The sequence below is a fragment of the Chiloscyllium plagiosum genome, unplaced genomic scaffold, assembly GCF_037043375.1.
Source record: "Chiloscyllium plagiosum isolate Xiang-an unplaced genomic scaffold, Cpla_swu_hap1 HiC_scaffold_7, whole genome shotgun sequence".
Classification (NCBI taxonomy): Eukaryota; Metazoa; Chordata; class Chondrichthyes; order Orectolobiformes; family Hemiscylliidae; genus Chiloscyllium; species Chiloscyllium plagiosum.
Genome location: NW_028270145.1, coordinates 72,138,194 through 72,258,454, shown reverse-complemented (window position 1 = coordinate 72,258,454; position 120,261 = coordinate 72,138,194). Strand labels below are relative to the sequence as shown.

At 39.8% G+C, this 120,261-nt stretch overlaps 1 protein-coding gene across 2 annotated transcripts; it reads left to right on the top strand.

Moving 5' to 3' along the window:
- The first annotated feature begins 10,916 nt into the window (after window positions 1-10,916).
- Window positions 10,917-88,871, top strand: heg1 (heart development protein with EGF-like domains 1). Of its 2 annotated transcripts, XM_043693960.2 has the most exons (13): window positions 10,917-11,392; window positions 48,227-51,262; window positions 62,000-62,113; window positions 64,182-64,304; window positions 65,658-65,743; window positions 70,253-70,311; window positions 70,436-70,593; window positions 72,825-72,959; window positions 74,527-74,569; window positions 74,668-74,705; window positions 77,499-77,586; window positions 81,416-81,593; window positions 83,727-88,871. In XM_043693960.2, the coding sequence occupies exons 1-13, from the start codon at window positions 11,053-11,055 to the stop codon at window positions 83,868-83,870; spliced, it is 4,542 nt and encodes a 1,513-aa protein (XP_043549895.2). In that variant the 5' UTR covers window positions 10,917-11,052; the 3' UTR covers window positions 83,871-88,871. The 2 variants fall into 2 exon arrangements, with proteins under 2 accessions (XP_043549895.2, XP_087845299.1); XM_087989173.1 differs by lacking the exon at window positions 62,000-62,113.
- Window positions 88,872-120,261: the final 31,390 nt, after the last annotated feature.

Sequence of the window (120,261 nt, the reverse complement as noted above, 5' to 3'; positions counted from 1 at the left end):
ATGCCTTCATCTATGTCATTAAAGTAGGTGGTAAACAGCTGCAGTCCCAGCACCAAACCTTGTGATACCCCACTGGTCACCGCCTACTATTTCTGAAAGGGACCCGCTTATCACTATTCTTTGCTTCCTGTCAGCCAACCAATTTTCAATCCAAGTCAGTATTTTGCCCCCAATACTATGTGCCCTAATTTTGCACACTAATCTCCTATGTGGGACTTTATCAAAGGCTTTCTGAAAGTCCAGGTAAACTGGCTGTCCCTTGTCCATCTTCATAGTTACATCCTCAAAAACTTCCAGAAGATTAGTCAAGTATGATTTCCCCTTTGTAAATCCATGCTGACTCTGACCTAGCCTGTTACTGCTATCCAAATGAGTCATAATTTAATCTTTTATAATGGGCTCCAGCATCTTTCCAACCACTGACATCAGGCTAACTGATCTACAATTCCCTGTTTTCTCTCTCCCGCCTTTCTTGAAAAGTGGGACAGCATTAGCCACCCTCCAATCCGCAGGAACTGATCCTGAATCTATAGAATATTCGAAAATCATTACCAATTGCATCCACGATTTCTGGAGCCACCTCCTTAAGTACACTGGGATACAGACCATCAGGTCCCAAGGACTTATCAGCCCTCAGACCTAACAGTCTATCCAACACCATTTCCTGTCTAATATAAATTCCCTTCAGTTCATCCATTACCCTAGGTCCTTCAGCCACTATTACATCTGGGAGATTGCTTGTGGCTTCCTCAGTGAAGACAGATCCAAAGTACCTATTCAACTCTTCTGCCATTTCCTTGTTCCCCAGAATAAATTCACCTGTTTCTGTCTTCAAGGGCCCAATTTTAGTCTTAACCACTTATTTTATTTTCACAAACCTAAAAAAAGCTTTTGCTATCCTCCTTTATATTTTTGGCCAGTTTGCCTTCATACCTCATTTTTTCTCCGTGTATTGCCTTTTTGGTTATCCTCTGTTGCTCTTTAAAGGTTTCCCGCTCATCTTTCTATATTATACTTCATCTCTTTTATCTTTGTACAGTCCTTAACTTCCCTCGTCAGCATGGCTGCCCCAGCCTCCCCTTAGGATCTTTCTTCCTCTTTGGAATGAACTGATCCTGCACCTTCTGCATTATACCCAGAAATACCTGCCATTGTTGTTCCACTGCCATCCCTGCTAAGATATTGAACCATTGAACTTTGGCCAGCTCCTCCCTCATAGCTCCATAGTTCCCTTTGTTCAACTGCAATACTGACACTTCCGATTTTCCTTTCTCCCTCTCAAATTGCAGATTAAAACTTATATGATGGTGACTACCTCCTAATGACTTCTTTATTTTGAGGTCCCTGATCAAATCCAGTTCGTTGCACTACACCAAGTCCAGAATTGCCTTTTCCCTGGTAGGCTCCAATTACAAGCTGTTCTAAGAATCCATCTCAGAGGCATTCCTTTTTTGAGGGTCCAGTACCATCCTGATTCTCCCAGTCTACCTATGTGTTGAAATCCCCCACAACAACTCTGCAATAATCTCACTAATGCCTTGTACAATTGCAGCACACACTCCCTACTTTTATACCCTGTTCCTTTAGTAATAAAAGCCAGAATTACATTTGCCTTCCTTATTATCTCCTATACTGTTTCCTGAAATTCATGCACAAAAACACCCACATCTCTCTGAAACACTCTGACGTTTTTTTATCCACTTAGATGATAGGTTGCCTTTCAATTCTTTCAACTGAATTAGATAACTTCACACTCAGATTAAAGGTAGCAGTGACTACAATCTGGTTGAATTTTACAATCGTTTGAAAAGGAGAGGATTAGGTCTGAAACTAGTATTTTAAACCTAAATAAGAACAGCCATGTGGATAGGAAAGCTGAGCTGGCTGAAGTGAATTTGCATACAAGGCTAGGGCATAGATCAGTCGAGATGTTGTGGCTGGCATGTATTTAGATATTACAGAATACTCAGGATAAGTGGATTCCTGCTAATAAAGAAACATTCTATGGAAAGGACCCACTATTCATGGTTAAATAAAGAAGTTAGGGCAATCATCAAACTTTAGGAAAAAACATATATAAGGCAGCAATGTTGAGTGATTAATCGGATGGCTGGTCAGAATATAAAGAACAGCAGAGAATGACTAAAAGGTTAATCAGGAGGAAGAATTTCGAGAATGAGAGGAAGCTAACTAGGAATGTAAAGGTGATTGCAGGTTTCTACAGTATCATAAAATGAGAAGAGTAAGTAAAGTGAGTGTCAGTCTTCTCGAGTGTGAGAATGGAAGTTCATAGTAGATACTAAGGAAATGGAGGATGAAGTGAACAGATATTTTGATTCTGTCATCACTGTATAGAGGATATAGGAAAGATTCCAGTAATAGCTATAAATCAGGAGACGGAATGGAGAGAGGAACTGAGTGAAATCTAAATCACAGGGAAGTGATATGAAGAAAATTGATGGAACTGTGGGCTGAGGGGTTTCCAGATTTGGATGGAAATCATCCTAGGGTCTGAAAAGAGGTTGCTAATGAGATAGTAGGTGCATTGCCATTAATTTTTAAAGAATTCCTTAGATACAGAAAAGGTTTTGTTGGACTGGCAGATAGCATATTGAGCTCCTGGCGAAAAGAGGCATGAAAATAGGAAACTGTAGATTAATTAACTTGATGTCTGTTGTTGGGAAGGTGTTATAATTAATCACCAATGACATTATTGCTGCATGCTTTGAAAAACTCAATGTAATTGGGTAGAGTCAGCTTTGTTCCTTAAAAAGGAAATTGTATTTAACCAAATTATTGGAGTACTTTGAATTGGTAACATGCTCTGTGCTTAACGGGGAGACTTTAGATATTACTATACCTGGATTTTGAGAAGCCATTTGTCAAGGTGCCATATCAAGGGTTAATGTGGAAAACTAAAACTCATAGTGTAGGGGGTAACATATTAGCCCAGACAGGAGATTGGTTGGCTGGCAGAAAACTGCTACCTGATCAAGGAGCAGTACCCCGAAAGCTAGTGCTTCCAAATAAACCTGTTGGACTTTAATGTGGTGTTGTGTGATTTTTTTTTAAACTTTGTCCACCCCAATCCAACACCGGCACCTCCACATCATGACTTGAAGAGAGTGAGAGGAGTTAAAGGAGAAGTTGTTCAATGTGAGGACAAACTCAACTAAGCTATTTTGTCTACAGTGGTCACCAATCTAATTTCATCTCATGATCTCCTAACCCCTCAATTGCGTAAGAATGTATGTGTCCTTAACTGAGGACCAATGAACAGCATGGCTATCTGTGTGACTACACCAACTGCTACCGCAAAGCATGCATGTTGTAGGCAAGCAGGTAGGCATCAGGTGAATGCCCACAGGATGCAAGGGACAGTCCTGTTAGACATTCTGGTGCACTCAATGGACTTGGTGTTTGTCCCTGTGTGGTAACTGTATCCGATGCAACTGTATATTGTTGGTGGCATATGTGCCCTGCTAGACAAACCTGCCCTTGCACAGGGCACTGATAATGCAATGGAGAGGTGCCAGGATAATGGCAATGACTCCCTGAAGTTCGGGTGCTGGTGCAAGGGTACTTGCAGCTGTAATTCGTGATTGTGCCCTGTTTTGCAGTTTAGCAGTGGGCAAGATGGAGATTGTTTGGAGAAATAAGCAAGTTAGGAGAAAATGAGGACTGCAGTTGCTGGAGATCAGAGTCAAAAAATGTGGCACTGGAAAAGCACAGCTGGTCAGGCAGCATCTGAGGAGCAGGACAGTCGATGTTTCGAGCATAAGCTCTTCATCAGGAATGTGCTCATATTCCTGATGAAAAGCTTATGCTCGAAACGTCAAATCTCCTGCTCCTAGGAATAAGCAAGCTGAACTTAACAAACACCTATTTTAGTTTCCAGTTTCTTCATGGCTAATTTGTTTGGTGAGTTTGCTAAGATCATAACTGGAATATTAATAAGGCAAGTTGGTTTCCAACCAGCCACAGAATGAATGGCTTAGATGAAAATCACAAGTGACATTATCTGTTACAGTGACTATACAGTTTCATTCTTCATTTTCTTTGCAGTCTTTCCCATTGTCAACCATACCATTGTACTCTGACTTATCTCCTTTGTTGTCCAGTTCAATGGTAGTGCTACTTTTTGTTTCCAGTGTTTCCTTTTGATCATAGATATAGCGTATCTGGAAATCTCTGGAGAGTTTTCCTTTTCTTTTAAATCATGAGGGGCATGGATAGGGGAAATAGAAATATCCTTTCCTTAGGGTAGGGGAGTCCAGAACTGGAGGCCATAGATTTAGGGTGAGGATGGAAAGATTTAAAGGGGCAACGTTTTCACACAGAGGATGGTGTTTATGAAATGAGCTACTAGAGAAAGTGGTGGATGCTGGTATAATTACAGCATTTAAAAGGCACCTGGATAGATATATGAATAGGAAGTGTTTAGAGGGATATGGGCCAAGTTCTGGCAAATAGGACTAGATTAATTTAGGATGGTCAACATGGACAAGTTGGACCAAAGGGTCTGCTTCCGTGTTGTACATCTCTATGACTCTAAGATGTTAAAGAATGCAACAAAACTCAGGTGCTGATGCCTCTTGATTCTTTCTCCCTTCCTCTTCCTTCTGACTCATCCCTTCTTCTAATCCTGTCTCTTGTGTGTTCGTTATACTCTCTGACCTTCCCTTCTCTGATGCTGAATGATCTGTGCTCAGCTCTTTAATTTTATCCCTTTATGCCTTCACTTCAATTAAATTTAGACACAGAGTGACATTCAGCTCATCTTGTTTCACCTTCACTTTCATGCCTATTTCTTTGAACAGGAGTCATCTCACTTCTCCATGGGCCTTTTCGCCTGTTTCCAAAACTCCTTCTCTGCTCTTACATTAGCTGCCTTCATTCCTCTCTGATGCAAAGACCACAAACCATCAACTGCCTGGCATCAAATACCTAAACGCCATTTCAGCAATCTGCTGTTGAAATTCTTTCCCAGCTTCTTGTAGTCAGGACTTTCCAATGCTTTTCCAAAAATTGTAAATTTCAGTTCATATGGAACACTACTATCCATATGCTATCCTATACCACTTTCTCCTCTCTCACCATATTCCCATTGACCTACATTTTCAGTGGCTTGTATTTATAGTTCACTTCCTTATGTTTAACTCCCTTCGTGGTCTCAATCCTCCCTATCTTTTAATCTTCTCCAGTCTTATAGCATTCGTTATTCCTGTGACCCACACTTCTTGTATATTTCTCTTTCTCTGCCCACCATTGATTGCTGTGCCTTCAGTGATTAAAGCACCTATTTTGCAAATCCTGCCCTGAACCCCTTCTTTTCTCCACCTTATTTCTTTAAGACTCATATTAAAACATTCAATTTTGGCCAAGCCTTTAGTCATTCTGGTTTAATGACCATTCATAGAATCCCTACAGTGTGGAAACAAGCCCTTCGGCCCAACAAGTCCACATCAACCCTCTGAAGAGTAACCCCCCCAGACCCATTCCCCTACAATATATTTAACCTTGACTAATGCAGGTAACCCACACATCCCTAAACACTATGGACAATTGAACATGGCCAATTCACCTAACCTGCACATCTTTGGACTGTGGGAGGAAACCTACACAGACATGGGGAGAATGTGCAAATTTCACACAGTTGCCTGAGGCTGGAATCGAACCTGTGTCCCTGGCATTGTGATGCAGCAGTGCTAATCATTAAGTCACCGTGACACCACTGACACTCTGTGAAGTATGCTCAGATATTTTTATAAATCAAAGGTGCTACATAAATGCAACTTGTTGTTGTTGAATAGCAGAACATTTCTAAAAACAAAAATAAAATGATTTTCCCATGATCTCTTGTATCTTAATCTGCAGTGATGTACAGATCATCAGAAACTTCCTCACAACTACCACCATTACAATTTCAAATGTAAACTTTCTTGAATGAGTCAGGAGTTGATAACCATCTGTGCTGAAGAGGTGTAGAGAGGGGTAAAGTTTCATAGTTTGGAATTCATCACAAGCTATTGAGGTTTGAATGTGATTTAAATGAAATTTGTTGATGAAAAACAATCTTCCTATTTGATATCTATTATGAACCATTAATTTTACCCAGTTAGATTCTACTATTATCTCAATATATTTTGGGTTAGAAGAAAAGAAACCAGGCAGTGCATCTTCTCCAGATTGCAAGTCAGTGAAGTCTGCTGAGAAATATACATGTTGCTATTGAGTAATGAATGGATTCAAGTTATTGCGATCTCATAATCAAATGTTTGCCCTATGCAAGGTGAAACATGAAGCATGGCTACTGAGCAAGACAGAAGAGGATTTGGTGATTATGGAATTGACCCAGTAAGACGCAGAGCTGTATACAGGGAATGGAGATGTTGGCAAAATAGCCCTGAATCCTTTAACATGATATCCTAATGTCTGGTAATTCATGGTAAAGGTTAACATACATTTTGTGTTCTTTGAGACATTCATTTAGTTTATATTAAAATTATTTTAAGAATGCAACTTCTCTTGTAGACTAAATACAAATGTTTGTCACAGTAATAACAATATCTTGGACAGGATGTGCATCTTTGCTAAGGCTAAGAATGCAGTGAATGATCACTATTTAATGATTGGCAGTTTTTCCCCCTTATCCCTAACTTTCTCTGATCCTGAAGACTTTGTTGCTAAACTTTTCTTCAACTAATTAAGGTACCAGCATTCATGGAAACAGTTTTTCAATAAAATTGCATATCATAATTGCTAGCCTTTATTGCAACTTTTAATGAGTTTTGCGAAAGTTTGTAGTTCAGATTGAGGTTTTGGATGTAGGTTTACTCGCTGAGCTGCAAGGTTCATTTCCAGATGTTTCCTTACCTTACTAGGTAACATCTTCAGTGGGCCTCAGAGGAAGCAATGCTGAAAATTCCTGCTTTGGATGGAAATGACATCACCAACCCAAAGAAACCCAAACATATAAATAGAAAGCAGGAATTTTCAGCATTGCTTCGCCTGAGGCCCACTGAAGATGTTACCAAGTAAGGTAATGAAACACCTGGAAATGAACCTTGCAACTCAGTGAGCAAACCTACATCCAAAACCAGTTAACTTTATTTTACTAGTCTGCAATTAGAGCAAACAGATCAATCTAGATGTGAATAAACCACCCCTGAATTTCAATGTCCAGGTTATGTTAAAAATTATAGATAGGCAGATTGGTTCCAAGGGTAAAATGACAGTTTTCAGATTGGATAAAAGTTAGCAGCTTTAGTTTCATGGTTTCTAACATTACTTGAATCTCTATATTCAATCCCTGCAATGCAATCTCATCCAAGAAACATGTCTTTGCTATGTAACACTAAGTATTAAATGTGCAAGTTTGAACTTTCTCCTCAATGGGAATATATACCATTTTTGCACTGATTATTTTAGTTTGTTCAAATCAGTTACTAATTTTAAAATGTTCATTGATAAACAAAACATAATATGAAATTAGAATTGATAGTAATATGCAATTAACCTCGGCAGTAAGTCCTCTGCAATTAACCTCTGTAGTAATTACCCTTGCAAAATAGTTTACTGGTTAATTAAATATAATGATGGCCAGCTACAGTGATGCTGTCTTTGTTTAAAAAGTTCATCACCTATGGAAACCAAAACATAACAAAGGAATTTAAATAAAGGGAATATTGTTTTATAAATTATTTTAATTAAAATTTTGGTTACATATCTGTAACAAGTGCTGACAATAACGGTGGAAGTGTCTTAGGTGAGATATTGAGCCCAGCCATTACAATGAAGTGAAGTAGCATAATTGGTGATGAACTGAATGACTGGATGGCCTGAATACAATTTTATACTGTCATGACCAACGATTCCATGGTCCACTTCCTTAATTTCTATAAAAGAGAGTCTTTATATCTTACAGATGCCAATAATTAAAGACAATCTTTGTACTTTTCCATCCAAAGTAATTAAATTGGGGTTAAGATATGAAATAATTAATAGCATGCCATTTATAGATTTGAAAGAAATATTTTAAATGACAATATCATAAATGTGTGACCACTGATATTAAAACCTGAAAATAAATGTTGTAATTACTATACACTAATAACATATTCATATGATCACTGGTTAAATCAGAGTACTATGGTTATGTTAAATCAGAGAACAGAGTGTTAAATCAGTTATTTATTGATAACATGTAATTAAAATTTGAGAATATTCTGCAATGAGAAAATGTTGCCCCTCAGCTACCTTTTAAATCTATTGCCACTCACCTTAAACCTATTTCCTCTAGTTTTGGACTTCCCTACCCTGGAGAAAAGACCTTAGCAATTCAGCTTACCTATGCCCCTCATGATTTTATATACCTCTATAAGGTTAGAATTGGAATTAGCTTTATTGTCACATGTACTCAAATGAATACAGTGAAAAGTGTACAAGTCTTGGCTTACATCACAATCTTAGGTACAAAGTTTCCTAGGTACAGCTTCTTTGGTGACAGTTCTTGGAAAAATAGAGAAGTAAAAAGTCCACCATTGCAGATTTTAGATGACATGTTGATATGGTTGGCTTTATGACAGGCAGAGTAAACATATTAAGGCAGTTAGTTTAGTCCTGTCTTCAAAACAGAAGGATCAAAGTTTTCTTTTAGGAGAACATAGAGTTCAGTTCAAAAAGAAGAAGAATTTATCTGAACTGGAGAATCACATCAATTCAGGGGAACCTTTCATCTCAGGAGAACTAGTTAAAAGTTTGTGGAGTTTCCAAGCTGGGAGAGCTTGAATTAGAAATCTAAAAATTGTTCGAACTGGAAGAGATTAGGTTATCAGAATTCTGAGAGATTCATGCCAGTGGAGTTAGAATGAAATTGTAAACAAAGGATTGTCAACAGTCCAGGAGAAAGAAACTGAAAAGGGCCAGTTACATAAAGATTTAAAAAACTGAGAGAAGAATGATGGTTCTTTGTGATTGGCTCTCTGTAATGGGTAGTATTGGGAAACCGATTAAAACTTTGTTTAAATGTATGTGTTAAATTTTTTTAACTTTCTTCTATGCATAACTTTTTCTCGTATAATAAATTGAAATTATGTTGTTAACAACTGCAGACTTGTGTAAATATATTTCAATGACTAACCATCAAGTAAACCAACTGCAAAAGTTGAATACATTATCTATCAAGCCAGGTTTCATTCTGAGGTCCAACTTGTCCAGTATTTACCATCAGTTTGGATCATAATAACTGGGTTGAATGAATGTCTATTACTTCATATGACAATATATCATAGCTATGATTAGGAATTTCACAATTTATTGGACCATGGGCATAATCCCAAGACCTTTTGTTTTAACATTATTGTATTAACCATTTCTGAAGAAGGAAAAGAATGCAGTGCATAGTGAGAAAGTAAATAGGTGAGGTTAATCTCTCAGAAGTACTGTAACTGGCTTATTAGGCTTAATGGCCTTAATATTCCTGAAAGTTATTTTAATCCCTCTCATGTCAGACATAAACTTTAAATGTAAGATTTGTTTTAAACAGATTTACACTTAATCCAAAAGTACAAAAACGATCTATAGAATTTAATGAATTAAAACTCAGACTGCTGATCCTTGAAAACATTGAAAATTGTGTTTGTAAGGAAGTTCAGTTCAAGGACTTTGCAAATTACATGCAACACTCACTGTTTTGTTTTGCTTTATTCATTTTTCTGTCACATTATCTATTTGTATTTATCAAAGATACCTTAAGCATTACCAGATGACTGAGATACACATATGATTAGAATACAGTTTGAGTATTTCAATTATAAACAATGGAAGGATGAATCAGTAAATGTTAACCTATTTGATTGTCCTGCTGTAACAGCTTTGAGGAGAATTTATATTTGATAAAATGTCTTGTGAAGCATTTGATTAGATTTGCAAGATAACTTACCAATTTTAAAGTACAAAACTGTAATATTTAAAATTCAAACACAAGCAAATTTCAAGTTTGTCACAGTCAATTTCCTCTGCATTAGCATTTTCTGTGATCTTGTAGCAAACTTAAATGTCTTTACAAATCGGTCAACATAGTGATGTTGGAAATTAGATGGACACAATAAGGAAAAGGATTTGGCTGCATTATCCAACTCAAAGGTAAGTTTTTTTTAGTTCCAAATCCAAGTGAGAGTCTCACATATGTCCAATTTAATAGTGAGCTCTCGTTATGAATAATTTGTCTTCTGCTGAATCAAGCAGCCTTTCTGTAATAGTTACGCTGCATTTGCTGCAGTTTACTCTCAAGCCGACCCAGCAAAGTTTAAATTGCTTTGCAAAGAGTTTTGAAGGCATAGGTTAAAAAAAGACAGTTACTGAATATATTACAATATGCAATAAAGCAACAGCAAAATATTGCAGACAGTGAAACTTGCGTTGTGCAAAGTTGGCAAAATGATACTTGCTAAACCACGTTCGTTGGCTCTTAGATGGCGCAAGATATGTTTGGTTAAAGTTCACTTAAACGTTTGAAAATTATTTGAGTCGGTCCAATGTGATGCTAAGTTTTGAAGTTCAGAAGAAACCGGCGAAGCAATGACAATGTAAATGATGTCGATTTCATGTATGCTGGGAAGCTCCTCAGTTTAGAGGAAGGAACCTGCATTTATTTCCTAAAACAGAAAAACTCACTTTACATCCCATGAAGATGTATCTTGGAAATAGAGCGTTCCACTCTCTACAGGAGAATGAGATAGCAACTTTATTGTGATAAAGTACGTCTGTGGTTTCTTCACTTTGAGCTGCGTGGCTTCAACTGGAAATCTGCACCTACCCCTAGGAGGAGTCAGTCAGTCTAATCGTCCAGCCTGTCTCTCTCTATTACACTCACACACGCAGCCGGATGAGTTCGAGATGGATTATTACCTTGGATTATATCTACAGTGGAGCTGCTGAACTAACTGGAGAATGCGAGACCGACTGTGTAAATACAGGCAGGCTTAAGATCGAGGGATTTGGACGCACGGATTTATCTCCAAAGCGTTTCATTCGCGCGTGTGTTTGTGTATGTGTTTGGCACACGAATCCGGACCCCCGAAGCGATCAGACATCATCATCATGGCAACATGCGCCGTGATTTACCCCACCAGCAGCCTGATGCTGCTCCTGCTGCTCTTCAGACCTCTGCATGGTGAATCATACACCCCTTACACAGACCGGCCGGGCTTTGCAGACTCTATTGACTTGCCTGTGAATTCTACCGCTAAAAAGACAGGCTGGGAAGGGGTGAGTTTCCCGGAAAGCTCGCAGCCCGACTGGAGGACTCTCAGCCCCGGGACGGATTCACTGTCCACCCCGGGCTCGAGATCTGATGATCGCCGACTGTCACCTTCGGTGCCCAGTGCTGGTAAGTCCTGCCCTCTGCATGCCCCCCACTGTGCCCACTGCAGCCACAATTCCATTCTGCTGTGCGCTTCACATGCCCAGCCCAACTCGTCTCTAATACCGCCGCATATAACAGCAGCAGCTCCACGTGTTTTTATCCAAAAGTAAACTTTTGTTGAGAAACTCCCTCTCTCAGCTCCTGTACACTTCACATCTCCTTGGGGCAAGCGTTTAGAGCGGGAAATCGTTGAATATTAAAATTGAACAATCGGGAAGAAGCGACTACCAATACTTTGTAGGTTGTATTAATGCATTGTTCTCATCTTGCTCACGAGAGAATAAAGTTGTCGGCGGAGTTCCAACGTTTTATATGTGAAAACTTCATGTTGCTCTGTCATTATACAGCCCTAATTGAAATATTGACAGCCTTAAGCTTTTCAGTCTCAACACATAGACAGAGGATGACCCTTACCAATCCAGAGCCTTATGACCAGCTCACCAGAGAACACCCTGACTTACCGGAATTTAAATAAAACTCCTGAAAGAAGTGAATACAAATCAAAAATCCAAATTTAAAAATGTTTGTAGTAGTTTTTGTGCCAATCAATTTTAAGTTGTGACAAGCAATAGAAAGTGCTATAAAACGCCAACAGTTTAAATCCTGTAGGGTACATGTGATATCAACTGATTTATATTCTTTATGATGTGCTGCATTGATTGACCATTAGCCTCCTTTGTCCCTACATTTAATTATTGGCACAGATTCAGAAATTGACTTTTACTAGACACAGCAGGATTGTGAAAAAAAGACTGTCAATATTCTCTAACATAGGGAAAATCCTTAACTGTATGTAATATATAAATGTAGATGGGTGGGTTATTAAGTTTTCAGATGACACAAAGATTGGTGGAGTTGTGGGTAGCGTAGAAGATTGTCAAAGGGCACAGCAGTATATAGATTACTCGCAGATATGGGTGGAGAAATGGCAGATGGAGTTGAATCCAGATAAGTGTAAGATGCTGCACTTTGGGAGATCAAATGTTAAGGAAAAATATACAGTTAATGGCAGGACCTTGAACAGCATTAATGTACAGAAGGATCTTGGGGTTCAAGTCCATAGCTCCCTAAAAATGGCCACAGAAGTGGTAAAGAAGATATATGGCATGCTTGCTTTTATTGGTCGGGGAACTGACTACAAGAGTCAGGATGTCATGGTGTTGCAGCTTTGTAAGACTTTGGTTAAGCCACACTTAAGGGTATTGTGTTCATTCTGGTCACAACATTATGGGAAGGATGTGGAGGCTTTGGAGAGGGTGCAAGAAAGATTTTTCAAGATGCTGCCTGGTTTAGAAGGTATAAACTATAAGGAGAGGCTAGAAAATTTTTGTCAGTTTTCTCCAGAGCAGTAGAGGGTGAGGGGAGACTTGATAGAAGTCTATAAAATTATGAGATGTATAGATAGGGTTAACAGTCAGAATCTTTTTTGCAAAGTTGTAATGTCTAATACTAGGGGGCATACATTTAAGGTGAGAGGGGCAAAGCCTAAAGGAGATGTGAGGGGCAAGTTTTTTTACACAGAGAGTGGTAGGAGTGTGGAATGCACTGCCAGGGATGGTGGTGGAGGCAGATATGATACACACATTTAACGGACTTTTAGACAAGCACTTGAATATGCAAGGAATGGAGGGAAATGGACCGAGGGCAGGTAGAAGGCTTTAGTTTAATTTGACATCATGTTTGGCACAACATCATGGGCCAAAGGGCCTGTTCATGTGCTGTACAGTTCTATGTTCTAAGTAAAAGTTAATTTACATGTATTAAAGAAGATTTAACAATCTATTGAGATGTACTGCCAAATGAATAAGAATACACAAAACAAAACTACCGGCACTAGAAATCTGAACTATAATCAGAAAGTGCTGGAAATGCTCAGGACTTATATTGAAGGGTCTGTTTATCACTGAAAAGGCCCACCCCCTCCACATAACAGAGTGCCCATCATCTTCAGCTTCTTTTTCTGGTCTTTTCATTTCATATAAAGTCATAGAGTCATAGAGATGTACAGCATGGAAACAGACCCTTTGGTCCAACTCGTCCATGCTGACCAGATAGCTCAACCCAATCTAGTCACACCTGCCAACACCTGGCCCATATCCCTCCAAACTCTTCCTATTCATATACCCATCCAGATGCCTTTTAAATGTTGCAATTGTACCAGCCTCCACCACTTCCTCTGGCAGCTCATTCCATACATGTACCACTCTCTGTGTGAAAAAGTTGCCCCTTAGGTCTCTTTTATATATTTCCCCTCTCACCTTAAACCTATGCCCTTTAGTTCCGGACTCCCCCACCCCAGGGAAAATACTTTGTCTATTTATCCTATCCATACCCCTTATGATTTTATAAACCTCTGTAAGGTCACACCTCAGCTTTCGTTGCTCCAGGGAAAACAGCTCCCGCATATTCACCCTCTCCGTCTAGCTCAAATCCTCCAACACTGGCAACATCCTTGTAATTTTTTTCTGAACCTTTCAAGTTTCACAACATCCTTCTGATAGGAATGAGACCAGAATTGCACACAATATTCCAAAAGTGGTCTAACCAATGTCCAGTACAGCCGCAACATGACCATCCAACTCCTGTACTCAATACGCTGACCAATAAAGGAAAGCATACCAAACATCTTCTTCACTATCCTAGCTACCTGCGATTCTATTACAGGAAGATTTTCCCATCCAAAAGCATGCAGAGAAGTTTTCACTTTATCTAACAAAATAGTATTACCCACAAAACAAATATTTTTCCAGGATCTTGGAGCCAACATCTCAAGTGTAAGCTAGAGCCTTAGAAATGCATTGTCACTCCTTGTCAGACACCAGAATCTACACCCTTTTCATCCTGATGTCTGTGCTTTTTCACAATATTTTAAATGAATCCAGAGATAAGATCTAGATTTCAGCCAGATCTAAAGATCTGGATATTTGTTGATTGGTCTATCTATTGAAGAGGGAGCAAGCTTTGCAAAAGCTAATGTAGTGTAACTATCATTCTTAGTTACAGTAGTCCAGCTGGCATACATCCCTTAAATGCTTCACCAATAATCATTGTGAGGAAATGACTAATATGGATTCTCCCTGGGACTTCAGAAGTACCAGTTGATCTGTAGCTCTTTGTTGTAATGCAGATAACTTCACAATAAAGGCCTAACCCAAAATAGCTTCTAGAAGTCCTGCAAAGTAGATTAACAACAATTTTTTGCTTTTCATAGATCCTTAGCCTAGTCCAGAGACATATGCCATTTAGTATAAATCTTAGAACATTTGCCATTAGAGACAGAATTGAAATTTCTCTGAATGATTAGAAGCAGAAATCTTAACCATATTGAAAAGATGTTGTGCTATCATCCGCACAATCCTGTGTATTTATTGATGGTTTGTACTTGAAGAAAAGTTGAACAAAATTTTGGTGGCTAGATATAGGGTTAGTCTGAAATCACCTTGAATTTTTCAATTAATTATTAAGAAAAGACTCATATTTACTTTTTGCAGTCACAATAACCCTGGTTTCCAAATAGGAAGGATTCTGACAGAGCATAGTGATCACAACTACTATGCAATGGGCCCACCTTAGATATTTCCTAAATTCAGTTAACTTCACAGGCTGTTCAAAGAGTTACATATAATTCTGAAAGCAGTGTATACAGATAAATTATATTGTGAACTAATTAATTAAGCACTTATAAATCTGGGGATGCCTATAAAAAAGAACTAACTAAAGTCAGTTTCAAAGTTGATCATTTTAGACATGTTTAACTGTAATAGTGAAGATCAGAAAATCTTATTACATATGCTTCCCAGCAGCCAGGTTCAAGTAATAATGGAAATGCCTTACAAAGCTGAATAAAGCAAAAGAAGCTTTTGGAGACTCTCGTCTCCATTATTAGTGTGCTGACATATTTTAATCTTCTAACAGTTGTTGAATTCTTAGTTACTATTGTAATCCAGTAACCACTCCCTTATTATGTTGCCTTTGGGAGCCAGAGGAAAGCCTCGCTTTAACTCAGTGAATGTTCCACAGTGAATTTAAAATATGCTTTTTTATTTAACACTGTGCATGTTATATCAAATAATATTGATAAAAGCAGGTTATTGAGCTGTAGGGAAATTGTGATGCTTTTTTTTATAAGTAGTGCTTTTCCTGTGGGGTATGTTGCAAAAATATTGAATTTAATAACATTTATAAGTATTCATTTGTAAATATAGGACAATCAAACAAAACATTAATTCTCAATCATTCATTTATCTCTGATGGCAAGATTAATAACTTGTAATCTCCCCAATTCTCACTTTATGTATTACCACGTACTAAGTGGTCAGCTGTAGTTTAGTGGTAGCATGCTCATCTCTCAGTTAAAAGCCTGTGAATTCAAGTCTGCATCTTTAATCTCGACCAAAGTCTTTGTGGAGTTCTCCAGGAATTGTTGAAGGTGCCATGTATCAGATGAAATGTTAAATGAAGAACCTAACTATTATTTCACATGGAGATAAAATAAAATAAATTGTACATTTGAAGAAGAGCAAAAAAGCTTTTCCCATTGTCCCATCCCCGTTTGGGAGAAAACCATGAAATGCAGATTTTTTCTTGGATGTATAAATCAGTTCTCATGATGCAGAAGCAACATATGTATGTGGAACTTTGAAGCTTTCCCTGTTAATTCTGGTTTTTCATAGAATCATCGGGTGCAGAAGAGCCCAATAGCCCATTGAGTCTGTACTACCCAAAGTACACTAAATCTACACTAATCCCACTTTCCACCTTTTTTTGCTTTAAAGCTTTGCTTTTTGGTCCAAATCAAAGTCCTCTTCACTAGGTCAAAGAGAATATTCTCTGGTACCAAATGCAGACCTAGTGCTGAAACCTGCAGTTTTATAAACATAAAGATGTTTCACAGATTGGAACTGCTTCCTCATTGTTGTACTACAGTCATTAATTCCCTTAAAAATATTTAGTGTGATTCTGGAAATAATAAGGTATCATTAGGTCAAAAGCAAATTACTCCGAAAGTTGGAAAACTGAAATGACAACAAAAATATCCAAAAAACTCAGCAGGTCAGACAGCATCTGTAGAGAGAAACTGAGTACATGTTTCAGGCCAATGACCTTTCATTGCAACAGTATCATTTATTATTACCCTCGGTGGCACTGGTTCCACTGACTAATTGAAGGAGATGGTATTGAGGCATGAGGCATTTGTCTTTTTTTTCCCAGTGTCAGTTTTCTGCATTGTGTACAATGATATGGGAACTCTGATACTTTACAGATGGGTGTGCAAGCTGCTGTTACTTTTGCTGACAGTTGACTGCAATGTGGATTAGTGGGTGTGTTCACTGCTGTAATAATCACTCAGTCTGTTTTATATTTTAGTCAGATCTGTAGGGAATTGCTTATTATAATATATGCATCCATTTTACTAGACATTTGTCTAAAAACCAAAAGGTGGATTTCATTAGAAGCTCCTGGATAGATTATGTTGCCACATAGAAAACTCGCTACTTTGATTAATATTTTTCTTCCAGCTCCGGGACCACAGGCAGCAAATTTTAATTTGTACACATTCTTGCCAAATGTTTTTGGCCTGTTCCAGTGTGTGATGAGGAAAAGCTCAGGGGACAAGTTTTGAAATTAATTTGAAAAAGAACATCCCAATTAATTAATTTTCAGTTATTAATTTATATTCAATAAGACTATAAGATAATGGCCCTGATCTTCTGGTAGCTGGAAAGTGAACTTACCCTAATTGATGCACCACAGGACCTCTTGGAAGTCCAAACAGAATGATTATGTGGTAATTGCCCAGTAAGTTCAAACTTTCGATGGGTGCATGGTATCTGACATGGCTCTCAAATTTGATTTAGAGTCAGAGATTTAGTTGGGTTCTGACTTACTGACCTGAATACTTACATCTGTGATACTCGACCACTCTTTGACTAACTGCTTGTCTTTACACTTACCTGTGTTCCTTCCATGCAAAACATCCCCACACTCGAAACCCCCAGAAATCCATAGTCCTTCCAACATCTGACCACACCCCTGTTGCAATTCCTTTTCAAGAAAGCCAGCCACTCAACCCTCTCACCTACCTGCCACCCCACTCCCTATTCACCTGCCACTCTACCTTTCACCCACCTGCCCCCTTACAACCTCAATCAACTACCTGACACTACATCCTCCTCATCCCACCTGTAAAATAGAGGGCATAGTTTGGCATCTGATGTTGACTCTGTGCTGCTTTAGAAAATTCTTGGCTCAGGTACATTTCAACTTTCTCAGGAGATCTTAATGAGAAACTCATGCCAGGAACATTATACTCCAAGGCAGGTTCAATGAAAAGGAGCACTCTGACAGTGATAACATGCCTTGGAAAGTTTGATACATCATGTGTTAATTTTTATGAGCTAAGCATGACAACACCTTGAAACAAACATTCAGGTTTATAACAGCAGAGAATTCTCTGAAAATTGTCTCAAAACAATTGAATCACAGAAATAATTGAAACCTAGAAATGTACAGCAATGTACATAAAATGAGGGCATAAAATCATAAGAAATAGGAGTAGGCTGTTTAGCCTCTTGAATCTGCTCTGCCTTTGAGTAAGATCTGTGACTGATCTGACATTCCACATTGGGAGAAAGTGAGGACTACAGATGCTGCAGATGCAGAATTTTCCTGATGAAGGGCTCTTGCCTGAAATGTCGATTCTCCTGTTCCTCAGATGCTGCCTGACCTGCTGTGCTTTTCCAGCACCACACTCTCGACTCTGACATTCCTCATTATTCTCTTTCCTGTCCTTTCCCTGTAACTCTTGATTTTCCTACTGGTTAAGAATTTATCTATCTTAGCCTTAAACATGCACAGGGGATATGCCCCCATAGCTCTCTGTGGCAACAAGTTCCAAAGACTCACAATCCTCTGAGAGGAAAAAAAATCTTCCTCCTCAGTCTTAAATTGGTGTTCCTTAATTCTGAAACAATGCCCTGTGGTCCTAGACTCTCCCATGAGGTGAAAAATCCTCTCAGCATTTATCCGGTCAAGCCCTTAAGAATCCAAATCTTTCAATGGGATCACCTCTCATTCTTCTAAGATCTGGTGAGTAGAGTCCCAACTTGTCTAACCTTTGCTCATAAGATAATCACACCATACCAGGGAACATTTAGTGAACCTTCTCTGAACTGCCTGCAGTCAAATTACAGGTAGTTCTCTGATAACGCTCATTTATTAAATGTGCATTTGTGGTTTACTATCTTTCCACATTAGTTCCTCAAACACCTTAAGTGCATCAGTTCATAATTCTTCTTTCTGAAATCCACTTTCTATGCTTCTACCCATTTCACCAGACTGTCAATGACATTCTGAAGCCTATATTTACACTCTATTTACTTTTTTACTAAGTTTCATATTATCTGAAAACTGTTAAATGATATTCTTCATATCTGAGTATATTGGTTAGAAAATTTATAGAAGAACCTCCTACAGGAAGGCTGCCATGAAATTTGAAAGGGATCAGAAAAGATTTACAAGGATGTCGCCAGGATTGGAGGGTTTGAGCTATAGGGAGAGGCTGAATAGACTGGGGCAATTTTCTCTGGAGCATCAGAGGCTGACGGGTGACCTTATAGAGGTTTATAAAATCATGAGGGGCATGGATAGGGTAAATGGGCTAGGTGTTTTCCCCAGGATAGGGGAGTCTAAAACTAGAGGGCACAAGTTTCAGGTGAAAGGGTAAAGATTTAAAAGGGACTAAGGGGCAACTTTTTCATGCAGTGGGTGGTGCATGTAATAAAGAACTGCCAGAGGAAGTCGTGGAGGCTGGTACAATTGCAACATTTAAAAGGTATCTGGTTGGATATATGAATAGGAAGGGTTTAGAGCAATATGGGCCAAATACTAGCAAATAGGACTAGATTTATATAGGATATCTGGTCGGTACTAATGAGCTGGACTGAAGTGTTTCTTTTCATGCTGTGTATCTCTATGACTCTATAAATGGACCCAATACTAACCTTTGGGGAACATCACTGCAACAATGTCTCAATCCAAAAAAGATCCATTCTACCAGCCTTTGCTTCCAGTCACTGAGTGAACTTTTGTTTTTATTTCAGATCTCAGCATCCATATTATTTTTCAGTTATAATAGAAATAGTGGGGAATTTACAGGATGTGACTGGTTATCCCACAAAGATTTGTGTTGAGGCCTCAACTATTCACTGGATTAATTGGTGACTTAGTTGACTGAATTGAAAACTAGACATCTAACATTTGCTGAGGATGTAGGAAATGGGTGATATCAAAAGCAATGTAGATGGAAGCATCCAATTACAAAATAAATGGTGGACTAAGTGAATGGGTAACACTGAAGAAATTAGATGTCAATGTAAGCAAATATAGGGTTATCCACATTGGAACTAAAATGGGTAGAGCAGAGTCCTTTCTACATTTAGTACAAGTCAATCATATAAATGCAGTCATGAATATCTAATTTTATGAGTTACAGTATTTGCTTTAGTTAATATAACTTTTACTTTGCAGATTGAAATTTATAAATGTATGATAAATAAGAACTGCTGTTGAGGAGCAGGTAAACAAACCTGGAGTACTTACAATTGAGAGAATGGGTTTTGATTATTTAATAACGGCACAAAGTAAAAGGTTACTAAAGAATGAGTGACCCCCTTCTGCACTTCTTGGTGGAGACAAGATGTTTACAGTTATCTTAATTAAACCATAAGACAAAGGAGAAAAAATAGGCCAGTCAGCCATTGAGTTCGCTCCACCATTCAATGAGATCATGGCTGATTTGATAATCCTCAATTCAACTTTCTTGCTTTTTCCCTGTAATCCTTGATTCTCTTACTGATTAAAATCTATCTAACTTAGCCTTGAATACTATACTTAATGAGCCATCCTCTAAAACCCTCCCAAGTAAACAATTCCACAGATTGCCTATCCTCTCAGAGGAAATTCCTCCTTTTCTCTGTCCTAACTGCATGATCCACTATTCTGAGTTTAAGCTTTCTGGTCCTGGATTCTTCCATTAGGGGAAAGAAACTCTCCACTTTTAATATGTTAGGTCCCCTAAGGATCCTGTATGTTTGAATAATGTCACCTGTCATTCTTCTAAATTCCAGTGAATACCAGCTCAATCTACTAAAACTCTTCTCATAAGACAGACTCTCATTACCCATTGGGGAGAAAGTGAGGACTGCAGATGCTGGAGATCAGAGCTGAAAATGTGTTGCTGGAAAAGCGCAGCACGTCAGGCAGCATCCAAGGAACAGGAGAATCGACGTTTCGGGCATAAGCCCTTCTTCGGGCTTATGCCCGAAACATCGATTCTCCTGTTCCTTGGATGCTGCCTGACCTGCTGCGCTTTTCCAGCAACACATTTTCAGCTCTCATTACCCATTATCAGCCTAGTGAATCGTCTCTGGACTGTCTCAAATGCCAGTGTGGTATTCCTTAAATTAGGGATGGAAAACTGTTTACAGAATTCCAGGTGTTGTCTGACAAATATCTTTTAGCAAGACTGCACTACGTTTCTCCTTCATTCCCTTTGAAATAATGGCCAGCATTATGTTTGCCTTTCCTGTTACTTGCTGAACTTCTGTGATCTATGCACAAGGACTCCCAAATCCTTCTGTGCTGTACGATTTCTGCAACCTTTCCCTATTTACATAATATTCACTTCTTCTATTCTTCCTAGCAAAAAACTTGGACTCACATTTTTCCACTTTATATTCTCTCATTGATTTAACCTGTCTGTGTCCCTCCACAGACTCTTTGAGGCATCCTCACCACTTTCCTTCCAACCTATTTTTGTGTCACCCACAAACTTAGCTATAGTACATCCTCCCCAAGTCATGAGTGTATATTGTAAATAAATGTGGCTCCAGCCCTGATCCATGTGGCACATCACTAGTTACAGTTTGCTCTCCTGAAAGGCACCTCTTATACCATCACTCTATTCTGTTAGTTAGCCAATGCTCAATCCATGCTAATGTAACACCTCCAATACCACTGGTTCTGTTCTTATTAAGTAGCCTAATATATGGTACCTTATCAAATGCCTTCTGAAAATCCAAATGTATTGCATTGACTGATTTCCCTTTTACCCTGTTTGTTAGTTCCTCAAAGTATTCTAACAAATGTGTCAGGCATGGTTTACACTTTGTGAATCCATGGAGACCTTATTTCTAAATGCTCTGCTATTACATCATTTATAATAGACTCTAACATTTTCCCAATAATTGAAATTCTTCAGAAGGAGGACGTTAATGCTGATAGATTCAGTTTCTTACAGGATGTTTGCATTGATTTGTGTATTGTCCCATTGGATCTCTAGGATTCGGTGTAGGCACCTCTGGTATAAGCTCACAAAGATTGTAATGTGATGTCAGTCGGCAGTGCAGATTTTGCTCCATTAGACAGAGATGGTCAACACAGCAGCCTTATTAAACCAGTATATGTTGACTTCCATATGTCACTGTTATCTCACTTGAAAAAGGCAATACTGTCACAGTTACCTTGGATTCTTCACCATTGTAGTCCTTGGGAGAGGTAACTGTTTAGATATGGGAAGTGTTGCACCTACCCCAGAGCCACCCCATCTACATTGATGACACCAGGGATGCTCAATCAATTCAGGAAAGCTGACTGGAGGACTATTATCTTGGCAATGTTTAAAGAGCGGCTAATCACCAAATATGAGATATTAAAGAAGTTGAGCATCCTTTGCATGTTCTATGTGGGGGAAACCATCACATAGCAGTCATCTGCAAACCATGAGGATGAGTTTGTTTTTGCTTGGAAACAACCGAGTTTTAATGACCTTCCCATCCAGATGATATTGGTAGTAGGTCATCTTGGTTGAGCTGGATGATAATGCTGAGATAAATGCAGGTGATTACACACCTCCTTTGACAATGGTTTGGATGTAAAAGGTGTCAGTGCTAGCTCCTTCACTCAGCATTGCAGCAGTCATTAGTGCCATGCAGGAATCTCAGCATCATGACAAGTTAAACAGGCAACCTAAATGCTGAAAGATGATCCATGGTGCTTTATGATTTAAAGAATCAAATACCTTGGTCTGGAATCTAAGATGGTACAATTTGCTTTGATTAGCTCATGCAGAATAATTCTTTCAGCTCATAATTGGGACACTGGATTTCTTTTAAATGTTACTGTTTTCCACCAAGATGATAACAAGCACATATGAACAGTTAAAAATAAACTCAAAGCTGTAAATACTTTCAAATAGCATGAATAGAACAAATAATTTAAAAAAAAATCTTCCTCTCTCATTGTTGCGATTCATTCCTTTTCCTCTTTCTCCTTATTGGAGGAAGCTTGCCTGTTTTGGCACAGCTGTTTGTACCTATTGTTTACTTGGTGTCACCCTCAGAGAAATTAGTTGCTTTGCATGGTATATGGGACTGTATTTGTACTGTTTTGCCACAAAACAGTGAATTCAGGAAATCAAACAAATTTATAAATCTTGTTTGTGCCTGGTATAAAGGAATACCTTAATTTTCAAAACATTAAGTGTAATAGTGTATCAGATAAGTTAATTAAAGACTCAATCAAACAAAACATGTTAATAGGTGGCCTTTTCTATATTTGCTTCAAGAACTGCAACATTTTTGTAATATGATTAGAATTTTTACTGCAAGAAATCATGACCCAGAATTCCTTTAAAGTAATTCTTCAAAATATTCCAATTTTGTAATACTTTTCAATCAGTATAGAGTACACAACAGTAAAGAGTGTGATAATTGAATACAGGGATATATGAGTTGATAGTGATAGACCACAGAGAGGATGAAGATTATGGAACACAATATAGTGAGGATTGTGAACATTGAAGTATGTGAAATTGAATATACAACAGTGATGATACTGAGTACAGAGTAGACCATTGAGAAGGCAATTATAATGGAAGAGAATATTGTTAGGTTAGAAGAGACCATAGGGCTGAAAGCAGGTTAAACAAAGGAGAGCTAGTGAATGTGATCTATTTGAGCTTCCAGAAGGGCTTTGACAAGCTGCCGAATGGGACGCTGCTAAACAAGATAAGAACCCATGGCATTGGGGGCAATGTACTGGCATGGATAGAGGATTGGCTGACTGGCAGAAGGCAGAGAGTGGGAATAAAGGAATCCTTTTTAGAATGGCAGCTGGTGACTAGTGGTATTGCACAGGGGTTAGTGTTGGGACCACAACTATTCACGATATATTTTAATGATCTGGATGAAGGAACAGAGGACAATGTTGCTAAGTTTGCACATGATACAAATATAAGTGGAGGGGTAGGTAGTCTTGAGGAATCAGTGATGCTGCAGAAGAACAGTGGCACAGTAGTTAGCACTGCTGCCTCACAGTACCAGAGACCCGGGTTCAATTCCTGTCTCAGGCAACTGTCTGTGCGGAGTTTGCACATTCTCCCTGTGTCTGCGTGGGTTTCCTCTGGGTGCTCCGGTTTCATCCCACAGTCCAAAAATGTGCAGGTTAGGTGAATTGGCCATGCTAAATTGCCCGTAGTGTTAGGTGAAGGGGTAAAGTAGGGGAATGGGTCTGCGTGGGTTGCTCTTCGGAGGGTAGGTGTGGACTTGTTGGGCCGAAGGGCCTGTTTCCACACTGTAAGTAATCTGATCTAATCTAATCTAACTAAGAACTTGGGCAGGCTGGGAGAGAGGGCAAAGGAGTGGGAGATGGAGTACAATGTGGGAAAATGTGATATTATGCACTTTCATAGGAAAAGAAATAAAGGTGCATTCTATTTTCTAATTGGGGAAAGGCATCAGAAATCTGAAGCACTAAGGGACTTGTGGAGTCCTAGCTGTTAGCACTCATTTCAAGAGGACTAGAATACAAGAACAGCAATGTATTGCTGAGGCTGTATAAGGCTCTAGTCAGATCACATTTGGAATATTGTGAGCAGTTCTAAGGAAAGATGCACTAGCCTTGGAGGGGATCCAGAGGAGGTTTGCAAGAATGAGCCTGGGAATGAAGGGCTTGTCATATGAAAATTGGTTGAGACTCTGGGTCTGTACCCAATTGAGCTTAGAAAGATAACGGGGTATGTAATTGAAACTTACAAAATACTGAGAGGCCTAGATAGAATGGACATGCAATTTCTACTAGTAGGAGAGACCAGGACCTGAAATCTCAACCTCAGAATGAAGGGCGGCACTTTAGAACTGAGATGAGGAATTTCTTCAGCCAGATCATGGTGAATCTGCAGGGCTCATTGCCACAGAAAAATGTGGAGGCTAAGTCAATGTCATGTATGACAGAGATAGATAGTTAGTAAGGGGGATCAAGGATTATGGGGAGAAGGCAGGAGAGTGGGCTTGAGAAACATATTAGCCTTGATCGAATGGCTGAGCAGACTCAAAAGGGCTGACTGGCCTAATTCTGCTCCTACACTTTATGGTTTTACATAAAACAGTAATGGCAGTGAGGATAGAATAGATCACAGACAAGACAGCAGCAATGAAATAAAATACAGTGAGAATAGTGACAATAGAGTGTGCCATAGAGAGGCAGATGATGATTCTAGAAAGACACAGCTACTTTCTAATGACAGACATTTACTTTCAGTTTTGATGTATTATTGGCCCTATTGGACCAGTGTATTTTTAACATTGAGAATTTAACGTACATTTGTATTTATTTTATTCTTTTCCGGAAAGTGTAATATGAGCAATGCATGTGGTAATGTACACCTTGAAAAAAATGGAAGGCTGTAAAACTGTAATAAATTTTACATATTGGTGGGCAAATTAATTTCAAAGCATGCATCTGTTATTTGTAGGGATATGATATTAGTATGTAGCCCATGACCACAGGAAGTAATTATTTAATAATTCTTCAGATATTCCTATATTTTAAATGAAAAAAAAGCTGCAAGATCTCAAATACTTGTTCCCGTATTTTAAATAGACCTCAACAAAATATTGACTGTTACCTGAGCCATTCATTTAGAAGTGAATGCATTTCTGAATACGTATTCCAGAAGAGATGTGAATTTTGATCAATACACTGTGTTAAAATTAACGATTGACAGTTCTAAGTGATCAGACATCAGTGAATTGCTATAAACATTAAATGGCTTTCATATATTCAATTCCATTTTACAAGAAACATTCTGGCCCAGCTAGTACATCTGAAAGATAATTGTTTTTGCATTAGCTTGGCAAAGCTGAGCAGAAAACTCTTTGTTTAGAAACTGATCTTGCACCAATAAATCAAGTTGCTGCCAGGTCACTCATGACATTTCAGTTCAATCTAATTTTAATAATGATCAAAACAGTTTTAATCTAATACATTAGACATAGCCAGTTGTTTTATCAGGATAGATGAAGAGCTGTGATTATGGAATCCTCATTCCTGCAGTGAGGCTGATGGGATAGGTTCCCAGGAACTTTGGCATCATGCTATCAATGAGTCAATCACACTATAATTTACTGGAAGTGCATCGTAGAATGCAAACTTCCAGAAAATTTCTACACAGTATGATTATGAACAGTCAAATTGCAGATTTAAAATGCTTCTTCTCTTTATTTGCATTTCCACTTTGTAAGAAAGATTCTTTCTTTAGAATTTGTATTTTAGCCAAGGCTCAGTTAATTGCATTCTCAACTGAGTTAGGTTTCTCAGTCTCAAGTCCTCCCAAAGGTCAAGGTTGACATATCGGTGTTGCTTGGCCAGAGGTCCCCTTCATATGACATTACAAACTATGGCCTCATCTGCCCTCTCAAGTGGATGTAAATGATCCCATAGCACTTTAAAAACAAGAGAGGGGTGTTATCACAGTGCCCTGGCCAATATAGATCCCTCATACAACATTGTAAGAATAGATTATTTGGTCATTATCACACTGCTGTGTGCAAATTGGCTGCTGCATCTGTAGCAGTGACTACATGAACATCTCCCCTCCCCCCCATCTTATCCCAGATCCAACCCTCCAACTCAGCACCACCCTCTTGAACTGTCCTACTTGTCCATCTTCCTTCCTACCTATTGGCTCCACTCTCCACTCCAGCCTATCACCTTCACCCCCACCTTTATCCACCTATCGCATTCCTAGCTACCTTCCCCCAAGCCTCTCTACCCTCCATTTATCTCTGATGAAGAGCTCATCCATTCCTGATGAAGAGCTCATGCTCGAAACGTCGACTCTCCTGCTCCTCGAATGCTGCCTGAGCAGCTGTGCTTTTCTAGTGCCACTCTTTTTTGACCATAATGTGGCATTGTGCAAGGTACTGAGTTGGATTGCATTTGCTTATTGTCAGCCTGCCTGATACAAGACTTTCAAAATAAGCTCTCTACTTGGTGCTTGGAGGCCTATTTCAGCCTCAGTTGCCTGGATGGGTGCAGCTCCAACAACACTCAGTAAGCTTGACACCGCTTGATTGGCACCGCATTCACAAGCATCCACTCCCTCCACCATTGATACATCTACAAGTTGTACTGCAGAAATTCACCAAAAATCCTTAGATAACACCTTTCAAACTGAATGACATAGGGTCAGATGATGTAGAATCTGTGTGGGTGGAGTTGAGGAACCACCAAAAGCAAAAAAAACCATAATGGAAATTATGTACAGACCTCCCACCAGTGGTCAGGACCAGGGACGCAAGATGTACCAGAAAATAGATAGGGCATGTCAGAAAGGCAAGGTCACAGTAATCATGGGGGACTTCAATATACAAATGGATGGGTGAATAATGTTGCTGGTTGATCCAAAGAAAGGGAATTAATGGAATGTTTACAGGATGGGTTTTTGGAACAGCTTGTGATGAAGCCCACAAGGGAGCAGGCTATTCTGGACTTAGTGCTATGTAATGAGCCAGACTTTATAAAAGATCTTAAAGTAAGGGAACACTTAGGAGGCAGTGATCATAATATGGTAGAGTTCAGTCTGCAGTTTGAAAGAGAGAAGGCAAAATTGGATGTAATGGTGTTACAGTTAAATAAAGGTAATTACAAGGGCATGTCAGAGGAACTGATGAAATTGGACTGGAAGCAGAGCTTAGTGGGGAAGACAGTAGAGCAACAATGTCAGGAGTTTCTGGCTGTAATTGAGGACACAGTACAGAGGTTCATCCCAAAGAAAAGAAAGATTATCCGGGGAGGGGGGATTAGACAGCCATGGCTGACAAAGGAAGTCAGGAAATGTATCATAGAAAAAGAGAGAGCCTAATGACAGATTGTAAAAACAATAATAATACTGTAAGGCTTATGCCAACAAGCAACTATTAAATGAATTTTACAACTTAGAAACACAGGCAGTCTCTTTTTGTTGAAGAGCAAGTGATATAAATAAATTGACAACTCAACTTTCCATACCTTACTCAGTTTTTATGATCATTGTCTCCTTAAAAATCATAAGTCACACAATACAGGGTAAGGCCTTTGCTCCAATGAAAATTTGGTCTGTTTGAACTCGGCACTGAACATTGCTAGGTTCCATTTCCTCATGTGTGAAACACGTCCACTCCCCAGTGAACTAAAATAGAACTGCCAGAAATGGGTGGGGACATCTGGGCCCCAATTCCAGGGCCGTTTTAGATACAGTATAGAATCTCTGTGACTCCACAAAAACTTTGGCCTAAGTTTTTCTGCCAAATACCATTCGTTGGTTGAGAGGGTAAGCACAGTTTGACATTTGCCTAAGTAGCTCTTTACCTGATTTGATTTTGCCTTTAGCAATTAGCATTCTTAGTACCACATGCAATAATCAACTGAGTTAACTGGTAAAGCTAATTTGATCAAAGACTCAAACTAGGATTTTCCCTGTGTTTTTGTTCTAAGGTAGGGGCATGCCTATTAGAGGAGAAAGTGAGGTCTGCAGATGCTGGAGATCAGAGCTGGAAATGTGTTGCTGGAAAAGCGCAGCAGGTCAGGCAGCATCCAGGGAACAGGAGAATCGACGTTTCGGGCATAAGCCCTGAAGAAGGGCTTATGCCCGAAACGTCGATTCTCCTGTTCCCTGGATGCTGCCTGACCTGCTGCGCTTTTCCAGCAACACATTTCCAGCATGCCTATTAGAGGCAAGTAACCCATCACCCCTATGTGAGATAGCTCACTGTATCACATCTGATAGGCACCACTTAAGCATTTTCTTTGCCCAATCTAACACTGTGACTTGAAATGTCAGGTAGCTAGAAGTTGCTGAGCAGTCACAGCCTGACAGCTTCTGGGTCATAAGGAACATCAGTCAAGACCTATGCCATAAGGGATCCAGTGGAAATAAGTTATGTATTATTTCCTTCTTCTCACAGGGTGGAATTCTTAGAGAGAGAGGGGTTGGGGGTTGGAAACAAGTACAGGATGGTATTAGTTAAATTATCCTACCCTTCCTCCAACTTCCAAAGTGAAGGAGAGGTAGAAATGGAAGGCAATGAGGGTATGTGGAAAGATGGGGAGTGAGATATGGGCTATGGAGCGAAAAAAAAAAGGAAAAATGAAGAGGAAGAAGGGAAATGGAGGCATTGGGACAGATACGGTGATGCACTCCATGCTAGCACAATCCTTCTCTGTTGTCACATATAGGTGTGGGAATACTTCATAATCAAAATTGGTTATTTTAACATCTGTTTTCACTGATGTTAAACTGGTTTATCTAGTTCCGAGTAACTTCCTTCATTTCATAGAGATTAACTTTGAGTTATTGTGCTTCCTGGGTTCTATCTATTAATGGGAGCTCAGTGACAATAGGATTTGGGGGTTTAATCAGAAAAAAATCAATATAGTTGGCACTGGGATGTCATGGAGCAAGATGGAAATTAAGATGAACATGTACTAGCTTACTTCCACTTTTCTGAATGACAGATCAACTGTTAACTGCAGTTGTTTCTTTCAAATCTGACTAAAACCATAAGAAGCTACGGCTAGGGTGAAAGGAAGGGAAAGGCTGTGAGAGAAAAGTTAATGTGCATGTTTCATTTTTAACTTTAAGATCTGAAATCAATCAGGGAAGTATACAATTATTAAAGAAGAACAGTTTAATAAAAAAATGTCATTTCTGAAGTTAAGAAGAGGTAAAAAGACTGAAGATTGACATCAAATCCTATTTGCTGAATTGTAAAGATGTGAGTCCTAGGCACTGAGAACTTTTTCAGACAATTTAACACGGCACTAAACCACCAAACAACTATGCTGTGTAATTGTAGTTTTCTAAGCTAACATTATAAACTCAGAATTAATGTGATCCCAATGCATTTTAATGGGGGAGTGGTACAAAATGCTTAACTGAAACATTACAGCATAAAGTCACATTGTGCAGACATGAGACATGCACAGATGTAAGGTTCTTAATTGGTTTCAGATTATCTTGGATTCTATCTAACTCTCTTCACACTGCCTTACACCCACTTCAAGGAAAAGGTTCTCACTTCACTTCTTTCTTTTATCAGTCTTTTGATTGTTGCAGGTGAAGGCAATATTTTTGGTTTTGTCAGTAACCGTTGTGTGATATCAGAGTAGATAGTACTAATAAAGCTCACTTTATTATTCGTGTTCTCCTGACAGAATAGAGGAGGTTCTGCAGAGTGCCAGAGTGGCGCTTTTTAAAAAAAAGTTAATGTTAAACATTGATGTTATTCAATTAAAGGAGTCTTAAATGAACAGGTTGTCATCCTCTATCCAATGGTGAGCAGATCATGCCTAGTATCGTGAATGCTTAGGTCTGTGGCATGCAGAGGTTTCTTGGGACCACTGTTTTATTTGGCTTCTTGTTTGACACCCTTTTCAGTTTGTGAAAGACTGTAAGTTTGCTCAGTTTGCTGTGGTTTTGGCTTTGAACACTATGCTTTTTTATTGAATTAGAACAAGATAGGTTAACATCATGAGGTGACATTGTGCCACCTGTTTTTTTTCTTCCCTCTCCTGTTTTTGGCTGGCTAGATGTAAATACAAGCACCACAAGTCATAAATGAATTTCTGTGATTCAAGGAATCAGTACGCATTTCATTAACAGTTCTTCACTGTTCAACGAAGGGGAAACTGCCTCAAAGTGATCTAGCAAAAGGAAAATTGATGATTTGTTGAGTGCACAAGAAACTGGATCTTCCAATGTAAGAGTTTGAGTAAATTAAATATTAGAAATAATATGGGGCAAAATTAATCTAAACAGCATGCTTCTGACCAAGGGGCTTGAGGGTTGTTAGAAACTTGCTTTCAGGTCTGATCTTTGTCTCTTGGGTGAGCTGCTGCTGTCTTGACGTATGCAACAAATACTTTTAGGCCTGCTTTATTGGTTTTAGTGGTGGGAGAACCAATTGTGGCGACTGTGAAATTCAGGGAAGTCGTGCTTGTCTGGTTGCACAGAAAATATGTATTTTAAATTTGCTTTTAGCTGTTGTCTTTATGGGCCATTGAAAAATAATGGTGCTGCATCAATAAGTAATTATGTAAAGTGGATTATTTAGCTTTCGTTAGGCTTTCATTAACTAATTCAACCTGCAGCTCATTCTACTGCTGAATTGATTCATACCCCAATACATTTTGAGGTGCTTCATTGCAAAGTGTTCTGAGGATCTGAATGTTTATATTAGTGGAATGCTTCTCTCTGTGTTTGTTTAAACTTTTGAGGCTCATCTCATGAAAGTAATGGCTAGGGAAATTAAACAAACCAATCGGTTTGCTTTGTGGACATAAAGGGTGGTTCACTAATCTGTGGACAAATAAACAGCTCAGGAGGTGGCTGAAGATTAGGTCAGCTACAAATACTACTCAGAATGACACATCTGCAAGGTTACACTTAGGCTCAGTCCAACATACACTTTAACCACTTGTTTCCACTTTTTCCTGTAAGGAGATTTATTTTATCATGTGACTGGTATGCATAGTTATTATACCTTAACACAAGCCAGTGGAATTGAGTTCTTTCAGCTTGAAGGCTCTTAGCCAGTTACATTCCTCCAGCTGCTGTGCTTTTATAGCACGGATGTTTTCCCTCTTCTCTGCCTCCATTGTTCTAATAACCCATGATAGCTTTCTTAAAGCTGAGCACTGCCAGCATACTTTCCCCTTCACAGAACTTGTAATATTGGCTCAAGATCTGAACAAAGTTTTTTTTTTGGCTTTAAAGTCAATTAGTCCGAAGTACAAAAGCAAATATACAGTTAAGATTTTTAAGAAAGAACATATAGCAGAGACTATTTTGTGTGGAAACACTATAAATCTGAAACTTGACATGGATTTGACTGCTAAGTTTAATGCTGTTGTTCCCCTATGCTTGATTGATACAACAACATATTTATACCTTGTGTGTTATGCTCCAATAAAAAAAAAGATGCAGATTAAAAGGTAGAGATTGTTATGAGATGTAAACTGAGCATAATGGGGAGGTCAGTGGTCTTGTGCAAGAGTTCACAGTGAGATTGAAAGGGGCAATGGGCAGGGGTGACCATGCCTAAGAAGGCACTGTGTCCAGCAACCTGGCTTTAGATGCAAGGTTTAACCAAATACAGGACACCTGAATTAAGTTTCAAGTGGTGAATACAAAATAGGTTCATGATTAAAGAACTACCTATTGTTCACGATGCAGACTTGTCATTCATCCAACCAATTCTCCCTACCTGCTACTGTTTGCCTCTATGAAAACCAGATGGGTGGGATGTATTCTGGATTCTGATTTTAAACACTTTGACCTCAACCTATGACTCCAAGTAAAAAATGTTATCCCCTTCCCCAACCACAAATTTCCATTCAAAGTCTGCCCAGTCTAGGAATTCTGGGGAAATTAGGATCCGGGAAGAAATGCTGGAGAGCTTACAATTCAGATCCTCGATAAAAAAATCATAGTGACTGATACTGCTATTGTATTAGAAAAGAAACATTGCCAGCAAATTGTAAAGGATTCTGCCATTATGGTATGCAAACGTTTCTATTTTATTGTAAAATAATTATTTTGAAGCAACATTAGGATTTTTCCAATACATTGCTAGTTAGGGGGCAATTCCATAGTGGTATTGTCACTGGACTAGTAATCTAAAGATCTAGGTAATGGTGTGGGGACCTGGGTTTGAATCCCACTATGACAGATTGCCAGGAATTAAAAGTCTAATGTTAAGACATGAAACAATTATTGATTGTTATGAAAATCCACCTGATTCAGTGATGTCCTTCAGGAAAGGAAATCTGCCTGTACCTGGTCTGGTCAACATGTGACTCCAGACCCATAAAAATATGGTTGACTCTTAACTACCCTCTGAAATGCCTAGAAAGCTACTGAATTGTGTATAGCCACTGAACAAGCTCAAATGAATGGAACTGGATGTGCTATCTGGATGCCGCATTGGGCAGCATGGTGGTTCATGGTTAGCACTGCTGCCTCACAACTCCAGGGACCTGGGTTCCTTGGGTTACTGTCTGTGTGGAGTTAGCACACTCTCCCTATGTCTGCATGGGTTTTCCCTGGATGCTCCAGCTTTCTCACACAATCCAAAGATGTGCAGGTCAGGTGGATTGCCCATCTAAATTGTCTGTCAGGTCCAGGGATGTGCAGGTTAGGTGGATTAGCCATAAAGTGCAGGTTTATGAGAATAGAGTGTGATGCTTTTTGGAGGGATGGTGCAGACTTGTTGGGCCAAATGGCCTCTATCAATACTATAGGGATTCTATGATTTGGCATTAACTTCAGCCACAGGAAACTGAAACTGCAAACTGAGCCCAGTCAACACTGCAAAGTCCTCCTTAGTAACTTATAAGGTCTCATGTCAACATAGGCAGAGCGGTATCATGGATTATTCAAGAAGAGACCTGATACTCGTGGAATCAAACCATATAAATAATATCACAGACACCACCATCCCAGCCTATCTTACCAGCAGAATGAATCAAGCAGACATGGTAACACAGTGGTTTACAGTTGGGAGTCCTTAATGTTGACTCGGAAACCCTTGCAGTCTTATGGCATTTACTTCATATCCCACAAAGACATATAACATCTAGTAAAACAAGAAGAAGGAAACCTCCAGCTGACTACCCTATACTACAGGTTCAACCCAGGCAGATGAATCAGTACTTTTCCATGTTGAACATCAGTTGGAGGAAGCACTGAGTGTGGCAAGGGTGCTGAACATCCTCTGGGATATGAACTTCAGTATCCATCTTCAAGAGTAACTTGTCAGTACCATTGCTGACTGTTCGAGTGCTAAAAGGTATAGTTACCACATTGAATCTATGGTGGGTGGTGAAGGAAAAACATATATTATCTGCCTATTGAAAATGCATCTCTCCTTGTCTGTATCAGTAGGAGTAACCTTTGCACCATTCCTTTGGAGGACATCTTCCATGTGTATTGGCAAAACCACCATGCCGAATGGAATAGACTTCACACAGATCTAGCAAATCAAGTCAGGCATCCATGAGGTACTGTAGGCCATCAGCAGCAATAGAGTCATACTCAAATGCAGTCTGCGATCTCATGGCTTACCATATCCTCCCCATTCTGCCATTACCATCAAACCAAGGGATAAGCCTAGTTAATGAAAAGTATAAGAAGGCATTTCAAAACAGCAATGAGTATATCTGAAAAGAAGTGTCAACCTTCTGAAGCTACAGCATAGGATTTCTTGCATGCTTTACAATATAAACAACAAATGATAGATAGGGTTAGGTGATTCAAGATTTTGAGTCGGGACTCTTCATCAGGAGTCCTCGTCACGGAATCCCTACAGTGTGAAAACAGGCCATTCGACCCAAAACATCCACACCAACCCTCCGAAGAGTATCCCACCAGACCCATTCCCATAACCTGTTACTCTACATTTCCCATCACTAATGTACCTAATCTACAATTGCTGAATACATATCCAATTCTCCTAACCCTGCACATCTTTGGACTGTGGGAGGAAACTGGAGCACCCAGAGGAAACCCACTAAACATGGGGAAAATGTGCAAGCTCCAAGCGAACAGTGGTCGAAGGGTGGATTTGAACCCGGGTCCCTGGCACTGTGAGAAAGCAGTGCTAACCACTGAACCACCATGCTGTCTGTGTCCTGTTGAAGGGTCCTGACCCAAAATATCGACTCTCCTGCTCCTCTGATGCTGCTTGACCTGCTGTGCTTCTTCCAGCTCCACACTTTATTGACTCTGACTTTCCAGCATCTGCAGTCCTCACATTCTCCAAGGATTAAGTGATTCCACAACCAATGGATCAGAGCTAATTTCTGCAGTCCTGCCACAACCAGTTACGGCTGGTGGACAGTTTAACAACTGGAGGAGAAGACTTCACAAACATCTCAGTCATCATTTATGGGATTTGCCCAACCTATTAGTACAAAACATAAAGCTGAAACATTTGTAATACTCTTTTCGCCTAAAATGTCAAGTCAATGATTCATCTTCAGTCTTCAGTCAATTTCGGTAACACCACATGTTATCAAGAAAGAGCTGCAAGCATTACATACTGCAAAGACTATGGGCCTAACAATATTCTAGCAACAGTACCAAAGATGTCCCAGAACTTATCACACTCAGCTAAGATATGAATCTTTCTTGCAATGTGGAAAATTGCTCAGCTGTGTTCTGTATGCAAAACATAGCAAGACCAATGCAACCTGGCCATTTACTGCCTCATCTTTCTACTCCTGATCATCAGTAAATGATGAAATGGATCATCAACTGTGCTATCAAGCTGCACTAGCTTAGCAATAAAAAATCTAGAAAATGCTGAAAACCTGGCAGCATCTGAGAGAAACAAAGTTAATGTTTCAAGTCCAATTTGATGAAAAGTCACAAGCACAAAACTCATTCCATCCACTACTGATGTTCAGTGTCAGCAATGTCATTTACAAGATGCATGGCAGAAATTCTCTAAGACTTCTTAGTCACCACCTTCCAAACCCATGACCACTACCATCTAAAAATTACAAGGGGAGCAGATACATGTAATCCAGTGATTTAAGAAGGGAGCTTCCAACCACCTTCAAGGTGATTAGGGATCAGCAATAAATGCTGGCACAGAGCCAGTTATGCCCTTTTCTCTTGAATGAGAAAAAAAAGAGGTAATGCATAATTTATTGCACACAGTCTTAGAGATGCAGTCACATAATTTTGATAATTCATATAGCAGATTGTTTTGTGAATTGTGTGTTGAAAAGCTTGGGCTCTTTTAGGTTATTCTGCCTTAAAACCAATGCCTGCACACACAGAATGTAGTCAAACTCTTGACAACTTGCCTGCTGTGCTGAAACTAGTCTCCAGTGACCTATAATTCTCAATGTCTCCTGCTAAATTTCATTGCAGCCTGCCTCAACACACAACATTATTATGTTTTAAATTTGCCTTTTCTCATGTTATTCTGTTTCAGTTACTGCATGTTACATCATAATTCATACTTAGAATATTTGACTTAAAAAAGAAATGCTCAGATTCCATGGCAACAAATAAGACTTCAATAACTCCAGACTAAAGGTATTACGCCAGTACATTCCACAACACATAGAAAGATCCATCCTTGGATTATTCCACTCTTATTGCCATGTTTGCTATCTCAATAGACTTATGCTGTAAAATGTGATATTTCTGCAGATGTGCAAACTTCTCCCATGTGACCTGTGAATTTTAAAAGTTTTTCTTAAATTTAAAGTTAACTAAGCATAGTACATTTATGGAACTACATGTGATTAACACCTTTTGACTCAAATACACTAAAGAGTCATGTACTAATGTCATGGAAACCCAGAACCTTGCCTTCCTGATTATATAGATGTTGGTAATCAGATTTGACTGTCCAATGATCAGCAAAAGATTCCAACTGAGAGATATTTTGAAGTCAGCAGTGGTGCTGTACACAGGTGTAAAGAACACAAAATGATATGGAAAGTATCAAAATCCATTGACTGTAACTTGGATATGATGATGAATTTGCAGCTTGTTGTAAGAAGCAGCTTTATTTGTTAAACCTGACCCTGCCATCCCTCACCCTTCCTTGGGTTGGTACTATTTCAGGATGTACACAAAACAATGGAGGCACAGTATTACAGGTCTGTGCTTCATTTCCTGTGTGTCACACTCATAAGCTGGAATAATGAGCTAGTATGAACAGAAAAATAGTATTCACTTGGCTGGCAGTAGCATGCAGAGTTACATTTTTTAAATGAAAAGTTGTTTGCTTGTCCTCATGTCAAATTTGGCCTTGCTCTGGAGCTGCAGAGGCAGCATAAATGGAGCATAAAACATAATGGTTACTTAGGGAGTTTCTAACCCTTTCATGTAAAAATTTGAGGATTACTTGTTACAGTGATGTTGGCCTTTTATTGGTATTGCACTGTTTAAAAACTTCAGGCATACTCACCCTTTCTTTCCAATGTTCTTATTTAGATTAGATTAGATTAGATTAGATTAGATTAGATTAGATTAGATTAGATTACTTACAGTGTGGAAACAGGCTCTTCGGCCCAACAAGTCCACACTGCCCCGCCGAAGCGCAACCCACCCCTAGATTTATACCTTACCTAACACTACGGACAATTTAGCATGGCCAATTCACTGAGCAGAGTCGCTTCAGCCTTTTTTTTTAACTTTTCCTCCTTTCTCGAAACACTGGACACTATTTTTCAGATTGTGCTGGCTTATTATTCCAGCTTTTGAGTGTGATATGCAGGAACATGGAGCACAGACCTGTAACACTATGTCTCCATCCCCCTTATGCACATCCTGAAGTTGTACCAGCCCAAGAAAGAGTGAGGGATGATGAAGGCGGGTTTGATAAATGTAGCTGCTGCTTACAACAGGCTGTAACTTCATCGTCATATCCAGGTTATAGGCAATGCATTTTGATACTTCCCAAATCTTATTGTGTTCTTTAAATTTGTGTGCAGTACCACTGCTGGCTTCAAAATATCTTTTAGTTGGAAACCTTTTCTGATCATTAGATAGCACAGTCTGATTACCAGCATCTACCAAGTTGTGACTTGCCACATTTACAGCCACTGTTGTTTCTGCTAATTAACTGCTATGAGAAAATGCATTCACAGAATCTAGACCAGCCCACCTTGGTACCATTGTCAGAGCTGTGTCATCTGTTGTAAGGATATCCGCTGCAAATATGTGTCACAGCATTGAGACAGTCAATGATACAGTGGCCTCAACCTTTCTCATGAAGCTTCCTCTGTCTTAATTTTAGACAAAACTTTTGTAATCCTTCAGCCTTGGCAAACATTGATAACAGGATCCCTAAGGAACACTGTGTAAGTTCCCACCCGAAATTTCATTCAGTCCTGCTTGGCACTTTGGAAAAGCAGCTCTCTGGTGGCATGCAGGTAGGACCTGGGAATTAAATTTGCTTGGTTTTTATATTGCCAAAGTAAGTGTGGTGGCATGTACTGAAGCCCTTGAGAGCACACACAATTCCCATTAAAATTGGAGCTTGTTCATTTGCATGTGGTGGAGGCTTACTTTTGGCAATGTATTGCATTGTTTTCCTTAGATCTTTTGGATTTCTTTTTCTACTTCCTGTTTTAGTTTCCTAAAATATTGCCTGCTATCCCACCCTTCCTCTTTGAGCTGGGTTATGGACATTGCCATAGCAACTGTTTTTGTGCTCCTATAATCAGCCAGCGAGTCTTACAGGACAGCCTCAACCTATCTCCAGTAATAGAGACTGCCTCGCTGTGTAACCCTGCTGTGACCTGGCTGAGAGAAGGCAATTCTTGTGAAGTGACAGCATGTGAGTTTGAATTGCAGCTTCTGACAGAGGGTGTGCAAGTACTGAGAAACAATTTACTGTTGGATTTATTGGGTCATTTCACAAACCACATTGGTTTATGTATTCCTTTGACTTCTAAGATGCTTCATTCAATTTAAATAAATATATACTTTGATTATCATTCCAAAAACAGAATTACAGACAACCGTTACATAAATATTACATCATAATCACAAGAAGTTTGTAGTATGAAAAGTATGATTCCGTAACACTTACAACCTTCTGAGCAATAAGTTAGTGAATTCCTTTATACCACTGGTCTCATATGACCTCAGCTAACCACTGACCACAAGATTTAGCATTTATTTTGTTAATTGTTTTTATTACTAAAGTTTACAAACATCTGTAATAAACAAATAACCAACTTGCAGCTGAAAAAATATTTAGTTTATAGGTTATCATAAAACATATTTACCCTAAGGATTTGTAGTATATTGCTTTTCCATATTTTCATTGAATTATTTTATGCATAATGATTGTTCCTACTTGGTTATTTGACTCTGTTAATAACAATTGTTTATTAAAGATGTTTTTGTTACATTACTTAATTTTTAATGTTATTTCCAGTGGGAAAGTTTTTGAATTACAATACAGGAGGAGTTTCAAGGATATTTATAAGATTAGACATGTATTCCAGAGGGATAAAGTGAGGCCAGCTTGTTGGAGAGTGAACCATGTGCTGCATAGACTTGAAATAATACTTTTTGGCATAAGTCTATGTGTAGGTTTAAACAGTTGTCTCTCTCTCTCTCTTTCTGTCATGGATATACAGCAATTCAGCAACATGATTCATTTGCATTACTGTTCCAGCTGTGCAGCAGATGAAACAAGTATGTTTCTTCAACTTATAACAATTAAAAATGTATAGATAGTACTGCCTAAAGAACTTGCAGATCAATGACAGGAAAGTCTTTTTGATTGAGTGTGTTTGTCTCCTCGAAGAACTATTAGCTTCCTTTCAGTATAATAAATTTAATACTAGAGTAGTTATGATTCTTCACACATTTAGATATTGTGTATAATTAATGAAATGTTCTTGTACAAAAGGAATTATAATTGTTTTGGAATTAAATCTCCAGATATTGATATTGCTGGCAAGACAATCATTTACCAATCGTGTCCAGTTGCTTTTGAGAAAACTTATGTTGGCCGCCTTCTTGATGGGCTGCAGTCCATGTGGTGGTGTTAATCCCAAAGTGCTATTTGCTAGCAATTTCCAGAAATTTGACTCTGCAATGATGAAGGAATGACACAATATGTCCACGACCAGGGAATGCGTGGGTTGGAGGGAAACTTTGAGTTGGTGGGTTCCCATGTGTCTGTTGCCCATTGTTATTCTAGGTAATGGCTGTTGAGGGTCTGTGAGGTGCTGCAGAAGAAGCCTTGATGATTTGCTGTGGTGCACCCTGTAGACAGGATCATTTTATATCATTTGCCTGGTTAATGAACCTTTACTTTTTCTACCAATGTTTTCATATTGGCACAGCATTTGCTTGTAACCAAGCAGTGAAGAAGTCCTTGAGACTACTACTAACTATGTAAACAGAAAAGGTCAAGATTCTATATTTATAAGTAAGGGCCTAAAGGTTTGATAATATTGTGGCCATTTACCAAGTGCGAAATAGATACCTCAGAGTCTAATATAATCAGCAGCACGAGCACACTGACTATGAGCCAGAAATACTGCATTCAGCAGATTGATATAAACAAAAATAGATGTCTGGTGCCTGCACCTGATGCATCTATTATGTCCTTGCATATGCTTCTAAGAGACCTAAGGCCCATTTCTAGCCATAGATAATTTCTGTGCTGAATAGAATAAATTTGGTAATGAGAAGATATTTCACATGAGGGTTTTAACTTTGATCATGGAGCTATGTTAACACATCTTATTGTAAATGGTTTATTAAGATAGCAACCCGGGTTTAAATCCAGCCTCAAGCAATTGCCTGTATGGAATTAGTACTTTCTTTCTGTGTCTGCGTGGGTTTCTTCCAGGTGCTCCAGTTTCCTCCCACAGTCCAAAGATGTACAGGTTAGGTGGATTGGCCATGCTAAGTTGCCCATAGTGTCCAGGGATGTGCAGGCCAGGTGGATTAGCCACGGGAAATGCAGGGTTACAGGAATAAGCTGGGGGTTGTGTGTGGGTCTGGGTGGGATGCTCTTGGGAGGGTCAGTGCAGACTCGATGGGCCAAATGGCCTGCTTCTAAACTGCATGGATTCTATGATCTTTCACAACCTCAGTGCATCTCAAAATGCTTTATAGCCAATTAAGAGTTTTTAAGATGTTGTGATGTAGGAAGCACAGCAGTCAATTTGACCTGGCAATGTCTTATAAACAACAATATAACAATGATCAGATAACCTGTTTTTGGTGACTGAGGTGATAAATGTCGGCCAAGATTCTGGGGAAAGTTCGCTCCCCCTTTTTGAAATAATACCAAATTCTTTTTTACATCAACCAGAAACAACTCTTAGTTTAGCATCTCATCCAAAAGATAATTCCTCTACATTGTAACACTCCATCAGTACTGTGCTGAAATGTCAGCCACAAGTACCTGAAATAGGGAATTGAATCCACAACCCTCTAACTCAGAGGCAATCTGCATCTCTGACACAAAGGCCATTGATACATTGTGTAAGGGGGCCAACTTTCAAAAAAGGAATAACGGTCCCCATTATTGTTTGAGGACAAACCAAGAAAGGAAATGATAAAACAATTTGCCTCAGAACTTTGGACATAAATTAATGCTGTTGTTATCAAGTTTAACATGAAGACTACAAGAAATTCTGAACTGGAGTTGCTTTTCTGTAGATCCTGTTGGGTCTGAGGTATGAGAGGAATGTATTTTTTTAATGAAGACTTCTAATCACTGTCTCTGTAAGAACAAACGATAGGAAGGAAATCTCAAATCCCTTTGCACTTTGTAACCTCCATATTTAGTGCTGGAGCTTTTGTTAACCTAACCCCCTATTGCTGCCAATTGTTCCCCACCCCTAATTACCACATCCGCAGTAAGTTTTCAAAACAGTCCACTGGAAGGGTTTCCTGTCTGTTGATAAATGAATTACCATTAGAGCGCCACCTTCTGTGGCAACATAGACTGTACAAGCGGTTTTTAAATTTATTTTCATGAACCAAAATCTAAATTTCCCCACACATTATTGCAGATGAATGACTAAAACCCTGAGTGGCCAGAGTAAATTAACACTGAAACAACTTTACCTTTATTCAAATTCTCTGTGCAACAGATGTCAGTTGAATCACATTTTCCACGAAGGTCTAAAATAATTTGTCCATGTGAATTTATTTAGACGTCAACATTTATGAAATCAAATAGAACATATATAGAGGATCAAAGTACAAGAACAATTCACTTTTTTTTAACATTTATTTTTCTAGTTTCATCTATTTCCCCATTCTGTTCTTTAGTGCATTGAAAACTATTGAACTCTTTTGTTGATTTGTTCGTAGGACATGGGCATTGATGTGTAGGCCAACATTTATTGTCCATCCCTAGTTTCTCTTGTGAAGGTGGTGGTTGAGCGAGTTTCTCAATCGGCTGCAGCCCTCAAGGTTTAGGGACTTCTACAATGCTGTTTGGAATGAAGGTTCATAATTTTGATGCTGCAACAGCAAAGGAATGATGGTGTAGTTTCAAGGCAAGATGGTGATGGCTTGAAGGGGAATTGTTGCTGGTGGGGTTCCCATGCATTTATTGCCATTGTCATTATACAGGTCATGAGTTTAAAAGGTGCTGTTTAAGGAGCTTTGTTGAATTACTGAAGTGTACCTTCCAAGCTTCCATTGATTACAATCTCGATTTTGTCATGTGGCCCACAAAAATGACTACTTTTCTATCAGTTTCAATAAGGCATTTGCTCCCTCCATAAAGATTTTTTTTCTTCCCATGCACACTATTAAAATATTTATAACTAGGTGGCTTTCTGACAATAATGTAAAACAAAACACATTTAGGTACATGTTGGATCGCCAAAAGAGGATCATGTAATTTATAGATGGTTTATATTAATGTAACTTTTTATTATATGATACAAAGTATCTGTTTTCTGTCAAACAGATTCATTTTATTTATTCTAAACAGGATGACAAGCAAAACTTTATGGAATTTAATAGAACCATAGAATCACTGAATTGTTACAAGTTGTTATAAAGGCTCATCTGCATCAGCTCTCTAAATGAACATTTCACTTAATGCCATTCTGGTGTCTTCGCCTCATAACCTCACACATTGTTCCTTTTCAAATTCTTCTTAAGTGCCTCTTTTGAACGGGCCTCCACCATACTCTCAGGCTGTGCATTCCAGATCCTTACCACTTGTGTGAAAACATTTTTCCACACATCACTTATACATTCTTTACGAATTATTTTAAATCTGAGTCCTCTTGTTCTTGATTCTTTTTCAAGTTGGACATTTTTCTCCCTGATAACTTTTCTAGCCACAAGATGAAACTTTCTTTGCTCCCACCACAAAACTGACAACTATGCACTAAAAATCACCAGGCTATTTTGGTTTGTCAAATTAAAAATCAAGTTGCTGATATATGATATGCAGAGTCTTCATGGACTCCAAATATTAACTTCATTTCCCTTTCCACAGATGCTGCCAGAGCTGCTGAGTTTCTCCAGCACTCTCTAATTGTATTGCCAATCACCAGCATCTGCAGTAGTTTGCTTTTATTTGAAAATATTAAATTGTTCTGGAGCTCTAGCGATACATGATAGCCTGGACTATGATTTTGAATTCATGTCAATACTATGTACTGGCTTCACAGTGATTTGAATATCTGTACCAACTTCTCATGTTGATGATCTTCACCTTATATTTAATAACACTGAGTAACACTGTTCCTACTGTAAAAGGGTGCTAGTTGAAGTTTACTGTACAATTTTCCACCTGAATTTGGGCCTAAGATTGTGTATAAATGCAGGATTAAGCATGCTTCTGATTTTGTTCTTACTTCCATTGTATTCATATGTATGTTTAGAAGAGGGATTGCTTTCTATCCTGTAACACATATAAGTTTGTCAGCAATTTTTATGAGTTTTGAATACATATTTAAAAAGCAGCAGGTCTGTGCATGTGAATGTGTTGTACATTCCCATGTCTGTTTTGTTTTGGAGAAAATATTTCAAAATTTTTTCTTCTCTTCATTATACTGTGTCATTTATGAATATGTAGTTCAGTGATGGAGAACGTTTATCTAGATTACCAAATACTCACAGTAACTTGCGTGCAAGTGTCAGTTAGACTTCACATCACAGAGGGGTGCAGGAGAAGTGAGGACCCTGAAAAAGCATACAACAGCACAAACATGAGTAGCACGTCAGAAGGTTGAATGGAATTTTAAGAAAGGAGGAGAATCATACAACGGTTAAGCAAGAGAAAGAAGAATATAAGAGGAAGCTAGCTAGGAATGTAAAAATAGATAGCAAGAGTTTCCACAGGTATTTTAAAAGTAAAACAGTAAGTTAAGTGAGTGTTGGTTCTCTAGAGAGTGAGAATGGGGTGTTAATAATAGATAATAAGGAAATGGCAGATGAAATTTTCAAAGATTTTGAATCCGTGGAGGATACTAAATTACAGATGTGAAAGAGGATGTTTAAGGGAGTGAGGAAATTAATGAAACTACAGTCACAAGAGAAGTGGAATCAATCAAACTGATGGAATTGTGGCCTGGTAAGGCTGTTAGTCCAGATGGACTTCATTCTCGGGTCTTAAATAGGTAGCTAATTTTTAAAAAAATATTCATTCATAGGATTACAGCATCACTGGCTAGACCAGCAATTTTTGTCAATTCCTAGTTGCCCAGAAGGCAATTAAGTGTCAACCACATTGCTGTGGGTCTGGAGTCACATGTCATCCAGGCCAGGTAAGGATGGCAGTTTCCTTCCCTAAAGGACGTTAGCGAACCAGATGGATTTTTCCTGACAATTAACAATGGATTCATGATGATCATTAAACTCTTGATTCCAGATTTTTCTTGAATTCGAATTCCACCATCTGCCATGGCAGGATTCAAACCCCTGTCCCCAGAACATTACCCAAGTATCAGTCTAGTGATTAAACCACGAGGCTGTCACCTCCCCTCTATTTTGAGGTGGTGAGGTATAATGAGGTAGTAGATGTGAATATGTTATTTTTGCAAAATTCCTAGATCTAGGAAGAATTTAGTTGGACTTGAAATAGCAAATATACCACTTCTATTCAATAAGGGAATGAAAGAGAAAAGAAAGAAACTGAAGGCCAGTTAAGTTGTTAGTCCGCTCTGGGGAAGGTATTACAATTGATTTTTAAAGATTTATTGCTGCATACTGAAAGAACAAGAGCTAATTTGAAAAAGTTACTATGGTTTTGTCAAACAAAAGTTACATTTATGCAATTTATTAGAATACTTTGAGGAAATAAAATGGATCATGGTAAGATGCCATGAGAAAGTTATTGCAGAAAATAAGAAGCACATTGAAGGGAATAATGTAGAGGACTAGCCGGCTGGCAGTGTATGCAGAAATGGATCTTTTCTGATTGGCAGGATGAGATGAAGGAGTCCTGCAGGGGTCTGTGCTGGGATCTCAACTTTTTACAATTTACATATTGCTGAGATGAGGGAAGAGAAGGCATTTTTGCTAAATTTGCAGATAACGTGAAGATAGGTAGGAAGGTATGATGTACATGAGACAGAGAGGTTGTAGACAGATAGATTGAATGGATAGGCAAAAATCTGGCAAGTGGAATATAATGCAGAAAAATATAAAATTGTTCATTTTGGCACGATGAATGAAAAAGTGGAATATTACTTAAATGGAAAAGTCTGGAGAATTCCCATCTGCAGAGGGATTTAGGTTTTCTGGCTCATGAGTCACAAAATGTTAGTATCAGGTACAACAATTAAACAACAAGGCCAGTGGGACACTTTAGCATGAGAGGAATTGAGCATTAAAGGAAGCATATTATGCTACAGTTATACAGAGTATTGGCGAGACGACATCTTAAATACTGTGTGCAGTTTTGTACTCCTTAGTTACAGAAGGATGTGAATGCTTTGGAAGCAGGCACAGGAGATTTACTGGATTTTAATCTGAAATGAGCAAGTTTTATTTAATAGGTTGGATCTGATTCCATTGGGATTTAAATACCAAGGAGTGATTTGATTGAATCAGGTCCTGAATGGCATTGTAAAGGTGGTCAAGAGTATTTCCTCTTGTAGGTCAGTCCAGAATTGGTGATCACTTTTTTGATATTGAGATGAAGATTTTTTTCTCTCAAGGATTGGGTGACTTTGGAACTCTCTACCTTAAAAGACAGTGGGAATGGGAAGATATGCTGGATAGTTTTGTGTTTGGCAAGGAGATCAAACTTTGTCAATGGTAGTAGGTATGTGGAATTCAAAAGCAAACAGATCAGCCATGATCTTATTAAATTGTGGAGAAGAGTCTCTAATTTCGTATATTCTTATGTAATTTAGCTGCTATTCAGCATAATAAATATTTTAAATATATAAAATATACATATTTTAAATATCAAGGGATGTATCTTAATCCTCCTTAAAATAGTAAATGAAATTCATGAAATTTTACAGTGGTATGAATTCACGAATTCTTGATCTGGTAATGACTTTCTGCATTATTAGACTAGATTACTTACAGTGTGGAAACAGGCCCTTCGGCCCAAGAAGTCCACACCGACCCACCGAAGCGCAACCCACCCAGACCCATTCCCCTACATTTACCCCTGCACCTAACACTACGGGCAATTTAGCATGGCCAATTCACCTAACCTGCACATTTTTGGACTGTGGGAGGAAACCGGAGCACCTGGAGGAAACCCACGCAGACACGGGGAGAATGTGCAAACTCCACACAGTCAGTCGCCTGAGGCGGGAATTGAACCCGAGTCTCTGGCGCTGTGAGGCAGCAGTGCTAACCACTGTGCCACCGTGCCGCCCACAATTCTTTAATATTTTATATTTTGGGTGAAATCTTCCCCTCTCTGGAGGTAGTGAGAGAAGAAATAATCAAGCAAATTGGTCCTGGAATTATACTCATCCACTTCTTGCTACCTTAACAATTAAGTTTTGGCTGGGAATCTGTCAGGGAGTTTCTCAACCCACCAATTAAGGCCCTTAACTGGTCAATCAATGGCTACTTAAAAGCCTCAACCCACCTTCTTCCTAACTACTGCCTTGCTTACAAGCATGGAGTATATTCAGTTTCTGAATCACAGCAACCTGCCTGTCACATTAGAGTGTGCGTTGCCATGGGAACTCCCAAGGCTTAGGCTTATCAATGGACTTTAGCAAACCAGATGACCGATGGCTTCTAATGATGTGGGATGCCTCAATTGGTCCAGAAAACCTGCCTTTTCTTGGCCTATCCATTCTTAGTGAGCTGATTAACATGTGATAAGCTGAGTTGTCTTGGCAATGAGGCTGGCATTTTAGTTGCCATTTACCACATTCATCCCAACACTTTAGCCAGTGTTGTCCCATTGTTTAAGAAAGGTAGCAGGGATAATCCAGTAAATTATAGGCCTGTGCACCTCACTTCGGTGGTAGGGAAATTATTGGAAAAGATTCTCAGGGACAAGAGGTACGCATTTAGAAGCAAATGGACTTAATAGTGACAGACAGCTTGGTTTTGAGCAGGGGAGGTAATTCCTCACTAATTTGATTGAGTTTTTTGAGGAAGTGACAAAGATGATTGACGAGGGAAAAGCAGTTGATGTCTACATGGACTTCAGTAAAGCCTTTGACAAGATCCCTCGTGGCAGACTGGCACAAAAGGTGAAGTTAGACGGTATCGGTGCGAGCTGGCAAGATGAATACAGAACTGGTTTAGTCATAGGAAATGCAGGCTAACGGTGGAAGGATGCTTTTTGGAATGGAGGGTTGTGACTCGTGGTGTTCCACAGGGATCGGGGTGCGACCTCTGCTGTTCGTGATCTACATAAATGATTTGGAGGAAAATGTAGCTGGTCTAATTTGTACATTTGCGGACAATACGAAGATTGCTGAAGTTGTGGATAGTGAAGAGGATTGTCAGAGGATACAGCAAGATATAATCAGTTGGAGTCAGGGGCAGAAAAATATTAGATGGAGTTTAAGCCATCAAATGTGAAGTGATGCATTTTGAAAGGTCAAGTACAGGTAGAAATTACACAGTGAATGGCACAACTCTTAGGAGTATGGATATGCAGAGGGGCCTGGCTGTGCAGGTCCCCAGAGCAATGAAGGTGGCAGTGCAGGTAGCTAAGGTAGTAAAAAAGGCCTATGGCATGCTTGTCTTCTTTGGAAGGTGCATTGAGTATAAGATGAGACAAGTTATGCTGCAGTTTTGTAGAACTTTAGTTAGGCCACACTTGGAATATTGAGTACAGTTCTGGTCACTGCACTACCGGAAGGATGTGGATGCTTTGGAGAGGGTACAGAAAAGGTTTACCAGGGTTTGCCCAGTATGGGGGATTTTAACTATTAAGGAAGGTTGGATAGACTGGGATTGTTTTCACTGGAATACAGGAGGTTGAGGAGCACTCTGATAGAAGTTGAAAAGACTGTGAATAGTATGGATAGAGTGGTTAGTACGAGGTTTTTTCCCAATTTGGAGGGGACACAGGTTCAAGTTGCAGTGGGGGGACTGTTTAAAAGAGATATGTGAAGCAAGTTTTTCACACAAAAGGAGGTGAGTACCTGGAACGCACTGCCAGAGGACTTGGTAGAAGCAGACACAACAGCAGCGCTCAAGATACACCGAGACAAATAAATGAATAAGAAGGGACTAGAGGGATACAGTTCCTGCAAATGAAGACAAATTTTAGTATGGAAGAGCAAAATGTGTTGGCTTGGAGGGCTGAAGGGCCTGTTCATTTCTGTATTGTTCTTTATTTAGTAAAAATTGGAAAATTGCATTATGTCTAAACTATCTTGAAACAGTACTTTCTCTTGAAGCTGTAATATGATTTCACATATTATTGTTGTACCACCCTAATGTATGTATATATAAAGCAAAAAGATGCTTGGTGTTGACCACATTGTTTTATGTTTTTTGATTTTTAGGGCCTGGGGAGAGGAACCAGACAAGCCACAGCATAACGTCGGAAAGCTGGATACATGATTCTCAACATGACAGCACATATATCTCCAGTACTGGAGAAGTGAAACTGCATCTATTAACTAATAGCATAGTTATGGAAAAAAATGACTTGTCCCCTTCTTCTGTATTAGTTACTGACAGTTCCCAAAATCCTTCAGCAACCAGGACTTTCCCACCAGAATCTGAAGAAAGTATTATAATTGATTCTGAACCAACAGATTATTCATACTCTACAATATCTTCAAGAGAAATTGTACCTACAGATCTATTTGTTTCTAAAAGTCATTTATTAAAATCACCTTTCGATAATGAGACTTCAAAAAAAAGTGAAGAACTTGAAAACTGGCATCATGACACAACCTCTGAAGGGGCTGATAATCTTGAAAGATTGTTAAGTACTTCACCTGGTGTTTCTGAAGACCCTTTATATACAGTCCCATATGTTTTAAAGATACCTTTAAATACTTTGACAATTGGATCTAAAAGATATTCAACTACAGATTTGAACAATTCAAAAAGATCTGTAAGTACATCAATAAATGATTCAGAACTAATTAGTATTTCACAAAATATTTCTGAGAAGTCTTTAAATAGCACACAGAACTACACTAATTGGTCTTCAGGTACTTCACCGAATGATTCTGAAAGAAGTACGTTGACAAATCTTTTTAAAATCTTTCCAAACTCTACACCAAGTAATACTGACAGAACTTTAAGGACATTGTCAAATTATTCTGAAAGATCAAATACTTTGATAAATAATATTAAAAGAACTGTAAGTAGTTTGCCAAGTGATGTGAAAACATCTATGGTTAGTGTTCAAAATGATTCTGAATCATCAAGTACGTTGATTAATACTTTTGCGAGCTCCTCAAACTCTTCACCAAATGACATCGAAACAGCAAGTATTTCACTGAATGACTGGAAAAGATCTTTAAGTACTTCACCAAATCATTCTAAAATATCTACAATTCAGGCTCAAAATGCTTCTGAAAGTTCAGCAATGTTGACAAATATTTTTGAGAGCCCTTCAAATTCTTCAAGTGATATTGAAATATCAAGTACCTTGATAAATGATTTTAAAAGGTCTGTAAGTACTTTGTCAAATGGTTCTAAAATATCTGCAGTTTTTGCACAAAATGATTCTAAATGGTCAAGTACGTTAATTAACGCTTTTGAGAGGTCATCAAGCTCTTCACCAATTGACACCAAAAGAGCAAGTACTACACTGAATGATTTGAAAAGATCTTTAAGTACTTCACTGAATGATTCTAAAATATCTACAATTCATGCTCAAAATGCTTCTGCAAGTTCAACAACATTGACAAATACTTTTCAAAGCCCTTTGAACTCTTCACCAAGTGATACTGAAATGTCAAGTACTTCGATAAATGGTTTTAAAAGGTCTGTAAGTACTTTGCCAAATGATTCTAAAATATCTACAGTTAGTGAGCAAAATGATTCTGAATGGTCAAGTACACTGATTAATATTTTTGAGAGCTCCTCAAACTCTTCATCAAATGATTCTGCAAGATCAAGCATTTCAATGAATGATTTTAAAAGATCTTTAAGTACTTTACCAAATGATTCAAAAATATCAATAAGTAGTTCTCAAAATGATTCTGAAAGTTCTAGTACTTTGACAAATGTTTTTGAGAGTTCTTCAAACTCTTCATTGAGTGATACTGCAAGATCTTTAAGCACTTCGCCAAATTATTTTAAAAGATCTTTAAGTACTTCATTGAATGATTCTGAAAGATGGAGTTCTTCACCAAATGTTTCTGAAAGTACCCTAGTTAGTGGTCAAAATGATACTGAAAGCTCCACAAATACTTCACTAGATGATTCTAAAAGTTTTTTAGGTTCTACATCAAATAATTATGAAAATCCTTTAAGTTCTTCATTGAGCAGCTATGAAATTCTCAATACTACAACAAATAGTTCTGAAGAGACAACTCCTTCACATTCAACATTAATGTCAATGGATTTTAATAATGTTACCCATGAGTCAGATGCAGTAAAATCACCAGATGTACCATCCTCAGAATCGGTTGATAATCAGACAAACGAGTCAAGATCAACAAGTCATTCCATTCTTATTTCAGATGTTGAAACCATAACTGCCCTTACAGGAACAAGTCATTCACTTCCCAGAATTACAGATGATGTCTTAACTACTACTGAACTGTCTGAAATATACAATATTACTAACTTACTTGGAACAGCTTTGTCTTCAGTGCAATCAGATTCTGAAGATATAGTGAATGATTTTACAGAGTTAAGTTCTAACTTTACTGCAACTAATTCTTCTAAACTAGGTTTAGTTCAAACAGGAACTAATGGTTTTCTTAAAACTCAATTTGCAAAAACAACAACAAGCGCTACTCTAAGGAGTGTACTTCCTGAAAGAACAACAGACTCACCCAGAACTTTACTGCCTCTGACAACAAATGATTATCTGTCATTTTCTACCATGGAAGAACCTATTAGAGGAGCAGGAAGAACATCCTCGGCACCAGTTATACTTACATCTAGGCCTCATACTGAACGATATACTACAATTTCACATGTTCCCACTGACACACCAAAGCCTGAACTAACTAGCACAACAGAAGGTACATTTACCACTATATGGGCCAGTCCAACTGTTTTTATGAGTACCTCAACAGAGGATAAAGGACCAGAGAGGACCAAGTCTACGACTGCTATTATGAAGACCTCTGAATCAGTGAGTACTAGAACTTCAGTTAGCTTGAAGTTTTTGACTAGCACAAGGTCTTCAACTAGTACAAGGACTTCAGCTATCGCAAAGACGTCAATTAGTGCAACCATGCTAACAAGCACAAAGGTTTCGGAAAGTACCACAATTACTCCTATAAGGACGTTGGCAAGCACAAAGCCTCATTCCACTAAAGAGAGCATTACTTCTGAGCCAACTGTGTCAACTGTGATTCAGGTTATCAATACAAGTATACCTGAAACCTCCACAGTATCTGCAGGTAATGTTGAATTATGACTGTGATTTAGTGTAAATAGCATTCGCAAAATGTCCATCATATATTTAAAGTTGAATAGTTTCAGTTCCTAAATAGATTTGATTGGTCAGTAATTACTAAAATACCAATTGTGGTTCCACTGGCAGATAATAGTTATTGTATTTGTTAATAAGCATGTACATGAATTTAAGGTTTAAGGTGAAGGGTGGAAGGTATAGGGGAGATGTCAGGGGTGGGTTCTTTACCCAGAGAGTGGTGGGGGCTTGGAATGCGCTGCCTGTGGGAGTGGTAGAGTCAGAATCTTTGATGACCTTTAAGCGGTGGATATGTACATGGATGGATGCTTAAGCTAGGACAAATGTTCGGCACACCATCGTGGGCCGAAGGGCCTGTTCTGTGCTGTATTGTTCTATGTTCTATGCTCTATGAATGTGAGAAACACTGGGATTAAGAAACCAGAATGAGAGATTGTCCATACTGCCAGAATAATTAAAATATCAGAAATATAGCTAAATAATGAGGGTACAAATGAATGTATAATTATTCAGAGTGAACATGAAGTAATGATGGTATTCTTTTATGTGAGAAATATCTGAGAAGTAAATAGTTTTGATACAATAAGAGAAGCTGCAGAAAGAATAATAGACTAATTGCTCTGAGATACACACTGCATAATATGAGAACTGTACTAAAATTTACCATGGTGGAATAAAATAAGAAACAAGTTGCTCTACAATGACATTGGTGTGTGAGAACACTAAAATTGCTCCAATGAAAATAACCAGAAAGTCCAGTTTTGTTTGTCAAACTGCTTCTGGAATATCGTGAGTGGTTTTGGGTCCCATATCTAATCTAAGGATGTGCTGGCATTGGAAGGGCGTCCAAAGGACATTGACAAGAATGACCATGGGGATAAGACCTTGTCATATGAGGACCAATTGAGTATGTACTCAATGGTGTTTAGAAGGATGAGGGTGAACTGATTGAAAATTATCGAATCCTGAGAGGCTTGGATAGAATGGACATGAAGAAGATGTTTCTGCTAATCGGAGACGCTAGGACCTGAGGCACAGTCTTCAAATGAAGGGACAACCCTATTGAACTGAGATGAGGTATAATTTCTTCTGCCAGTGAATTTGTGGGACTCATTGCCATAGAAGGCTGTGGAGACCAAGTCATTAAGTGTTTTCAAGACAGAGAGATAGGCTCTTGATTAGTCAAGGGATCAAAGGCTATGGGAGAAGGCACGAAATGGGGTTGAGAAACATATCAGCAATGTTGAAGTTTTTCACCCAATACTTGACATGCATCAGACTAGATGCAGCTCATAATCTGTGCCACCCCACTAACATCTATTCCTAACTCCTCTCTGGATCCCTAATCTTCCCACTTCTGAACACCGAAGGCTATTTCCACAAGAACACTCCAAAACACCAATGCCAAGCTATGTTCAGATTAGCCTCTTCAATGGGCATGTGCATCTTAAATAGGAGATTTCCATCCTAAATATACTGTAGTGAAGTAACTCTGGCATTTTCCATACCTCTTTCCTCTACAACCCAGAATGCTCTCTGCAGTGGTTTTCATCGTTGGTCTTTATCAGCTTATGTGTGTTGTGTGCTCATTTCCATTGCGAGGATAAGAAGAAGAAGGAATTTGAATAGGGGAATGAAGGGTTTTAGGAAAAAGGCAGGAAAATGGAGTTTAGAATTATTAAGTCAGCCATGATTTCCTTGAATGGCGATGCACATTCAGTGTTTTGGATGGTCTAATTCTGCTGTTACATCTTATGGTTTCATTGTCTTGTGGAGATAAGACATTGGCATGCCACATAGAGAAGGACACTTCCTCTACATGGTTTAAGAGAGCATTTATTAAACAGTAGCCAAACCCATAAACCTTGCATTGTGTCTTTATCTTTGACATGATCTCCTCCTTGTTTGCGAAGCAATACTTGCCTTGTGTTTCCCAGCTGCTGTGCATGTTCCAAGTTGCAAACCATAGTGAAGACACTGAATAACTCTAGATGTTACTCTCCAGATTGCAGCAGATCATGACCCTCTTAGGCCACTACACTCATATTTACTGGGGCTTCCCACCTTGGTGATTCAGCCTAATGTCCTCTTGGTGCTGACTCAGGGCCAGCTGGAGACCTGTGAGGTGCAGGATGTCCATTTGTTAACAACTGCTTGCATGAGTAGATTAAGGTCCTGGTCAAGAGTTCTTGGAGCAGATGAGCCTTCGCTATCTTGGTTGCTTGATTGCTGATGTTGGAGAAGTTGAAATATATGGATCATTATGTGTGTTCACCTTGTGTGAGGTCACTGCTAGCTTGTCATGAGAACATGCGAGTGAGCAAATTGTGAGTCTTTGAATACCAGTGATGACTTTGCCATCTGCATGCTTTGTGATCTCACCATTGTAGGAATGTCAATATGGCATGAAGCAAAGTTCTGGGATGGGAGAATGGTGTTGATGGTGTTCTTCTTGAGGGGCAATTATGTTGGGAAAGTGTAAGACTAGGAGTAGCCAGAAGAGTGCTCAGTTGTTGCCTACAGTTGGTGTTGTAGGGATAGAGATGATGTGAGGGGTTGTAGGGTGCAGAGCTCAATGCTTAATCAGCTTGCCTCCCCTGGTGATGGTAGAGGATTTGTTATTTGTAAAAGGAAAAACTCAAGCAGCTGGTAATGAAAGACTGTAGAAAACAAATCTTGAGCGAACAACATTTTCAGTCATGATTTGGAGATGCTGGTGTTGGACTGGGGTGTACAAAGTTAAAAATCACACAACACCAGGTTATAGTCCAACAGGTTTAATTGGAAGCACACTAGCTTTCGGAGCGTCGCTCCCTCATCAGATGGTTGTGGAGGACACAATTGTAAGACACAGAATTTATAGCAAAAGTTTACAGTGTAATGTAACTGAAATTATACATTGAAAAATATCTTGATTGTTTGTTGAGTCTCTTATCTGTTAGAATGACCATGTTAGTTCACTTCTTTCATATGTAAATCACAAAACTTTTTTTAAAAAGTTACATTCTCAGGTTAACTGTAACAATTGGTGTCAGCCAGATAAGATGTTAAGATGTAAAATGTGTTAGCCCCCTATGTTCCCTGTTGGTGCCATAATGTTTAGACTGATTCTAATTTAAAAAGTGAGTAAACAGAGTCTTACATGGATTCATGCAGTTTTTGAGCAAAGTACAAATTTGCCAGTACAAATTCACCCCACAAATGTATAAATGTGTGTTTGTCTGTCTGGGGTGGGAGGTTCTGAGTGTCTGTGAGAGAGAGTGTATATGTGTGTATGAGTAGGAGTGAAAGGAATAGGATGGTCATTTTGGGGGACTTTTAACTTCCCCAACATTGAGTGGAAATGCTAATACTCTAGTACATCAGTTGGAACAGTTTTTGTCCAATGTGTGCAGGAGGGTTTCCTGACACAGTAGGTTGAAGGGCCGACAAGAGGGGAGGCCACACTGGATCTGGTACTTGGTAATAAACCAGGCCAGGTGTTTGATTTAGTGGTAAGTAAGCACTTTGGAGAGAGTGATTTGTTTAGTTTAGTTTAGTTTAGCGAAGGAAAAGGAGAACACTGTAGAGGAGAAGACTGAGATACCGGCTATTAGACTAGAAAGGATTGAGGTTAGTAAGGAGGAAGTGTTATCACTTCTAGAAGGTGTAAAAGTAAGTAAGTCCCCTGGGCCAGATGGGATTTATCCGAGGATTCTCTGGAAAGCTAGAGAGGAGATGGCGGACCCTTTGGCCTTGATCTTTGAGTCGTCATTGTCTACAGGTTTAGTACCAGAGGACTGGAGGATTGCAAATGTTGTGCCCTTGTTCAAGAAGGGCAGTAGAGATGACCCAAGTAATTATAGAGCAGTGAGCCTTAGGTCTGTTGTAGGAGAAGTTTTGAAAAGGATTATAAGAAATAGGATTTAGAATCATCGAGCAAGCAACAATTTGATTGGAGATAGTCAACATAGTTTCGTCAAGGGCAGATCGTGTCTCACAAAACTCATTGAGTTTTTTGAGAAGGTGACCAAGCATGTAGATCAGGGTAGGGCAGTTGACGTGGTGTACATGGACTTTAGTAAGGTCTTTGATAAGGTTCCACATGGTAGGCTGTTGGAGAAAATGCATGGGACTGAGGATGATTAAGTAGTTCGGATTAGAAACTGGCTTTCTGTAAGAAGGCAGAGAGTGGTGGTTGATGGGAAATATTCAGCCTGGAGTCCGGTTACGAGTGGTGTGCCACAGGATCTGATTTGGGACCATGAATGTTTGTCATTTTTATAAATGACTTGGACGCAGGCATAGGTGGATGGGTTAGTAAGTTTGCTGATGACACTAAAATCGGTGGAGTGATGGACAATGTGGAACAATATTGCAGGTTGCATGTAAACTTGGATAAACTGCAGAACTGGGCTGAAAGGTGGCAAATGGACTTCAATGCAGATAAATGTGAGATGACTCACTTTGGGAAGAATAACAGGAAGGCAGAATACTGGTTTAATGGAAAGATTCTTGGTAGTGTGGATGTGCAGAGAGATTTTGGTGTCCGTGTACATAGATCCCTGAAAGTTGCCACCCAAGTGGATAGTGCTGTTAAGAAGGCATATGGTGTGTAAGGTTTCATTGGTAGTGGGATTGAGTTCTGGAGCTGTGATGTCATGCTGCAACTATGCAAAACGCAAGTGCGGCCTCACTTGGAATATTGTGTACAGTTCTGGTTGCCCCATTACAGGAAGGATGTGGAAACATTGGAAAAGGTGCAGAGGTGATTTACCAGGATGTTGCCTGGTCTGGAGGGAGGGGTCTGTTCTCATTGGAGAAAAGAAGGCTAAGAGGGGAATTTAATAGAGACATACAAAATGATCAGAGGATTAGATAGGGTGGACAGTGAAAGTCTTTTTCCTAGGATGATGACGTCGGCTTGTACAAGGGAGAATTGCTACAACTTGAGGGTTGATAGATTTAAGACAGATGTCAGAGGCAGGTTCTTTACTCAGAGAGTGGTAAGGGTGTGGAATGCACTACCTGCCAATGTAGTTAACTCAGCCACATTCAGGGCATTTAAACAATCCTTGGATAAGCACATGGATGATGATGGGATAGCGTAGGGGGATGGGCTTAGATTAGTTCACAAGTCGGTGCAACATCAAGGGCCGAAGGGCCTGTTCTGCACTGTATTGTTCTATGTTCTAATCCCTCTCCATTTTGGTTAGTCCCAGGCCAGGGAATCCTTTAAGGATACTCCTAAAATGTTTTCTCTGTTTTCCTGGAAGTCTTGTGCTGTGACTGAATTCTCAGTCGAGCAGTTGCTCCAGGAGTTTGATGCCAGGCATACTATTGACATATCCTTCCTGGGATACTGTAACTGGTTTTGAGTGAGTCGAGAGTGTCGTGCTGGAAAAGCACAGCAGATCAGGCAGCATTCGAGGAGCAGGAGAATCGATGTTTTGGGCAAAAGCCCTTCATCAGGAATAAGGCTGGGGCCTAGGGGGTCCAGCCCCATGGAATCAATGTGGATTTCACCAGTTTCCTTATTTCCCCACCCCCACCTTATCCCAGATCCAACCTTCCAACTTGACACTGCCCTCATGACCTGCCCATCTTCCTTCCCAACCATCCGCTCCACCCTCCCCTCTGACCTATCACCATTACCCCCACTTCCATCCACCTATTGCTCTCTCAGCTACCTTCCCCCCCAGTCCCACCCCACTCCCATTTATCTCTCCACACCCTAGGCTTTTGCCCGAAACATCGATTCTCCTGCTCCTCAGATGCTGCATGACCTGCTGTGCTTCTCCAGCACCACACTCTTGACTCTAATTTCCAGCATTTGCAGTGCTCACTTTCCCCTGGTTTTGAGTAAGTTGTACCTTATTGTTGAGCATCTTAGCTTGGGAGGGAATACTGCTATGGACTATTTATTTTTTCACTGGATTTGGAAGACTGTGTGAATGACCTGTGGGCGGCACGATGGTTCAGTAGTTAGCACAGTTGCCTCACAGCACTAGGATTCCATGTTCGATTTCAGCCTTGCATAATTGTCTGTGTGGAGTTTGCACATTCTCCCTGTTTCTGCTTGGATTTAATCCGAGTGCTCTAGTTTCCTCCCACATTTCAAGGATGTTGGGTAGATTGCCCATTGTGTCCAGGGATGTGCCGGGTAGGTGGATTAGCCAGGGGAAATGCAGGGTTCCAGGGTTAGGATAAAAGGGTGGGTCTGGGTGGGATGCTCTTTGGAGGGATGGTGTGGACTTGATGGGCCAAATGACCTGCTTCCACTCTGAAGGGATTCTACGATTGTGAAGGCAGAGCGGGTGGTACTTTGACAATTGACAACAGGCACCACAAAACCCTGGAGAATGTGATGAAAGTATCACGTATCAAAACACAATGTTTAAATTTGGATTTAATCAGTATGAGGATGAAAGCTGGCCTCATATTTACAAATGAAGTCACTGTGCCTGCAGATGAAGTAAATGGGGATCAAAGTTGGCATAATGGCTTTGACAACACAGGAACACAAGCAGGAGTAGCTATAGGAAATCTACTGGTTTTATTTGAATAGTTGGGAGTGAAACAGTAGAGCAGTGTTGGAGTGGAGCAATGACAAGGTGATGGATCACAGAAAAGAGATGATTGAGAAGGATGGAGTGATTAATTGTGTCACTCAATAGTGAATCTCTTTGATGACACTATTGACAGTAGTCCCAGCAGAACCTATCATTCCAGCTGAAGATTCATAGCATTGAAACTGGAAAACAGAGGGAATGACGAGAAAATGGAAAATGATTACAAATAATAAAGATTGAATTTAGAAACTATTTGATGCTATGATAATTGCAATTACTTTCCTTCTATTAAAATTCTGTATAATACAAGTCAGATAAACAACCTCTCCAGATGGGTAAATGACAAAATGTTATTCACAGGACATAATAGCATTTTTGGGTTTACCACATATGAGTGGAATAGAATGAGAAATCGGGTGTCCTTGTGCTCTTTTTGAAATTTGAGTCATATAGAAGATACTTTAGTGTCACTGAGCAGGTCATGGGGGAAATGAAAAGGAAAAGGTAGCTTTTCTGGTGCCTAATATCTCCTAGCGACTGTCTATTGGGCCTATAGCAATGGCGTGGGAATAAGCTGTACATCTGCTTTCATGTTTGTAGTGGTGTCAGATCAAGTGGATGACGAAGTGCTTGAAATATACTGGAAAGAAAAAAAACTGAAAATGTCTCTAACAAGTAATTTTTTAAAGAAACTATTCTTGTTCTTTCTAAATTGATTTTAAAAAATAGTTTTGCAGAAAACAAGAAATAAATCTGATATTACTGTGACTGAGCCTCAATATTATAAAAGTCTGCAAGAATCATTATCATTCAAATCATGAATTTACTGAAGTGAAGCAAGATGCACCCGAAACCCAATCAGTTTTGCTCAGTTTTTGCTGATTTATCCAAAATGTCACTGTTGAACCTGGTCACCACCTTCTCCAAGGCCATTACCAATGGGCAATAAATGCTGGGCTAACCAGTGATACCCACATCCCATGAGCAAATAAAACAAAAGTAAAATTCAGCATTGATATTTTGAGGTAAGAATTGTTCTTTTTAATGGAAGTATCTTCAATGACATGATTCCATTACACTGTTGTTTTCTCATGAAATCATTTACAATGTGGACATCTGAAGCATTGTTTTAATTATTTTATTTAATATTAAAAGGGAAAACTACTTATAAAGCAGTGAATGTGAATATACATGTATAGACAGCCAAGAACTCCTTTGAATTATAACTAATCAGATGTTGCTTCAGCCATACTTCAAGTCATGATGGTTTTAATCACTGTATGAGATATGTCAGTTTATAAAGTTCTGCACTGAAACTGAATGAGGCAGTATTTTGCTGTGTATATGCAATGCAGGATAAAATATGAAGTCATTATTTGACTTGTGCGGGTTAAATATGTCTAAAACCCACACTTAACATCCACATTTTTTACTGATGCTGTAATACTGGAAGGTTTAACAAGTTGTTATTCCTCCAATGCAGTTGTGATTTATTTATTTTTTTCATAGACTGGACCTGGCAAGTGTTAGCTTCATGGATGATATTGATACTCACAATATAACCGCAGTGTTACTGATATGTCGCCAAGCACAATATAATCTACTCCATAAAAGTATATCCCTGATCCAAGAATAGAATTCCAATCTACCAAATCACTTCCCATTCACCTCCCATTCGATTTTGATCCAGACACAGCATTTATTTTGCAATCATTGTCTGAGTGTATAACACTCCCTTGTTATTTGTACTTCAAACTTAACACTCAACATTAGCAGGCAAGCATTGTGGTGATTTTTCACAAACTGCCCTATGATTATACTGTATCCTATTTTGGTTTGTTGAGATCATTTTTTGATGACTAGTGATATGAAGCATGTTATTATACCTAAAGCAATCAGTATTTATTAAACAATTCATGATTAAAATGACTCTTTATGGAGTATTTGACATTTTTAATTGTTACAAGAACAATTAGTAGGATATAAAATAATTTTTGAATTGAAGTGTTTAAAAACCAACTGCATCAAGGCTGATTTCAAATGCATTTGGTTGATTTGCCGAATACACTTTATTTTAGTTCTGTTGCATATACTGCAGTGTGTACATGTTCAGAATACACTGTACCTTCCAAACTATTTCAGAGTATTTCTGAGCAACAAAGAAAATCACCTCAGCTGAAAAGTCACAAAAATACAGAAATCTAAGTTGTTTGCAGAATTGCATTAGTATGAAGTTCCAAATAGCCAAAATTTACAATAATTTAGAAACTTGTACATACATTTTTTTATCAGTAAAACAGTTACTTATGCTAAAATCAAAGTCACCTGGAGTTTTGGAGTCAGTCTGTTACTAAAAGGATTATAATTCAAGATAAAAAAGTTTATCAATGTCTTCTTATTCAATTATTTAATCCTTAGATTTCTAATCAACTTTTGATGCATCATTAATAGTTCCTGTTCATCAGAATTCATTAGTATTAGAAAGTGGCTGCTTTACTTTTAAACACACCAATAACTATTCTGACCCTAGTGTAACTGTATTGCAAAAATTAATTGTAGTTACTAGGTTAATTACATCAATAGAAGTAGATATTAGAGCATTGTCAATTGTAACATTTTGTGCTTGAAAGAAAGAAGCAGCCTATGCATTATCTAACAAAGTATTAGAGAAACATCCATTTTTCAATCTCTTGATCTTCTAATCTATTTTATTAATTATAATTGCTTGCAGTGTATCTGTGTCAGCCACCGGGCAGCCCCAAATCACTTGTAACATTTCCTGGGTCTTTCTTTTCAGAAAGCCAGCCTACAGCTCATTAAACATTCACTATGTGCAACACATCCTAACCTTGATAGAGCGAAGCCAAATAGGATTCAGATTTTATTTTTAGATTTTAATTTTAGTTTTAATGAAATCGTTTACCTTGTGAAAGATGCAATTAGATTTTACAATCTTTTCCTGTAATTAAAAAGACAGCATACAGAAGCATATTTTGAAAACAGCCAATCTCAATCAGCATCAAAACAATATTCAATAAAATATTTTCAGAGATAAGCCTTTCATGGATTTTGGAAGAAACTTTATAGACGGTTTCTTCACACTGAGCTGAAAAATGCTTTGCATTCCTGTCATAGGCATACTAGATACAAGGACATCTTGGAAAATAAAGTGAAGATATGTAATATTTCTGGATAATGGGAGAGATTATTAATGTGACAACATCCTACATAATAGTGTCTCTTCTATTGAAAACTAGTATGTAGGAGGTAATCAGAGAGCGAGAAGGATGCAAACCAGCTGCAGCAACCAACTGACTTGAACCAAAGCATCCTGCAAAGTAATGAGTATCTGAATAACCACAAATAAAACCAGATAAAACTTTTGAGTTCTTAGCCATTCTTAAAATATGTGCATCTGGTTGTTAACTCTTAACTACTGATGGTGTGCGTGCTGTATATTTAACTCTATAATTGATAAATAAGGATATTTTGTACAATGATCCTTGCATTTTCAGATCAGAGCCAAAATACAAAAACTCCTGTAAATGAAGGCTATTTATCTTTATCTACAGCATTTGGTTTGATGTGGAATTGATGTTTCTAAAGAAAACCGTTGGAGGGCAGTGGTTAAATCACTCAATGGAACTGTACCATCATTCACTTTATTTTATTACCTTTTGCAATATAAGCCATATCATAACATTCTGAAAGGTTTATATTCACAATATTTTTCCTGTTTGCTAACCATTTTTATGTAATGTTCTTAGCTTATGTGGTCAGTCTTCACTTTCTAAGAAATGTTAGTAGATATATGTTGTCTAGAATCATGCATTTTATTTGAAAACTGTTGGTTTCTTTATATCTGTGTAATGTAATTATTGCAAACATTGTATTCAAGTACTCATGCAGTGCGCTGGAATAGCATTCAGACAGAAAATAAACGAAGTTAACAATTGAGAAGTTTCATTTCTTTCAGCTCAATATTCCCTTTTAAATTGCTAAACTTGCACTTTCTTTTGCCTTTAGCAGATGGCTGATTTGTCTTCAATGAACGGGTTGCTAATATTGCAAATATATAGGAATATAAGATGAAACAAGAAGTCTACTGGCCAGTCAACTCAATGTTAATAAATTGTTTACTTTCTTTGAAACAGAGAATCTTTGCATCTCAAATCCTTGTCTTAATGGAGGCACTTGTATCAGTCATTGTAACAAATGTAAAAAGTGTGTATGCCCATCCAACTGGCAAGGAGTGAACTGCAGCAAAGGTAACATTTTCTCCTATGAACTGTTACAAGACTTCTGTAAGAGCAATGCATCATTCCAACAAAATTGGAATAAGACCATGAGTGGAATTCCAACCCCTCCCCCCCCAACCATCCCCCCTGCTGAAGCATTTGCAATAAGGTTGGAGTCCATTAACAATATTAAAGTCAGTGAGCCCTTAAGGCTAAATGGATCAAACTGCATGGGAGAAAGTGGGAACAAAGTGCTGAGCTGAATAATCAGCCATGGTCAATTTGAATAGTGAAGCAGGCATTGGAAAAGCAATGTTAACTATACGGAGGCTAGCAGCCCTCCAGTTATCACAATGAGGGAGCATTAAGAAAGCAAGCTAAGTGGCATAAGATGCATCTTGTGTAATTGCAACAGCTGCATGTGTGTCCCTGTGCAAAGCATCCTAGTTTCAACCTAGGTTGAAGATCAGAGGGGAAAAGTTTAAAGGAGATGTATGATGAAAGTATTTTATACAGAGGGTAGTAGATACCTGGAGCACACTGCCTGGGGAGGTGGTTGAAGCAGATATAATAACAAAGTTTAAGAGGCATTTAGACCGACACATGAACAGGCAGAGAAGAGAGGGATATGGACCATGTGCATAATCCAGTGGGATTGGTTTAGAATAGCATCACAATTGGCTGAAAGGCCTGTTCCTGTGCTGTACAGTTCTGTGTTCTATTACTCATCTATGTGCTACCTCTCATTCACAACATCCAACATGTTGACAACATTCAGCTCTCCCTCTCAATTCAACAACAGTAGAAGAATTATCAGACTATTGTCCAACATCCAATACTGGGTGGGCAGCAACTTACTCCAGTTAAATATTGGGGAGAGCGAAACCATTGATATTAGTCCCATTACAAACTCCATTCCATGGCTATCAATTTATTTCCTGGCAACTATTTTGACCTGAATCAAATTGTTAACCATCAGATTTGCTTCTGATCGCATATCTCTGCCATCACCAAGACAATCTATTTTCAGCACCGTTGCTACCGATTGACTTGGTATACCAATGCAAGGATCATTTAAAAAAAAATTTTTTTAATTAAATTTAAATTTTAAATTTTAATTTTTTTCCCCTTATGAAAGGCTCTGGCCCGCAACTTTGATTCTCCTGCTCCTCGGATGCTACCTGACCTGCTGTGCTTTTCCAGCAGCACGCTCTTGACTCTGATCTCCAGCTTCTGCAGACCTCACTTTCTCCTAGACCAATGCAGTCAAAGCCAGTTGCCAACTTAGAACCTTTGTAAAGTTGAAACCAGCCAAAACCCTGGTGCCATTACCCTTATTCGCAGTCATTTTCATTCATCATCCTTGTATTCACTCATATTGACAACCAAGTCAAGCAATATTTCAATGTAAACATTCCTTGTTTTCAAATTCATCCATGGCCTTACTTGTCCATGCATCTGTAATTCCCTCAAATCACACAATCCTGCGAAATAGCCGTGCTCATCTAATTCTCAATTCTTGAGCATCCAGATTTTACTTGCTCCATTGTTAGGATCCATGCTATCACTTGCCTAACCACAAGCTTTAGCTACACTCCATTTTCTGTCTCTCTCCCTTGCTTTCTTCCTTAAAACCTACCTCTGACTAACCGTTTGGTCATTTGCCCTAATATCTCCTAATGTGATTCTGTCCAATGTTGTTTTCATAAAGCTGTTGTGCAGTTCTTAGGAATGTTCTGTTTCATCAAAGGTGCCAGTTAAGTACATGTTGTCATTGTCCATTCAACAGGTAGTGCAGCAAGTGACTTGGTCCAACTTTCAACACAGTCTAGAATGCTAGTAGGAAATGAAGAATAAAGGAAATGCTTCATATCCTCATGACAGAAATAAAAACAAATAAAAATTCATGTCATCACTAAATTTAGAAATGATCAATTAATTATAGTATGGCATCTTCATGTAGTTCACTTAACATATCTTATTTTACTTTGTATTATTGTGTCACTTAATGAAATAAACTTTTTTTAAACTATGTTTCTTTGTTACTTCTTATCCAGTTTTAATTCTTCCTTTGTAATTTGTTCTTTTCTGTAAGCAGATGTGGATGAATGTCGTTCAAATCCATGTCCATCTCGGGCACAATGTATTAATAATTTGGGCTCCTTCACTTGCAAATGTTACCCCGGTTACTATCTTGAGAAGGGAACAAGATGCACTTTGGGTAAGAAAATGATTTGTTTGTCTGGAGATGCAATTTGTGGAGCCCTTAGCTTCTGTCATGCAAGAGACATTAGAAACGAATTTTAAAAAGCTTAAGTTTGCTTCCATCTGACTTCTCCACTGCCATCCTCATTAGCCAAAACATTTGCACAACCACACGAATTGCAATTGCAACATATGTCACCATAAGAGAATCAGAAAATCACAGAATTTTTGCAGCAGAATGCCTGTCTGTAAGAGCTACTCATCTAATCCTGCTTCCAAGTAGCCCTGGAATTTTTTTTCCAAGTAATCATCCAATTCTCTTTTAGACTTGCCTCCATCGCATTCTCAAGTAAGGCATTCCAGATCCTAATCACTCAATCTGTAAAAATACTTTCCTGATGTGCACTTCACTTGTTTTGCCATTCAGCTTGTATCAATGTCTTCTGATTCTAGGCTGTTTTGCAAATAGCTTTTTTCTCCCTGTCTATTTTGTCCAGACTGTGTATTATTTTGGATACCTGTATCAAATCTCCTCTTAGTGGGAGAACAGCTCCAGCAACTCCAGTACCTGAATTCACCTGAGACCGTTCTCTTTTTTTTTGTATCTTTACATCCTTTTCCAGCATCCACAGTATTTTGCTTTTAATTGATTGATTTATGTTATATAGTGTGTGCTGCCTTGTATCTTGTAAGTGTGTGGGTTCTTACATGGTCTAGTGCATCTGAGGGTAGTCACTTTCTGGTATTACAAGAAGAGTTTTTAAACAAATCTAGCTTATTGCATTTCTGTAGCTATTTACAGATTATAGGAATGCGCTCTATACGACTAGGAAAACTGATCGGAGAACTTTGCCTTCAGTCCATTCATGTAATGTGGGCTTCACTGATTGGGCCAGCATTTATTGTCTATTCTTAGTTGCTCTTGTGCAGGTAGTGCTGAGCTACTACAGTTCATTTGATGTACGAAGAGGCACAGAGCTATTAGGGAGGGAGTTCCAGGATTTTGACCCAGCTGCAATGAAAGAATGCGATATGCTGCCAAGTCAGAATGTCATGCGTCTTGGAGAGGAACTTGCAGGTGATAGTGACCTCAAGTATCTGCTGCCCTTATGCTTCTAAGTGGTGTTGTTTAAGTGAAAAGTTGTTCGGCAGGACACCAGCCAAAAGCTCCTGATTTCTTTTTTGAATAATTGTTTGCATATCTTTGTAGACTAGTGTGACTTGTTTTGACATCTAATAGAATGCACCTTAGCACCTCCCAATGCTGCACTGAAGATTGGAAGTTTAGTAAAGCCATATCTGAATAATTTGTTTTTTTTAGTTTTGCACAGGTAGTTGTTAAATGTAATCTATTTTTATTGTTCCATAGCAAGGACCTTTGCAGGTGTTTTCTACAGTGGCAATAAATCCCATGTGTCAAGAATACAGGATCTAGAAAGTGAAATTTTAAAAATGGTAAGTTTTGCTTGCAAAACAGTGATGATATGAACAATCTCTGGTTTTAATTTTTGTTTCTCCATTTAGTGACCAATGTTGGTTAACATTTCTTATTTAGCTCGGTTATACATAACTCCATAATCTGCTTCCCCCTTGCACTGACTTCTAAAGTACCTTTCCATCTTTATTTAAAATATTGTAAAATATGAAAGATAAATTTGTTAAACACCAACAAAAAAGGAAATATGCTGTTTGCCCGCCATTTACATGTGTGTGATCAGTGCTGAAAAATGTGTTGCTGGAAAAGCGCAGCAGGTCAGGCAGCATCCAAGGAGCAGGAGAATTGACGTTTTGGGAAAAAGCCCTTCTTCAGAAATGTGATCAATGTTTGGTATATTTAGCATGACATGCCTGCCTCAGTGCAGTATTGATCTCATTATGCAATGGCATCTGGCTCCATGTTGAAAATATGCTGTCAGCAGCTTGGCAAGAAGTTATCAGTTAGTATTGTCTCCCTTGTGTCTTTATACAGTCTTCATGTTTGCTTTTGTCTCAAAATTTTCTTGGATGATTCTTCATGTAATAATTTTCCAACTTGATTTTTTTTTTGCTTTTCTTGTTCTTTCCAACCTTAGGAAAATGTTATGAGGTTGAAGATGTTGCCAAGTACCAAAGGTGTGAGGCAATGAAGTTGGCTAAAACATTGCAGCCTGCAACAGGCACTGCAAATTTCATATAAAAATTGCATGAAAGAAATAGTGCTTGGGGAGGAACTACAAATGTAGATTTCTTCAAACTTTAAATATCTGAAGAAATTTATTGTTGTCTTTTGTTACATCGGTGGCATTTTAGCTTAACCTTCTACATACGTACATGCCAAACAAAATGGTATATTTCAATTGTTTAATATAACTCAGACGAACCAAAGTACAAATTTGTTACTAAATTACAGTGCAGATTAATCATGCAAATAATGGACCCAGCTCTTATGAAGTAAACATTACTTTGTGGCAAGCAAACATGTGATTAGAATTCCTCCATTTCATGTCAATTGATTCTGCAGCTGTTTTTAGGACAGGAAATAAAATTCTGGTGTTTTATTAAATTTATTGAATAATTACATGTACCATAATTCACAAGTAGTGAGGACTAGAGACTTCAGTATGCAAGAATTTAAATATATGAACATCTAACCACCTGAATTTGCATTTGAGGGTGGTGGTGATGGTGTGTGTGTGTGTGTGTGTGTGTGTGTGGGGTGGGGATGATGTTGTACTTACATATGCTGGGAAAATACAGTATCAAGTATAATATTGTTTTCTTAACATGTTGCAACTCCCAGTAATTTTGATGGAGAAGTCTTGGCTAGAGTTTTGGGTCTCAATTTGATGCAGCCCACAAACCATTTGGGAGCCTGTTTCAGGTCTGAATGAGATTATCAATGCAATCAATGCAAAATATGATGATTGAATAGGACATCAGGGAGAAATTATAGAGTGAGGCAGTTCCTGTTGTTGCATATGTGGTGGAATGTGCAGAGAAGAGCTCGTGCATTGGCACACAGTGGTCACTACCTGATCAGAGCTCTCAGTGTTTCATGTGGAGGCACAGAGGCATTTGTGCAAGGGTAAGTTTGGGCAAAGCAAGGGTACCAGGCAGTCATTCCTACATTGCTGGTAGCAAGCAAGGCCATCACTGACCTTTGGGCCCAGTTGTTTTGGTGGTAACAAATAGTTGATGAGGAGCATTCTGCCAGCAACACCTGCTGTGCCTTGGTGCAGATAGACACAGAGGTGATGCCCAAGGGCAGGGAGAACATGAGGGTGTTATGCTCACTGTGCTGAAGACTCAAAACCTCCTCGCTATGTCAGAGCAGTAGTACTGCCGAAGGCTGCATCTGTTGAAGGTGGTTGTTGATGTGTGTGTCCTCATGAGGGTGAACTGCAAACCTCATTGGGCACATGGCCTTAGCCTGCCAACAGCTGTGCAAACAACAGTGACCGTGAACTTTATTTTATTTCAAAGGACGGCAATGAACTTATGGAGCACTTCCCCTATTCGGCTTTGCCCCGGCAACATTGCTGCTCTGACATATTCACATGCTGAGTCTTTAACATATTTTAGGAGTAGCCACCCATCATAATATCAGCAGGTTGATAGCATCCATGTTTGAAAGGAGATCAGAGTACTGTGAGTCTCTGTTTAAAGTTCAGAAATAGAAACAGAAATTGCTGGTTAAACACAGTAGGTCTGGAAGTGTCTGTGGAGAGAATGCAGTATTAGCATTTTGGGTCCACTGACTCTTCTTTCGTTTTTGGTTATTTTTTCATTCACGAGCTTTCAGAATGCTCCTCATCAACAATTTGTCACCACCAAAACAACTGGGCCCAAAGGTCAGTGATGGCCTTGCTTTCTACAGCAATGTAGGATGGTGATGCTGGCTAGGCCAACATTAGTTGCCTACTGCTTTAACTTTGATAGGTTAATTGGGCTGTAATCCTGTTGAACATTGTGAGATTGATTTTAAAGTTTTCAAAGTTGAAACTTTATTGCTGGAACAGCACAGCAGGTCAGGCAGCATCCAGGGAACAGGAGATTCGACGTTTCGGGCACAGGCCCTTCTTCAGGAATGAGCTGAAGAAGGGCCTGTGCCCGAAACGTCGAATCTCCTGTTCCCTGGATGCTGCCTGACCTGCTGTGCTGTTCCAGCAATAAAGTTTCAACTTTGATCTCCAGCATCTGCAGACCTCACTTTCTCTTTAAAGTTTTCAACCTGACTTGATTGGCACCATTTTGTTGGCGCACCTCCTGATCTCTGACTGTCTAACTTGAGGCCATTCCCTCTGATTTGCAACCTTTTTTTAGGTTATTTGTCTGTGGGATTGGAATATTGCTGGATGGGCCAGTATTTATACCCTTCCCTGGTTGCCCTGGCAATTTGGTGGTGAGCTGCCTTCTTGAACCCCTGCAGTCTATTTGGTGTAGGTAGACCCACAGTGCTGTTCCCCCCATCAGAAATTCAGAAGTAGGAGTGTTTGTTGATGATTGCACAGTGATCAGCATCGTTCACGACTTGTCAGATACAGAAGGAATCCATATCGAAATGCAGTAACAGAGGGTGTTCCAAGATTTTGACTCAGTGACACTGAAGAAATGGCAACATGTTTCCAAGTCAACATGGTGAATGGCCTAGAGGGAAACTTGTAGATGGTGGTATTCCCATGTATATGCTTGTCTTTCTAGATTATTGTGGTCAAGACCTTGGAAGGTGCTGCCTGAGGACCCTCATTGAATCCCTGCAGTGTAGATAGTACACACTGCTGCTACTGAGTGCTGGTGGTGGACAGAGTAAATGTTTCTGGATGTGTTTCTAATTAAGCAGTCTTTGCCCTGGATGTGCCAAGTGTCTTGAGACTTAACTGCACTGTTTAACATTTGAGAGTTGCTTGAAAGCTGCACTCGTCCAGGCAAGTGGGGAGTATTTTATCACAGTCCTGATTTGTGTTTTGTTGACAGTTAATGGACTTTGGGAAGTCAGGTGGTCAGTTACTTGTAGGATTCCTAGCCACTGATCTGCTCTTGTAGCCACAGTATTTATATGTCCAGGCCAGTTCAGTTTCTGGTCAATCATTACCCCTAGGATGCTAATCGTAGGAGTTTGAGTGATGGTAATTACACCTATGTCAAGAGTCAATAGTTGGATTCTCTCATGTTGGAGATAGTCATTGTGTGGCACCTGAATGGTGCAAATGTTACTTGCCATGTAGCAACCCAAGGCTGGACATTGTCCAGGTCTTGTTGCACTTCGCCATAGACTGCTTAATTGTTTGAGCAGCTGTGAATGATGTTGAACATTGTGCAGGCTTTGCTTTTAATTTGATAATGGTCTATCCCTCGGACAGATAATGCTCCCAACTTGCTCAACCTGGGCTTGGGCTTTATTGAAATGCCTCACTGCTGCAGGTTCCTTTGCAGGGTGTGTCTGCTGATAGTCCAAACTAATTCAACTCATTAAAGTGACTTGTGCACATGATCAAAAGTACAGTGGGAAGCAGTGTAAACCCTCACTGCAGTGAATCAAATTAATAAACTGAAATAGAACTTACATCTCTGAATTGTTTGACTGAATTTGGTTTTTTTCTGTAAGGATCCCTCTGTCAATAGAATGACCGGAGCTGAGAAATTGATGGATAATTCAGTCTTGTACATGCTTTCCTATTTGCACTATCAGTCACCACACTTTAGTCTGTTTTAGTGGAAGAGGTGGATAAAGGGTTGCTCTGGAGGGATTACAATAAACTTGGAGAAGTCGACAGCTTTAAATCATTACGAAGCTTGGGTCCAAGGATAACATTTTTCTGAATGGGAGCCAATTCATGTTCTGTGTTTGAATTTAAGAGCCAATGAAAATGTCATTTAGAGTTGAGATAGTCTCTGGGTTTGGTTCAGGAATCTATCCTGTTAAGAGGTTTTTTAAAACAAGTATAGCTATTAGGTATTACATATGTTTTGTTTCTTTTACCATAGGTTAATGCATCTCTCTTTTCTTTAAATGGATACTACACATCTGTTATTGCAGATTTAAGGTAAGATAAAACAAATTGTATTGAATTGGTGAAAGCCCCAATGTAACTTAATAATCACATAAATATCTGATGAACTTTAACTAAACTGGGTGACAATACTAACAATTTAACATGTTGTTTGCAGTGAGACTGAAGACAGTGTGTCTGTCTTGAACATGTTTGTACTCCCAGCCAATGTGACAGGACCTGAGGTACTGAGTAGTGTGCAAAATTACATTGAGCGTTGCAGATCTAAGACTGGAAGCTGCCAGTTTGTTATGAATTATCAGCTATCATATAAAGGTAAAAACAAAACAGCCTTTCATGTAGCCACTGTTACAGTCAATACAATCAATCTTCTGCTTTTTAGTTGTGATGACCTAACAATAGATTAAGTACTAATTTAATCCAATAGATGTAAACCACTGATAACTACTTCCTATACTTCAACACAGAGTTGCAGGTGCTGGTGTTAGACTGGGGTGGAGAAAGTTAAAAATCATACAACACCAGGTTATAATCCAACAAGTTTATGTCGAAGCACTAGCTTTTGGAGTGCCATTCCAAAGGAACAACCTTCTTCGTTCCTAAAGCTGCAATTTCTCTATAGCCTTCCAAATACTTTCTCTTTAAATGATTATTTAATTCCCATTTGAAAACCATAATTGAATCTGTCTCTGTCACACTCTTAGGCAGTGTATTCCAGATTCTATCTCCCTGGTTCCAAAATAAAAAGGTTTCCTCATGTTGCTGTTGCTTTTTTTTTTACCAATTACATAAATCTGTATCCTTTGGTTCTGAGCCTTCTTTCAATGGAAATAGGTTTTCCGTTTTTCCCAATTTACCCCATCTAAACACCTCATGGTTTTGAATATTCTTATAGCGTTTTCTCTCTTCCAAGGACAACAGACAACAGCTTCTCCGAATTAACAGTGTAATAAAAAAATTTAAGAATGGTTATAGCATAGGAGGAAACCATTCAGACTGTCAAGCTTGTGCAGTGCTCTCTAACAGCCACTCAAGCAATGGGACCCTTTCTTCATAGCTATGCATTTTTGTTCTCTCTTCAGTTATTCATCCAATACCTTTCTGAAAACTCTCCTTTTTGAACAAGAGGACTTTTTTGTATTCATCATGTTGATACTTAGCCTGGCAATGAAGCTGGAAATCTTATAGAGCTATTTTGGAATCCATGATTATTTGTATTTCCAGGGTGGCAATAGTATGAGCCAGCTTCAGGCTGTGTACTGGTTAATCATACATCTTGAATTTAACCTCAACTTACTTGCCTGCCACAACAGCATGAAATTTCTACTTCCCACTACAGCCATCATTTTGATCTCTTTAACTATAACATTTTGTACCATGTAACATGAATAAAACCACAAATTACATACACTTAGGTTTGGGCTCTGTAATTGTTCATCACATCTCTCGTTGATGGGCTAAAATAGTAGAATTTTACTCCACTATAATAATGCAAAGGACTACAGATGCTAGAAATCTGAAACAAAAGCAGTAATTAATGGACAACTCAGCAGGTCAGGAAACATCTGATGAGAGAAAGAACAGTTAACATTTTGGGTCCAGAGACTCCTCTTCAGAGCTAGTTCTGCAATTTTTAACATTGTTTCAGAATTTTACTGCGTGCTGGGTTAAACTCAGACTGATGCCTATGCACTGTTTAATGCTTTCTGTTAAGTCAAGTTAATCCTCTTTCAAAGCTACCAAAACAAGAATGTATTAAGATTGCTTCCTGCCACAAACCTACAATTTAAAATTCTTATGCATCAGGTCACTGAAGAAGTATTGCCATTTTAATGTAAGATGTCATTTTTCCATCCTTACAGTGTGTTGAATAATTTACAGAATGAAAATAAAAGATGGGGCTGTTTCACAAGTATTGAGTTATAGTATTGATTAATACAATAATAGTGTTGAGTTATAGAATTGAGGTATCCAGGAATGTTATGCGTATTTGCTGTTGTTGGTATGTAAGATGTCACCCTGTATTTTAACCTTCATTAATTAATAATAAACTTGTCTTTATGATTCTAATGATTAATCTGTGCAATTAATTTATAATTTCTATTACTATGTTCAGTTAGAGATTGATTTGGAGATGCCAGTGTTGGATTGGGGTGTACAAAGTTAGAAATCACTCAACACCAGGTTATAGTCCAACAGGTTTAATTGGAAGCACTAACTTTCGGAGCGACGCTCCTTCATCAGGTGATAGTGGAGGACACAAACCACCTGATGAAGGAGCGTCGCTCCGAAAGCTAGTGCTTCCAATTAAACCTGTTGGACTATATTCTGGTGTTGTGTGATTTTTAACTTTGTACAGTTAGAGATTATTTGCTTTAATTACCATCTTTGATTTTAATAGATTTGTTGTATTCGGGATCCGTGAATCCCTTTTAAAAAAGTGGAGATTTGAAATTAACAAATACAATCCATTGAAATTGACAAGTAGAATTTGGAGATTGAAACTAAATATGGATTACTAAATAAATACTATTTTTCATTCACAGCTGAAAAATTATGTAGCTTGAAAGTGCCTGAATGTGACAATGCAACTGCAGAATGCTTTGATCATGATGGGATTGCAGACTGCCAGTGTAAAGATGGTTACTTCAAATATACCACCATGGATCCTTCATGTCGAGGTGTGTTATGCTAACAGTTGAACTGCAACAATGACTATTCGCTATGTTTTATGATGATAAAAGCGAGGGGAAGGGCTATTGTGGCCCAATGATAGGGTCCCTACCTCTAAGCTAGGAGGGCTGGATTAAACTTTCACCTGTTCCAGAGGAGTGTATAGCATATCTGAACAGGTTGATGGAAAAATAGCTAAAATGCGAAACAGCCAGACAAGGGTTTTTGAAATGCAGTAGATTTAGGGGTTTTTGAAACCCCTAAATCTGAACCAGAAAACCCTGGTTCAAGTCCCATTTGCTCCAAATGAGTGCAATAGGTATCAATGCATTTCTTAACTGGTTGATTAGAAAATATTTAAAAATCTAGGCAGAAAGGTAAGCTGTAAGGAAGACACAGAGAGGGTGCAATGACATACAGACAGGTTAAGTGGGCGGGCAACACAATGGCAGATGAAATATAATGTGCGGAAATGTGAAGCTAATCTCTTTCTCTGTAAGAATGGAAAAGCAGAACATGTTTTAAAATGTGTAAGATTTGCAAATATTGATGCCCTGAGAGATTGTGGGCATGTATGTACCAGGAATGCATTGTGGACAATCCTACAACATGATGTGGAGATAATGGAGGTATTGGACTAGAGTGGACAAAGTCAGAAGTCACACAACACTAGGTTGTAGTCCAACCGGTTTATTTAAAGGAACTGTACCCCAAATCTTGTGGTTTCAAATAAATCTGTTGGACTATTGTGTTATGTGACTTCTGACTTTGGCCCTGCAGCAGACAGGCTGCAACGGTTCAAAAATGTGGCTCACAACTATTTTCTCCAGGGGAATTAGGGATGAATAATAAATACTAGCGTGCAGTTACAGAAAGCAATTAGAAAGGCATAAGGCATATTGTCATTTATCACAAGGGCGCTGGAATACAACAATAGCCTTATGCAATTGTACAGGGTTTTGGTAGTATCAGACCTTGAATACTCTGTGCATTTTGGGTCTTCACTTTAAGGAACAATATACTTGTATTAGAAGCAGTAAATTGAAGACACATTGAATTGGTGCATGGGGTGAGAGAGGCTGAATAAGTTGGGCCTAGCTTCTTCAGAGTTTCGAGGAATGACAGCTGACCAAATTGATCATACAAGTTCCTGAAGGGGCTTGTTGGTTGGATGCTGGGAGATTTTTTCCACTGGTTGGTACATCTAAACCTTGAGGGGTCACTCACAAGAAAAAGGGCCAATCATTTAGCACAGAGACATTTCTTCACTCAAAATATTGTGAATCTTTGCAATTCTCCCCCCAAGAGGATTGTGGATGCTCGAGTGCTGAATACATTTAAGGCTGCAATAGACTGAGTTTTATTCCCTGTGTGAGTCCAGAGATATGGGGAGTGGGCAGGAAGGTGGATTTGAAGCACAAGATGAACCATGATCATAATGAATGGCAGAATGGGTTTCCACAGAGGGTATGGTCCATTCCTGCTGCTAACCTGCAGTCATGTATGAATGAAGATATGGAAATCATTTTAATGTTTTGGTAGTGGCATACAGTCACTTTTATTTTTTAATTTCAGCATGCGATGATGGCTACAAATTAGAGAATGGAACTTGTGCTCCGTAAGTGGATTGCAAAATTATCCTAGCCTTGATCACAAATTTAACAAATCATTATCTGGTGAAAAATTATATTGATTTCTCTTTGTTGTAACTCACAGTTGTATGTTCGGATTTGGAGGATTCAACTGCAAAAATCGTAAGTAACCAGGTTTTCTTTAATGTTTTGTATAACGTGAAATGAGACACCACAGTTCAGTTGCTCCAGCTATGGCATTCATGATACATTAATGAACATAGTGAGGAACCATGGGACATAAATTATTCATATAAAATGTCAATGTTGATGTGAACCTCCCAAAAGATTGACATTATAAATAGGAAATAGATTGACTCCTACCTTTTTTTCATTAGCTTTCTGTTAATGCCGTGATTTAGGTAACATTTTTTAATAGGATATGAGCAGCATTGGCAAGGCTAGTATTTACTGTCCATCCCCAATTCCCCTGGGGAAAGTAATGATGAGCCACATTTATGAACTGTTGCAGGATGTCTGATGTAGGGACATCCACAATGCTATTACGGAGCAAGTTCCAGAATTACGACCCAACCACAGTGAAGGAAAGTGGATATAGTTCTGAGTCAGGGTGGTGTGGTGACTTGGAGAGGAACCTGATATGGTGGTATTCTATTGTATTTGTGGCTCATTGTGCCTCACAGTGCAAGGGATCCAGGTTCGAATCCACCCTCGGTTGACTGTTTGTGTGGAGTTTGCACATTTTTCCCATGTCTGCATGGGTTTCCTCTGGGTGCTCCAGCTTCCTCTCTCAATCCAAAGATATGCAGATTAGGTGGATTGGCCATGCAGAATTAGATTAGATTTTAGATTAGATTACAGTGTGGAAACAGGCCCTTCGGCCCAACAAGTCCACACCGACCCGCCGAAGCGAAACCCACCCATACCCCTACATTTACCCCTTACCTAACACTATGGGCATTTTAGTATGGCCAATTCACCTGACCCTGCACATCTTTGGACTGTGGGAGGAAACCGGAGCACCCGGAGGAAACCCACGCAGACACGGGGAGAACGTGCAAACTCCACACAGTCAGTCGCCTGAGGCGGGAATTGAACCCGGGTCTCTGGCGCTGTGAGGCAGCAGTGCTAACCACTGTGCCACCGTGCCGCCCACAAATTGTCCATAGTGTCCAGGGATACGCAGGCTAGGCGGATTAGCCATGGGAAATGCAGGGTCACAGGGACAGGGTAGGTTTGTGGGTCTGCGTGGGATGCTCTTTGGAAGGTTGGTGTAGATTTGATGGCCTGCTTGCACACTGTAGGGATTTTCTAATTATATGATCTGCATCACTTGTTTTTCGAGGTGGGAGAAGTCATGGGTTAGGAAGGTGTAATTGAAGAAGGCTTGCTAATTTGCTGCCATGTATATTGTAGATGGTACTGCTACTTTGCCTACTATGCAACAATATTGGGGAGAATGAATATTTAAGGTATTGCTGCTGGGACTTATACAGGTCCTGGTGCTTTTTGTGGCATATAGAAGCGAATCACCCCACAAATAAAAGTTTTCATTTCTCTTTTGTGTCCTCCACTACATGCGTGTAATTTTCACTGGTTGGAGAGAACACAGCTTTGGTGATGGAGGTGTCAATGATGGATGGCAGCAACCCTGGATGTGGACTCAGGTTTTTCGTCCTTAGTGTTTCAACATGTTTTGTTACAGCTCACTGGTCTGACCACAAGGGGGAGACAAATTCACAGTCTTGACAAGAATAGTAACGTCTACATTTTTATGCAAAGACCACGGTTGAACTTTGGCACTGTTTCTACAAATAGGTTTGCCTTCAGAATTGTAAAGGATCAATTAAAATATGTTTTGACATGTGTTTTATATAAATTAATTTGCCTTATGTTTAACATCTTAAACACTTAAACATGCTTGCCCAGTAATTCACCAGTTATCAGATTGCTTTCCTTCTAAAATATGCAAATAAAGAAGTTTGTCTGGTAGAGCACCTGCTGGTGCTATTTGGTCCAAATTCGACTGCAGTTTCACTGAGAAGTCAGGAAATGGGGTACAACAAAATAACAACTACAATTACCGAAGTAACCCCATTCAAAAAAAGAACTCAACAGAGATTGTTATCTTTTATATGTAGCTGATGATCAGTGAGTAGTGTCGTTACGGCATTGTGCAAGAGACATGATTGTGTGGGGCAGAAATCAATATTTTCGTAAACTTTTTAGCTTTCTTCTGCACCTTCTCTGAGGCCTGTATGCAGCATGTCCATGCTGCGAACAGCTTTGCCCTGCCAAGCATGCCACCCTGCGCTGGCCCTCAGAGCAGCCATTTGGCTGTGCTGTTTAGAAGGAATGCTGGTTTAAATGAATCTAACATAGATTGACTGCACAGGCCTTTGCCACATGCTACGTTATATTGATACACCTAGCAGGCCGCAGCATCTTTAGGCTGTTCAGAAGAACTTATTTAAAAAATCATTTGTTCTGGGGATGGGCCTGTTGCTAGCTAAGTCTGTACTTTGTTGCCCATCCCTAATTGCCCTGGGGATAGTCGTGGTGAACTATTTTCAGTCCTTGGTTGTGCACCATTTAGCATTCTGCAGGCAGCTCTGAATTATCAATTTCAGTGCACCTTCCATGTTTTACATGACAGTTTTAACTGCTTTGCTTCGAATTAGGGATAAACATGTCATGCCTTTAGTTTCAATTGATCAAATCAAGCATTCACATCAGTGATGAAGAAAAATGAGAAAACTCAAAAGGGCTGACATCAGTAGTTAATCCCAACTGAGATACATAATGACTTTCTGTTTCACAAATTATAAACATAGGAAATCTAACACATTTGTGAAATGTTGATTTTAAATTGGTTGAGTTTGGTGCATTAAAGATTAGGAAAAATAAAATGCTATTTTCTTTTTAATTCATTTCATTTTCTTATCTTTTTTTAAGCTTACAAGCTTATCACTGTGGTGATTGCTGCAGCTGGAGGAGGCTTGCTCCTTATCTTGGGAATTGCATTAACTATCACATGTTGCAGGTGTGTACTGGGGATCAACCTTTGCTCTGATCGACTGTTTGTGTCACAGCCTGGTAATGTGAGCAGTTGCAATTTGTTGGAATATTTGTACAGGATGGCTTGTAAATATGTACATAAAATTATATATGGAATTCAGAATAAGGCCACAGTACACTTTAGATTTTCCCATGATAAGAGCAATGAATATGTTGTTTGCATAGTCATTGGAATTTTCCATTTGTGCTACAGCTTTGAACATAGCCTGAAATATACCTGTATTTTCATAACACCAGTAGTGTTTTCAGTTGCTCTCAAACACTTTTATCTGTGGACTACTTAGGTAGAGCAAGTGTTGCTACCAGTCTGACCTCGCTAGTTTTAACTTGGCACTACAAAAATCTCATCAGATTTAATGGAATTTGTTGGAACTCTAAATATTTTGCTGCGGTATTGCAACTAGATTGTTAAACTTACATGGAATGTTTTGTAAAATTAAAAATGAAACGTAACTCATTAATTCGTACAAGAATCAATTGACGTTTTTATGCATATACTGCAAATATGAACACATAAATTAGGAGCAGAAATACATTCAGCTCTCAAGCCCACTCTGTCATTCGATAAGATCATCATGAGGCTGAAGGAACACAGCAAGCCAGGCAGCATTACGAGGTGGAGAAGACAATGTTTCAGGTATAACCCAATCCTTCTCCATCTCCTGATGCTTCCTGGCTTGCTGTGTTCCTCCAGCCTCCTGCTTATCTGCTTAGGATTCCAGCATCTACAGTTATTTTGTCTCTAATTTCATAAGATCACAGCTGATCTGAATGTAACCTTAAATATATATTCCTGGCAACACATGATAACTTTTCACTTCCTTACATAACAAGAAATACATATTTTCCTTTAAAATATTCTTGTTGCTGGCTATTATGATGACTTGTGCTGTGCACACGCAAGACCCAGTCTAGTTCTGTGAAGTCATGTTGTTTTGTGAGGATGAGAATTCTGGCCTGTTCTTGCATGTCACCTCAACTGTCGGGTTGCCTTCAGTGACTTGTGTTTTGCACACATCTGTAGACTGCCAGAGGTCTACAGGCCAGACTGTGTAAAACACTCAAACAAAAGCAAAGTATTAAGGATGCTAGAGATTTGAAATAGAAACAGAAAGTGCTCGAGAAAATCAGCAGGTCTGGCAGATTCTGTGGATAGAGAAACAGAATTAACGTTTCAAGTCAGATTTGACTCTTCTTCAGAGTGGTTCTGTTGTTCTGAAAAAGAGTCATCTCAGATTTGCCGAGAGTCATAGAGTCATACAGCACATAAGCAGACCTCTTGGTCCAACAGTCCATGCTGACCATGATTCCAATCTAAACTAATCTCACCTACCTGCACTTGGCCCATATTCCTCCAAACATTTGTTATTGACGTATTTATCCAAATGTATTTTAAATGTTGTAGCTGTGCCTGCATCTGTCACTTCCTTTGGAAGTTGATTCCACATATGAACCACTCTTTGTGTAAGCAGAATTGACCCTCATGTCTTTCTAAAATCTTTCTCCCATCACCTCAAAAATATGCCCCCTACTCTTGAAATCTCCAAACCTAGGGAAACGCCACCTGCCATTCACCCTATCTATACCCGTCATCATTTTATAGACCTCTAAAAGATCATCCTTCCAACTCTTATGCTCCAGTGATAAAAGTTCCAGCCTATTCAGCCTCCATTCCTGGCAACATCTTGGTAAATCTCGTCTGAACCCACTCCTGCTTAATAATATCCTTCCTTTATCATGGTGACCAGAATTGAACACAATACTCCAAAAGGTGCCTCACCAACATATTGTGCAACCTCAACATGACATCCTAACTCCATACTCAAAGGTCTGACCAATGAAGGCAAGCATGCCAAATGCCTTCTTAACCACCATGTCTAAATGTGACACAGACTTCAAAGAATTATGTGCCTGAACCCCTAGGTCTCTCTGTTCAACAATACTACCTAAGGCTATAACTTTAATTGTATAAGTCCTGTCCTTGTTTGTTTTACTGAAATGCAATACCTTGCATGTATGCAAATTAAATACCATCTGCTACCCTTCAGTGCATTGACCCAATTGATCAAGATCTCATTGTAATCTTAGATAACCAACTTCACTGTTGACTATACCACCAATTTTGGTGGCATCTGCAAACCTACTAACTATACCTTATATATTCTCATCTAAATGGCTTTGAAATGTTAACTCAGTTTTTCTGTCTTCATAATTGCTGCAAGATCTGCTGAGTTTCTTCAGCACATTGTTTTTATTTGAGAACCACCAACCAGTATCATGACAGTGCAGAAAGTTTCCACATTGCTTTGCCTAATATTATGAGAGGTTATTAAAAAGAATTGGCTGTCAAAATCAGTTGAATAGAATAGTTAAAATTCTGATGAGTACTGTGGAATCAATTTCAGTGCTCAAACTGTTTCAGAATAGTATTATAAATCCTTCAGAACACTGATTTATAGTGCTAACCTTCAACTTTCTCCAGTGCAAGGATCTGTGTAACATGACCATTCTGTAAATGACCAACAAATTACAATTGAAAGCAAGTTGACTAAATAAGAGGAAATCTCATTGGGGCAAGACAGTGGCGTAGTGGTAAGACCCAGGCTAATGTTGCTGGGATGTGACATCAAATTGCAATTTGATGGTGGTGGAATTGCAATTCACTTAGTAAATCTGGAATTGAAAGCCAGCCTTAGTAATGTGACCATGAAACTGTCATTCCTGTAAAATCCCATCTAGTTAATTTATGCCCTTGAGGGAAGCAAATCTGCCACCCACCCTGGTCTGACCCACATGTGAATTCACACCCATAGCAATGTAGTTGACTCTTAACTGCCTTTGAAGTGCCAGCAAGCTACTCAGTTCAAGGGCAGTTTAGGATGAACAACAAATGTTGCTAGAAACACACACATCCATGAAAAGATTCAAGAAAGAAAAGTTCCATCTTCTAGGCATTCTATCATTGAAATATTCCAGAAAATATGTTCTGAAACTAAGGTGACAATTCAAGCAGCTGCTGATATGGAGGAATCTTCAATAATTGACAACTGCTCCAAAGGAATTACCATACCAGTAGCCTATAAGGAACAAGGAGCGTTAGCAGCTAAATATTAAAATTGTATTCTTATCTCAAACTGAGCAGTACCATCGGCAATAAACTAGCAAGAAAACAAATAAAACAATGAAATAATTGCAAAGAGACCAGTATCCCATCACCAAGTCACCCTTTATTTACACATGCACAGTATATGGCCAGTTCAGAACCAGTCCCTGGAATGAGGAGACTCTTTGAGATCCCTGAATACATCTGTCAGTCAGAGCTCCCTGACTGGCTCAGGTCAACACCCCTAATCAGTGAACTCGTACTCAATGAGATCTACCTGGTCAACGTCCTTCCAATCACTCCATTCCTCCCCCATAAGTCCGAGGATGTCAGCCTGTTCTTGTCTTTGCAGCTTGTTCTGGGATGTTTGTTGTTCTGAAGAAGAGTATTATCAGATTTATGGAGTCATAGAGTCATACAGCATGGAAACAGACTCCATGATCCAACCAATCCATGCTAACCATAATCCCAAACTAAACTAGACCCACGTGCCTGTACATGGCCCATATCCTTCAATCATGTCTTATTCGTATACTTATCTAAATGTCTTTTAAATGTTCTAACTGTACCTGCAATCATCACTTCATCTCGAAGTTCATTCCATACGTTATCTGTTATTTCCCAAATCTTTGCTCTGTTTGAATGCTATCATTGTGACCACATTTTTCATTCTACATTTACTTTTTCTCAGGAGAGACAAGAATGATATCAGCAAATTAATCTTCAAGAGTGCCGATTTTCAGCGATCACCATATGCTGAGTTCCCCAAAAATCCCCGGATATCTGTGGAGTGGGGTCGGGAAACAATAGAGATGCAGGAGAATGGAAGCACAAAAAACCTTTTGCAGATGACTGATGTGTACTATTCAGTAAGTATCACCCCAGAATAAAAATTTGGATTATTTTATATTAGGGATGGAAAATGAGCACCAATACAATACCAAAATTAATCAGTAGCCTGGATCTTCTGCAACCATTGCTAGGTTGTTACTGCACTTCCACCTTTGCCTTCTCCAATGCTCCTTCACGTTTCTGGCTGAGGTCTTCTGAGTCTGGGCTCCCCAGAAATGCAGAGCGCATGAAGAATTTATGGAAAACTTCTAACAGGATTAGAAAGGAGAGATACATGAAGGATGTTCCTGATGACCAGGGAGTCCAAAAGCAGGGGTCACAGTTTAAGAATAAGGAGTAGATATTTTAGCACAGAGTAAGGAGGAATTTCTTCACCCAGAATGTTGTGAGCCTATGAAATTCTCTGCCAGTAGAAACTGTTGAGGCCAAAACATTGAAGAATTTCAAGAAAGATATAGCTACAGTTCTTCACTCTAAAGGGATCAAAGGATATAGGGAGAAAATTGGAACAGGGTACTGCATTGGATGATCACCCATGATTATATTGAATGTTAGAGAAGGCTTGGAGAGCCAATTAGGCTACTCCTGCTCCTATATTCCTTGTTTCTATCAAAATACTGTAGTGTTGAGGGGAAGACTGGTCACTCTCCCCTTTTCAGCATTGGGCTATTCTAAGACAGTTGATAGGCCCAGTGTAGATATTTGTGAATAGGTGATTGTATGAATGAATAAATGAGTGAATAGGAAGAGTGGTAGGACAGGTTGAGGAAGTGGATATGATGCTAAGATGGCACTTGATTGGGTGATGTGTAAGGTGACAGGTGGGCAGCAAGAGATGTGATTTGGGTGTGAATCACCTGCTCTATTTGATGACGTAGTTGCAATAATGCCCAGAGCATAACTTGGGGAACTTTCAAAGGTGTGAATAAATGATTGACCTTGATTCTAGCAGGAACTATTCTTGATTTTAAGTGACTAACGTCACATACCATATGTTTAACTGGCAGAGGTAGTTTGGCACAAGCTGACGGGAAGGCCCACAAACTTACTGTAATTACCTGATTGCTGTGAAGACTTTAAAGGGAAATGGTTTTGATTGACTTGACATTTTATTTAGTTTAAGATAAAGTTACATCAATAACTTGCTGTCAGTAAATGAGAGTTAACAACAGGATTAAAGAGAGAACATTATATTGGGAAATGTGACGTTCTTCTCATTGGTTGAAAGAACAGAAAAGCAGAACATATTCAAAAGGCATAAAAGTTGCTTGAAACAGACACTTGGGTGTCCTTGTACAAGGAACACAGAAAATTAACACAGAGGTACAGCTGGCAATTCATAAGTTGGTCTTTATACAAAATGGTTGAAGTACAAAAATGATAAGTCTTGAGAAAATGAACAGGGCTTTGATGATGGCATTGGTGGAGTACTGTGTATCATTTTGGTTTCCATATCTGAGGAAGAATATATTTGGACAGCAGTAGTGAAGGCCCGCCAGATTCATTCTTGAACGGAAATGATGATTCCATGATGAGGACCTAATTAAATTGGGCCTATTCAGAAAAATGAGAGCAGATCTCAGCTGAAACAAATAAAATTCAGAAATGTCTTGTCAGGAGAGATATGAGTCGGGTGGGGAAATTAGAATGCAAGGATACCACTTCAGCATGGGACATCAAGCATTTTGGACAGACTTACGAAATTCCTTCACTTAAAGGATTGAGAGTCTTTTGAATTATCTACACCATAGGGTTGTGAGTGCTCCATATTGAATATATGTCAGCTGGATAGATTTTTGTTCCATTGGAGAATCAAAGATATTGGGAGCGAGTGGAAAAATATTGTTGAAAATGATTGAATTTAATCATGGATTAGGCTTAATCAAAGAGTCATTCTTATGTTCTTAAACAAATTCTGGATAGCTTTTGAATTTTGGGAAAATTCTGTTTTGGATCCAGAACTCTGCTGGCTTTCAATTTACAACAATATATTTACAACAAGTATATTTTCTGTAGATCTTACTAACAGCTGCAAATAGAAAGCCAACTTGTTTGGCATTCAATTTTAAATCTTGTTTTGTTAACTTGTCTCCGTAGCAAATACAAATGTCCTCTTTGAAGTGCTTATTGCTTTCATACTTTTTCCACAGTCTGGTTTAAGAGGTTCAGAAGTGGAGCGGAATGGTTTGCATCCTTACAGTGGTCTACCAGGATCACGTTACTCTTGCATCTACACTGGACAATACAATCCATCTTTCAGCAGTGAAGAATCAAGGAGAAGAGACTATTTTTAGCCAAGTTAAAACAGAGATTTATTTTTGTGTCAGAAAGAATATGGGACCAATGAAGCAAAAGTAAAATGAGGAATTACTGCAAAACAATTGCATTCTGAGCATTTATGGTGAAGGAAATGTTGAGTGCAGCGTACTGTTCACAGCAGCTACTGTAGATCACACTGATGGACAAGTGATGGACCTGATCAGCTGTACTGAATAGTTTTATTTGCATCAGCATACAAAGACTTTGCTTACAAATGGACACTTGTACATTGAGTAATTGTGTGTTTTTGTGGTTTGTTTTTCTAGTTTGTCAATAACTTATAAACAATTACAGTATTTTCAGACTGGCAAATTGATAATATCGCACAGATAAAAGAAACACTAACTGATGAATTTGTAGAAGACTGGAAACTGTTAACATTTCTGGCCTGGTGCTGTCATATTGCTCAGGTGAATTGGAGCATTGCTAATTATCAGGACTCAGGCCTTATTCATGCTGGAAACATTAATATCTGATGTGAAACCTTTTTGGATCCCTCTGCGTATCTGTGGTGTTTGTTCGCATGGCATTCCTTTTCTCTCCATTGATTCCTTTGCTAGTTCTTCCAGCCTGTAAAACGAGCTAAAGAGACCATTTCTGATATGTGGGAAGTGCGAATAGAATTTTTTTTATGGTTTAAACATTCCACCCAGAGCACAACATGCTATTGAGTAGCCACTTGGAAGTGACAAATGCTGTGTTCTGTTTATTATTCTCAGTAGGTTTTCTATACTGCAATTAAATCCAGAAGTTTCCAGTTTCTTTCGTACCCTCTCCTTGCAAACCAATGAAAATGTTGCTTCATTTCCGTTGAGAATCTATGTTGTTACCTCTACAAGTATGATTTACAGCTGTACCACAATAGATGGTCCAGATTAATCCATATGTATGAAATGATTATATATTACTTGTGGCTTTTTCCAGTATTGACCATATATATTTATTTTGTTTTACACACCCCAGCAACTCTGCTACTCAAATGTTGAGAAGGAAAGATCTTTTTAGGAAGTGATAACAGGTTTTGTGACTAGCACTTTTGACTTTTTTAATCAATGATTTTTTTTATGACTACGCTCCATAAAACAAAGAAGTTGTGGCTTAGAATGGGATGACTTGGGCCTATGTCTTCTTGCCTTCTTCCAGCTCAAGATGTTTGCACCACTTAATGGGCAGCATTCGCTTTGACAAATGCTTAAGCTCCTCACATTCTATATTCAGCACAGTCTTTTTTGGAGTCAGTCTTTTTTGTTTAAAAATTAGGCTTCACCTGTACACCCTAACCAATCTGCTTTCTGCCTTAACATATTTTTCTTATTTCTCTTTGTGTACTAAGTAATCTTTTGTGAATGGTGCCTGTGAAATTGCTTATAATAAGATTTTCTCAATCTTTGGAATGTTGACCATCTTTCTGGTTGTCACTTTGATTGATCTCAATTGATTTTACTGGACACATTCACTCATAAATCTCTTGTTTTCTTCTTTCTTAAGAAAGGGACCTAGCTGTCTTCTGAACCTTTTAAAGGTATTTCCCTGGGCATTTACAATTATTCATAAATACTCAATACCTCTGGGAAAACAAGTTCGGCATGACATTCTTGCTTAATGAAAGCTTTCCTTTGGAAAGTAAATTCTCACCATGTATAATCTTTTACATTTCAATTTAGTAACTTTCCATAGAGAATCAGGCAACTTTATTAATCTTTCCTGATATTGTGCTGATGCTTGTAATTAATGTGACAACTTAACTTTGTCTTTAAGATCAATCATAGCTATAATCAAGTAGGTTACCAATCTACATTGAAGTGAAGGCTACAGATGCCTTTTTTTAAACAAAAAAAATTTTCTCTTTCATTTTTTTAATTTTGTTCCTCTGCTATTGTAGCAGTGAATGTAAAACACCCATTTAAAACGTTGAAATTGAGATTCAATTAGTTAATTATTAACTGTGAGCGTAATCAACAGAATGACTTGAGTGGACTTACTGCAGATAAACATCCTGTAAAGTGTATTGACCTTGTTATATAAAAAATATAAGTCCTTTTGATAGCAGCTAAATTGGTGACACTGATCTCTTTTAAGTCAAGTCCCTGTCCTTTTTTAAAACTTCTTAGTTTTAAAGGCGTTTCCATTAAAATCCCTACATTTAATTATTTCATTATTTGATCCATCTATGTATATTTTGCTTTACTGTATTTTATCTTATTAGCATGAAACTCATCAAATCCTAGCTTGTATCATCTGTATTTTGTGTTCATAATACTTTCGGAAAACACCAGTAGCTTAGATAATTGTAAATTCCTTTCGGCGAACCTATAGTGGATAACTTTTAGTATTTAGGTTTTACCAAAGAATTGCTTTCCCCAATGTCATTTTACGGATTTACTTACTAACAATAATTAACTTACTAAAAGAGAGCTTCTCTCATGCTAATTTCCTCTGTTGATTTCTTTACATCTGCAGTTTCTTCACAATGAGCTGGAAGTGATCATCAGTAGTGGCATAGCTCATACACAATTCAGTTAGATATGCATAATTCTTATGGGATGTGACCAAAAGAGCTAAGAGTGATAGAAAATATGTTATCTTTATCCTGGGAGCTTTTGCTGTAACATTGAAAATTTGCTTCCAGTAACTTTTGTTGCTACAGATCAGGTGCTGAGTGCTACATCATGGTGAGATTGTAGTAGATAAGCCAAAAATGGCAGAATGAAGGTGAGAATTGAAGTCAATGCCTTCCTTCTCTCTCAGACGTGCCAATATATTAAAAATGTTCATTCCATTAGGTAGTCAAAACCATTACATAAAATAACAATTATGCATAATGTTACATTTGCATCAAAAAGTTAGTATTGCAGAGCAGATTTGATGGCATGTCCAGCTCAATTCTTAGAGCATTCAATTTTTATTGTTTTAAAATGAGTTGTTAGAATTGGAAAGACGATAATTTTTGTAGCTTTGATATGAAAGTGTTGCGTGCTTTGAAACAAATTGGAAGTTCTCCCAGTATAAAATAATATGAATAATAGAAAGTATGTTTTGACTTGGATGCAGATGTAAAAGTTTAGAGAATGATTTTAGCAGTTAATTTTGCAATACTAAAATGAAGATGCCTCAGTAATTGAAGATATTTTTGTCATTTTGGAAGCTTAGGGTAGCTTTATTCTTTCATAAGGGTTCAGCATCTGAGCCACAAAACAGTCAAAACTGATTAAGCTTCACATCTTGGCTGCCTCCAAACTTCTTAAAGGTTAAATTTCTTTTGGTACTTATTTATAGTGCCAAATCTTGCATTGGATGACCAGGAGCTATTCTAAGGTGGCTGCACCAAAGATAAAACTTCTCACATGTAGGAACACCTTGTGAAAGTATGTGCTCAGTGGAGGCCCAGCTGATGTTACAGGAAAATCTAACATTCCACTTGCCTGCCCTAAGTTATTGCAAAATCTGTTTTAATTCTTTTTTTCCAATGATTATGTGTTAGTTTCTGATAGCCAGCATGAAAACAAATGTGGAGAGAAAACAGAGTTAATGTGTCAAGTCCCTTGGAGTGACCATTGGAACCACTGGATTCAACATATTAACCTTATTTTCCCTCCATTGATGCTGCCAGACCTGCTGAATCCCTCCAACAATTTCTGGTTTTGTATGCTTCAGATCTCCAGCATCCGCAGTTCTTTATGAGAACAAACCAGCCAGCTTTGTGTTTTAAGACTTTTGCAACTACCCGCGCAGTTAGTGGTTTGATTCAACACTGGAAACGTCATGTGAACCCAACAAGTTTTTATTGTTGTTTCTGTCTAAGTTATTGTTGCTTTTTTTTCTGTGTTCCTGATTGACAGCAGATATCTATGTATTTAATACTTGGTTTGAAGTGAACTAAATTTACAGCTTAAAGTATTTAGAAAATGAATATTTGTTTTTCCAAAAGACTTTCAGAAACTGGCGTTCTAGTCAGTTTCACATTGCAGAAAAATAAAATACTTGTCCAGATAATTGTTCTCTTTTCTACAGCCACTGCAAATAACCATAAAAATTGTTTCAACTGTTAGTAAAATTGCATTATGAATTGGCATGTGAAAAAAAGTTTCAAAATTAGAATCATCATTTTTATTTCCCAGTTACAAAGTGGGGAAAGTCACAATCTGCCTGGTGGTCACTACTCCTTGCAAAGGGTGCCCATTTCAATTTCCAGTTTTCTGTAGAAATTGGGCAATGGGAGATTGGATATCCATTTTACATTGTCCTTGATCTCCCTTCCCATTGATCAGCATAAAGTCGCTGTCTAACTCCTTATCAGTGAAAATGATTAAAATAAGCCCTTTGGGGTGTGCTGCACTATATGATTCAGCTACAACATCTTCAGGGGCTGCACAATTTGCTTTAACATCCTAGGGCTGTGAAGACTGAAAATGACGACTGTAAAAAGTGTGTGTTTGAATGACTGTGTAAAGTTTGGATAGGGCTGTCACCTGATGGTGCCAAAATTGAACAGTTATTCAATCAGAATCATTCACATGAGTGCAGTTGCCCTGCATGAATCAACAGAAATGAAGACGTGGACAGAGACACTTTGTAAAAATAATTTTTGCCAGCTACCATCTCAGTGTGCTCACTGCTGAGAGACTGAGTGGCTTTAGTATGTTTATGTAAAAGGCATCTGGATGGATATATGATTATGAAGGATTTAGAGGAATATGGGCCAAGTGCTGGCAAATGGGACTGGATTACGTTAGGGTATCTGGTCGGCATGGACGGGTTGGACGAAGGATCTATTTCTGTGCTGTACATCTCTATGACTCTATGTTTCACAAGATTCTCAAAGTCTTCAAAGAGCAATAATTCAATATAACACAACTACAAAACAGTATTATGTCATGCCTATGTAAATCGATAGAAATGTTGTGAAATTTATCTAAACCATTTAGATGAAGAACTGTATGATGTTGTATAGAAATGTAAAATTACATATTAATTGTGGAAGTATGCCTCAATTTTAAACTTTATACTGCACTTTGAAACCATACAATGATATCAGAAATAGTTGGTAATGATGTCTAGAGGTGTTTCATGCAGGATACGTGTGAATCTTAGGTGTGTCACTCAATTGTAATTCAACTTTGAACTTTGTAGCTCACTAGTTCTCCAGAAGGTTTTCCTCATGATCATGAAGTGAAACAATATATGAGGATCTAATGAACATAAGTTCCTGAAATTTTAAAATAATTGATTGGAGGTCAAAAGCCTATTCAAATATGATGTTACAGAATGTCATTTTATGATAATGAAACTGCGATAAAGAGCAGTTCAAGATTACTTGACATATATTAATAAAACTTCCTCTGTGCCCTGACATGATGAAACATTTTCAAGCCCAATTTTAATCTACAGTAGACAATATATGATATCACGAGTGCAAAGGCCAGCCTAAGTTACCCTCAGCCTTGTTTAAAAAATTTCCCCTTAGATCATGTCGGCAATACACATCCCGATGATTCATGTTATGCAATTTCTGGAAGCAAAGTGTTTTGTTAAAGTAGGAATGCACTTCTTAAAGCATTGTGATCCTTCTTTCTGGAAGATATCAATGGAATGATGTAGAGACAGCTAGCTCACTAGTAGAGTTGATGGCCTTGCCTTGAGGAAATTCTTCAACTCGACTGGCAAGCTTTCCTCTAGGAGATGTCATGCTGAAGGATCTATTGGAGGAAGTCAGGGGAAAAAGAGTAATGAGCTGTTTCTCAGTTCATCAGAAAGATCTCCAAGGTAATTTTGTAGCAGGCTTGGATAGAGGTGGCTGAATAAATGAGTGTCAGCAACATCACATTTGTGGGCGGCACGGTGGCACAGTGGTTAGCACTGCTGCCTCACAGCGTCAGAGACCTGGGTTCAATTCCCGCCTCAGGCGACTGACTGTGTGGAGTTTGCACATTCTCCCCGTGTCTGCGTGGGTTTCCTCCGGGTGCTCCGGTTTCCTCCCACAATCCAAAAGATGTGCAGGTCAGGTGAATTGGCCATGCTAAATTGCCCATAGTGTTAGGTAAGGGATAAATGTAGGGGTATGGGTGGGTTGCACTTCGGCGGGGCGGTGTGGACTTGTTGGGCCGAAAGGCCTGTTTCCACACTGTAAGTAATCTAATCTAATTCCCACCCCAAGATCTGAACTTAATATGAAATGAGGTTCAACGGCCCCTCAAGAGTAGCAAGGGGAAGTACTACTTATTATCTGTCCAGATGGGCGCACATGACATCATTTCTTTCACCCTTTCTCCTACCATCCATTTTGTTGCATCTTTCAGCATATAATCATGAATTGGATATAGCACTTGGGGGTTAAAGAAACCAAAGGATATGGTGGAAAAGCAGAAGCAGGCTTTTGAGTTGAATGATCAGCCATGATCATAATGAATAGTTGAGCAGGCTCAAAGGCCCGAATGGCCTACTTCTGCTTTCCATGCTTCTGTGAGGTTAAGATACACAGCACTTTCACACACTGACACAGTTCTTTTCAAGTTTTAACATTAGAGATGAAATACCAGGTGCATAATGCCTTGTGGGAGGGATGTTTTGCCTTCGAATAAGAAAGATTAAGATAACAATTTTCTCAAAGATGAGTGGAACCAGCAGGTCTTTTTACACGTTGGAACTAATGATATAGGAAGGAAAAAGGGTGAGATTCAGAAGGGAGAATATAGGAAGTTAGGCAGGAATTTACAAAGGAGGTCCTTGAGGGTAGTAATATCTGAATTACTACGAGCTAGTGAGGTAGAAATAGGAGGATAGAGCTGATGAATGTGTGGCTGAGGAACTGGTGCAGGGGATAAGGGTTCATATTCTTGGATCATTGGAATCTCTTTTGGGGTAGAAATGACCTGTATAAGAAGGACAAATTGCACCTGAATTGGAAGTGGACTAATATACTGGCAGGGAGATTTGCTGAAATTGTTCAGGAGGATTTAAACGGTTAAGATGGGGAGGAGGTGGGGGGAGGGGAGGATGTGTGGGGGACCCAGGGAGATAGTGAGGAAAGAGATCAGTCTGAGACTGGTACTGTTTGGGAAAAGGAACACGTCAAAGAGTCAGGGCAGGCAGGAACTAAGCAGAGAACTGATAAAATAAACTGCATTTTTTTTCAATGCAAGAGGCCTAAGAGGGAAGGCAGATGAGCTCAGGATATGGTTAGGAGCATGGGAGTGGAATATCAGCGCAATTACAGTGAAATGGCTCTGAGATGGACAGGACTGGCAGCTTAATATTCCAGGATACGAATACTATAGGAAGGATAGAGTCAGATTGGAGGGGAGTGGCGTTTTTGATGAGGGGTAGCATTACTGCTATACTTAGGGAAGATATTCCTGGGAATACATCCAGGGAAGTTATTTGGGTGGAACTGAGAAACAAGAAAGGGATAGTCACCCTATTGGGATTGTATTATGGTCAACAGGAAATTGGGAAACAAATTTGTAAGGTGATTTCAGTTATTTGTAAGAATAATAGGATGATTATGGTAGGGGATTTTAACTTTCCAAACATAGACTGGGACTGCCATAAGGACTTGGATGGAGAGGAATTTGTTAAGTGCGTACAAGAAAAGTGTGTGATGTGCCCACTAGAGAAGGGGCAAAACTTGAATTATTCTTGGGAATTATGGCAGGGGAGGTGACTGAGGTGTCAGTGTGGGAGCACTTTGGGGCCAACAACATAATTCTAGCATTTGAATACAGAACTGGCTTGAAGGTAGAAGACAGCGGGTGGTGTTGGAGGGTTGCTTTTCAGACTGGAGACCTGTGACTAGTGGTGCACTGCAGGATGGGTGTTGGGTCCACTATGTTCATATCTAAATAATTTATATAATTGATCTGGATATGAACATAGGAGGTATAGTTAGTGAGTTTGCAGATGACACCAAAAATTGGAGTTGTAACGGACAGTGAAGAAGGTTACCTCAGAGTACAATGGGATCTTGATCAGATGAGCCAATGGGCTGAGGAATGGCAGATGGAGTTTAATCTGGATAAATGTGAGGTGCTGCATTTTGGAAAGGCAAATCAGGGCAGGACCTATTCACTTAATGGTAAGGCCTGGGGAATGTTGCTGAGTGAAGAGACCTTGGAGTTCAGTTACATAGTTCCTTGAAAGTGGAGTCTCAGGTAGATAGGATAGTGAAGAAGACATTTGCTTTGCTTTCGTTTATTGGTCAGAGCATTGAGTATAGGGCTTGGGAGGTCATTTTGCAGCTGGACAGGACGTTGGTTTGGTTCCTTTGGAATATTGTGTGCAATTCTGCTCTGCTATCAAAAGGATGTCATGAAAAATTGATTGTCTGTTAAGTCTTTCATCTGTTAGAATACAGGCTTAACAGACAATCAATTTTTCAATGTATAATTTCAGTTACATCACACTGCAAATTTTTGCTATAAATTCTGTGTTACGATCGAGCCCTCCACTATCATCTAATGAAGGAGCATCGCTCCGAAAGCTATTGTGCTTCCAATTAAACCTGTTGGACTACAACCTGGTGTTGTATGATTTTTATCTTGATATTGGCAGCTTTTTTTTGCATCTTTTTTTGCATTTGGTGGATGGTGAGGTAAGTTTCTTGCTGTGCAGTAGAAAGTCTTCTCTTAACGAGAGTACAGCTTGTTAATTGCATTATTAACTCATCAACTTAGCTCATTAATATTCACTTTCCTATCTTAACAAACACTTGTAACAAACTAAACTTCAAGAGCTCTCAACATGGAAGTCTGAGCAGGTACCTGGCAGCTTCAGGTTTCTGCTTGCTGCAAGGAGCCTCCATGTTACTCAGCAAGAAGTCGTATCTCAGGGCCCAATCCACCAACACCAGCTGCATGCACCCCTCATCCACGGACATCCACCAGACATTGAACAACCATCATGGCACCTCTCCAATTACCTTGCACGATGCTTATGAAGCACTGACTGGCAATGCATGGTGCACTGGCAATCAGCATTGAAAGGCTCCTATCAAGACTTTATGTGCAGCTAACTCATGGACTGCACCAAATTCCAGCTCAGGGTTGCTCTCTTTCTTTCTTAGTGCTTATTTAGTTGAATGCTCTCAGCATCTCTGCTTTACATTGCTGTGTTTATTCATGCAGTCTCATCAACCAGGCAGCTTGCCTTGCTGCTCAGCAATCTTCAGTCAAGGTGCCTTACATCTTGCTGGATGGCAATGTTCGATGTCAATCACACAAATGTACCATGTGTCAGCAGCTTATCTGGCAAATGCACATCATGTGCCGTGAGCAAGCTGTCACTTTGCAAAGTCCTGGACATTACATCTTACCAAATTTCAGGGAGCCATCTGTCAGTCAGAGGGTCTCAGAACAATAAGTCAAGGGCAGTCTCCCGAATGTGAATTGGCCACAGTCAGGCACGCATTTAGGGTCATCTCAGCCAGGGTCTTAGCAATTGCAGTCCAGGGAGTGGGTGACTGCAGTCAGTCCCTTGGCTTCAAAGCAGACTGTCTTGAGGGTTAGGTTTAATACAGTCCGGGAGACATAAAGGCATTAATCAGGGTTTCTTGGTACTTATTGCTGAGATTAGAACACTTAAGGGGATGGTCATGGTCAGAAACTAATGAGAAAGGGGGAATGAGGGAGAGAACAAGGGGGTCTGCTGCTGTGGGAGAAGACTGGGGAACTGATTCTTTGGAATTGCTTGCTACAGGTTGAGAGGAAGGATGGATGACAATTGCAAAGTGAGGAGGCAATAGTATTTTTAAGGGGGGTACATGTGGTAAAGCATGGATGGGAAAGGGGTCATGTGAAAAAGAGTTTTGTCCACATCAGGAGCATGCTAACTTCAAGGGGGAAATGCTATATGACCGCACCTGGCATTGTTATCTCCTATGTCAGGAACCGGGTTGAAAGGTGGGCAGGTGCATGCTCATGTGGCTGAATTTTGGGGACCTGGAGAGATGGAGAGTCTATGGGGTCTAAGGCTACCAGGAAGGGATCTGAGTGTTCAGCACCTTACGGACTCAAAGAGTTAGGAGCTGGAAGCCACAGGCTAAAGAGTGCTCACTGATGTACTCCTGCAGCTGGAATTCCAAAGTACACAGTGGAAAAGAACATGCCCACACCCTGAGTAGGTGGGTTATATGTCTGGACCTGTGAGGGAGAGGACTACAGAACTCACCAATGTGAGGCTCTTTAAAGAAAGAAAAAAATTAAACACAGACCCACACAATGTACAGAACGCAGATCCAAGGGGGGGGGGGGGGGGGGGGAGGTGGGTGGAGTTCATAATCCCTGGGAAAATTCTAATGCATCAGCTCGATCTGTGCTGCACTCCTCTCTGCCCCTGATATTGCTGACTACTTCATTCACACCAATGCTTTTGGATTGATGCAATGGAAACAATGGAGATGTTTAGGATGGGGGCAATGGTGTCAGCAGACCCCTTTGCTTTATATACATCTTCCACATGCAGCTTACACACAGACCTCACTCCATGCTATATCCTGTGTGGAAATGAAATTAGGCAGCATGCTGGCACAATACCATTTGGGGTTACACAGGGAGAGACAAAAAACAAATGAATACAATGTTAACACAAATATGAGACTTCATATGCAGTGCAATATCAGCTTTGCTACCAAAGTGTCCTCAGTCGGTTCTCTTCATTCTCTCCCTCCCACTATGTCTTTGTATTGTCCCAGATTCTCCAGCTGAGGCCCAGCAAGCCTGCTTGTTTGTAGTGCCCATTGGCCCTGGAAGTTTGGTCAGGTGACATAGAAATGAACAGCAGGAGTAAGCCCTTCGAGCCTGCTCCACCATTCAATATGATCATGGCTGATCCTCTGTCTTAGTGCTTTCTCCCCATGCACCTTGATATCTTTTTCAATTCATTCTGTGCCTTGTCTTCCACAGCCTTCTGTGACGGAGATTCCATAGGTTTACTACCCTTTGAGTGAAAAATTATTTCCTCATCTTAGTCTTAAGAGTCCCTTACCTGTCTGTATTCTGACTGTGAACCCTGGTTCAAGACACCACAACCAAGCGAACCATTTTCCCTGCATCTAGTCTGAGTAACTGTGTTGGAAGTTTATACCTTTCAATCAGATCCCCATTCATTCCTTTCAATTCGAAAAATACAGGCATAGTTGAACTGATCTTTTCTCCTGGTATCCCTGGTATCATCCTATTGAACCTCCATTGCACTCCTTCTATAGATGTATACCTTTCATAAGATGAAAACTGCATGCAATATTCCAGGTGTGGACTCACCACTAGTCTGAAAACCGGAAGTAAGACATTCTCATGTCTGAACTCAAATCTTTGAGCCATTTGTATCTGGATGGTCGAGAGGCAAATGAAGCCTTCTCAGCTTGAATTTCCAAGGGTTGGAGAGGCAGACAGGATGGAGCTAGAGGACATAAGAACCTCTGAGTGTCCTTACAGAAGACTTCTCAGGGCCCTGTGTGTGGTTCCTCCTCTGGCTAGGCATCTCTGAGCAGTACTCTGTCTCCGAGTGAGGAAGGGGTGCCTAGAATGTGTGCCAGTTCCTCTCTTCAGCAGTTCTTAGCACCAATGTCTGGGCAATGGAGGATAGATGTGTGCTCCTCTCCATTAGACCCTGAGGATGCTGGATTTGGCGCTCCATGGCAATTGCCAACCTGTCCCTGGAGGCAGTCAGACAGTCATTTTCATGATTATATTTCTGCAGCCTCTGCAAGATAAGGGTCATTGTCTCCCACATACTAGTCTGTTTCTACTGTTCCTCCCTGGGCTTGTAGACAAACTCTTTGATTGCTGACACCACGGGGTCCTCTCCTGTCTGGGGTGAGCAGGTGCCTATCTCCATGAGTCTTCAAAGTGCGTGTGCCCTGGGGCATTTTCTCTTTACCCAGCTGCTAGAGCTCTCACATATTGGTGCTCACCAGATTGTTCTCCTCAGCTTTCTAATGCTAACATTCCCCTTGAGCTGTCAGGATCTGAGCTCATGCAGGAGGCAGCTTTGCCAATAAACTCTCTGATACCTTGGTACTTTCATCTTCACAGCAGGCTTCTGGTGGAACCAGCTGTTTCACCATGGAAATGGTGGACATCCTGCTGCCACCTGACAGGCAAAAGAGAGAGGAAGCATCACAGCAAATGGTTAGAAGTGGTGTGTAATGAATGAGACTGAAGGTAGGATCACTGTGAGAGCTGGATGGAATGAAGAATGGTAACTACTCAGTTGGTAGAAATGGAAGTCTTGGTATTACCTCAGGAGTGGTGTCAGTCTTCTCCTGCAAGGGTCAAAATTTTGCTCTTTGTAAAGGTTAGGTGAATTGACCATGCTAAATTGCCCGTAGTGTTAGGTGTAAGGGAATGAGTCTTCGGCGGGTTGGTGTGGACTTGTTGGGCTGAAGGGCCTGTTTCCACACTGTAAGTAATCTAATCTAACTTATCTGACATCAGACACCCCTCTGCTCATGTGAGCCCTTCTGCCCAATTGTGTATTGTTTTCTGCTGTAATAAGGGACAGGGAGGGATTGAGTAAAATACTTACTCCACTGGAGAGGAGAGGGTCTTTTTTGATTTTCTTATGGCATTGCTGGTCATTCCTCCACACTCTGAAGACTGTAATGATCCAGGTTGTGATTTCAGACCAGAATGCCAGGGGCTGGTTGTGTAGCCTCCTTTGCTGGTTCTCTGGGAAGCCAATGCCTTACCTATGCATTTCTCTCTCCACTATGACCTGCAGGTCCTTGTCAGAGAATAGTGGCACCATCATTCTCTTCTCTGTCAGGTTTATAGTCTGTTTGTGACTGAGCAGGGCAGCTTTGGAATGGCAGTACCTGTTCAGGTGCACAGCCATCTTTGAAAGATGGCACAGGCATCAGGAATGGTGAACTTTTGGTGGATATCCAATGAATGGTGAGTTCTTCTAGGAATGGTACAGGGTAGGATGGAGCTAGAATTGAATGCGAGGTATGTAATAGGATGGACTAGGTGTTTTGTAACCATTCTATAATCCAATGCTGAATAGATCAGCCTGAATCTGATTGAATGGCGGAACAGCCTTGAGGCAGAATGGCATACTCAAGTTCCTGTGTTCCTGCATTTGTTGATGTGTTGTAACCTTGAAAGTTTATGCTGAAAATCTAATGGAAGTTCTTATAAATGGTTAAGAAGAGGATGCAAGCAGTGTTGTCAGATGTATTCGAGAACAACGCAGTGACAAGATTAGTATTTCCATAATCCAGTGGCCAGGCAGCTCACCAGATATTTAAGCTATTTCCCAGTTCTGCTGAGTCAGAAAAAAATGAGGTGTTCAAGGGTCTAGTTACTTGCCTTTCTCAAACAGTAACATTGTGTTTGGAAGAGAGTTTAAAAGCTGTGTGTAATGTACAATGGATGGCTAATTCAATGTTGCTCATTTTACAACGCTGTCAAAAATTTATATTAACTTCTTTTATGGATAGGTGATTGTACATTATGGTGATACGTATTAAATAAAAATGCAGTTGTGAATCTATAAATTGACGAATTCATTTTATGGTGAACTGCCAGAGTTTATGCTGTAGAACTCAAATGGTTTCACCTAGTTTCCTGCCATCTATGGCAGTAAGAGGCATAGACAAATTTGATTATAAACTCGCTTTCTGTCCTTAGGTGACAGGGAGTGTATAAGGCAATGTCAGGAATATCCAGCAGGTAAGAACTACCTGCCATCACTTGGGTCAGGCAGGATTTTTGGGACAGAGTGAGGTGAGAAGTGAAATCTTTTACAAGGATAAGGCAACGTTCCAGGCTGAAAAGGATAACTATTTACTGTGTGGGCCAAGAGCAGTCCTGCTACTCTTGCTGCCACAAAGACACAAAAACCTCTATGGAGGGTTCTGGAGAAAGGTCACTCGACCCTGAAACATTAACTCTGATTTCTCTCCATGGATGCTGTCTGAACTGCTGAGCTTTTCTAGCAATTTCTATTTTAACTTCTATGGAGGGTCTCCTCAGCTTTCTTCATCTTCACAGTGACCTTCATCTCGGAATGGTGCCCTGGCTTTGACATTCAAGGCAAATTTAAAATTGTTGCTCATTTTGATTACACTACTGGGAATCTGATTTACAAATTCTGTGCTCAGTCCAGCTCAGTGTTCAATGTTCGACCTGCTTTATGTTGTAATGGTCAGGATCCACTTAGATTTTCTGCAGTTCTGAATGAATTCTGTGGTCTCCTTCCTATGTTGTGGATTTTAAAATCATTCCCTTCTTTTCAAGATAATAATTTCTGCCTCTGATTTTCTTATTCCCCATAATGCAACAACACTTTGTCTTCTTTAACAAAAATAAAAGATCTGTCAAGGGAGATCTGCAGTTCAAGACAATGTCACTAAAATGAGACTAAATTTAGAAGTACACAGCAAAGTCTTTTTTTTGAAAATAAATTATTGATTCTAAATTTCAACTGGGGCTGTCCCAATCTCCCACTGTAACTTCCTTGTATTTTGTACTTTAGACCTTTCTACTTGTAAAACCTTGTTAACTACCTTTACACCTTACCCTACTACCTTCAATGATTTCTACGCAAACACAGGCCCAAACAAGGTCTCTGAACCCCCTTTAGATTGTGCACTTTTCTCTTTATCTGTCATTGTACTTCCTATCCAAATGTATTGCTTCTTATTTCTCTGCATTAACTTTAATTTGCTACATGTCCAACCATACCAACAGACTGTCTATGTCAACTTGACGCATATCATTATAGTCCGCACAGCTTACAACACTTTTCAAGTTTCTGTCATCTGCCTATTTTGAAACTGGCCTAAACCTAGTCAGTATATATCAATAAATACAGTAGTCTGACTCTGGCACCTAGGAAAATAAATTCCTCTCTGTGTGCCCTGATCAGATCCCTCAGACAGTACCCTGACCACTTGTTAGTTGAGCTGGCACATGACACACTTCATTTTGTCCAATTCCAAACAGATGTGTGGCAGAAGTGCATGAGAAGTCTGACAAAACTTATCTTGATATTGGAAGCGTTTTTTAAATCTTTTTTGCATTTGGTGGGTGGTGAGGCACTGAAGATGTCATTAATGTAACAGAGAAAGAGTTGTGGGTGGAGTCATATTTGGACTGAAGCAAAGAACATTCCATGTACTCCACAAAGAGACAGGTTTAACTGGGGCCCATATGGTTATCCATGGTCATACAATTGAACTGAAAAAATCTTGGCCAGGAGGAAGAGCGTGGTGATGAATGGGGACAATTGAGGCCTTTTTTCCAGGAAGAAGAAGAGAGCTCTGAGACTATCCTGATTGGAGATGGATGTGTAAAGGGATTGCATGTCCATGGTAAAGAGGAGGTGGCCAGAGCTGCAAACTTGACATTCTAATACTGATGTAAAGTGTGAGAAGAATCAGGGACTGGACAAGGGGGAGATAATTGAGTCGTGGTAGGAAGAGATGAGTTGCGTGGGGCAGGAGCAGGCAGAAACAATGGGTCTGCCCAAGTAGTCCTGTTTCTGGATTTTGGGAAGGAGGTAGAAGTGCGCTGAGCAATGTTGAGAGACCATGAACTAGGAGGCATTGGGGGGACAATCACAAGATGAAATGACGTTAATCACTGTTATGAACACAACAGCTGGTGTTCCAACGTGGGGTCTTAGACTGGGAAGATAGAAGGAGGGAACTGAGAGCTTGCGCTCAGCCTCTGCAAGAGAGAGATCAATACAAGAACAGCACCACCCTTGTTGGCAGGCTTCATTACAAAGTCAGGGTTGGAACTGAGAGCATGGATTGTGGTCAGTTCAGAGGGAAATAAGATGAAATGGGTAAGGGGAGGCTGAAAAATTGAGGCAAGCAATGTCATACCGACAGTTCTTGATGAACAGGTCAAGTGCAAGTTAAAGGCCAGAGGGAGGGGTCCAGGTGGAGGTGAGTGAAAGGGACTGTGGGATGAGGAGGGGACTCTAGTCCATGAAAAGGGTAAAGGTGGATAAATCCCCAGGACCTGAGCAGGTGTACCCAAGAACTCTGTGGGAAGCTAGAGAAGTGATTGCTGGGCCTCTTGCGGAGATATTTGTATCATCGATAGTCACAGGTGAGGTGCCGGAAGACTGGAGGTTGGCAAACGTGGTGCCACTGTTTAAGAAGGATGGTAAAGACAAGCCAGGGAACTATAGACTGGTGAGCCTGACCTTGGTGGTGAGCAAGTTGTTGGAGGGAATCCTAAGGGACAGGATGTACATGTATTTGGAAAGGCAAGGACTGATCCGGGATAGTCAACATGGCTTTGTGTGTGGGAAATCATGTCTCACAAACTTGATTGAGTTTTTTGAAGAAGTAACAAAGAGGATTGATGAGAACAGAGCAGTGGCTGTGATCTTTATGGCCTTCAGTAAGGCGTTCGACAAGGTTCCCCATAGGAATAGATCTCATGGAATACAGGGAGAACTAGCCATTTGGATACAGAACTGGCTCAAAGGTAGAAGACAGAGAGATGGTGGTGGAGGGTTGTTTTCAGACTGGAGGCCTGTGTCCAGTGGAGTGCCACAAGGATCGGTGCTGGGTCCTCTACTTTTTGTCATTTACATAAATGATTTGGATGCGAGCATAAGAGGTACAGTTAGTAAGTTTGCAGATGACACCAATATTGGAGATGTAGTGGACAGCGAAGAGGGTTACCTCAGATTACAACAGGATCTTGACCAAATGGTCCAATGGGCTGAGAAGTGGCAGATGGAGTTTAATTCAGATAAATGTGAAGTGTTGAATTTTGGGAAAGCAAATCTTTGTAGGACTTATACACCTAATGGCAAGGTCCTAGGGAGTGTTGCTGAATAAAGAGACCTTGGAGTGCAGGTTCATAGCTCCTTGAAAGTGGAGTTGCAGGTAGATAGGATAGTGAAGAAGGCGTTTGGTATGCTTTCCTTTATTGGTCAGAGTATTGAGTACAGGAGTGGGAGGTCATGTTGTGGCTGTACAGGACATTGGTTAGGCCACTGTTAGAATATTGCGTGCAATTCTAGTCTCCTTCCTATTGGAAAGATGTTGTGAAACTTGAAAGGGTTCAGAAAAGATTTACAAGAATGTTGCCAGGGTTGGAGGATTTGAGCTATAGGGAGACGCTGAACAGGCTGGGGCTGTTTTCCCTGGAGCATTGGAGGCTGAGGGGTGATCGTATAGAGGTTTACAAAATTATGAGGTGCATGGATAGGATAAATAGGCAAAGGCTTTTCCTTGGAGTCGGGGAGTCAAGAACTAGAGGGCATAGGTTTAGGGTGAGAGGGGAAAGATATAAAAGAGACCTAAGGGGCAACTTTTTCACACAGCGGGTGGTACGTGTATGGAATGAGCTGCCAGAGGAAGTGGTCAAGGCTGGTACAATTGCAACATTTAAGAGGCATTTGGATGGGTGTAAGAATAGGAAGGGTTTGGAGGGATATGGGCCGGGTGCTGGCAGGTGGGACTAGATTGGGTTGGAATGTCTGGTCGGCATGGACGGGTTGGATTGAAGGGTCTGTTTCCATGCTGTACATCTCTATGACTCTATGACTCAAATTATTAGTCATGGAGGTGAAGGTGATGGAAGAGAGTTCAACATCGTGCTGTGCCTGAAATTCATTGAAGTGGGGATGCAAAGGGATAAAACTGAGGCTTTTGTGAGTGCAGAATGTTGAGCATCAGAGAGCAGATAGTCAGAAGGGATGAGAGGTGGGATTGGGAGAGGGAATGGAGTCAGAGGGCAGAGGAGAGAAGGAAGGTTTTAGAGGGGTGTGGATACCTGGGACTGTAATGATGTCTCACTTCTGGGAGAAATGCAAACTTCCTGCACCCCATGAGCTGGTGGTTGGTAAGACCTGACAATGTAACAATTGTGGTTTTCCAGCTATAAGCTGCTAGCAACTACATTCAATGCATTTTGAAGTGATATGAACCTGCCCTATTGACAAATTGTATAGAATTTAAGGCCTGGCATTAAATGTTTAGAAACTTAAAAGGAGAGGAGAATTTCTTCTATCATTGATTTTGATTTCAACAGTTAATGGAAACAAAAGTGGCAGCTTCAAATCAGCTATGTTCCCACTTCCCTTTAACAGGGTATTTAAATATGCCCTGGTGGAAATGCACATCATAGCTGTGCTAAAATGACCAACACCAGAATAACTTTGGCTGGACAGAAAGGCAGTTCGCTACTATCTTCTCAAGGGTAATGAGAGAAGGACAATAAATGCTGATGCAGTGAGTGTGGATCAATTCCTCTGAATGAAAGAAACAAAATGTAAAACTCATCTGGGTGAAACTAAAGGGCTTGCGTGCTTAAAATGACAGTCAAAACTTTGTGACTGATTGGACTTTGACAATATTATGCAACAATTTATTTCAGGAAGTTGCAAAGGTTATATTTTTGGTTTATTTGGTATTGGATAGATGACTTATAAATGATTGTTTAACATTTCCATTTTAGCTTTACCTGCCCGGTGTCTAGGTAAGCATTCGTGAGGTCTAAAGATCAAATTTAATCAGAGGATCAGCAGATCACGCCAATTTCTGCCACCTCCTGCGGGATACCACCACCCGACATATTCTCCTCTCCTTCCTTGTCAGACTTCCTCAAGAACTGTTCTCTCTGAGACACCCTGATCCAGTCTCCCTTCACTCCCTACAACCCTCCCATAGTCCCATGGAACCTTCCCTGGCAACTGCAGAAGGTACAACACCTGCCTGTTTACCCTCCCCAGTATCCAAGGGCCCAAACACATCTTCAGGTGAAGCAACACTTTACCTATATTTCACTGAATCTAGTCTACTGCATTCGCTGCTCACAAAGTGGTCTCCTCTGCACTGGGAAATGAAGCATAGACTGGGTGATCACTTTGCCTAGTCTGCAATTCTGAAATTCTGTCTGCAAAAAAGACCCTAAGCATCCTGTTGTCTGCCACTTCAACACACCACCTTGGCCAACACCTCTGCCTCAGGATTAATGCAGTGTTCCAATGAAGTTCAGTGAAAGGTGGAAGAGCAACACCTCATTTCCTGCTTGGGAACTCTACAGCCTCTGGACTCAACATTGAGTTCAACAATTTGAGAGTTTTGTGCACCTTCTCCCATGCCCTTACCCCAACCCTCACATACCACGGTGGCACAGTGGTTAGCACTGCTGCCAGACACTCGGGTTCAATTCCCGCCTCAGGCGACTGACTGTGTGGAGTTTGCACGTTCTCCCCGTGTCTGCGTGGGTTTCCTCCGGGTGCTCCGGTTTCCTCCCACAGTCCAAAGATGTGCAGGTCAGGTGAATTGGCCATGCTAAATTGCCCATAGTGTTAGGTATAGGGGTAAATGTAGGGGTATGGGTGGGTTGCGCTTCGACGGTTCGGTGTGGACTTGTTGGGCCGAAGGGCCTGTTTCCATACTGTAATGTAATCTAATACCAAGCTTTATTATCACATGGTCTACTATTATACACCACCCACTGTTCATCCACACTAGCCCCCACTAGCTGCCATTCATTCTCCTAGGCTGACCATTATCGACTCCTCTGTCTGTCCAACTCCTCTTCTCTCTTTTTGGGCTCTACCTCCACCTATTGTTTATTTCTTCCCCCTTCCCCAAACTATCCTCTGCATAAAAACAACATTTTTCCTAGCTATAATCAATTCTGAAAAAAGTTTATTCACCCGAAACATTTACTCTCCAGATTTCATACCAGACTAACTGCGATTTTCCAGAAATATTTGTTTTTTATTCAGATTTCCAGTATCTACACTTCTTTCAGTTTTTATTCAAACTGCTCACTGAATTACACCAGGAACCAAATGATTTTTGATAAGCAGATTGAATAAGCTGTCAAATATTGACCATAACCAAGAATCATAACTTGTATTTATAAAACACCTTTACTATGTAGAATGTTCCAAGCTGGTCCACAGGAATGAAATCAGACTAAGAAATTGACATTAAGCTAATAAAGTAAGTTTTAGGACAGGTGGCAAATAGTTGGTCAAAGTTGTAAGTTTGAACTCTTGCATTAACCCCGCTGTCAGTCTCATCCATTACACATCGCTTCCACCAACTGGCATCTATATAGGACTAGCAGCTGGTGAGCGGTTCACTGAGGCAGCTCTGCAGCAGGTTGTTGGCACTCACAGGCTGCCAGAGACAGGCATGTACTCAGCCCCAAGCTTGCATTAGCAATCATGGACATCATCCATATGCAAAGAGAGAAACAGTTGTGGCAGACAGGTACATGGAATACAATGGTATTCATTGCCCAAAATCTGCAGCATGCAACAGGTTATGCAACTGTTTGGCAGCCTCCATGGTAGGTTGGCAACTGCTATGGAAAGCTAGGTCCAGCACCCTCAGGGTCTGTCAAAGAAATGTGCACACCCACACTCCCTTACCCAGATATTGGTCCTCAGGACTAATGGGGACAGGAGGACAGGAACCCGGTCTGCATTCCTTCCTCACATGGTAACATGGTGGTACCAAGAGGCACCCAGTGGAGGAGGAACCAATCATAGGTCCCTCAAAACTCTCCTCTCAAGATATTCCAGAGGTGACCAGGCCCTCCACATCCATGCTGCCTGCCTCCCTCCAACCCTTGGAAGTTCACACCGAGGACAATGCACTTGCAGACCCTCTGGAATGTCCAGATGAAAGCACTTGTGGGGTTGCAAGATTAAACCTCCAGGACCAACCAGCTCATTGCTGAACATGTTCCCTGTACCCCAGCTGTAGAACCAGGGAGTACACTGAGACGTATTGGGGGAGGGTGGAAGAAGAAACATTGAGGACACATTGATGGCACAAGCAACAGCAGATTGTAATTAATTTTGCACATATGAGTAAATGTCACTGCTTTAATCATAAATCTGGTTGCTGGTCTTGCTGTATAGGCCCAACTGGTATTGTGACCAGGCATCGCTTTCATGACTGAGAATGTGTTGCTGGAAAAGCGCAGCAGGTCAGGCAGCCTCCAAGGAGCAGGAGAATCGACATTTTGGGCATGAGCCCTTCTTCAGGAATTCCTGAAGAAGGGCTCATGCCCAAAACATGGATTCTCCTGTTCCTTGGATGCTGCCTGATCTGCTGCGCTTTTCCAGCAACACATTTTCAGCTCTGATCTCCAGCATCTGCAGTCCTCACTTTCTCCTCGATCACTTTCATGACAACAGGTAAAGCTTCATGGATGGAGATCTGCATTAGGAGCCTGCTGAATCATCTAAAAGCAAGAAGGACAATGCATTTACATGGATTGGGTTATACTGTCGCTTTTGGCTCTCCTCCAGTATATCAACATTTTTTAGTGTCCAAAGGTCTAGTTGTCAATGAATTGTTCAGCAATGTCAGTGCCAGGAAGATGTAACACACAGAGAAGGGCAATGAAGTAGCATGGTCAGGAAATAGGAACGCTGCAGCCCTGTGTTGTGTGTAGTCCATGGGTCTGTGTGCAATGATCCTTTCCTGTAAAAACCATAACATCAGTGGTTGCTAAAACCTAATCCCTCACAGGCCGAATCAGTGACGGGTGTGGATACCGTTATCTTCTTCCTTATTGTGCACTTTTAATTTCCAGCATTTTGGAAGATGACAGTGCATGCTGTTTGGCCAGTGGCTTTCAACCTCCATCTGAACATGTTAGTAAACCCCTTAACATCAAATTCCCCTTCCTGGTTACTCATCCTGTTAACCCCATAGGTTTCACATCTCCCCACGTCCCTACCCTAGATGTTTACGTGGGTCTACACCTGCCAACCTTTCATTCCCTGGCATACAAGGTGACTGTACCTATCCCCATGAAGTCAGGATGCTCCTGACAATGAACAATTCCCCTTTCTGCATGATCCCCTTATCATCTTTTCTTTTGTGTATACCTCTCTTGAAGATACTATAGCTGCCATCTCACACCTTCCTCAATTGTCCTCCAAACCCCTCCACACCCAACAGACTGTAGACTCCAGTTCCAAAAACTAGCTTCTCGAGTCTCCCTCCTGCGGTAACAGCTGCTCTTGCTCCCAAACCATTTCCTTTTAGTTTTTGCGAATAGCAGATTGATGAGGAACCACCTCCTTCAATGACTTAACTGACAGGACAGCCCTGAATAAAAAGTGCCTAGACCCCTAACTGATGGCTGCACATTTCTCCAACTCTGTTCGCCGTAACCACCATGGAGCTAGAGGACAGGCTGTGAGCCACTCTCCAGACTTTAGAGGCATTTACCCCTTGAATGAGAATATTGCAACCTTATGCCTGACAGTTGTCAGTCCCCTGTCCATATGCCTTGTCAATAAATATAAAGCGTTTTTTTGCAGCCTTCCAATATAAGATGTTAACGTGCTCTGCAATACAAACTAAGCTTCCAGAACAACCTGCCACTGTATTATAGAGGTGCCATGGTGGTTGTAAAGGATTGGCATATACCAGGTGGCCTTTTATTGTGCCATAGAGTCATAGAGTCATGCAGCACAGAAACAGACACTTTGGTTCAACCAGTCCATGCTGACTCTAATCCCAAATTAAACTAGTCTGACTTGCATATGCTTGGCCCACATCCATCCAAACATTTAAATGTTGTAACTATATCCATACCAACCACTTCCGCTGGAAGTTTATTCCAAACACAAGTCATTCTCTGTATAAAAAAAAATTGCCCCTTGTGTCTTTTTTAAATCTTTCTCTGCTCACCTTAAAAATATGCCCCTAGTTTTGAAACCCTCACCCTAGGGAAAAGACAACTGCCATTCATGTTATTTATACCTTCATGATTTTATAAACCCCTATAAATTCACCCTTCAATCTCCTATGCTTGGGGTTCTTCCCTCCTCATTGGACACCCTCTAGATCATGTGTTGGCCCAATCGCTCAACAGACAATGCCTTTTCCATCACCCTCCATCTGGCCCTCACCCACCTGGAGAAGAAGGACACCTATGTCAGGTTACTGTTCATAGACTTCAGTTCAGCATTCAGTACTACCATTCCTCAGCACCTGATTAGAAAGCTGAATCTGCTGGGTCATGGACCTCAGTCAGTCCGGATTGGGATCAGCATCTCCAACACCATCACACTAAGCACAGTGGCCTGCAGGGCTGTGTGCTTTTTCACTGCTGTTCAACCTGCTGATACCCAACTGTGCAGCGATGCACAACTTGAATCATATCATTAAGTTCACTGATGATACCACTGTAATGAGTATCATTAGCAGGAATGACGAGTCAGCATACAGGGTGGAGGTGCAGCGGCTAATGGACTGGCACAGCATCAACAACCTGTTTTTGAACATGGACAAAGCGAAAGAGATGGTTGTTGTGTTATGGACAAGGCCAGACAACTCAAATTGTTCTTAGGCAGGCAGCCCTAGACCTAACTTTGCAATTTATTTTAGTAAGTGTACAGTCAAAATTACCTGGAGTAAGTTAGCTAGCTTGACTACTAGATTTTAAAACAGACAAAATATTTATTCACAAAATTACACAATGAAACACGAAGAACAGAATAAAAAACCCTACAGAACTCAATCTATCCAAAAAGACTTAATTATGCTGTTCCAAATGTACACAACAGTCCCAATAAGCAAACTCCCTTTAAAGACCAATATAAATCGAACACATGCTTATGGGTTGAAGTTGAAGGCAGAAAGAGATAGAGTTTCCACACAGCCCTCTGTTGAACTTGCCAGTTCAAGACTGTACTAAAACTGCTCAGTTCAGCTAGCTAAAGAGTGGATCACTCCCCTCTCTTTATACAGGTCACTTCTAAAGCATGACCACTTTGGCTTGAAATCTCATCTGTTCACATATAAACAAAAGGCCACTCAAAATCCTTTTCATCTCTGGACCAAACCAAACTGATTGGAGTCTGGCCTGGTTTATTGCCCCTCTGACAAAAATCAAGGACAGAGTGTCATTGAGCCAAGGAACAGCTTTTAGCAAAAAGGGGACTAGCTTTGTGATGGTTGACTTCAGGAGGGCACTGGCGATTCACTCTCCACTGGATATCGATGGCTCCCCCATGGAGATCGTGAAAAGCACCAAATTTCTTGCCATTCACCTAACTGAGAATCTCACCTGGTCCCTCAACACCAGCTCCATAGCTAAGAAAGTCCAACAGCATCTCTACTTCCTGCGTAGGCTGGGGAAAGCCAACCCCCATCCTCACCACATTCTACAGAGGGTTCATTGAGAGTACCCTGAGCTGCTGCATCATTGCACACTTCAGGAAATGCACTGACTCGGATTGCAAGACCCTAAAATGGATGGTGAGGGCCACTGAGAGGATCATCGGGATCTCTCTTCCATCCATTACAGACATTTATACCACACGCTGCATCAGAAAGGCTAGGAACATTGTGGAAGACCCCACACATCCATCACTCAAACTCTTCTCCCTCCTGCCATCTGGCACAACATACCGGAGCATTCGGTCTCTCACGGCCATCAGGTTCCCTAACACTGTATGATCAGACACTATTCCATCTGAAACTTTTTGCATGATTTTGAATTACTGCTAGAACAATGTTTTATTAATTATCATTCTTTTATTACACTGTAATTTATATGCTACTGTGCCTATTGTCTTGATGTGTCAAGAATTATTGTGCTGTCTTGCGTGTTTTGCACATCTTATCCACTTTATGTCACCCTGCGTTTGAGCGTGTAGTTTGTGCTGCCCATGTAGCACCTTAATCCTGGAGGAACACTGACTTGTTTTTACTGTATCAGTTGTATTTGGTAGAAATGACCAATAAACCTCCTATTGACTCTTGACTGCTGACTCTTGAAAGAAGTCCCAGCCTATCCAGCCTTTCCTCATAATTCAAACCCTCTATTCTTGCCAATATCCTGGTATAATGTTTCTGAACACTCTTCAGCTTAACAATATCTTTCTTTTAACAGGACAACCTGAATTGAGATGCTGTTAATTGAATGCAAATTGAAGGTTTGTCAGACAGGCCTCCTTGACAAGGGTTGTTAATCTGATCCAATCAGGTAGCTCATACTCTATGAGGTCCAACTGGCTGACCTTGTTACAATCATTACATCTCTCCCCCTCTGAGTCTACAGACATTGGGTGATCCATTTCCTGTTTTAACACCAGGTCAAGTTCCTCCAATTCAGAAAAGACACAGGAGGTCAGGCAGCATCTGAGGAGCAAGAGAGTTGATGATTTTGGCATAATTCTTCATCAGATCCTACCTAAACTTTAAAAGTCACTGGTCTCGATCTCATATCAATCATACCTCATATCCAAGTAGAGCCATTTCCATGATCGCACCAAAATATGTTCCTCGTATCAAATTCTTTCTCTTGTTTGACCATCTTTGGTTTGGTATTGGAGTTCCTGATGCCCATTTCACTCTCGGCTCCAGGTCTGGGAAGATCAGATAGCCTGGTGTCTTCTACGCATTAGCAAGTCTACGTTCAGCCATGGGGTGGTGGAGCCCATTGCACCCGATGTGGTCTCCTCTACATCCGGGAAACAGGACGCCTTCTTGCGGATCATTTCAGAGAACATCTCTGGAACACGCACACCCACCAACCCCACCGCCCCGTAGCTGAAAGCTTCAATGCCACCTCCCACTCCGTCAAAGACATGCAGGTCCTGGGCCTCCTCCACCGATAAACCATTACCACCAACGCCTGGAGGAAGAATGCCTCATATTCCGCCTTGGGACACTGCAATCACACGGGATAAATGTGGATTTCAACAGTTTCCTCTTCTCCCCTCGCCCCCCCCCCCACATTGTCCCAGTCCCAAGCCTTTAAGTCGGCACCACCTTCCTGACCTGTCATTTCACATCTATCCCCTCCACCCTGCCCTGACCTATCACCTTCTCCCTCACTTTCTCCCTCACTATCACTTTCCTGGCTCCCTTCCTCCCAACCCCAGACCCCTCCTATTTATCTCTTAGCCCTCCGTCCCACAAGCCTCATTCCTGATGAAGGGCTTATATCTGAAACATCGATTCTCCTGCTCTTTGGATGCTGCCTGACTTGCTGTGCTTTTCTATTGACCTCCATTTGAACTAGGTGACCATGGTTCTGATTTGGAAATACTATGTTATTTAACAAACCAGATACAGCTGGAGATTCCAGAGTATGAACTCTCCTGGCTACCCTCTTGGATACTGGTCTTACTCACTTATGTCTAGTGGGAATCTTTTGCTGTCTTCAGTCCATATAGTGGCAACAATTACAATGTCTTAGCTGGCAGGATCCTGAAGAACATTGCAACTGTTTGGCCAAGACTTGGCTTTGTTTTGTGGTTTTGCTATGGGCTGACCTAGAACTAGTCTTATCAGTATATTTTCTAAGTAAGACTATGCAATTGTCTGCACTCAGTGATGTTCCCCAAGCTCAGGCAGACCGACAAAGGTGTTTACGTTCATCAGAATAATTTGCAACTCATTTGCTGTACTTGTTGCATTTTCCAATGATAAAACCAGTTGTTGAGCTGGTTTGAAGTCCAATTAAGCTTCAGCTAGTAGGCATTTTTACTTAGTTACATCATTAATCCCAATACCAAACAATCTCTTAGCATCTCATTAAGGGTTAAATCAAAATCACAGGCTGTGCCAGTTATCTTAACCTTGTTAAAAACTCCGGTATGAATTCATCTGGTTCTTGAATTGTCAAGTAAAGGTGATATTACCTCAGAATTAGAAGAGGCTTGTGTTTGTAATATTTTTTTAACCATGTCAGTTAATTTTTGTAACATTTTTGTATCTGCTGCTACAGGGAAAGATAGGCGAATGACAGAAAAAGCTGCAACTCCACATGCTGTCAGGAGAATTACTCGTTTTTTTGTACATCGCAATGTCACCTGCCTGGAAAAAAAATGCATTCTTTCCACATATTAGGCCCAGTCCTCAAAACAGGTACGCTTTCCAAACAAAAGCATGATATAAGAAAATGCTTTCGCACAACTTAAAAATAGCTGTTCTGATTTAATTTCTTTAGGATTGTGGTCTAGTCTCATCACTACTGAAATAACTCTTCAGAGGCTGGCATCCCATCACTAATCACCCCTTATTTACAAATGCATAGACTTTGACTATAGCACTGCCTCTTACTGAGGTCAAAGTTAAAAATCACACAGCACCAGGTTATAGTCCAACAGGTTTCTTTCAAAGTACAAGCTTTCAGGGTGCTGCTCCTTCATCAGGTAGCTGGTGCTGTGTGATTTTTAACTTTGTCCACCCTAGGAAAAACTGGCACTTCCTGAGGAAGAAACAGTGTTCCGAAAGCTCATACTTTGAAATACACCTGTTGAACTTTAACCTGGTGTTGTGTGATTTTTAACTTTGCCCACCCCAGTCCAACATCAGCACCTCCACATTATTACTGAGGCCAGGCACTACAGTGTCAGTATCCCTGACATTTATCCTTTCATGTCAACCAGGGCTTACTGAATGGATCAAATTAACATCCCTGAACAGGAAATTCATATTCCATAAGGTTCAGTTGGCTGATTTTGTTACAATCATTACACAATCCAGTCAGTCCCTTACTTCTGTGCTATTCCCGCATCCTTTTCTCTAATGTATGGGGCCCAGATACAAACTCACGAGAACTGTTTTCACAGACTAGTAAAGTAACAATTAGACACAGCCATATCCCAGCTTTATACCATGTAGCCAACATCCTGGATCCCTTCATCACTATTCATTGATATGTCCTGTCCCACTGGCGGGAGAGACACATCAGACATGGTGGTTGGATAGTGATATATTGTTGGGAGTTATTGGCCTTGAGAGATCTGCCATTGACTCCAAACCCCAAGAAGTCTCATGGGGAAAGATGAATCATGAATGCATTCTTCTGATTACCACCTGGTCTCTTTCAGCTGGTGAATTAATATTTCTCTATGTTGAATATTATTAGTAAGGCCACAGAATGCATGCTGTTAGGATGAACCTTAATGCTCATCATCAAATGATAAGTTGTCCACTACTGAGTCACCTCAGTCCTGAGGAACTATTGGTCTTCCTGAGCCTATGAGAAGTGGCAAAGTAATCAACAAGATGGAAAAAGCTACTTGTCCCTTTCTCACCAATCTATTTGCAGAAGTATCTATCCATGACACTATTGGTAGGAATGGCTACTGCACAGTCCTGGTAGAGACAAAGTCCCATCTTCTCACTGAAGATACCCCTGTGACATTGTATGGTGCTTTCACTGTGCTTATTGGAATAGATTTAGAATAAACTTAGTAGCTCAAAACATGGCATTAAGAGGAGCTGTTAGCCATCAATAGATTTGTACTTTTTCACATAGTGTAACCTCATGATCTGGTATATCTTTGACTCTGTCATTACAATTAAGCCTAGTTGTCAATATTAGATAATAAAGAGTGTGGAAACAAACACCAGAGAAGCGTGAGACTTATCTAAAAATGAGGTGCCAACTTGGTGAAGTTGCAACTTGGGTCCACATGGATGTTAAAAGCAGAATCAGGTTGCAATAGGCAACGCTAAGCAATTTCACAACAGATCAGGTCAAAACTCTACTGTTTTTTGAATTCTTCCAAAAATGATGGTGAACAAATAACAAGGGACGAAGAGGATCCGCAAACACTATTTTTCATTTTGCAGCTGCCTTTGAATGCAGTTGATTGCTAGATCCTGACTCCATCCTGTAATCAATCTTTTCCTTCATATTTTCTTTTCTCTACTTTCTCTTATGATAATTCAGTAATAATTCAATTGGGTTGGCTAAATATGATCTTAATTTAAGTATCCTGCTGGCATTTTTAATGATATCTGTTTCTAGATGTTTTGCAATATGATCTATTAAGAAAGAGCCTATGGTGAATAACGTACAATTGGATAACTGCAAATGTAGATGTCTGATAACTGAACACTACTGAAAGTAATGCTCATAATTTGCATTAACATAGATATGAGCTGTACTTTGAATTCACGGATGCTCATAAATTCTGAATTACAGAAGGTCTTCAATGTTCTAAGTCCACGTACCACTTGAAATGTGATGCACAGATGTGATAATAAATGATAAAAAAAAATCATTTGTGAAATCATGAACTGTCAGCATATAGAAATATTGTTCGAATCTCCATTAGATCTATCCCAGAAATAGAGTGGTTTTGTCAATATAGCTGAGTTGACAATCGAGTGTGTGGTGCAGATGCTGGAGATCAGGGTCGAGAGTGTGGTGCTGGAAAAGCACAGCAGGTCAGGCAGCATCCAAGAAGCAGGAGAATTGACGTCTCAGGCATAAGCCTTTCATCAGGAATGAGAAATCAGGAATCATTTTTGAAGAAGGGCTTATGCCTGAAATGTCAATTCTCCTGTTCTTCGAATGCTGCCTGACCTGCTGTGTTTTTCCAGCCCACACTCACGACACTGGCCTCCAGCATCTGCCGTCCTCACTTTCTACTGAGTTGACAATCGTTTTATGTATGAGTTACAGTTTCCGAGTTCAATCCTTGGAACAGAATCTGAGCACAGGAAGCATGCATAAGAGTTCAGTGTACTAAAGAGAGAATGGAGACTGTCAGCAGTATCATTTTTTGGATGAGGAATTTTGAGACTACATCTGTCTGCTAGGGTGGATGGTGCCTTTTTGAACAAGCTACATGGGAATACCACCACCTGCAAGTGTCTGTCCACGTCACACACCATCCTGTCTTGGACCTATATTGCCCTTCCTTTACCGTTGCTCGGTCAACAACCTGAAACACCTTTCCTAACCTACACATCAAGGATTGCAGTAATTTAAGAAGGCAACTCACCACCGTCTCTCTAGGGCAGTTAGGAATGGGCAATAAATGGCCTAGTCAACGATACCCACTTTCCAACCTTCACCACAGGACTGACCAATATTTATCATTTAATCACATTTCTAAAATAGATAATCTGGTCATTTTCACCCTGCTGTTTGTTGGGGTTTGAGCAGGAAAAATTGGCTGCTGTGCTTATAGATTGCAACATGGCTCGACTTCAAAAAGTATATTGTTGGCTATAACATTTTGAGACATCTCATGATCACAAAAAACAATGCTACTTAAGTGCCAACTTTTCCATTTTTTTTAATAGGTACTGGGTAAAACACTCACTTTTGCACAAAATCCAAGAACTCCACAGGCATGAGGATCTTTACTTGACTGCAATGTCCAGTAGCCCACTGAAATTGTGCATGGATCTCCAGGTCGTTGTATGTAGCAGCCTAAATGCACTTTCCCTTCCATCCCCATGAACTCTTTGATGTTATTCATACACTGCCACAGGCAGCCACGGAAGCAATTAATAGAGAACTGAAACGTCAGGAAGCATAGGTATCGACATTTAGCAGTGGGTCTGAAATTGGAAGGCAGGAGAGTACCTGTCTTGTCACACCTGTAAGTTTGGTGCTTCACCATTTAGGTGGTTACGAAATCAGGAATAGGAGGGATGTCTTAAATAAAGCACTGAGCATTCTGAAATAGTTAAACTTGGAAGGTTTTGAATCAAAGGCAGGATGAGTTCAAGACTGGGGACTAAGGATTTGGACACAGAGATTATTGGCATGGCTATAAGGTCTTCATATGACTGAACAGGCTGAAGCTGGAGTTACAAATCCATTGGCACAAGATGCCCCATGACTTAACGGTCTCTGGAGTGCAAGGTTCGTTTGCTTTCTCTGCTATCCTTCTGTGTCCTCATTCAGATGTTGCAACGCAAACCATGATGCATCTTCATGGACTGTTTATGGTCATACTGAATAATTAGTAGCAAACTCCCCTCAGTCATTAGCATTAACTCCTTGAATGCTTCAAGGAGTATCTTAAAGGTGTCTTTGAAGTATTCTGTTTGTCTTACCCTGAACCAATGACCATTTGAGAGTAATGGAAGTAGATGCTGTGTGGGAGAAGGATTTGAACATCTGAATGCAGTATTAAATCCATCTAAGTTGACTGAGCAGAAATTTTGCATGAAACATAGAAACAGAGAAAACAGGAGCAGGAGGATGTCATTAAGATCTTTGGGCCTACTCTGTCATTCAAGATAATCATGGCTTATCATTCAATGCCCTGTTCCTACTTCCTTGCCCAATCCTTTGATCCTTTTAGCCCTAAGAATTATACCTAACACACTCTTCTAAAACATTCAATGTTTAGGCTTCAACTGATTTCTGTGGCAGATAATGCCAAATGCTCACCACTCTCCAGGTTAAGAGTTCTTTCCTCAAATAAACCCTAAATATCCAACCCTACGTCCTTAAGCTGTGATACCTGATTATGGACTGACCAGTAATCAGGAAATACTTCCTGCATTTTCCCTGACTATTTCAGTTAACATTTACTCAGTTTCAATGAGATCCTCCACCTCATTATTGTCATAGAGTCAGAGTCATATATGGAAGCAGACCCTTCAGTCTTGCGCATCCATGCCAGCCAGATTTCCCAATATGGAGAAAGTGAGGACTGCAGATGCTGGAGATCAGAGCTGAAAAATGTGTTGCTGGAAAAGCGCAGCACCTGCTTGGCACACCTTCCTCATTCCTGAAGAAGGGCTTATGCCCAAAACATCGATTCTCCTGCTCCTTGGATGCTGCCTGACCTGCTGCACTTTTCCAGCAACACATTTTTCTCAGTACCGCCTTCTTGACCTGCAATCTTCTTCCCGACCTCTCTGCTCCCAACCCCTCTCCGACCTATCACCCTCACCTTAACTCCTTCCACCTATCAGATTCCCAATGCCCTTCCCCCAAGTCCCTCCTCCCTACCTTTTATTTTAGCCTGCTTGGCACACCTTCCTCATTCCTGAAGAAGGGCTTATGCCCGAAACGTCGATTCTCCTGTTCCTTGGATGCTGCCTGACCTGCTGCGCTTTTCCAGCAACACATTTTTCACCTCAGATATCCCAATATGACCTAGTCCCATTTGCCAGCACTTGGCCCACATCACTCTAAACCCTTCCTATTCATACACCCATCCAGGTGCCTTTTAAATGTTGTAACCATATCCACCTCTACCACTTCCTCTGGCAGTTTGTTCCATACATGCATCACTGTTTGTGTGAAAACATTATCTCACAGGTCCTTTTTGAATCTTTGCCATCTCACCTTAAACATATGTCCTATAGTGTTGTACTCCACTATCCTAGCAAAAATACCTTGGCTATTCACTCCATGCATACCCCTCATGATTTTTTAAACTTCGATAAGCTCACCCCTCAGTCCCTGAAGCTCCAGGGAAAGAAGCCCCAAAATTATCTAATTTCTCTTCATATGTTCAGTGGTTAGCACTGTTGCCTCACAGCACCAAGGACCCAAGTTCGATTCCAGCCTTGGGTGACTGTCTGTGTGGAGTTTGCACATTCTCCCCATGTCTGCATGGGTTTCCTCCAGCTGCTCCAATTTCCTCCCACAGTCCAAAGATGTGCAGGTCAGCTGAATTGGTCATGCTAAATTGCCCATGGTGTTAGGTGCATTAGTCATAAAGAAACAGGTCTGGGTGGGTTAGTCTTTGGAGGGTCAGTGTGGACTTGTTGGGCCAAAGGGCCTGTTTCCGAACTGTTGGGGATCTAATCTAATCTAAATCTAAATGTTAGAGGAGAAAGTGAGGACTGCAGATGCTGGAGATCAGAGCTGAAAATGGGTTGCTGGAAAAGCACAGCATCCAAGGAACAGGAGAATCGACGTTTCAGGCATAAGCCCTTCTTCAGGAATCATGTTAGTCTTGCCATCCAAGAATCAGTCTGGTAGAGCTTTGTTACACTTCCTCCACAGCCATAATATACTTCCTCATGTAAGGAGACCAAAACTACACACAAGACTCTATGTATGGTCTCACCAAGGCCCTGTATAATTACAGTAAGACATCCTTTCTCCTGTACTCAAATCCTTTGCATTGAAGACCAACATTTTCCTTCTTCAAGTCTTCTGCACTTGCGTGATTACTTGTTATTGTGGCATCAAAAACCAGTGGACATCATCTTAGAATAAAGGGTATGAAGTAATTTAGGCCTGAGATAAGGATGGTGCTGAATATTTGGAATTCTCCACTCCAGAGAGTTGTGGAGGCTCAGTCATTGAGAAATTTATAGATGCGATGTTATGTATATTGTTTAAGGAGAAACCTCAAAGGAGATGTAATAAATGATAACAGGAATGAAGGAGTTTTGGTACAAAGAAAGATTAGAGAAATTGGGCTTATTCTTTGGAGTAGAGAAGATTAAGGACTACTCTACTGAAGTATTCAAAATTATGAGAAAGTAAAGAACTGTTTGTACTAGTTGGTATGTATATAAGCTTGGCCAGGTGGGTCTCATTTAGCATGAGTTCCCAGATTGGGGCTGTTTACCCGATCAATCGGTGAGTCCTGGCTGACAGATATAAATAGGAGTGTCAGGGATTCTCTTCACTCTAGGGACTGGCTCTGAGCTTATGTATTGAACATGTGTAAACCAAGGGTGACTTGGTGATAGGATACCAGCTTTCAAGGATTTATTTCAGCATGTTAGTATCTAGGGGGCAAAGTTTCAAGATTGGTAGCAAAAGAGGATGAAGAAAAACATTATTACTCAGAGAATTGTTAAGATTCGGAATGCACTGTCTGATGGAGAGTGGTGGAGGCAGATTCCCAGAGGAGATTTCAGAAGAGAACTGGATATATCTTTGAAAGTGATAAAGATAGAAGGCTAGAGAGATAGGGCTGGAGAGTGGAACTAGCTGGGTAGGTCTGTTGGGAGCCGATACATACATGATAGGTCAAATGGCTTCTTTCTCCACTGTAAAGTTCGATGATAATATGATTCTATGTTATAGGTTAAATATCAATATTAAAACATTAATGTAGAAGAATATCTGAAGAAAAGGCATAACAGATATCTTTTGGAGAGAAGTCAGAAAATGAAGTGTAAAATAAATTTATTAAAGATATGTCACAGAAGATGCTGTGCTTTTTGAAGTGTATATGAACCATAGGACATCTCTGTGCTTTTATTGTTTGTTTCCTAGAAGACAGTCAACAACAAAAAAATCGAATCCAAAAGCGATGTAATACAGACAACCACAGGCATGAATTATTTCTATGAAAGCAACAAATTGAAGAACTAAGAAGTTAAAGACAAAGGACACAGGAGGAAAACTACAAAAAGCTGCAACAAAATGAGGGTATTTGAGACTACTTATGCCCGAAACACCCAGATGCAGCAGATAATCAAAAAGGCTAATGGAATGTTGGATTTTTATTTCAAGGGGATTGGAGTATAAGAGTAGGGAAGTCTTATTGCAAGTGCTGGTGAGACCACATCTGGGGTACTGTGAGCAATACTCTTACTTTGGGAAAGATATTATTTCATTGGAGGCAGTTTAGAAAATGTTCACCAGGATAATCTCGGTAAGGAGGATTGTATTATGAGCAAAACTTCAACATGTTGGGATTCCACTCATTGGAATTTAGAAGAAGATAAAGGATTCTGAAGGGTTTAAAAGGGAAATTCTGGGAGGATGTATCCTCACATGGTAGAGTCTAGAACCAGGGATGGTTATCTTTGAATAAAGGGGCAGCATTTAAAAGTGAGATGAGGCAGAATTTCTTCTCGAAAGATTGAGAATCTTGAGAGCTCCTTGCCACATCTGCTCCCATCTGTTTCCCTTTGTTTTCCTCTTGCTTCTGCTCTTTTCGTTCACATTATTTTTCCTTTTCTTTTGGTCTTTTTTCCTTCTTTTCTGTGGTGGGCATGTCAGCAGCACTGGCGCAGCAGCAAGAGCGAGCCATATGCAGAGTGGGTGGCTTCTCCTGGTGATAGGAAGTGGCAGCAGTGAGGATGTTCTTTTGGTGATCGGGGCCGAGGGCAGCAGCACCGAGGTTGGTCTCCTGGCTTTAGAGCTCGGTGGCAGCAGTAGTGGGATCATTCACCCGGCATTCGGGACTGGCAGCAGCAAAGCTCCTCCAGCGATCATGGACGAGTACCGTGTGATGATACTATGGCTTTCAGAGATGTATTCTGTACTGGTTTTTGCTTTGAAGAGAGGTTTTAAGGCAGAGGTACCAAGCTGTCTATTTTTTTAAGCTGGAACAAAAGAAACAACCTCAATGGGTAGGAAAAACTCCTACAGAACCAGGATTTCTAGTTTTTAGTTTTCAGTAGCAGTTGTTGCTGTTTCTTGAAGCTGGAGTACATCTCTCCCTGCTACTCTCTCTCTCTCTCTCTCTCTCAGAGTTTTGTCTTGATATTTTTTTCCTCCTGGACTGGAAAATGGCCTGTGAGACAATCTATTTTTCTGAACTGGGTTTTTGACAAAGGTGTGTTTGTGGGACATTACTACAGTAGAACAGTTACTGTTAGTAGTAAACTAATCTAATATTCTGTTAAGTTTTCCAATAGAACAATATTATGCCAATTTCATTTCTTTTAGTGTATTTTCACTATATTGTATGAATAAAGTGCATTTTGCTTCAAATCTGGTAGCTGACCAGTCAAATTGCATCTGGAACATGCTTCATATTTACTTTTAAAATAAGAACAGATGAGGGTTTAAACTACCTTCTGAATATATTTTGAAGGGATCTGGTCTGGTCTATAAGAACCATTCAAAGAAAAGAAAAGGGTAGGATCATTTAAGTTCCTTTGATTTGCCAGTTAAAATATTCATTTCTAAATGCCAGTAACCAAGAATTATTTTAAAATTATTTGGTACTGAATGATGTACTCTATAGTTTCCAATACCATCACTGGTAGATGGCAACCATCCACATCTTCACGAGAAAAGAAATAGAACCTTGAAAACATATTTGTAGATGACAGCATAAAATTACAAACGGACATTGATGGATGAAGTGAATAGGCAAAACTATGGCAGATTGAGTTCAGTGTAAACAAGTGTGAGGTTATCCATTTTGGATCAAAAAAGGATAATTCAGTGTTCTTTCTTGATGGTATGAAGCTAAGTAGGGCTGATGTTCAAAGAGACGTGGGAATTCATGTGAATAGATCTTTCATGCCACAAACAGGTGCAGAAAGTAATCAAGAAAGTTAATGGAATGCTGGTGGTTATATCTAGAGGACTGGAGTATAAGGATGCTAACATTATGCTACAGTTATACAAAACCCTGCTTAGGCCCCACTTGGGGTACTGTGAGTAGATCTGGCCATCACACCATAGAAATGATATGTTCACCTTGGAGGGAATACAACATAGGTTTACAAGAATGATAACTGGACTTTAGAGGTTAAATCATGAGGAAAAGATGGGGTAGATAAACATAAATTGATTTGACTAGTTGGGGATTCTAGAACTAGGGACATAGTTTGAGAATTAGGGCAAGACTATTCAGAAGCGATATTACACACAAACGTCTTTAGATGTTTGGAACTCCCTCTCACTAATGGCAGTGTATGCTACATCAGTTCTTAATTTCAAAGTTGGTTCACCCCAACACCTCACCAGAAGGACAGAG

Bases quoted from the DNA above. Each gene is read 5' to 3' on its own strand.
- heg1 (XM_043693960.2), top strand. From the start codon at position 11,053: ATGTGTTTGGCACACGAATCCGGACCCCCGAAGCGATCAGACATCATC. The intron at 62,114-64,181 runs GTAACATTTTCT...TTCTGTAAGCAG, and splicing joins AGGAGTGAACTGCAGCAAAG to ATGTGGATGAATGTCGTTCA. The intron at 81,594-83,726 runs GTAAGTATCACC...CTTTTTCCACAG, and splicing joins TGACTGATGTGTACTATTCA to TCTGGTTTAAGAGGTTCAGA.